Here is a 143,769-nt window from a genome sequence, read left to right on the forward strand (position 1 = left end):
AGCTCTCTCCAGGTCTGCAGGTAAGATCCTAGGCCCACCACCACCATGAAGATGGCTAAGGAAACTAGATCTTTAAGGGCTAACTGTGGGAAAACAGCTATTTCCCATGTAGGATCCCAAGGCTCTCGATGTTTATACATGCGAACTAATAAAGAACCAGGAGAACTACAAAAAGGAACACTCACCTGCTTGTTCTTCAGGAAGCTCAAAAGTGGGGTTGTCCTTCTAGCTATAAAGCAGAAGCAGATTATTAATAATGTGTACCCAGCCTGGAAAGGATTTCATTTTCAGTCATCCCCAGATACCCACTCAAGATCGGGAAATTACACCCCTTACAAAAGCCACCCTATTACTCCAAACAAGTTGTATATTATTCTATTTCAAAATGCTGGCTTAAAATGTTTACAAAAGTGAATAAAAGGCCGGGCGTTGGTGGTGCACGCCTTTAATCCCAGCACTCGGGAGGCAGAGGCAGGCGGATCTCTGTGAGTTCGAGGCCAGCCTGGTCTACAAGAGCTAGTTCCAGGACAGCCCCCAAAGCCACAGAGAAACCCTGTCTCGAAAAACCAAAAAAAAAGTGAATAAAACTGGGTGTGAAGGCACACACCTCAGGAGACAAGAGGATTAAGAGTTGAAACTATCCTTGGCTATATGGTTATATTTTTGTGGCCATCCTGGGACACATGAGACCCTCTCAAAAAAAATAAAGAGAAAAAATAGTGAATAAACTCTCATTGAAATACTGAAAGTTGGGGTTGGAGAGATGGCTCAGAAGTTAAAGAGGACTGGCTGCTCTTCCAGAGGTCCTGAGTTCAGTTCCCAGCACCAACATGGCAGCTCACAATCTGATGCCCTCTTCTGGTCTGCAGGTATACATGCAGGCAAAGCGCCTGTACATAAAAAAATAAATCCTAAAGAAAGAATTACTAAAAGTTTTTATGAGTAATTTCTAGTTGGTGAGACACGAGGACATTCTTATCATATAGGAGCATAAGTTTGTTTAACTGGAAAGAATCTGAGGGCAGGGGCTTGTGCTACAAACATCTGGTCGATTTCTACTTCTGAGAATTTATTCTAAGGAAGCTACCAACATGAGATCATTCTGCATGTTCATTACTAGAAATTAAGCTTTAGAAAGTTATTTAAGGGCGCTGGAGAAGACGGATTGGTGGTTCAGAGCAAGTACTGCTACTGCAGAAGACCTGAGTTCTCAGGATCCATATCAGAGTTCCAACTCTAGGCAATCTGAAATCTCCTGCCTCCTCAGGCACCTGCACCCATGTGCATATAACCTCCCCCCATATTAACATTAAATAGTAAAAATGGGCTGGACGCCGGGGGTGGTGGCACCCGCCTTTAATTCCCAGCACTCAGAAGGCTGAGGCAGGTGGATCTCTGTGAGTTCAAGGCCAGCCTGGTCTACAAGAGGGAGTTCCAGGACAGCATCCAAAGCCACAGGGAAAGCCTGTCTCAAACCCCCCAAAAAGAAATTTATTTGGGGCTGGAGAGATAACTCAATGATTAGGAGGAGCACAGGCCGCTCTTCTCTTCAAGAGGTCTTGAGTTCAATTCCCAGCACCCACATGGTGACTCACCATCTGTAATGAGATCTGGCAGTCTCTTCTGACATGTAGGCACACATGCAGGAAGAACACTGTATACACAATAAGTTATTTAATCTTATTTTTCAACATGCTGAACAATGTTATTAGCCTTGATGGAATATTTTTGAACATGTCTTTTCTTAAACTTTCTTTCTTTTTTAGAGATAGGGTCTAATATGGCTTAGGCTGGTCTGGAACTCACTCACTATGTAACTAAGGATGGTACCCCTTTTTTATTTTTTCAAGTCAGGATTTCTCTGTGTAATATCCCTGAATGTCCTGGAATTCACTCTAAAGACCAGGTTGGCCCTGAACCCGGAGATTAAATGTCTCTGCCTACTAAATGCTGGGATTAAAGGTGTGCGATACTATTGCCCAGCTCTCCAAGGATGGTCTTAACCTCTGATCCCCCTCCCTCTCCTCCCCCACCCCCCAAGTGCTGGGATTACAAGGCTATGCTACCATTACTGCTTTTTGTTTCATTTTTATTTTACTTTTTTTTGAGACAGCATCCTGCTCACTAAATTGCCCAACTGGCTCTAAACAACTGTAGCCCAGGCATGCCTTAACTTTCTATTCTCTACCTCAGTCTTCTGAGTAGCTAGGATTATGGAACAAATTTATGGGATATTCTCAGGAGTGGAAATCCTGGTTTAAATACTTTGTTAGTAGTTAGAATTGGTTGCTTAAACCAACATCTAAGTTAAAATTTCTTAGATTTTCAATTTTATAATAATGATCTTCAGTGTTTTAGATTACCAGGTCAATTTTTAGGAATATGAACTTACTCCTAAGAGACATCTAGCAAAGATTCACCATTGGCTAGGCATTCTGTACACAAGCTTTAAACTCTGCATACTTATGTCATGGCTGTGTAAAATGAAGACAGCAACTAGAACCTTGTCTCACAGGTCCAATGTCCCAATCCTGTGAGGCAGGTATTTACTGTGCATTCAAGTAGAAGCAGTCTCAGAGAAGGGAGTGACTGCAAGATCACACAGCTGCCAAATCAGGCAGGAGGAGACAGGCTTAAGTGGTCTGATGAAAAGGCCACTGGCCAAATCCTTTTCCTACTTACCTATTAATTCTCGATTTTTGGCTTCTATTTCCTCCAGCAATGTCTCTGGATTAGATGACATTTTTTCATTCTTTGTGGCATAACTCTCCAAAAATTTTCTGTATTCTGGATCTAAACAAGCATTTAAGGAACCAGAAAACAGAGACTTTAGCCAACAAAAAGTATTACCTAGGATAGATATTTATGTAAAAAAAATATTTTTCTACTATATGGAAGACTTAACAGAAAAAGAGCACTCACACAAGATAGATTACTAGGGCTATTTTAGAACTCATACTACTGATACCCACCATGGGAGTCTGGTATAACAGAGGGGTCAGTAAAATTGAGAGACCATACATCAGAACACACTGTCAAGACGTGTAACACTGCTCCAGGCCTAAGGATGCAACTCAGTTTGAAAGTACTTGCTTGGCATGGGTGAGGAACTAGGTCTGAGCTCCAGAATCTCAGGAGAAAAAAAACCTAAGGTTCCTATTAATCCAGAGCCACACTTAAAGGACAAATGGAAATTATAGAGTATTCATTAACAGTGTGTAGCAATTTGTGCATGGGCACACCCCACATTATGGAAACTCAACAGAGGAGAGTACAGTGTTCCAAAAAGATAAATTAAGAGGCCAAGTCCTAGACATGGCTTTGAAGACTATGGTCAAAAAAAGCCGTGTACCTGAGTCTTTGCTGTTTTCAAAAGTACCTGTCACAGCAAAAATGACAGAAATTCAACAAGATGATTCTAAAAGATCAATCTGATATAAAAATATTAGGGCTGGTGGTTGGATGATGGCTCAGTGATTAAAAACACCCGCTGCTCTTTCAGAGGATCCAGGTTTGATTCTCAGAACTCAACAGCGACTCACAACCTTCTCTCACTCTAATTCTAGGGGATGCAACTCTCTCTAGCCTCTGCAGTTACCACCTATGCATGTGATGCACAGATACACATGCAGGTAAAACACCCAAACATATAAAAAAATAAGTATGGGGGCTAAATCCTTATCCAATACAAGAGCTATACAACAGTCATCCAACATAATGTTACCAAAAACTCAAAATGTGGAGTTGGTTTTACCTTACATGGGAAATTATTCCAGTTTTTCATTCCTATATTTCTGTTTAGCCTAACAACTATATGTATTGTTAATTACATATTCAAAGCTTAGGACATTAGACAAGCAATTTCAGTTGCTTTATATGAAGTTATATAAAAATGTGTTTTTTTACCCTTGGGCGGGGGGTGTCCATCAAGATGGCTCAGGGGTAAAAACATTTGCTGCCAAACCGGATGACATGATTTCAATCCCAAGGACCCAAATGGTAGAAGGAAAAACCAACTCCTAAAACCTGTCCTCTAAACTCTATACTTAAAATCCCCTCCTACCCCTATTATATACATTAATATTTTTAAAGTTGGGGGGATAGAGAGATGGTTCAGTAGTTAAGAGCAATGATTGCTCTTCCAGAGGACCTGGGTTCAATTCTCAGCACCCACATGGCAGCCCACAATCACCTATAATTCTAGTTCTGTAGAACCCAATGCCCTTTTCTAGCCTATCCTTTTACCAGACATACAAGTGGTATATAAACATACATGTGATAAAATACTCATATACATAAAACAAAAAAATAAATTCCAAAATTCTTTTTACAATATTTTCAACCAAAGGTCAAAGCTTATTTTGAATAGATAAACTAAAAGTTGAATCGCAACAACAGTAGGAGGTTGCAAGGAGTGGTTAACATCATTTAAAGACTGATTTTTCTCACTATTTCCTATTCAGCAGACTCAAAATGATTTACTGCTCAGTGGTCAAGACTAGATTTCTCAGTGGTAGTGGAATGAAATGCCACTTGTCAAAGAGAATAGAAACACTGTGGAAAATCCATACCCAAGCTAACAATTCAGCAAAGCTTCCATAGGTATAAGATTTCTCATTAACTTTATGCGTATGTTTCCTAACTTAATATATTGAAGTCTAACTCACAAAATTATGATGCAAAAGAACTAAAAGAAAAGCCAACAACAGTAGCATATACTTGGAGCTATACTGTACCATCATCGATAGTCCCAACTTTTGTATCTCTTTTCTTAATCTTCTTTTTCGCAGCTTTTTGAAAAGGTGCAAATTCTACTATAGCATGATATTCCTGACCTGTTTAGGGAAAAAATGTCATCTTGCTTTAACGAAGAAGCTGTCAAAAGTGGATACAAGCAAATCAGTCTACTGTTTTTTAGACCTTCTTAGATAACAGTCATTTGAATAGTCTCGGAAGTAGCAACCCTTACGAGATTAACAGAACTCTAGAATCAATAATGATAGCATAATTAAAGACACGGCAGCAACCAGGATGTGGTGGTATGTACCTAGAATCTCAAATGTTGGTTAGATTGAGGCAGGAAGATTGCTTGAGCCCAAGAGTTTCAGGCTGAGCAACACACAAATATCCTATCCCAATCAACAACAACAAAAAAGATATGGAATAGAAGTAAATGTTGACTGAAATTCAACTTATAAAATGTGGTATTTTGATATGTGAGAAGAAAATCTACAACTTAATTTTCATTACAAAATATATTACAGCATGGCATAATGGATTGTTGTCTGTAACTCTAGCACTAGGAAGGTTAAAACAGGAGTGTCATGAGTTCAAGGCCAGCCTGGGCTGCCTAACAAGTTCCAGTTCAAAAATCCTAAATAAACCAACAAATATTAGAAATTTCTTAAATAAGCTAATGTCACAAAAATAATTTTTGGAAGCAGGACACCACACATAGCAGCCACAGCCAGCTTCAAACTTTCTATGAAGTTAATAATGTCTTAAACCCATGATCCTCCTGTCCCCACCTTCCAAACTCTGGGATGAAAGGGATGCAAAACCCACCTAGGTGAGGTAAGTCTAGAGACGAAGCAGTGGCACATGCCTGCAATCACAATACTCACAAGGAGGACTGCCAAGAGTTTGAGGCCAGCGTGGGATAGAGTGAGACCCTGTCTGGGGGTGGGAGGGGAGATATTAATTGTTTAGAGATATTTGTGGGGGTGACAACTAATGAGTATGGGGTTTCTCACTGGGATGATGATCATAGTCTAAAATCAGTTTGTGGTGATGGTTATACAACTCTGTATATATGAAAACAATGCTGAACTGTATTCTTTAAAATGGTATATTTTATGGTATGTGAATTATATTGTTATAAACCTATCATTTTGAGTTTGACAAATGTTATTAACTTCATTATGGCAATTATTTCACATACATCAAGTTACCACATTGTACAAAAGACTTGTATAAATTTGTCAATTTAACCTCACTAAAACAGAAACACCTGTTTAAAGTCATGTATGATGGCGCACACCTACAATCCCTGCACTCAAAAAGAGACAGGCTGGGCGGTAGTGGTGCACACTTTAATCCCAGCACTCAGGAAGCAGAAGCAGTTACATCCCAAACTTGAAATTAACCTTTTGTCTCTGTGAGTTTGAGACAAGCCTGGTCTACAAGAGCTAGTTCCAGGACAGCCTCCAAAGCCACAGAGTAACCCTGTTTCGAACTTCAACACCCCCACCCCACCCCCCAAAAAAATAACAAAACAGAGACAGGAAGATTGCCACAAGTTCAGGCCAGTCTGGTCTACACAAAGATACTGTTTCAAAAAGGCAAAACAAATTAAAACAAAAAGACTACATTTTATACAAATTGTATTGGTGTGAAATTCCTAGAGCAGGGAAATCCACAGAGACAAAGTAGATTAGTTGGGTACCAGGAATGAGGGGGAGAGCAGAAGACTGCTAACAGAGATAGATGAGCTTCTTTGGGGATGATGAAAACAGTTCAGAATTGGAAGTGATGGTTGCAGAACTTTGCAAACATAGTAAACCCTACTAAATTTGCACTTAAAGATGGCGAATTTTATGATGTGTGAATTATATTTCAATTGAAAAAGAAAAATGGCCAGGTGATGGTAGCACACGCCTTTAATCCCAGCACTCAGGAGGCAGAGGTAGATGGGTCACTGTGAGTTCGAGACCAGTCTGATCTACAAGAGCTAGTTCCAAGACAGCTAAGGTTGTCACACAGAGAAACACAATCTCGAAAAACAAAAAGGAAAAGAAAAATGACTGCTAAAAAAAGATAGACCAGATCATTCCCACTGACCAATATCATACAAGGTACAAAATACTGTCTTTCAAATAAATGAATAAATTTAATAAAATAAAAAATACTGTCTTCTCTTTAGTGGCATATAGACATAAGCTAGAATAAAATAAGAACTGGAGTTGGGTTGCGTAGACATACTTGTAATCCTACTACATAGGAGATGAAGGCAGGAGGATGAGGAATTCAAAGCTAGCCTAGGCTACATGGGACCCTGTCTCAAACACAAACAAATCATGAAGGAAACATGGCTATGAAAATTCTAATGTGTGCAGAATCAGATTAGGTGAATAACTACTATATATTTGAGGAGTAGGAGATAAAACCGGATCCAAGCACAGTAGAAGAGTGACTGGGGAAACAGACAAAAATAAACCCAGAACCAAGGCAATGCAATTGAGGCTACAACAACCAGGATAAGTCTGGGATTTTTATTTCATAACCATCAGTTTATATCATTGTTTCAAAAGGTTAATTTCAAGTTTGGGATGTAACACACTGACATGACCTAGTATATGAGAGACCCTGGGTCTAATCCTCCGGGGACACAGACAGACACACACACACTGAGTTTTTCTGAATTTTATGGCAATTTAGCTGATGTATACAGAAATAGAAAAATAGAAACCCCTTTGGCTGATGACACAGAATATAAAGTATAGATAAGTCTCTGTGAAGAATACAGTTTAGGGGCTGGAGAGATGGCTCAGTGATCAAGAGCACTTCTTGCTCTTAGATCTGGGTTCAATTCCCAGCACCCACAGGGCAGCTCACAACCATCTATAACTCTCTAGTTCCAAAGGATCTAATGCTGTGGTCTGGCCTTTGTGATCAGGCATATATGAACATTCATGGTCTGACAAGAATAAGGTTCACAGATATACACACAGGCAACACTTATGCATAAAATAATTTTGTAAAACACACACACACACACACACACACACACACACACACACACACACACACACAGGCTGGGTGTTGGTGGCGCATGCCTTTGATCCCAGCATTGGGAGGCAGAGGCAGGAGGATCTCTGTGAGTTCGACACCAGCCTGGTCTACAAGAGCGAGCGAGTTCCAGGACAGCCTCCAAAGCCACAGAGAAACCCTGTTTCAAAAAACCAAAAATAAATAAATAACACACACAATAAACATTACTTAAATAAATAAATAAATAAATAAAAAATAAAAACCACGATGGGCTGTGAGAGGGCTCAATAGATAAAAACATTTGCCACCAAGGCTAATGACCTGAGTTCAATTGCCAGAACTCTCATAGTAGGAGAGAACATGTGTTTAAGAAAATAATAAGTTTTGTTTTGTTTGTTTTTCAAGACTGGGTTTCTCTGTATTGTTTTGGAGGCTGTCCTGGAACTAGCTCTGCAGATCAGGCTGGCCTTGATCTCACAGAGATCTGCCTGCCTCTGCCTCCCGAGTGCTGGGATTAAAGGCGTGCGCCACTAGCCACCAACACCAGCTAGTTTGGGAAAATTGATAAAAGTTATCCATGGGTAAGAGTGTAACAGAGAAAGACTTTAGCAAATGAGGGGCCCTTATTTTATCCTTTGTGTACACAAGTTGGACAAACACAGTTCTCAATCCTTAAGTTTTTATTGGCATATACCATAACAAGGATTTGATAACTGAAAACTTAAAAGTAATTGAGATAATAAACTAGAGAAGAAACCGTAACATCTACGATTACAAAACCAAATGAAAGATGGCAAATGCCAACTTGGATACATTGTGGCTAAGTATTGAAAGTAACAGCTAGCAAATAAAAAATGAGATTAGAGTTCAGTCAGAAATTTGTTGTTGTTATACATTGTATCTCATGGATACTAAGAATTTATGTGTCTGTTTTGCTGGTGCTGTGGATCACCCCCAGGGCCTCATATATAATCAATCATTGCATTACATCTTCAGCCTGGGAAATCAAATTGGACATTTTAGCTACATACAACTTTGTAGGAAAGATAAACAGTATTCTGCGGACTACTGACATAAAGGATAGTAATTAAAATCTTTGAAACAAAAAGGCAACATTTAAAACACGTTTAAAGTGTCACATAAGGAGAAATTAGTGGCAATTTCATTCACTGGATCAAACTAAAGAAATAAGTTAATAAAAATGTCACAAGATTATAAAGATCCTTTAAATATTGCACGTTTTACCTCAAAGTAGTTTAGAAAAAGTATCTACACAGGCATGGAAAAAGTGTTGTTTTGTATACTGCTCTCCCCGCTCTGCTCTTCCCAGGGTCACTCTATGTAGCCTAGAATGGCTACAAACTTGCAGTCACCTTCCTGTCTCTATCACCAGAGCACTGATAATAGGCATGCATCACAACAGGCTGCACACCTTCTCTTAAATGTAAAACTTGCCACTCGCCAAAATCTTATACTCACCTTTATTGTCAAGGAATACATAGCCATCAAATCGGTCCCTGAACAAAAGAATGTCTTCTTGGTTTTTAAAGTTGATATATGCTCTGGCATACATATGAGGATACAGACTGTGGAGGGGGAAAGCAGTTATGTGAATATGATTGCAGGTGTCTGGCTGAATTACAAACATGTATAAATTAAAGAAACTAGCTAAAAAACCGAAAAGGAGTAGGATAAAAAGTACAAAAGACTGTTTTCCACCCCCATTTTTAATTTTTTTTTTACCTAGTATCATTAGAAAAAAATTCAAAATAATCATGCTCAGGCATAGGTTGAAGATGTTCCTGAAGCTGCTCCTTGGTCAAAGTGGGAGGCAATCTTCGAATTACCACCTTAGGAAACGAATGAGGGAAATAAAATCAGTACACATCAACTTTTTGGCATACCCGAATGATGGCTCTTGATCGGCTTTAAAATACAAAAGCACTTATAAAAACACTGAAAATATTCTTCTGCAGTCCGATGGTCGGAATTAGTCAAATATAGGTAGAACGGGGGTTATAAAAACTCTCGGAAATGCCAACTGTCTGGCGCGAGGACAACCTCGCAGTTTATAACCCATTTTTTTTAATGGAACTACTGGTAAACAGGTAGACGAATGTTGATCTTTCGTGGGTGTCACGAAATCGTTATCTCTCACAGGTCTAAGACGCGCTGAAAGGACCCCCTCCCCATTCTGCTTAACATGTACAAAAATTTCGCTGATCGCCTCCTTGTGTGTGCCCCTTTAGGTCATCAAGTCCCTTAACGTACTTCCCCAAGTCGCCTACGTTAACACTAACACCACAATTACTCCCACCCCTCACCCCCGGTATCGCAAGGACTATTTAGCAATTCAACCCAATTAAAGTTCCCCTATCTTTACTGCCGCTCCCCTCTCCCAAGACCACCCCACAGTCGCCGCTCTAACTTAAAACCTCATCTGGAAGCCCTCCCTTTCCCTCACGCCTCACTTCAGGGGCTTGACCAGAATCCGCTAATCCCAAGTCCACCGGTGCGTGACACAGAGCGAAGCGATTTTCATTCAGTTAAGAAACAGAAGAGAAACCAGGGAGAGGAAGAGAACAGCCCCATTCCCAGCCATCCTCCCCAATCGGTGTACACGTCCCGCCCTCTCTGGGGCCAGCAGCCGACAGGCACCTTGCTCAAAGCGTCTTTCTTCTCCCTGCTGCGATCTTGCCTATCTTCCCCTTTGGCGCCTTCGGCAGTAGCTCCAACGCTGCTGCCTGTGGCCCCCTGAGGCGCTAGCAGGGTCACTCGCTTCTCCTTAGGCCTGTGATCATTCTCTTCCTTCATGGCCACGGTTACGCTCCTCAGAGCCGTGGCTCAGCTGCAATGCCGTTACGCCGGGCACCTACGACTCGCGGGTAGAACCCTCAGGAGCTCCGCCCCTAACAAATGCCCCTAGTGATAAGTGGAGCCTGGCGTTCCATTGGGCTCTCCGACATCTCGCGAGAGGTTAGGGCACCCAGCTTCACTCCGGGATAAGGTTTTAACACCTGGTCTTTACTTCCCGCCTGCCTAAACCCTCGCGCTGCCCAATCCCCTAGCGGCGCAGATTCCCTCGGGGCCCGCCCCTTCGCGCGTCATTAGCAACTCCGCCATCTTGCTTAGAAAGTCTCCTGGACTACAACTCCCTGCATGCAAAGCAGCTGCCCGCCTAGTAGTAGAACGTGGGACTCTTACAGATGTCTCAGGGTCTCTATTTTAAGTACACGTGATCTTTTAATCTTAAAATTTTAGTGGGGTTTAAAAAAAAACATACACACGGCCAGGCGTTGGTAGCGCACGCTTGAATCCCAGCACTCGAGAGGCAAAGGCAGGCGGATCTCTGTGAGTTCGAGGCCAGCCTGGTCTACAAGAACTAGTTCCAGGACAGGCTCCAAAACAATACAGAGAAACCCTGTCTCAAAACAAAACAAAACACACACACACACAAGGTTTTGAACAGCGTGTAGTAGCTGGTGCCATTATCGCACCACTGGGGAGCCTCAGGGTGGAGGATCACAGCAAGTTCAAAGTCTGCTCTAAATAGCAACCTCCAGGCAAATTAGTGCTAGCTAGTGGAGCCCTGTAACAACCAAACAATCAATAGGTAAAGATAAGGAAAAGGCTTTTTTTTTTTTCTAAATCGAAGTACGCTTTCAGAGGCGTCTCTTTTGAAAAGAGGATTTACAAAATTAGCCAGCTAGGCGCTGATGGCGCACGATGCAGAGGAAAACGGGTCTCTGAGAGTTTGAGACCAGCATGTTCAACCGCCCGAGTTCCACGACAGCCAGGTTTACACCCAGAAACTTTCTCTCTAAAAACCAATAAATACATTAACTAATTAAATAAAATGAAATAAAATAAGGATTCACAGAGACTCAAGAAACACACAAGACACTAATTTTAAGAAGTTATAACCAAGGCTGGGCGTTGGTGGCGCAGGCCTTTAATCCCAGCACTTGGGAGGCAGAGGCAGGCAGATCTCTGTAAGTTCGAGGCCAGCCTGGTCTACAAAAGCTAGTTCCAGGACAGCCTCCAAAGCCACAGAGAAACCTTGTCTCGAAAAACCAAAAAAAAAAAAAAAAAGTTATAACCAAAAAGCATGCAATTTATTTACACACACCTTTTTTTTCTAATTAAAGGATTTTCTCCTTGTTTTGGTATCTATCCAACAGGAAGGGGAAAGGAAAATGCCCTTGATTTTATTTACTTTACTCTCTTCATTTTAAAAAGGACAAAATCAGCACTCGGGAGGCAGAGGCAGGTGGATCTCTGGGAGTTCAAGGCCAGCCTGGTCTACAGAGCGAGTTCCAGGACAGCCTCCAAAACAATACAGAGAAACCCTGTCTCGAAAAACCAAAATAAATAAATAAATAAATAATAAAAAGGACAAAATCGATTTGTAAATCACCTTTCCTACAATTCAAAAACCCATTAACAGGTGAATGAAGTCTGTCGTGGTAGTGAAAACTGATACATGCCATAAATATGAGCAATACAATGACCTATTAGTCAGCTACAGGGGCGAGTACCTGTAGTCTCTGCATTTGGGAAGATAAATCAGAAAGGTCATGAATTCTAGACCAGACTGAGCTCCCCAACAAGATGTTTTCTGTGGAAGGAAGGGAGGGAGGGAGGTGTTGTGCCCAAGTTGCAAAGTCCCCAGAGACCACCAGGAAGACCCACCAAACTGCAAAAGCAAGGTTTTAATTGTTCATCCACCCATGACAGGGACCCCCTCTAGCAAGCTGTCAAAGCAGCCTCCAGAGGGAGTCAAGTTCCCTGTCTACTGCTAGGTTTTATAGACAAAAGTCACAGGATTACATCAGTAGGTACGGGTTGGTTTCTGATTGGTTGACATTTGGAAACAATCAGAAGAACTTGTCAAAGTCATATTTTGGCATGAAATACTTGTGTACCAATTATTCTCATTGGTCAGTGCTGACAGGGAACATTCTGTGGTTTTTAGGACATTGTCTTGTCACTTGTAGGTGGCCTGTTGTTCATAGATACCAATAGTTTTCAGAACTATATCCTGGAGACCACAGGGGAGGTTTTGGTCCCCCCTGGAGTTTCTTTTGTGGCCAAACATTTCCCAGGAACCAAGCATCTAGGAGGCTTGGGGATGGTCTGGAGTTTCTTTGTGTTCAGTTTTGGTCCTAGACTCCTGGAGGCCAGAGGATCTGGAGTTTCCTTGTGTCAGAGGCCTATGTGTCTTTTCTATAGCCTGTCACGGTTACTAAAGCAGGGGCTGAGTGAGGGTCTGGTCCCTTTATTTCTAAATTATTAGAAGTGAAGCCCTTGAGTTTGGTTTACCTCTTTCAGGAGGGAGGGAGGGAGGGAGGGAAGGAGGGAGGGAGGGAGGGGAGATGGATGATGGTGGTGGTCCCTCCTGAGGTAGAAGGGGAGACCCCGGTGCAGTTTGCAGACAAGGCACAGACCCACCTCAGTGCAGCAGGTTCCTGGTCCTTGCAGGCAGTCCTCAGTGCATGATTGAAGATAACCATGGTATGTTACACCTGAAGCAAGAATGGGGCCTGGAGACCACACTTCCATCACCTATATTCTACACTAACCTGAAAACTGAAAGCCTGATGACTTTGCTCCTACCAAGAATGATCTTTATCTAAAGTGGGCCAGATCTTGATGACTTTAGGCTCTCTTGTACTATATTCTTGGTGGGGGAAAGACAGGCCTGAAAGCAGCGTATTTCTCTGCCAGGTAAACAGCTGGGTGTGGTGGCAGATGGCTACTGAACTAGAAGATCACTTGAGCATTAGTTCAAGACCAGTCTGGGTAGGATACTAAAATCTCACAGTTCTCCTCCCCAAGAGACAACATCTATTAACATTTATTTTTGTCTTACAAGTACCTGGTTCTATCAAACAGATCCTGCTGAGAGGTGGTGCACACCTTTAATCCCAGCACATGGGAGGCAGAGGCAGGTGGATCTCTGTGAGTTTAAGACCAGCCTGGTCTACAGAGTGAGTTCCAGGACAGGCTCCAAAACAATACAGAGAAACCCTGTCTTGAAAGCCCCCCAAAAATCCTAATAAAGTACTTTAAATTTTTTTTTGGTTTTACAAGACAGGGTTTCTCTGTATTGTTTTGGAGGCTGTCGGTCCAGCCCGGCTTCGAACTCACAGAGATCCGCCTGCCTCTGCCTCCCGAGTGCTGGGATTATAAAGGCATGCACCACCACCGCCCGGCCTAATAAAGTACTTTAAAGCAAAATGTTATTATGTTGAAAGAACCAACTTAGAAGCAGAGTATATGCTATGCAGTTCTGAAGCAGGATAAAAAAAACAAAACAGAAAGCTGGGTGTACATGAGGGGAGAATAGAGTCCTTCATCCTGAAAGCCAGCTTTTGTCATTCCAGCTAACAGAGTCAGAGACTCAAGAAATGTCAGAGACTGGCCGGGCGTTGGTGGCGCACGCCTTTTTTCCCAGCACTTGGGAGGCAGAGGCAGGTGGATCTCTGTGAGTTCGAGGCCAGCCTGGTCTACAAGAGCTAGTTCCAGGACAGCCTCCAAAGCCACAGAGAAACCCTGTCTCGAAAAAAAAAAGTCAGAGACTAACAACAGGGAAACTTGCCTACCTAAACCCCAAATAACATGTAGTCGCATGTTTTTGAAACCTCCCTCATCCATCAATTTTTGCAACTCCTTTGTAGCTTTGAATCTTTTAACCATGTTCCAAAACGTATTCTTTGAACAGTGTTAAAAAAAACTGGGAGAGATAGTTCCAAAACTATCTCTGGGACCCATGCCTACACTATCACCACCACCAAAGTCTTCTATGTGCCTGTACTGGCTGGTTCAGGGTGTCGACACATTCTTGAGTCATGAGAGGGGAAGGAGCCCTAGTTAAGGAAAGCCTTCCCTGAGATCCAGCTGTAGGCATTTTCTTAATGAGTGATTGATAGAGGAGGGCCCAGCCCACTGTGCGTGGTGCCACCGCTGGGCTGCTGGCACTGGGGTCTGGAAGAAAACAGACTGAGCAAGGGGTGGGCAGGAAGCAAGCCAGTAAAGAGCGCTTCCTTGTGACTCCTATCTCAGGGATTCTGCCCTTCTTGAGTCCTGTCCCGATTTCTTTCAGAGATGGACAGCAATGCTGAAGTGTAAGCCTAATAAACTCTTTCCTCCGCAACTCGCTTCTTGTTCGAGGTGTTTCGTTAGAGCAACAGAAATCCTAAGACAGTACCTATTGCAAAAACAAAACAAAACAAAACAAAAAAAAACAAAACTAAGCATGACTCTCCTCTGAAAATTCTGTATCCACTCTGGGTGATGTCTTATTTTTCCAAGTGCTTTTCCTCTCTTTGTAATTAAAATCTGTAATGTAATTTCTTTTTCCCCTGAAGATTTCAAGTATTAGGTTTTGTTTATTTTCATTGAAGTGTATGAGTTTTTATCTGAATATATATGTGTGCACCACATATGTGCAGCACCTGTAGAGGCCAGAAGAGGTTGGAGAGCTACCCTGGGACTGGAATTAGATCAGCCATGTGAGTGCTGGGAATTGGACCCAGGTTTTCTGGAAGAGCAGTCAGTGCTCTTAACTACCGAGACAGCTCTACAGTCATTTTTGAAGATTTACTTTTTTACTCTCTCTCTCTGTGTGTGTGTGTGTGTGTGTGTGTGTGTGTTTGTGTGCGTGTGTGTGTCCCCTGATACCCAGGAGTAAGGTTAGAGGACAGGATGCTACAGACAGGCTCCTTCCACACTGTAGGCCCAGGGAATCAAACTCAGATAATCAAACTTAGCAGCAGGTGCCTTTGCTATCCTGATCCAGCTCAGCAGCCCTCATCCCTTTAAAAATCATTTTTAGAAGACATTTATTTGGGTTTCGTTTCTAGATCTTCAAGAGAAGGTTAGAAGACACCCTGCCAGAGTTGTGGCTCCCCTTTCATCACATGCTTCCTTGGGACAGAACTTAGATTGTCAGCCATCGCAGAGAACAAAATTCTAATTTTTAGGTATACTTAATTTCATGTGTATGAATGTTTTGCCTGTGCATGGTGTGCATGTCTGGTGCCTGTGGAGGTCAGATGTGGGCATGTGAAGCCCTGGAAATAGATGTAGGTAGGAAGTGAGTCATGATGCAGGTGCTGGGAATAGAACCTGGGTCCTCTGCAACAGTAAGGACTATAAAGCCTTCCTGAGGTTATAAGATACTCTACGCCAGAGTTGGCACTTTTCTCCCACCAACATGTTTGAGAAGATGGAACACAGATCATCGGGTCAAGCCACCAGTGTCCGCTCCTTCAACCTTGTGGGTCCCTGGATTTGAACTCCGATTGCCAGACCTTTTGGCAGGCACCTTTACTCTCTAATCTGTCTTTCCAGTTCACCCCCTTCCCCATCATTTTAAATTCTTTTTTTTTCTTTTGTAAAACATCATCTTCTTGTTTGTCTGAATTATTTGCCCTCTCAAGATTAGATAGAAGATACCCCCACTAGAGCGGGAGGTCTCCTTCTACCAAGTGGTTCCTGGGAATCTGACTCACTTGCAGCAGCTTTATTTACTGATGAATCTCACCAGCCTTTGAAACCTTTTTAAAACGTATATACTTTGAGCATGCCTGTGACACTTCCAGTGGACACCTGGCAGGAGCTTGTCCTTGCTTTTTGCTACCTGAGACCCGTGATGAAATAGATTCTAAGATTCGCCAGCTTGCCTGAGAGATCTCTCCAATCCTTAAAAAATATCCTTTCTGTAAAAACAGTTTTTACTCATTTCGTGTGTGTGTGTGTGTGTGTGTGTGTGAGTGTGTGTGTGTGAGTGTGTGTGAGTGTGTGTGTGAGTGTGTGTGTTTAAATGATACCACCCCCACCCCAGTCCGTTCTTATCCTACCATCAGTTGGGTTCAGGCTCCTTTACCTGTGGAACGACCTTATTGGTTGCTTTTTAAAAATCTATTTCCTGAAACTTTTAAAAGAGTGTGCATGTTGACATGTACGCGCGCGCCCGCGCCCCATCAAGGAGGCTATATGAAAACACCCTCCCCCAAGTAGGGTCTCTCCTTTCACCATGTGGGGCTGGCACTTGAAGGCAAATGGATGGCAGGAACCTTGATCAGCCAATTCGTGTCTCCCCCGCCCCACATAAACACACAGTCCCTTAGAAATAAACTTTTTTTTTTGTTTTTATGAGACAGGGTTTCTCTGTATTGTTTTGGAGGCTGTCGGTCCAGCCCGGCCTCGAACTCAGAGATCTGCCTGCCTCTGCCTCCCAAGTGCTGGCATTAAAGGTGTGTGCCACCACTGCCCGGCTAGAAATAAACTATTGGGGGGGGTTTGAGACAGGGTTTCCCTGTATTGCTTTGGAACTCACTCTGTAGACCAGGCTGGTTTCAAACTCTCAGAGATCCGCCTGACTCTGCCTCCCGAGTTCTGGGATTAAAGGCGTGCACCAACAACACCGGGCCTAAATAACTTTCTTCCTTCCTTCCTTCTTTCCTTTTTTCTATTTTTCCTTTTCTCTCTCTCTCTCTCTCTTTCCTTTGTTGCTCCTTTTCTTGCTTTTTTTTTCTGAGACAGGGTTTCTCTGCGGCTTTGGAGCCTGTCCTGGAACTAGCTCTTGTAGAGCAGGTTGGTCTCGAATTCACAGAGATCTGCCTGCCTCTGCCTCTTGAGTGCTGGGATTAAAGGCATGCACCAACAATGCCCCGCTCAAACTGATTTTTTTTTTGGTCTTTCGAGACAGGGTTTCTCTGTATTGTTTTGGAGGCTGTCCTGGAACTCTCTCTGTAGACCAGCCCGGCCTCGAACTCACAGAGATCTGCCTGCCTCTGCCTCCTAAGAGCTGGGATTCAAACTGATTGTTTTAAGCACCAGCAAGATATAGATAAAGGTATCTGCTGCAAGGTCTGAGTTTGATCCCCGAGAATCTTGGGGTTGGAAGGAGAGATTCAACTCTGGATTTCATCTAACCCTATGGCCTGCAGTCACCTGCACACAAGCCCCCACACCCACAAACTGAAAGGGGTAAACTAAACTCAAGGGCTTCACTTCTAATAATCTAGAAATAAAGGGACCAGACCCTCACTCAGCTCCCTGCTTTAGTAACCGTGACAGGTTACAGAAGAGACACATAGGCCTCTGACAAAAGGAAACTCCAGATCCTCTGGTCTCCAGGAGCCTAGGACCAAAACTGAACACAAAAAACTCCAGACCACCCCCCCAAGCCTCCTAGATGCTTGATTCCTGGGAAATGTTTGGCCACAAAAGAAACTCCAGGGGAGACCAAAACCTCCCCTGTAGTCGTCAGGATATAGTTCTGAAAACTACTGGTATCTATGAACAATAGGCCACCTGCAAGTGACAAGACAATGTCATAGAAACCACACAATGTTCCCTGTCAGCACTGACCAATGGGAATAATTAGTACACAGGTATTTCATGCCAAAATATGGCTTTGACAAGTTCTCCTGATTGTTTCCAAATGTCAACCAATCAGAAACCCACCTGTACCTACTGATGTAATCCTGTGACTTTTGTCTTAAAAACCTAGGATTAGACAGGGAACTTCACTCCCTCTGGAGGCTGCTGAGTCAGCTTGCTAGAAAGAGTCCCTGGTGGATAAACAATCACTAAACCTTGCTTTTGCAGTTTAGTGGGTCTGTCTTCCTGGTGGTCTCTGGGGACTTTGCAACTTGGGTAAAACATTTGGGGGCTTGTCCGTGATCCCCAGGACCCCAGACCCCTAAAGGCTTAAGTTTCCGACCTGACAGGTAAATGTTCTGTGTTTGTTTCTGTGTTATTTGATGTGATGGCTGGCAAGTTCTGTGTACTGAATTCTGTGGCAGATTTGTGATTTTACGTTTTCGTGACGTTTATGTTTCTGTTTCACTGGCGGGCAATCTGAAACTGTAAGAAACAGATCAAGAAGACCTTGGCAGAACCCCCCTCAGGAGACCCCCAAGGCGCCACGCCGCGGACGCTCTTCAAGTCTTCGATTTCAAAAAAAAATGGCCTCCAATAAAACTACATTGCAAAAAATGGGAAAGAAACAGAATGGAAAGAGTAAAAAAGTTGACAGTGAATCTGATGATAGCAAATCGAAGAAGAAGAGAGATGCTGCTGACAAACCAAGGGGTTTTGCCAGAGGTCTTGATCCTGAACGAATAATTGGTGCCACAGACAGCAGCGGAGAATTAATGTTTCTCATGAAATGGAAGGACTCAGATGAGGCAGACTTGGTTCTGGCAAAGGAGGCAAATATGAAGTGTCCTCAGATTGTCATTGCCTTTTATGAGGAGAGGATGACTTGGCATTCTTGTCCCGAAGACGAGGCCCAATAATTGTTTGCATTTTTATATATATTTATATATATATAAAATCTGGATCTTGGGTTTTGAATTACTAGTGTAGAAAAAAATAGCGTTCTAATGAAAATCGAGTTTGATATGCTGGTTTTGAAAGTATTGATAGTAGCTGGGATATTTTTGGTTTTTGTTCTGCCTCAAAAGGCACTGATTCCTTTGGGCAAATAAAAGCTTTCTGTAGTTGCTTCCTTTCACAATAGAATATTTGATACCATGTTGTATTTCCTTGGCTTTGAAGAACGGCTTTTCTTAAACGCTGAGGAGATCTTACAGTCGTTAGTGAACCAGAACTTATTTTTAACTAAGACACAGAAGACCATTCTGGGACATTCTGGGTTTTTTGTTTGTATTCGTATGTTGCATAAGACACGTAACTTTCATTTTGTCTTGTTTTTTAATACTCAAAACCCATAGATGAAAACGTATTGACAAGGTTCCATCACTGTGAACATCTTCCTGAAACCATAACCTTTCAGATTATAAGTAGGTGATTCTGTAATTTATTGGATAGTTTTACAGCAAGCATATCAGAATTTATGTATTATCACATACAGTAGTTTATTTACAAAATTTTGTCGTTACTAACTCCCCCTTTAGAAAATGGAATTAGACAAAGTTGTAGTATGATTTAATAACAAGACTTAAGCTGGGTGTGGTTGTGCATGCCTTTAATCCCAACACTCTGAAGGCATACGGATCTCTGATTTAGACTAGGTCAGCCTTGACTACACAGAGAATCCCTGTGTCAAAAAACCAAACAAAAATACCTAAGTGGGCATGTAAAGGTTCCTCTAGTGAACCATTCCTTTGTAGAAAAGTTGAAAATCTACTAACAGGTTATGATTCATGGAATATCTGTTTGCTGGGATATGGAATACAGTTAGAGATGACGTTGGCAATCTCAGACCGGCCAACATAAATGAACAAAATCTGGTAATATAAATTAGTGAATTGCATGCTTTTTCTTTATCTGACTCATTCCTGACTGGTAGGATCAATCTTTTCAGTATTTGGGTTCTGGTTCAATGAGCCAGAAAAGTAACTTTGTAGTATCAGAATGTCATCCAACTGTATATTTACTTTATTGTAAATAATGGTGAACAGTGGTCAATAAATAGTTTTATATTCCTTTAAAAAAAAAGACCTTGGCAGAGGAGCTATTAAAGGCAGAGACATCTCTGCTTCTAGGTTTCTTATCTGGGCTCGAATCCCGTCTTCTGAATCTGAATTTGGGTAAAAATCCGGCTAATTGATGCACCATCTGAATCTGAGTAGCTACTGGGGAGTTTGCCTCCCGACTATGAATCTGAAACTTGCAAGTCTTTGAGATAGGCCCCTTTCTTTGTCTAAGTGCTGTGTTTATTTGTTTGTCTTGTCTTGACGGTACTGACAGTAGGGACCTGACTGGGACGCAACCTAACATGGGACAGACACCCTCCTCCTCTCTACATCTCTACCTTACCCATTGAAAGGACATGAAACAGAGAATCTGGGATCATGACTAAAAAGGTTGGGAATTTTTTTTTCTTTCAGGAACACTGGCAGCCAAAGACACTCTGTGCTCCCCAGCGCTGCTCCTCCTCCCTTCTAGTCTGTATACTGTATACTTTGACTTCCATAGGAAAAATATAAAATAATAGTCATTTATGGTGACTACACACAGTAGCTCCCATAAAATGGATCACCCCAGCTGCTGGCTGTAGACCAGTGCTCCCCTGGTACCTGGACACAGTCTTTCTGTGCTGTGCCTCACCTTGGGAGGCTAACAGCCAATTCAAGCAAAATGGCCAAGGTACAGGTTTTAATGGGTTAATATGATGTTGCCATCTGTATATCCTTGGTAATAAAATGTCTGTTCATGTCTTTTGCCCATTTTTCTACTTGGATCATTTGTTTATGTCACTGTTGAGTTTTATATAGGTTTTCTATCAGACGTGAGGTTGCTTAAACTTTTTCACATAACTTGTACCAGAAAAAAAAAAGTAAGTCCATTTTCCCAGCCCTTCATGCATGGCCAATCGCTGACAAAGAGATGTGGGGCTGGGAGAGTGCACCTCAGTCTGTGGAACAAGAGACTCCTGTTTCTGACTTGTGCCTTCCCCCTTTTAAGAAGCAATAAAATCTACTCAGAGTTTTATGTTCTAAAAATTTTTATATAAACTTTATAATTTAACAGTCACCCAGGTGATAATGGTTTTAAGGACATAAAGGTATTTTATTTTATTTATTTATTTATTTATTTTTGGTTTTTCGAGACAGGGTTTCTCTGTGGCTTTGGAGGTTGTCCTGGAACTCGCTCTGTAGACCAGGCTGGCCTTGAACTCACAGAGATCCGCCTGCCTCCGCCTCCCGAGTGCTGGGATTAAAGGCGTGCGCCACCAACGCCCGGCTGGTATTTTATTTTTAATCTAGGTTACCCCCTTCCCTCAGCCTAGACAGAGGGACAATCTAGTCAGCTTCTGCCAAAAAACTCTGCTGCCAGACATAAGTCATTTACCTTTTTTGCCTTTTATTTTGGTCACTGACAGTTTTCTTCTTTCACTGGCTCTGTTATACATGACTTATTTGCAGAAGGTCATGCCTTTCCAGGGCCCGGTAGGGCACACATTACATACAAAAATCCTGCCTGTTTCATCTACATTCGGGTCTACATTCTTGTCACCGACAGTTTGAAGTTACTCTGTCTCTTTAAATGTCCTGTCTGTTTGCTAAGGTAAAACAGCTTACAGTCAGGCTGGAGGGCTCTGAGTAAAACATCCCTCCACAGCCTCTCAGTTTGAATCCAGTTCTCCAGACAGATCCTGCATTAATGCCATTGTAGTCAGATTAAGTACAAAAAAAATTTATAACAGGGATAAACCTTACTCAGTCCCCTGTATATGTTTTCAAAGGTTAAGCTTAAAACAAATAACTAAAAACAAAGTTGTCTATCCAGATTTACCTAGACAACACTCTTACTGCTTCCAGAGATCTACAGAATTAGCATTTAAAATGTTAATTATAATATCAGAGAATTCCAGATCCTGACAGTGACCCAAAGTCTACAAAGAAGATTACAGGTCACCTCGATGTCTACACAACGTTGACCAGGGGCAGGATGCCCCAATGCACACCTGCTGCCAGGACCTGGCCCAGACTGTGCACAAGCAACAGGACATTGGAGAATTAATTGCACCCCTTTTGACTAGACAAAATAAGGTCAGTCTTTTCCATGTCTCTCTTCCGCAGAGAGAAAAACTCTCACCTTGTAGGCCTGGCCAAGTTGATGCTATTCTTTGATATTTCTACCTGCTAATGGAGACTTGGGTATGACTAACTGTATATGGACTGGGCCCTGTCATTTTTTAAAAGATTTATTTATTTATTACATATACAATGTTCTGTCTACATGCCAGAAGAGGGCACCAGATTGAATTGTAGATGGTTGTGAGCCACCATGTGGTTGCTGGGAATTGAACTCAGGACTTCTGGAAGAGTAGTCAGTGCTCTTAACTTCTGAGCCATCTCTCCAGCCCGACCCTGTCATTTTTAATAGATTCAAAAACTGTATAAAATTTATCATTCTCAGATCTCTGCTAGTATTAAGGGTTAGACTGTAGCTAGCTTAATAGCTCATTTATTTATTTTAATTGTCATCTAAATATAAACTTAAAGGGCTTTTCATCAGGCCAAAGGCACCTCTGTCCAATCTATACCTGACTCACTGGACAGAAGAAAAATGTACACACTTCTAACTCAAACCTGTAGTTCTTACTAGGACAAAAGGTATGAGTCTGATCCTGCTGTTTTACAGATACCTGATATCTGTTTTTTCTACAATGTAGATTTTGGTACAGATTGGTAATACTCATATGTTTATATAATAAAGTTCATATAGGCTTCAGAGGATCAAAGGTCATAAAGCTTGGATCCACTTCTCACAGGTCAAAAGGACTCCAGATAAGTACAGCTTTTTGATATCACACCTGTCTGTTTCTGAGGAAGGGATTTTTCTCCCCTTGTCTTGAGTCTCCTGCCCTTCCAGATCACTAAAGCTATGGACCTAAAAGTTCTGATTAAGTATATAAGTTTAAACTTCTGTTCCCAATTTAAACATTTCTCAAACAGATTCCCGCTTCTGGTTTCCACTTCTGGCAGACACATCTGAGCATCAGTTGTTGACTACAGCCTGCTCCTAAAGACTGCAAACTCTAGATTTGCTATGGATGTAAACCAGTCCAGCCAATGTGAACACTCCCTGTTTCTTCAACAGAGTCTGCCAACAAGATGCTTCTGATAAATACTCCATTGCCTAAATTCCCTCTTTGCTTTTGACTAGCATTTCAGCCTACTTGGAGCCCTGACTACAACACCCCAATGTCAGCAGGAAGTAGCACAGAAAAGAATACGTCACCCCTTTTCCCTGGTTAAGATACTAAGTCAAAGAAAACTCCCTTACATAGGGGACAAGATAACAATGAAAATTGTCCACTAGTAACCCAGGATTGGGTTAGCTATAAGAAGAGAAGGGATGAAAGGGGTAAATTAAACTCAAAGGCTTCACTTCTAATAATTTAGAAATAAAGGGACCAGACCCTCATTCAGCCCCCTGCTTTAGTAACCATGACAGGCTACAGAAGAGACACGTAGGCCTCTGACACAAGGAAACTCAAGATCCTCTGGCTAGGGCCAAAACTGAACACAAAGAAACTCCAGTTCTGTCATCCCCCCTCCCCAAGCCTCCTAGATGCTTGGTTCCTGGGAAATGTTTGGCCACAAAAGAAACTCCAGGGGAGACCAAAACCTCCCCTATAGTCGCCAGGATATAGTTCTGAAAACTATTGGTATCTATGAACAACAGGCCACCTGCAAGTGACAAGACAATGTCATAGAAACCACACAATGTTCCCTGTCAGCACTGACCAATGAGAATAATTGGTACACAGGTATTTCATGCCAAAATATGACTTTGACAAGTTCTCCTGATTGTTTCCAAATGTCAACCAATCAGAAACCAACCTGTACCTACTGATGTAATCCTGTGACTTTTGTCTATAAAACCTAGGATTAGACAGGGAACTTCATTCCCTCTGGAGGCTGCTGCGTTAGCTTGCTAGAGGGGGTCCCTGTCATGGTTGGATGAACAATCATTAAATCTTGCTTTTGCAGTTTGGTGGGTCTTCCTGGTGGTCTCTGGGGACTTTGCAACTTGGGAACAACACACACGACTCCCTGGCACACACAAAATAAATTATTTTAAAAGCATATTTACATATTTAGAAATATATGTGACAACAATTAAAGAAAAAGAGGACACCCCTTGCACATGGGAAAGTTTACAGGGAGAAAGGGGAAGGAGGAAATGATGTAATTTCAAGAGATTTAAATATCAAATCAAAATTAGTATTTGGATGCTTTTACTTAAAAATAGTACTTAATAAATACAATTACGGATCATTTACCATATATTGCTGGGCTTGTGTATAATGGACTAGTTTAGGGGGTGAACAAATTAGTTTTGTGTGACACTGGTAGAGATGAATGCTGGGAGCTAAGTACTAGGATTTTCCTCTGGGATGCTAATTTAATCGGAGTTTAACAGACTGAAGTTTTATCAGAATATATGCCTTCTAAGCAAACTGGACAACAAGGCTCTTAGGTCAAAGCTTAACCTTAATCGTGATAAACCCTCTTAGTTTGCCTACGATTTCGAAGAAAAAAAAAGGAGCGGTGCGTGTGTGCGTGATACATACACAGATTTCATAAATTTACACCCTACAGGCAAATATAATCGCCCACGAGGCACATTTAGAATTGGCGGTGTTGTTCACACAGCCACTCAGTGAAGTATGTAGTGCATTCATCGTAACTTTCCTTCAGGTATTAGAGTTTCAGATTGGAAAAAGAATTAGTGTTCGGTGCAGTTTAAATTTCAGAATCCTTGCCGGGCGTTGGTGGTGCACGCCTTTAATCCCAGCACTCGGGAGGCAGAGGCAGGCGGATCTCTGTGAGTTCGAAGCCAGCCTGGTCTACAGAGCAAATTCCAGGACAGCCTCCAAAGCCACACAGAGAAACCTTGTCTCGAAAAACCGAAGGGGGAAAAAAATCAGAAACCTCACTAGGAACTGTATGGGCCCGTTGCTCGAGTTTCCTGACCGGCTTCTATACACTAACACACACGCGCGCGCGCGCGCGCGCGCACACACACACACACACATCCCTTCCTGTTGGCTACACGGAGGAGCCTGGGTCCAGGGGAAGGGGTTTACCGACGTACCCGGAACTGTCTGCACGCATTTTTTCTGGTGTGGTGAACGCTGCGGGCTCTTGGACCCGAGGCGTCCGAGACCCTCCGAGGAGCCGCGGGCGCGCTCTTGCCCCGCCCCTTGGCGGGATCGGCTTCCACCGCCATGGCTCCTGTGTCAGGCTCGCGGAGCCCTGAACGGGAGGCCTCCGGGGGAAAACGACGCAGTCCGTCGAGGAGCCCTAAGCCCAGCAAGTCTTCCCGCTCCCCGCGGGGTCGCCGCTCTCGCTCGCGCTCTTGTTCTCGGTTCTGTGACCGGAATGGCCTCAGCCATTCGCTGAGTAGCTTCAGTCAAAGCTCTCGCAAGCAATCTTACCGTTCCCGCTCCCGGTCGCGTTCCCGAGAGCGGCCCTCTACGCAGCGCAGTGCCCCTTTTGCTTTTGCATCCTCCGCCTATTATGGCGGCTACTCGCGCCCCTACGGGGGCGACAAGCCATGGCCAAGCCTGCTGGACAAGGAGAGGGAGGAGAGTCTGCGGCAGAAGTGAGTGAGATCGCCGCACCCTCTCTTGGACGAGTCCGCCTGTTTTGAATCCAGCTCGTCGTTCATTGTTTCTGTTTGTATTCCGCTTCCCACCCGCCTCGCACCTTTTTCATCCTTTTCTTCAGTCCACCCCAGACCTTTTTATTTATCCTTCTAACTTACATTCTCATTCATCCTTAGACTCCTGCATAAACTGCCCTGTTTTCCCTCTTCCTACTTCCTCCCCTGTCTTTGCAGGCGGATATTGCTAGCAGCCTCACCTCTATTGTATTTCCTTGGTTGTGCCATTATCTGTGGGCTTGTCTTTATTCTTCACTAAAGTGGACGTGTGGAAGGTAGAGATCCTATTTTTCTAGATCACAGAATTAGTATTGCCTGCCTCTTGGTAGGCAAGCAACCGTTGCTTGTTGCATGAAGGAACAGACAAATTCGAGATAACAGGATGTGTCAGTGGGAGTTTTGTGGGTATTTGGGAAGGATTAACTAAGGACCTGTATTGTATAGGAGGAAAATCTTCCTCTATGCAGGATTACAGGAATGTACAGAAAAGTGCTCTGCCAAGCTGTAGATGAGGCCACATTAGGAAGAGTTTTACAAAGTGGTCTCAGCTGACTTGGAAAAACAATGAAAGAATGAGATCTGCTCTCTAATGGAGTTCTTAGTTTAAAAAGACCCACAGTGCTGGGCGTTGGTGGCGCACGCCTTTAATCCCAGCACTCCGGAGGCAGAGGCAGGCAGATCTCTGTGAGTTCGAGGCCAGCCTGGTCTACAGAGCAGCCTCCAAAACAATACAGAGAAACCCTGTCTCTCCTCATCTACATAGCAAGTTTAAGGCCAGCCTGGTATGCATGAGACCACGTCACAAAAATACTTGCATTTAAAAAGCTGGGCATGATGGCTCACTCCCGTAATTCTAGCATTCAGAATGCCGGGGCAGGATTGCCATAATTAGTTGGAGGCCAGCCTGACTACAGAATAAATTCAAGATTGACCTGACGGAGAGTGAGGCCTTGAGAGAGAGGCTTGTATTCCTGCATTAGTCATAGTATCTGATATTTATGAAGTTTATTAGCTTTGTTAAACCTTTGGTCCTAGGCATTGTATTAGGCCTTGTACTGTGTGTTTAAAAAGGATAAACGTTAAAGTAATACAGGCATTGAGGCGCAAGTTAGCTTTCCAACTGTGGAGAGATTTTTCATGATTTTTCTTCTTCCAGTGGGGAGGAAATATAGTTAAAAAAAAAAGGCAGGCTTCCCAGTCACACTGCCTGAGTTTGAAGGCTTTGTTTGCCATGGAGCAGAGATCTTCCTGATTCTGCCTCCTGAGTGCTGGGATTAAAGGCATGTGCCACCACTGCCTGGCTACAGTTCTGAATGTTACCTCTCCAATTTAAACTGTTCAGCATGGTATAGTACCCACAGAGTATGTCAGTCAAAAAGCAAAGAAGAGCCAGGAGTTTTGTGAGCGCATGTCTCTAATCCCAACACTTGAGAAATGGTCAGAACCATCAGAAGTTGAAGGCTAGCTAGACCCTACTACATGAGATCCAGTCTAAAAAAGAGGTGGAGAAGATTTACTGGAATGTTGTAATTGCTGGGATGAAGTTAGCATTTTACTTTTAGATGATATGAAGTTTATTGTGTGTATTAAACATTATGTCTTAGGCACGGTACTAGGTTTCGTACCAGTGTTTAAAAATGAGCATCAGGTATGAGACTTTTTGTGTCCTTTGTGGTTGGACAGGCAGTCTTCTCCAGCAATTACAATGATCTGTTTTGACCAAATTAAAAAAAATCGTGGCCGGGCGTTGGTGGCGCACACCTTTAATCCCAGCACTCGGGAGGCAGAGGCAGGTGGATCTCTGTGAGTTCGAGGCCAGCCTGGTCTACAGATCGAGTTCCAGGACAGCTTCCAAGACAATACAGAGAAACCCTGTCTCGAAAAACCAAACAAAAAACAAAAAAAAAAAACAACAAAAAATACCTTTTTCCATGATTAAAGAAGTTAAAAGAAATTCAAGCCAATTATATTTCTGTTGTAGTGTCTTTTTAAAAACTGAGTTGCAAGCCGCTACACTTTAAGGAATGCTGTTTTTTTTTTCTCCTTCAAATAATTATTTTTATTTTCAAGTAATTATTTTTATTTTACTTGTTTTTTGGGGGGAGAGGTTGAGACAAGGCCTTGCTAGATAGCCATCATGGAACTTATTGTGTAGATCAGGCTGGCCTCAAACAGAGAGATCTGCCTGCCCTTGCCCCCCAAAGTCTTGGGACTGAAGGTATCAAACATCACATCTGGTGTTATTTTATTATAATTTAGCTATGTGTATGTATGTGTGTCTGTATATTGATATGTACATGTGAGTGTAGATGCCTTGGGAGGCCAGAAGCATCAGATCTCCTGGGGCTGGAATTATAGGCAACTGAGAGTAAACCATCTTGGATGCTGGGAACCAAACTCCAGTCCTCTGTAAGAACAGCATGTGCTTTTAACCACTGAGCCAGCTCTCCAGCCCAGAGTTTGTATTTTAAGTTTATGAGTAGTAGTAAATATTAAAGCAGAATTAGTCACATACGTAAAATGAAGACTGTCCTCCCAAAAGTAGAGAATATATTCCTTCTCCAAAAAGTATCTAAAAGGAAAACTGGTAATAAACCTTATGTGGCATGAGGAGTTTTTGTCAAAGAAAAATTTCCTTCCTTTATTTTCATTTCATCTTTATCTGCTTCACTAATTCCTGGGTTCCTGAAAGGTTTGACCAAATCAAAAGATTTTCCTATCTTTATAAATATACATAAATGAATGATTTTTCTGTGTAGCTTTGGAGGCTGTCCTGGAACTAGCTCTTGTAGACCAGGCTGGTCTCGAACTCACAGAGATCTGCCTGCCTCTGTCTCCTGAGTGCTCGGACTAAAGGTGTGTGCCACCAACCCCATGAATGATTATATTTTTAAATATAAAACTTTCTTAGCTAGGGGTGGTCACAGTGGTGCACACCTTTGATCCCAGCACTTGGGAGGCAGAGGCAGGCGGATCTCTGTGAGTTCAAGGCAGCCTGGTCTACAGAAAGAGTTCCAGGACAGCATCCAAAGCTACACAGAGAAACCTTGCCTCGAAAAACCAAAAAACTAAAACCAATTCCCCCCAAGACCTTTCTGTTATGCTTTGCAGTTAAATAGGCAGATAGAAGCTATGCCACACATTCAGCAAAAGGGATGCCCTGTCTGTTGTCTGTCTGTCTGTCTGACTGCCATTTCTGCCACTGCCACTGAGGGACTCTGTAGTTTATACCAGTTGATGATACTATCAGAACATCAAATCCTACTTAATGAGTTTAGATTTAAACCAAGTTTTATTTACTTTTCAAACATATAGATATATCCAGGTGTTTCTATAGCCTCAGCTACTTGGAAAACTGGATTCCTTGAGCTCAGGAGTTCAAGGTCAGCCTAGGCAACATGGTAAGATCCTGTCTCAAAAGACATATGGGGAAAATAATGCTAGAAGACTTAATTCCTGTTGAGTTTTATTATATGTTTAGGAAACAGTCCATCCATTGAGTTATAATTTAAATATTTATCTCTTTTAGGAGATTAAGTGAAAGAGAGAGAATTGGAGAATTGGGAGCTCCTGAAGTTTGGGGACTTTCTCCGAAGAATCCTGAACCAGAGTAAGAGGGTTAAAAAATATATCATTTTAAAGTGTTAATAGCATTTGTTTAAATCCTGGTCTGCAGTCAAAGTGTTTTTAATTATATTTTCTTACATTTTATTTATCTATACATGTGTGTATGTGCACAGGTGAAGGTCAGAGGACAACTTGCAGGAGTCGGTTCTCTCCTTCTACCATGTGGGTCCCAGGGATTGAACTCAGGTCGTCAGGCTTAGCAGTAAGCGCCTTTACCTACTGATCCAGCTCCACCAGCCCTACTGCCAAAAAATTTTTTAAGTGAAGAGCTTCAAGTACTTATCAGATTTTTTTTTGCTTTCTTATGATTTATGCTATTTTACCTCCATATTAAAAAAAAAACCATGGGGCTGGGCGTTGTTGGCGCATGCCTTTAATCCCAGCACTAGGGAGGCAGAGGCAGGCGGATCTCTGTGAGTTCAAGACCAGCCTGGTCTACAGAGCAAGTTCCAGGACAGCCTCCAAAATAATACATAGAAACCCTGTCTCGGGGAAAAAAAAAACAACATGGAACATGGGTAATGATTACAGATACTGCTAGTAGATTTTAGCACATTCATTATTGTTTTGTTTTGTTTTTGAGACATGGTCTCATTCTGTACTCCAAGCTATTTGGAACCCACTGTGTTGAAACAACCAAGGCAGAACTCAAACTCACAGTAGTCCTCCTGCCTTAACCCCCTGAATGCTGGAATTACTGGCATAGATCACCATGGTTAGCTTAATTGCTGTCTTTAAATTCTAACTCATGAAGCACTAATTTCCTTGCTCATTAATTAAAATAATATGTTTATATTATTTTTCATTGCTTTTTTTCAACTAACCCACTATCAGACTGCTAGGTATTAGCATCAGTGATAAAAATAGAGGTAATTTACTAAGAAAGAAGGCCCTCCTGTTGGTGGAAATGGGCTAGTGAGTTGGGAAACATAAACACTCAAAAGCCTAAAAAAATTAGTGTGTGCGAGTGATTGTGTGCAGGGGCAGGCAGAATTTGATGTCAGATGTTTTCTGTGATCTCTACCTTAGTTTTTAAAATAGTATCGCTTTATTCTTTTTTTTTTCCAGACAGGGTTTCTCTGTGTAGCTTTGGAGGCTATCCTGGCACTCACTCTGCAGTCCAGGCTGGTCTTGAACTCACGGAGATCCATTTGTCTCTGCCTCCTGAGTGCTGGGACTAAAGGCGCAAGCCTCCACTGCCCAGCCATATCGTTTTATTCTTGTTTTAACATTTATAGCAGCTTTATTGAGGTTATAATTTATAGTCCATAAAATCCACTTATTTTAAGTGAGCATTTGCAGTAATATTTATTTATTTAATTGAGGTATTCGTTTTCCCCACTCCCCTTCCCTCTTCCTCTTGCCCCTTCCACACTTCCTCCTGTCCTCCACACTCCCAATTCACTCAGGAGATCTTGTCTTTTCCCCCTTTCTAGGCAGATCCACGTATTTGTCTCTTAGGGTCCTCTATCTTTTTAAATTTACATTTATTTATTTTCTCTCTCACTGTGTGTGTGTGTGTGTGTGTGTGTGTGTGTGTGTGTGTGTGTGTGTGTGTGTGTGTTCGCGAGCGTGCACATGCTCCCATATCACATCTGGAGGTCAGATGACAACTTGCAGGGGTTGGTTATCTTCTTCCATCATGTGAATTCCAAGAGATATAATTCAAGTTGTTAGGGCTGGGATCAAGTGCCCCTATCTGCTAAGGCACCTTGCTAGTCCAGCACCCAAGTTTTTAGACAGTTTTTCAGTAAACCTGGTGCTGCTCCAGTGAGCTTGATTGGTTTACCAGCAAACCCTAGGGATCCTCCTGTCTCTGTCTCTCCAAGTGCTGGAATTACAGGTGAGTGCCACCCCACCCATAATTTTTCTGTGGGTGCTGGGGATCTGAACTCAGGTCCTCATGCTTGTGTGATAAACATTTGATCAACTGAGCTACTTCTCTGGCCCCTAAATTGAAAAAATTCATACATATATAACATTGTTCATTGTCAATAATCCCCGCCCCATGTGTCCCTTTGTTCCCCTAAACAGTTTTGTTTTTATACATGCATGATTTTATGTGTCTATATGAAATCTGGGATTAAAATAGGAAATTTGTATTTGTGAGACTGGCCTAATTTGCTCAATAGGATTACTTCCTATTGCACCCGCTTCCCTGTACGTGATGTAACTCCATTCTTTTTGGTTGAAAATGTTTCCACTGTGCACATGCACTACATCTTTAAGTCTATCCCTCTGTCGTTGGATCCCTAGTTTGTGCCATTACTGAGCTGCCGTGAGCCTGCAGCTTACATTGCTGTGTGAGTGTCTCTGTGATGTGATGACTTGTAGTCTTTCAGGCAGATACTCAGGAGTGCTATAGCTAGATTCTATGGCAGATCTATTTTTTGTTGTTTTTTTTTGTGAAATCTCCATACTGTTTTCCACAGAAGCTGAATTACTTTACATTCCAACTGGCTGTATATAAGGGCCCCCTGTTCTCCACATCCTCAACAGACCCTGTACCTAGTTGCTTTCTTAATGTTTGTCATACTAGTCTGGGGTAAGATGGACTCTCATTATAGTTTTCATTTGCATTTCACTGATGGATAGTGAGATTGAACATTTTTGTATGATTATTGTTTATTGTCTTTTGAAAACTGTCTATTTCATTAGCCTATTTATTTATTTGAGACAGGGTTTCTCTGTATTGTTTCGGAGGCTGTCCTGGAACTCACTCTGTAGACCAGGCTGGCCTCAAACTCACAGAGATCCACCTGTTTCTGCCTCCTGAGCGCTGGAATGAAAGGCGTGCGCCACTGCCTTTTTATTTATTGTATTGATGTCTTGATTAGTTTTTTTTTTGGTTCCTTGTATAATCTTGGTACCCTCCCAGGCCAGGTGTATAGGTAGTAAGATTTTTTCCCATTCTGTAAGCTGACTCTTCCTTCACTCAGTTTTCTTTTCTGTACAAGGGGTTTTCATCTCACAAGGACCCATATGTTTATCTAGGGATTTATTTAGTGAACAACTGGCATCCTATTTAGAAAGCTCTTGCTTATGCCTATCTTTTTTAGAAAAAATATTTTGTTTTCTAAGTGTTTTGCCTACATTGTATTTAAATGTACTGCATGCACACCCTGGGCCTGCAGAGGTCAGAAGAGAGCATTATTAGAGCCCCTGAAACTGGAGTTACAGATGGCTGGCAACTGTCATGTGGCTGCTGGGAATCAAGTAAGCCTGGGTCCTCTACAAAGAGCAACCGGTGTACTAACCACTGAGCAACTTTTTCATCCTGTGTGTTTCTATCTTGAAAGTTTTTCCCTCCTGTGGTTTCAGGGTTGCAAGTCTACATTAAAAATGTTTCCTATATCTAATGCTCTGAAGGCCTAGTTCTTTTTAGTCCATACTTATTTTCTTTTTAAATGTTAGTTATGGATTCAAAGGATCGAAGTCAGATCATCAGACTTGACAGCAAGGACCTTTAATGTGCTGGCCCTACATTTATTTATTTATGTATTTATGTATGTATGTATTTGTTTATTTATTTATATTTTGTTTTTTATGAAAGGTTTCTCTGTGTAGCCCTGGCCTGGCTATCTCAGAACTTACTAGCAGCTCACTGTAGACCAGGGTATCCTTAAACTCAGATCTGACTGGGGATTAAGGGCATGAACTACCCTGCCCAGCTCCACTCCACTCTTGGACTATTTTTGAGACAGTGTGCTTAACAAGAAACCTATAATTTGTGTCAGGGTGATAAAACAATATTATCTGACACTTGTTCTTATAGATACTTGAACTCATTGAATGAAAATTAAAGGAAACCCTAAAAATATTTTTGATAAATAATAGCTAAGTTATTTCATGTGTGATCCTCAAAACTTTAAAGGAAAGGATGATACAATATGAGAATTTTCCTTTGGTACCATCAAAGCATCTTTATTTTTTAGAGCCTGTCCCAAAGAATTAAGAAAAAAATAGATTTATTTACTATTTTTTCAAAGTCTCATTATGTGGCCCTGGCAGGTCTGGAACTCATTCTGTAGACCAGGCTGCATTCAAACTCACAGAGATCTGCCTGCCTCTGTTTCCCGAGTGCTGGGATTAAAGGTGTGTATCACCTTTTAATTATGTCTGTTGTGTGGGTTTCCATGGGTATGCACAGCTAGTGCCCCAGAGGCCAGCAATATCAGATTTCCTTGGAGCTAGAGTTATAGGTGATTGTGAGCCATCCAGTGTGGCTGCTGGGAATCAAGCTCAGGTCCTATGCAAGAGCAGTGCATACTCTAAGTTGCTGAGCAGATAGCAGCTGTTAGAGTGCTTGTCCAGAATGCATAAGACCCTGGGTTTGATCTCTAGCACCAAATAAACCAGTCATGGTGGCATGTGATTTATAATCTCAGGATTGAAGAGGTAGAGGCAGGAGGGTCAAAAGTGAAAGAATATCCTTAGCGTCATAGAGAGTTCATTCCCAGCATGGTCTAGAGACCCTGTCTCAAAGGAAAATCACCCAGGTAATTTTCAACAGGTAAAGGTGCTTGCTGCCAACTCTGACAACTTCATTTTGATCCATGGGACTCACATGGGGTAGAAGGATAACCAAATCCTGAAAATTGTTCTCTGACCTCTACAGTAGTGTACACACAGAGAAAATAATAATAAAATCATGAACTCTTCCATCAGTCTTCATGTTTGGCTTTTCTTGGTCTTTCCGCATGTTTTCTATTTCTAAACTTTCATCTTGTGATTTTTTCTGAAAATATTAATCTTACACATTGCTTTTTTAACAGTACTGTGTAAACTTGAAAGCTTTATATAAATATAAGTCATTTTACTATTATGAAGATGGTAGACTTCTGAATATCCTCTCACAAAAAATGATTGCCTTTGAGGGCTAGAGAGAGAGTTCAGTGGTTAAGAGCACTGCCTATTCTAGGTAACCTGAGTTTGATTACAGCACCCATATAACAGCTATTTCATAACTCATCCGTAACTCCAATTCCAGAGGATTCGATGCCTCCTCTAGCCTTTGTGAGCACCAGGCACACATGCCCCTACATGTAAGATAAAATAATAATAATAAAAATAATAACAACAATAATTTTAAATGCTTGTCTTTAAAGGTGCCTAGGCGCCGGGCGTTGGTGGCGCACGCCTTTAATCCCAGCACTTGGGAGGTAGAGGCAGGCGGATCTCTGTGAGTTCGAGGCCAGCCTGGTCTACAAAGTGAGTTCCAGGACAGCCTCCAAAGCCACCGAGAAACCCTGTCTCGAAAAACCAAAAAATAAAAAAAATAAATAAAGGTTCCTAGGCAATGACTGCTGTTACTGAAAAATTTTAAGTGCATATTTTAATGCCCCATGGTAAATATTTCTTCCAACTGTTTTCTATAATTCAGCTCTGATGAACATACACCAGTAGAGGATGAAGAGCCAAAGAAAAGCACTACTTCAGCATCTAGTTCAGAAGGTAATTTTGTAAAATAAGGAGCTTATTAATTCACAAATTTTAAAAGTATCTTTGTAAATAATTGAACATTAGACTACCAAATAGCTATTTCAAATATAGTAAGATGTCCAGAAATACTACTGAAGAAGTTTGTTTTCATTTGTATTTACAACAGATGAAAAGAAGAAGAAGAGGAAGTCTAGTCATTCAAAAGAAAGATCCAAGAAAAAGAGAAAGAAAAAGTCATCTAAAAGAAAACACAAGAAGTATTCTGAAGACAGTGACAGTGACTCTGAATCTGAAACAGACTCCAGTGGTGAGAAAACTGTAGCATTCTGCAAATCCTAGAATGCATTTTAATTGCTAAAAATGTTATGTGAATGGTGTTTTGTCTTCCCTCTGCCTGTTGAGACTAGAAGAGGGTGTCAGATCCCCTGGAACTTGAGTTACAGATCACCATGTGAGTTCTGGTAGTCCTCTGGAAGAGCAGCCAGTGGTCTTAGCTGCTAAACCAGCTCTCTAGCCCTCAGCTTTTTAAAAATTTGTTGAATTATAACCATAATTATGGCCATGTTAGTTTTCTGATTACATTTCAATTTTTCCTATTTATTTAATTTTGTACAGTTAAGTATGTGTCACTTGGTACAGCAGGCCCTCTGCCTTTAAAACTCCCTGCATCCACGTTGGCTTACACAGTGCAGCAATGGACATGCAGTACTTTTGTAATAAGCCGATTTGAAAAACTCCTAGTCACTGCTTCCAGGTCAACCATTCCTTAATTATCTTCCCAAATCAGTCATGTTTTTGATTACATGTTAATCATTTAGTTTGTGCATATGTGTGTATGAATATGGCTGTGCACACCTCAGTATATGCTTGGAAGTCAGAGAGTAACTTTGAGGAGTGGAAGTTTCTCTCCTTCCACCACATGGGTTCTGGGGATTGAACTCGGGTTCTCAAGCTCAGCTAAGCACGCTTACCAACTGAGTCATCTTGCCAGTGCATGTTTGGCTGATTTGAAGACTCCTCTGTATCCACATGCCCCCATGCTTTTCTCTGTCCGCCCATATTATGCTCATTTCATTACCATCTCATCTCCATCCCTCTGAGTTATGAAAAGCATTGTCTTCCTCTAGCACACAGAGTGGGTTCCTTTTGTTTTTCTTTTTCTCACTATGAAACTTTAACAATTCTTAGGGAAGTAAAGAGAATAATGTGTTCATCATCATCGTCATCATTATTAGCTTTTGTTAGCATTTTGACATATTTGTGTAAAATATGGGAGTTGGGGAAGTTGATGATCTATTCAGAGTAAGTTCATTGACTATCATTCCATGAATATTTCTATATGCACCTCTTTGAAATAGGACATTTTCCTACTTAACCAATGCCATTAACTCAATGAATAATAAATTAATGATATATAATAAATAGATTCTCTATATCATTAATACTTAGTGTGACTTTAACTTATTTACACTTATTTATTTATTGTATGTGCTTATGTGTCTTTAACTTATTTACACTTATTTATTTATTGTATGTGCTTATGTGTATGCACTCATACACGCCACAGCCAGTGTGCAGAGATCAGAGGATAACTTATAGGAATCACTTCTCTTTCCACCATGTAGTTCTGGGGCTCAAATTCAAGTCATCAGGTTTGACAGTAAGCATTTTACCCACTGAGCCATCTTGCTGGTGTATGATTTTAATTACTTTGACTCCTGCCCCTAGTATAATTCCTGGAAAATTTCAGTAAATCTTAGAATGAATAAATTTCTCTGTAACAACAAATGAATATTTGTGACAACGGAATATTTACCTGTTAAAATATTGGAATTTTGAATGTCAAGTTTTTCAATAATATGCGCTTTCATTTTCAGATGAAGATACAAAAAGAAGAGCAAAGAAAGCTAAGAAAAAAGAAAAGAAGAGGAAACGGAAAACGTCAGTTTGTCTTTACTTTTTGGAATGAAAAAGTTTAAAATATATATAAAATTACGTAAAATAGCATAATGGTCCCCCATATATATATATATATACCCAGTCTGACCAATTACTCTCTCATGGGTAGTTTCCACCACCCTCCAATTATTTTGATACTAATGAGAGATATCATTCATTCCATAAATAATTCGATAATTTAGTACTTTTCTCTAAAAGGTTTTTTTTTTTTAAATAAAGATGGTAGCTTTCATTGTGTTTACAAATTTAACAGTCGCTAGGTGGTAGTGGCGCATACCTTTAATCCCAGCACTCAGGAGGAAGAGGCAGGCTGATCACTGTGAGTTCTGGGCCAGCCTGGTCTACAAAGTGAGTTCCAGGACAGCCAGGGCTACATAGAAAAACACTGTCTTGAGAAAAAAAAAAGAAAAAGAAAAAAAGAAAAGAAAAGAACAGGCAATTCTTTGTAGTTTTTTTTCCTACTGTTTGTTTGAATCAGAATTCAAATAGTGTCCGTAAATTATAGGGGTTATTGGGAGTGAATTAGCATGCTTTCCTGTCTTCTCTCTCAAGGTTGGCAAGGTTCAAGTTGGAACTTTGGCCAGGACTACTTTCTGCTATGTACACCATCAGTCTTGTCTTTTTTTGTCACATTAACAAATACTACTGGTCTTTGTCAAGAGTCTGAATGTCACTGATATTGAAAAGATGGTGGTAGTTTACTTTGAATGCTGCTATTTAAACATATTAGCTGTATTTTAACACATATGGAAAATTTTTATTAATGTTTACAGTGGTGAGAAATTGTTTATTTGTGGGTTGTTTTTATGAATTTTTGTATATTTGGGATTGTTTTATGTCTTTATAAACACACACACACACATACACACACACATATATATATATATACACATACACTGTTCTGCCTATCCCTGTAAGCCAGAAGAGGGCACCAGGTCTTATTCAGATGGTTGTGAGCCACCATGTGGTTGCTAGGGATTGAACCTGGGTCCTCTGGAAGAGCAGTCAGTGCTCTTAATCTCTGAGCCATCTCTCTAGCCCCTGTTTTGTGTTTTATAAAAAAGATTTATTTTCATTTAAGTGTATATATGAATCTGTGTATGCGCCATGTATATATAGGTACCTGGAGAGGCCAGAAAAGGCTATCAGATCCCTTGGAGCTGGACTTGCAGGTGATTATGAGCTACTTGATGTGGGTGCTAGATTATGAACTCTATTTCTCTGGAAGAGCAGCAAGCACTTGCAACTGCTGAACAACCTCTTTAACCTTTGTATGTTTGTTTTTTGAGTTAGGGTCTAATATACCCCAGGCTGGCCTTAGGCTCATTGGATAGCATAGGATTGCTTTGAACTCCTGATTCTCCTGCCTCTAACTCCAAAGTGCTAGGATTACATGTAGCTAGTCTTTATCCCACTAACCAGCTCCTAAATCACGACTCAGAGATTTTTTTATTACTTATAAAAGCTTGACTGACAGCTTATGGTTGTTTCTAACTAGCTCTTATAACTTAAATTAACCCATTTCCATTCATCTACGTGATGCCACATGCCTGATGGCTTTTACCTCTCTTCCTGCATGTTTCACTTCCTCTGCATCTGGATGGCGATTCTGCCTTCTTCCCAGCATTCTCTGTGCCTCCAAAATCCTGATATGTTATTGACCATTTTGTTTTTTATTAAACCAACCCAAGTGACACTTCTTTATAGTGTACAAAAAGATTATTCTACAACAATTACAGACATAAGCTATCACCTCCTGCCTGAGTTAGGCTTTAAGCTATTTCCATTATCTTTCTACATGATAACCGTATTTACTTGGTTGCTTATTCATTTCTTGTCAATGGTAAAATAGTACTTGGTTAACTGAGAAGATTGAATTGAAAAGTCTGAATAAGCTGGGAATTTAGATAATTTTAATCAACATTTTCATTCCCTTGAAAATTGAGAATGCCTGCGGCTGGAGACATGGCTCAGCAGTAGCAGTGACTGTCCTTACAGAGCACCGCATGGCAGCTCACAACTATCTGTAACTCCAGTTCCAGGATCTGACACCCTCACAGACACATATATGCAGGCAAAACACCAATACACATAAATCTTTAAAAATTTCTTTTTTCTTTTTTGGTTTTTCGAGACAGGGTTTCTCTGTATTGTTTTCGAGTCTGTCCTGGAACTCACTCTGTAGACCAGGCTGGCCTCAAACTCACAGAGATCCGCCTGCCTCTGCCTCCTGAGTGCTGGGATTAAATATGTGCGCCACCAATGCCCGGCTTTTAAAAAATTTCTTAAAAAAGAAAACTGAGAATGCCTTTTAACACGAGAATACTTAATTTGTATTACATTATAATCCATTCAGGAAGAAGTACAAGAAAAAGAAATCTAAGAAGAACAGAAAAGAATCCAGTGATTCAAGCTCTAAAGAGTCCCAAGAAGAATTTCTAGAGAATCCTTGGAAGGATCGATCAAGTAGGTTCTTGTAGTTGACTAACTCAAACATGAAACATTAACCGATTAGTCAAGATGTGAATGTGTTTCTAAATATCTTTCATGCAGAGACAGAAGAACCATCTGATCTCATTGGCCCAGAGGCTCCCAAAACACTTGCTTCTCAAGATGATAAGCCTTTGAAGTAAGTAGCAGTGTACAGATGTAGGGTTTGGGTGGTTTTCTTTGTTGTAGGTTGTTTGTTTCCTGCAGTGCTGACTATGCTCATGCTAGGTTAGCAGGCTGCCACTGAGCTGTGCCTCCAACCAGTAGCAGTACATTTGCAGTATCTAAAGTAGTTTCTTAGCTTGGTATGGTGTGTATACCTGTGATCATAGCATTTGTGAGGACATCGCAGGGAGATCGGGAATTTAAGGACATTCTAGGCTACATTGTAATCTCAAGGCCAGTCTGGGCTATAGGAGACCCTGTTTCTACAAAATAAAAACAAGATCTTTAACTGTCCTTTAAAGGAGCATCTGGTAAGTTCCAGTGCTTCTCTACAAGGAGCTGTGATTTCTCTCTCTCTCTCTCTCTCTCTCTCTAATCCTCATAGCACTTTCTGTTTCTTCTATGCAGTGTAATTTTTAAGTTTTTATTAGTTTATCTAATTTGTATGGGAGAAAAATAGAGGAAGGGATAAGTTTTTTATTAGTTTATCTATTTTGTATGGGAGAAAAATAGAGGAAGGGAAGGCATGAAGGTTAGAGGACAACGTTTAGGAGTTGGTTCTCTGCTTCCATTATATTTAATATACCAGGGATTAAACTCAGGTCAGCAAACTTGACAGTAAATGTGTTTTCCCTCTGAGCCTCCGTTGCAGCCCATGAAATATATTATTTATGTTTACCATATAATGTAGTGTAGTTATCTTTGTAACTATATAAATTTTGTAAGTGCAGAGATTACTTTTGTTTTACAAGCTTCAACTTTAATAGGAATACAAGAAACCATCACTTAACTGCTTTTAAAATCTCTTTTAATCGAAGGCAAAAGATGATTTTTACTGTGTGGCATTATTGTTTGTTGCAAGTTTACTTTGAGATCTATTATTTATTTGGGTATTTTAGAGAGAATGAACTGAGGACAGAAACAATAATGATAATACCTAATTAATTAGCCCACAATTATTAAGTGTGAGCCTATACTTGTGAACATTAGTTCCTTCATTCTTACATATTACTTATATATTTCTAGGTTAGTAATACAAGTCATAGTACAGTGTTCTCTAATAAAAATTAGGTAATGCACATCAGGCACAATACTGCTCAGCACTGTTATTCTTTCTACTGTTTGAGGGAACATGATTTGTACTTTCCTTCTCTATGCAGATACTTTAATGAGCCTTTTTTGAATTCTGAATTATTTTGTAGCTATGGCCATGCTCTGTTACCTGGTGAAGGTGCAGCTATGGCTGAGTATGTAAAAGCTGGAAAGCGAATCCCACGAAGAGGTGAAATTGGCTTGACAAGTGAAGAGATTGCATCATTTGAATGTTCCGGCTATGTAATGAGCGGTAGCAGGTATTTTCTTGGCATTGAGTCAATTTCCATGATAGGCTCTTTTCCTTCTTTCTTACTACTAGAATTATATTTTGGTGATCCGTTTTTATTAAGCGCTTATTTCCTAAAGGAAAATAGAGTGTACACACACACACACACACACACACACACACACGCACGCACGGACGCACGCACGCACGCACGCACGGTACTGGTTTCATTAGAAGAAACATTAGAAGAAACTCTACAATATCTCCAAATTTAAGGAATCAATAGTTTCCAGTTTTATTTCTTATTCATATTTTGGTATAATTTTTCCCTCTGGAAAATAAAAAAATAGTTAAGGTCCGCCATCTATCATAAAGGAATATGAGATTCCAGTAGTTAGGCAAGCATTGTCACAAGATAATTTTTGTTGGTTTTTTAGTTTGCCTCCAGTTCTCATAGGACCAGAATTTCTAGAAACGAATATCAGCTAAGGCTCATGAAAGATGCCAGATTCAGCATGAGGAAATAAAACCATGGAAAATCAGAAAATACTTTACTAACCAGGTAGAGTTAGGGCAGCAGTACTCAACTCACACTGAACTGGGGGTTTTTTAAGATTACAAACTACCTATTAAAATAGTTAATCATTGTGAATTGATACCAGAGACAACTGTTTGCTGAACCTCCGAAGTAACCCCGGAACCTTAGATTTCTGAAAACCAACATCACTTTGGAGGATGACAGTATGACCAAGACAAATCATTAGAGATGTAAGGATCAGTAAGGAGGTTCGACATAGCTATTTTTGTGATTGAGCCTATCGTTTACCTAAAAGGTTCCCAAGGCTCTTCAGGGGGCTAACAAATTGTTGCATATAAACTTATTGCCGAACCAGTTGTGTTCTGTATCTCAGCAGCAGGCAACTAGACATTATAATTGAACATATCATTAATATGTTAGTGTATAATTGTATATATTATATAAAGAAATAATTAAACATTTATTGTTTAGCATATCATATAGTATCGGAATATGAGTGATTTAAAATAAATCTTAGCAAAAGAATCCCAAGACCCCCACAGGAAAATTATAAAACATTAAGAGGATGTGCTCAGTGGTTAATAGCACTGGATGTTATTTGGAGGACCACATTCAGTTCCCAGCATCTACATGGCAACTCACAGCCAGCTGTAATTCCAGTCCCAGGGAATCCAAAATCCTCTTCTGGACTCTGCAGGCACTGCACATATGTTACGTGCAGGTATACATTCAGGCAAAACATTCATACACATAAAATAAAAACTAAAAAAATTTAGTTGGGTGTGGTGGTGGCGCACACCTTTAATCTCAGCACTTGGAAGGCAGAGATGGGCAGATTTCTGTGAGTTTGAGGCTAGCCTGTTCTACTCAACAAGTTCCATAACAGCCGAAGCTGTTATACAAAGAAACCCTGTCTAGAAAAACCAAAAAATGGACTTATATCAATGGAGACAGACTATATTCAAAGATAGGATACCGCCGGGCGTTGGTGGCGCACGCCTTTAATCCCAGCACTTGGGAGGCAGAGGCAGGTGGATCTCTGTGAGTTCGAGGCCAGCCTGGTCTACAAAGTGAGTTCCAGGACAGCCTCCAAAGCTACAGAGAAACCCTGTCTCGAAAAACAAAAAAACAAACAGACAAACAAACAAAAAAAAGATAGGATACCAATATTGTAAAGTCAGTTCTCTCAAATTTATCTATAGATTTGATAAAATTTCAATCAAAATCATAGCAGTTTATGAAACTTAGTAAAGCTGTTCTACAGTATATTTGTTACACTAAAAGGCCAAGAGTACCCTGAAAAGAGTAGGAAATAAGATGTGACCTATGAAAGATGAGAATTAAGGAGCTTGCAGGCTTTAGGAAGCATAGGGAATAACCTAATTTAGTGGAATAAAATGCAGAGCCCAAGGACAGTTATACATGTGTGGAATTTTTGTGTGTGAAAGCGATAGCATCTAAGATGTGTGCAGAAAGAAGTATTCAGGAAATGAAATAGGAAAAAATGTTACCCATAAGTTAAGAACATAGAACACTGAATCACCATATAAAAAAGCAGTGCCACTAGATTACATACTTTGAGAGAGGATGTCTTTTAGATAAGACAGTATTTGCTAAACAAAACAATGTTCTATCCAGAAGTTTGCCTAGGCTAACATGTGTTATCAAAAACATAAAAATGCAAAAATTTCAGGCTCAGATAAGATTCTTGGAATACACACAATTGATATAGTGTTGGTAATCAGAATATTGGAATGAACACCTATAAAAGAAATAATTTCTGGGGAAATGCCAGAAAAGGCCATTTATCAAAAGAACATATAGGTCCTATACATAAGCTAAATGATATTTAGTGTTATTGAAAATGGAAATCAAGACCTTAGTGAAATACTGTTTTGTACCCACTTAATAGGAAAAAGATCAAAGGTCTGACAATGCCAAACATTTGAAAGGATGTGGTGATACAGGACCTCTTAAACACTGCCGGTAGTGGCTGGGCAGTGGTGGCACATGTCTTTAATCTCAGCACTTGGGAAGTGGTGTGCCATCACTGCCCCACCTAAAACATTTAATAAGTTTCCCATTTCAGTTATTAGAAATAAGAAAAAATAATTATGTCTTTAGTATTTGAAATTAATGACAATATGTTGACAAACATTGGAGATCATGAATACTAGAAATAAGTTAAAGGAAAAGGAAGCATCAATAGAAAAAATGTATAGTCATTTGATGACCCATCTCCAGGTTCTGTTGTCACCTTTTAAATAGAAGATTCTATATTAAGAAAGGATTAATGATGATATACTATAAGAATTATTAGTAAGAAATTAAGTAAAAAATAACCTGGTCTTCAGGCATCGCCGAATGGAGGCTGTGCGTCTGCGGAAAGAGAACCAGATCTACAGTGCGGATGAGAAGAGAGCCCTTGCATCCTTTAACCAAGAAGAAAGACGGAAGAGGGAGAACAAGATTCTGGCCAGCTTTCGAGAGATGGTGTACAGAAAGACCAAAGGGAAGGATGACAAGTGAGGACTTCCTGACATCACAAGTGGATATTTTTAACATCAAGAAGGAAGTTGTGGGTTCTAGACATAAAAAAGATTATTGTTTTGTTTGTGTTTGGGGTTATTTTTTGATGTGTGGTTTCAAGTGGTTCAGGTTGGCCTCAGGCTTTGTAGCCAAGGATGTCTCTGAACTCTTGGTCTCCTGCCTCCACCGTCCAAGTGTTGAGATTCCAGACGTGTGCCACCAGCCCAGCCAAAAAGGCTATTGTTCTCTGAAATGGCTTTTCGGTGCTTGTGTGCCTTTTGAATCCTTCAGTCCTTCAATAAAAGATGCTTGTTGGTATAACTAGTAAGTCTTTTTAAGATTGACCCTAACTTTCTGGTTTGAAAGTCCAGATTCGGAGTGAAACTCTGCAGTGTTAGGAAGGTGGTATAGAGAGTGGCAGCAGAATAAGGAATTGAAATCTCACGTTGTGATTGGGTGTGAATCCATACAGTGTCTGCCCCTTCCCCAGTAGGACTCGGGAATTTCCTATCTCTGTCGTGAATGTACTGCAAATGGGCTAGACAGGAACTATGTAGGAGGCTATTTCTGTTAACAAAATGATGGTGTTGCTGTAAAATGTTGTGGAATTTGAAAACTGACTTGTTTCTATAGTCTGCCCTAGAATTGTATTTTGGGCTAACTCTACCTCTGCTCTAAAAACAGCAAACCAAAAGGATAAGTCACAGATGTGTGGAATAAAAATGTGAGCATTACATATTTTAAGTTCTTAATAAGTTACTTAAAATAGTTCTTTCAGTCGCTGGGGTATAGTTCAGAGTTAGAACATGTGCTTATCATGCATGTGTCCTAAGTTACATCCCCAGCACTGCAAAAAGTTCAAATACAGTCTTGGGAAGTCTATTGTGCCAGTGTAAGAATATTATTTCTATCTAAGCTGATATTTAATGATAGGATAAAATCTAAAAGAATGAGTATCAAGAGTGCTAATGAGGGGAAATGCAGTCAGTATTTTAATTAGCTGTTTCATGATAAGGAAAGTAAAATAGTAAATGTTTTCAATTGTGTCCTTTATGTACTGAGATACCTTTTTTGAGACAGAGTGTCACTATGTAGCTTCATAGAGTTTCACCTGCCTCTGCCCTCCACGTGCTGGGATTAGAGGTGTGTGCCATTGCATCTGGCTGTCAGGTTTGATTTTAAATGTTGTTAAACTCTTCAACTTTTCTATATCTATCAGTGTCTTTAATCCTTAACTTTGTAGAAACCCTCCTCACTTTATCACTCTTTGAAAAATTTAATATATGATCTGGGAAATGTGTTTTTAACCCACAACTGCTGAACTGAGCAGCAGTTAGCATGTAGTAACATCTGTGATCTTTGAACTTGAAATTACTTCACTATATCTATATTTCTCAGTCTAGTAAGTCTATAATTTCCTAAAGTTCAATGGAAACTAGGTTCCAAAGTTGGAAGTCTTATTAATTAATACACTTCCTCATGTAATACAATGTAATGTTTATAATCCCTACTTTAAAATTTATTATGCAGGGTCATTTTTTTTGTTAACTGGCTCCTAGCAACTGGATGGATATGTTTTTATTTTTCATAGACAATGTAGTTTAAAAGCAACAATTTTGTGGTATATAAATATTATGAATTTTATTTTAATCTTTCTCCACAGAGTAGACATAGTCAATGAAAAAAAGACAGGAATTTATTTCTATACCTACCATTCATTGCAGCAGAGTTCATTTGGATAAGATCTGCAAAGAATAGCTTCAGTAGCAGACTCTTTAAAAAGTGGAAGGCTAAAAGTATTTTATTTTCAGCTTATTTGAGTTATTGCTTCATACTGTATTTTGTCACCTGAGCTCTAAGTCAGCCATTGTTTCCAAAAGCAAATCTTCCTGGTTTACAGAGGAAGCAAGGCGTGTGCTCCCCTCTACAGACACACACACACATACACACACACGCACGCACGCATGCACGCACGCATGCACACACACACCCCCAAGCACTTGAACAGTTATAATTGAACAAAACATTGAGCTAGGAATTCCCTCCTGTTACATTCCCAGTGAACAAGATAGTGGCTTGAATTCTATTTGTATTCTTCATTGTTCTTTAGGCCCATGTAAAATCTATGTCAAACTATTGTAATTTAAATACTTTGTTTTGTTCTCTAAAGGGACTTACCTAGCTTCTCATCTCTTCATCTGTTGTTCATAGGATTTTCTCTCCCTTTTTATTTGTTGTACAAAGATAATGGTAAAAAATAGAAAAAAATTGTTCAGTCCTGCCACATGAATTGTTTGTTACAAGTATTCTGTGTTCCTTGTATGTCTTTGTCCCTCAAAGTGTAGTGTAATTTTGTCTTGGTAATTTAAAATTGTGTGACCAGGCTTAGGAGTCTCATTGGGCAGGAAGAAATACATGATGATCCAGTATGAAGATAGAAACAAGACCAGAAATAAATAAGGGTGGTAACCTATCTCTGGTTCATGTAATAATGAGCATGATGGTGTGTCTAGAAGCTAAAGCATTTGGTTTCAGAGCTTGGCAGTGAGGCTCACCTTACAGTAGAAGCAGTCTATTAGTAGGAGAACCCTTCAGACTGGTTGGTATGAGCTACAGAACTGTTGCCATTTTGTTACCTGGCATACCCATAAAATGTGGATCAAGCCTGGAGATAGGCACAGAGAAGGACCAAACAGCTAAGGGCCAGTGGGTGAACTTTAGCAATGTTCAAAATTCAACTCTGTGCTTGCCAGACTCCAAAAAATAGTGTTAAGAAAAATCTTTTCAAAAACAGAAAATGGATAATGAATAAAAGCAAAAATGCAGTTGGGTTGTGTACCACAAGTTTATTATTCAATAAATATTATGTGATTTGATGTGCTGTTTCATATTTTTAACATGTTGATTGTTAAGAGTCCTCAAACATAACACAAGAATCAGACAACTTTAAAGGGGATAGACTCCAACAAAATTTGTGTGGTCTCAGTAATATCCCTCAGCCATTGTTCTCGAAATCGAATCTTTCCTGGTCTATAGAGGAAAGAAAAAAAAAACACATTTGCACACACAAAGCTTTTATAATCAAACAAAATGTTGAGGCATGAATCCCTTCTTACATTCCCGGTGAGCAAGATCCTGGCTAGGTTCTAGCTATATTCCTTACTGTTCCTTAAGCCTATGTAAAAAATCTTTTGGAGAGCTGCTATGCAGTAACATTGGTTGCTGCATGTAAGCTAATTCAATGTGAGTTTCATGTGACTCTTTATTGTGGAGTCCTGAAACATGGCCTTACTCTATAGTCTAGGCAAGCATGAAATTTATAGAAATCCTGCCTCAGCCTCTCAAGTGCTGGGATTATAGACAGGCATTACAGTGCCTAAAGGGGGTGATTATCCATAGTAAATCCAGTATAATTTTGAAGTTTCCCTGAAGAGGACTAGAGCTGTAGCTCAGTGGTACAGTACACCTGCCCTAGTGTGTGCAAGGCCCTAGGCTTGATGTCCAGCAAAACACACACACTCTTTTTCTCTCTGTCTGTCTCTCAAGCTTTGAAGTTTCTGTAGAAATATCATATATGACTCACTTTGCCCTACCCTGTTCTATCAACTAATTCTTATGTTTCTTCTTTTGTGGGGGGTGTTTTAAGGCAAGGTTTCTCTGTATTGTTTGGAGGCTGTCCTAGAACTAGCTCTTGTAGACCAGGCTGGTCTCGAACTCACAGAGTTTCTAATTACTGAGAAAACATTAAAAATAATTTTCTAGACTACTGCCAGAATCCTATTTTCAGCCCATATTGTAAGGTAAGTGGTCAAAATGAGGTGAGCCCTGCATGAATTATCTGTGGCTATGGGCCTGCTGGATTCCTAGAATGTGACAACCTTTACCTCACCCATTTAGAACAAGTCTCCAAATTTTAATTACCTTTGAAGTAGTCTTGAATTCTCAAAGATGAAAGAGACATCAACAGGCATATCCTAAGAGAGAGGGATAACTGTAAGCCTGGACCAAGTATGCCAACGCTTAATTCTCCCACACTGACCTTATCCATAAAAATAAATTTGCATTTTCAGGACCCATCTTCTTTATTAGTGGGGAATCCATTAATTGGTAGTTTTGTCATTTCAAACCTATTCTGCAAAAGATGTTTTTGGTCACAGATATCTTAAGCTACACCACAAGATTAGAGACAGTTACCAGAGGCTTGTGTTCTCAATAAGCACGATTCAGTCTTTTGCTATTTTTATTGATTTTTTTGGGGGGGGCAGGGGGAGAAATTGTGGTGGTTGTTTTTTTTTAATATCAAGGTTTAGTTTTGTTGTCTTTTTTACATGCTCCAGTTTAGTCGGCTGTGGCTCTCTGCCTTTTAGGAATGGAACCAGAGTGAAATAGCATGAACGAGGTTGGAAATTTTTATTTTGGAAGCAGGTTTTTTTCTTTTTTTGTACACTTTTTTATTATATATTTAAATTAGAAACAAGCTTGCTTCCCATGTCAGTCCCAGCTCCCTCTCCTTCCCCTCCACGCCCACTCCCACCACCAGACCCCCAGACCCCCACCCAATCCCCACTTCATTCCCCCCCGGGAGACTAAGGCCCTCCATGGGGGATCTCTAGAGTCAGTCTTTTTGTTTCAGGTAGAGCCCAGGCCCTCCCCCAAGTGTCCAGATTGAGAAAGCATCCCTCATTGTGGGATGGGTCCCCAAGTCCATTTGTTTGCCATTTCCAGGGAGGGGCATTTAAAGTAGTGTCTCCACTCTCTGGAGATCTCACTAGTGCCAGATCTTCCCTCAAACCTAGAATGGCTCCTTCTATTATGGTGTCTCTCATCCTGCTCTCCTCTATTCTTCCCCCAACTCAACCTTCCTGCTCCCCCATGTCCTCCTCTCCCTTCCTCCTGTCTCCCTCTTTTTCCTGCCTCCCTTCCCCTCCCCCACCCCAGCTCCCAATCTGCTCAGGAGATCTTGCCTTATTCCCCTTCTCTGGGGTACCATGTATACCTCTCTTAGGGTCCTTCCTGTTTCCCAGACTCTCTGGCAGTGGGATTGTAGGCTGACACTCCCATTATTCATGTCTAAAATCCATATATGAGTGAGTACATACCATGTTTGTCTTTTTGTGACTGGGTTACCTCACTCAGGATGGTTTCTTCTAGTGCCATCCATTTGAAGCAGGGGTTTTGTTACATTACCTGTACTGGTGGTACATACCCACTGAGAAAGGAGGGCCAATAGTTACAATAGCAAGACTCTGACTTAAAAAGAAAATAACCCAGGCATGATTGCTCCTGTCTGTAATCCCAGTGCTCAGGAGGTAGAGGCAGAAGGACTGTCCCAAGTTTGAGGCCAGCCTGGTCTACCAAGTGAGTTCAGTGTCAGCCAGGAGTACAGAGCAAGACCCTGTCTTGAAAAGTGGGGAGGGTTTGGGGATGTAGCTCAGTTAGTGGAGTACTTCTCTAGCATATATGAAGCCACATAAACTCTAGGTATGCACTGTCAGAATTACCTAGTAGTTTAACATAAATCCCAGCACTCAGGAGGCAGGCAGGGGCTTGTGGGTCTCTGGAGACCAGCCTGGGCTAAAAAGTGATTAGGACAGCCAGAGCCACACATAGTAACAAGAAAAAGTATCATCTCTAGCCCTTCCCAGACATGCTCAACGAGAATCTTCATTTAACAAGATCCCCAGGTAATTTCCATGTACTTTAAAGTTCTAGAACCACTCCAGAGACATTTTTAAACAAAAAGAGAGAGAGAAAGAGAAAAAAGCATTTTAAACAAAGGACTGGAGGCTGGAGAGATGGCACTCTGATCCTCCGCCAAGGGGACCTGAGTTCCTGGCACTCATGGTAGGCAGCTGACAACTGCCCCAAACTCTAGATCCAGGGAATCTTCTGGACTCTGTATATTAGATGCACTCATATGCTCACACACACAGATATGCATACACAAATAATAAAAATAGATCTTTGAACAGGAGTGACAGAAATTCACTTTAAAGGCTCAGTCTGGCTGGCTACTACATGTGGGCAAGAACAGAAGGAGAGAGACGTGTTAAGCTATTGAAATAATCCTAGGGAGAGGGAGAGGGAGGGGGAGAGGGACAGGGAGAGAAGGGGAGGGGGAGAGAGAGACAGAGACAGAGAGACAGAGACAGAGGGAGAGAAAATGTAGGATCTTATACATATTTTCCCATTGTTTTAAGGGAAGGATGCAAGAGAAAGAAACGAGTCAAGGAAGATGCCAAGGAACCAACCATCAACTCAGATGCAAAGACTTGAAGTGGGTTAGATGTGGGAGGGAAAATGAAACATTCAATTGTAGAGCCGGGGAGACAGCTCAGTGGTAAAGCACTTGCTTAGCATTTGAAGATCATATGTTCAACCTCCAGAACCACTGAAACAAATTAGTTTTTTTTCCAAGACAGGGCTTCTCTGTATTGTTTTGGAGACTGTCCTGGAATTCAATCTATAGACCAGGTTGGCCTCAAACTCAGAGAAGATCTGCCTGCCTCTGCCCTCCTAGTGCTGGGATTAAAGGCATGAGCCACCAACGCCTGGCTACAAAATCAGTTTTAAAAATGCTAAGTGAAGCCGGGTGGTGGTGGCGCACGCCTTTAATCCCAGCACTTGAGAGGCAGAGGCAGGTGGATCTCTGTGAGTTCGAGGCCGGGCTGGACCGACAGCTTCCAAAACAATACAGAGAAACCCTGTCTCATAAAACCAAAAAAAAAAAAAAAAGCTAAGTGAAGCCGGGCGGTGGTGGCACACGCCTTTAATCCCAGCACTTGGGAGGCAGAGGCAGGCGGATCTTCTTTGAGTTGGAGGACAACCTGGTCTACAAAGCTACACAGAGAAATCCTGTCTCAGAAAATTAAAAAAAAAATAAGTGAAATGTTCATTAAATCTCAAAATATGCTAGAGATTTGGAAATCATAAGGTCTAACTGACACTAATTTTTCTTATTGATTCACTTTTTTCTTTTTGGTTTTTCTTTTTTTGGTTTTTTCGAGACAGGGTTTCTCTGTATTGTTTTGGAGGCTGTCCTGGAACTCACTCGGTAGACCAGGCTGGCCTCGAACTCACAGAGATCCGCCTGCCTCTGCCTCCCGAGTGCTGGGATTAAAGGCATTCACCACCACCGCCCAGCCACTTATTTATTTATTTATTTATTCATTGAGCTGAAGGAATCACACTGTATTACCAAAGCTGGGTGTAAAGACTTTTTCAAAAAGGCTTTTTTTCCCCCTAGGTATAAACACTTTTAAAGATTTTTTTCTTTTTATTTTATTATTTTATGTGTATGACTGTTTTGCTTACATGCATGTTTGTGTACCACACATGTGTCCGGAACCAAAGAGGGTATGAGAGTCCCTTGGACTGGAGTTACTGATTGTTGTGAACTACCATGTGATGCTAAGTAAGAATTTAACCCAGATCCTATGCAAGAGCAGCCAGTGCTTTGAACCACGGAGCCAGCCTGCATTTTATTTTAAATTATGTGTGTGTGGGGGGGTATGTACTTATGAATGAACCATGTGCCATGGCAGCCAGAAGCTAGAGGCCTCGGATTCTGTGAAGCTGGAGTTGTTACAAGCCCTGTGACTTGGGTCCTGGGATCCCAACTCAGCAAGAGCAGCAAGGGCTCTTAATTGCTGTGATGAACTGTTAGCCTCAAGCGATTCTCAACATCCCGAATGCTGAGAGTTAAGTGTGCCCCACTGTGCTCAGCCTGAGGTTTTGTCTGTTTTGAAATGTACATCTTGCGGTTGCTCAGGCTGGTATGTGAATTCAAACGATCCTCCCATTTCAGCCTCCTGAGTAGGTGGGCTATCAGCGTGTGTCTACGTACCCAGCTCTGGGTGCTAGTTAAAGCCGTATGACTGCATAAAGTAATGAAGTTAAGTATAGAGAATGGGGCTGGGTATTGGGTCATCCCAACATGAAGTTGTTAGTGTGAAGCAGACACAATAGTACATGCTGCGAGGGAATGGTGTGAGGCACCAGGCGCATCGGGAGAGCATGTTCTAGAAACCAGATGCAACGTGTTGTGGAGGACAGACAGAGCAATGCACATGGTAAGTGCTGCAGATGGGCCAAGGAAGATGAGGGCAGAAACATGATTATTAGGTTTCCTGTGCTGCAGAGCTACCTCAACGGCAGAGTAACTGCCTAGTATGTGCAAGGCCCTGGGTGGGATCCTCAGCACCATAGAAACAAATGAGTGGCTTGAATTTGTTAGACTCAGCATGGTGGTGTACACCTATAACCTCAGCACGGGGAGGACAGGATTTCAGGGACATCCTTGCCTATCTAAGTAGTTAAAGATCAGAACTGTCACCACAGAAACCCAGTGTTTTGCAATGGCAGGGGGTTGGGGGGAAGTCGATGCCCATGACTAAAGATGTCATCATTGCTGAATCCTCACTAAAGGGACCAGGATGCAAAAAGAAGAGCTTACCCGAGGTTTGCTCTTGTTGAACTTGATGGTGAAGTAGGCGTAAGCACTGACTCTTGCCATGGGTCTTACGGCAGTGGGGGCGCTCCAGCACACACGGTAGATATAGTGGAAGGAGTGAACTAAGTCTCTCTTCTCTATAAAATCTGCATGGTACACCCAGCGCTTTTCAATCTCCCATGTCTGTTTCACAGAAAAAAGAGAAAACTCACAGAGAAAGGAAAGCAGGACCAGCCCAACAAAGGCCGTATATAACAGTCAGGGTTACAGACCCTGCATTCTTGACTTTTTTATTTTGATTCAAACTATGACCAACGCTCAGTTATTCCCACAGTAGAGGAGACGGGCTAATTTGGGAATGCAAAGCATTTGAGAGGAGCTTTGACCTGTGGTGGCAGCAGGGTGGGGTGAGGGTCAGTGTGTACGTACGCACCACACTTGGCACCCTCACTTGGGAGAATAATTGGTGATTGGATAGGTGTTCTGCTTACCCTACCCCAGGAGACCTAGAGGGATGACTATAAAATGGTGAACCCAATTTCAGCTATCTGTAAAATTGGACTTACTTCATTTGCTGTGATATGTGCCTTAGAAAAGAAGCTGCTCCCCCAAAAAAGAAAGGAAGGGCCAAGTTCTGGGGGAGATTTCTCTGTAAAGGCACTTGCTATGCATGCCTGAGGACTTGAGTTCAATCCCCAGGAGCCATGTAAAGGTAAGAGACCCAAACAAACTGCACAAAGTTGTCCTCTGACTACTCACAATAATAAAGAATAAAAGCAAAGTAAAGCCAGAAAAGGAATGAGTCAGGCAGTTGGGTTATTCACATGCCCTCAAAAGGGAGGCTGGGGTGGGGAGCGCAGCTCAGTAGCAGGGTGTTCGCCTTGTGTGTATAAGGCCTTGGGTTTGATTTCCAGCTCGAGTCGTTTTGACTCTATGAGACAGGGTCTCACTATATGGTCCAGGCTGACCTCAAACTCAAAAGTTCTACCCCTCCTTCCGAGTGCTGGGACTGCTGGTGTGTGTAATCATACCTGCTCAAAGAGCCAGTGTGCAGATATTAAACTGAAGATCTTGGGGTATCTCCTCTGTCTGAACCTATTTGCAGTCAAGATGGGAATAGGCAACTGAGGTTAACTGTGTTATTGACAGCAGCAGCATCCATTCAGAACCAGGACTGTACCTCCAACCCCTTGGTGAGAGGAATGGGAGTTCAAAGTCATCCTCAACTGCCATTCCAGCCCAGCCTGAGCTATGTGAGTCTCTGTCTCAAAAAAAGGGAGGAAGCTGGGGAGATATTTCAGTCAGAAATGTGCTTTCTGCATAAGCATGAAGACCTGACTTCAATTCCCAGCACCCACTTAAAAAACCATGCATGGCGATCACTGTGAGTTCAAGGCCAGTCTGGTCTATAGAGAGAGTTCCTGGCAGCCAGGTCTACACAGAGAAACCCTGTTTCGAAAAGCCAAAACAAACAAACAACAAAAAAAAAATTCAAAAGCTATGCATGGTGCTGTGTACTTGTATCCCAGTGATAGGGAGGCAGAGACGGGCAAATCCTTGCCCAGAAAGTCTGGCATAATTGGTGAGCTCCAGACTGATCAGTGAGAGGTCTGTCTGAAAAAAATCATGTTACAAGTTGGACAAATCCTAAGAAATAACAAAAAGGCTAGCCAAGACTTCAACATAGGCATGTGAATATAAACTAGCACATCCGTTCAGCCATTTGGTCCTTTCTAATTCACAAATATTTCATTCATCTACACTCATGTGTGCTCTTTCCTCCTGTGGCTCACATCTCTCCACTCTTCTCTGACCCTGACACACTACTCCACTTTAGCTTTTGTTGTTGCTCACCAGGCCCTGGGAAAATGTCTCACTGCGTCATTTAAAAGATTTCCCACAGTCTAAGCTGGGCAGTGGTGGTGCATGCCATTAAACCCTATACGCAGAGACAGAGGCAGAGGGGCAGAGGGGCAGAGAGGCAGAGAGGGGCAGAGAGGGGCAGAGAGGGGCAGAGAGGGGCAGAGAGGGGCCGAGGGGCGCCGAGAGGGGCCGAGAGGGGCCGAGAGGGACTGAGAGGGGCCGAGGGACGCCGAGAGGGGCCGAGAGGGGCCGAGGGACGCCGAGAAGGGCCGAGGGGCGCCGAGAGGGGCCGAGAGGGGCCGAGGAGCGCCGAGAGGGGCCGAGGGGCGCCGAGAGGGGCCGAGAAGGGCCGAGAGGGGCCGAGAGGGGCCGAGGGGCGCCGAGGGGCGCCGAGAGGGGCCGAGAGGGGCCGAGGGGCGTCGAGAAGGGCCGAGGGGCGCCGAGAGGGGCCGAGGGACGCCGAGAAGGGCCGAGGGGCGCCGAGAGGGGCCAAGAGGGGCCGAGGGACGCCGAGAGGGGCCGAGGGGCGCCGAGAGGGGCCGAGAGGGGCCGAGGGACGCCGAGAAGGGCCGAGGGGCGCCGAGAGGGGCCGAGGAGCGCCGAGAGGGGCCGAGAGGGGCCGAGGGGCGCCGAGAGGGGCCGAGGGGCGCCGAGAGGGGCCGAGAAGGGCCGAGGGGCGCCGAGAGGGGCCGAGAGGGGCCGAGAGGGGCCGAGGGACGCCGAGAAGGGCCGAGGGGCGCCGAGAGGGGCCGAGAGGGGCCGAGAGGGGCCTAGGGACGCCGAGAGGGGCCGAGGGGCGCCGAGAGGGGCCGAGAGGGGCCGAGGGACGCCGAGAGGGGCCGAGGGGCGCCGAGAAGGGCCGAGGGGCGCCGAGAGGGGCCGAGAGGGGCCGAGGAGCGCCGAGAGGGGCCGAGGGGCGCCGAGAGGGGCCGAGAAGCGCCGAGAGGGGCCGAGGGGCGCCGAGAGGGGCCGAGAGGCGCCGAGAGGGGCCGAGAGGGGCCGAGGAGCGCCGAGAAGGGCCGAGAAGGGCCGAGAGGGGCCGAGAAGCGCCGAGAGGGGCCGAGGGGCGCCGAGAGGGGCCGAGAGGGGCCGAGGGGCGCCGAGAGGGGCCGAGAGGGGCCGAGAGGGGCCGAGGGGCGCCGAGAGGGGCCGAGAGGGGCCGAGAGGGGCCGAGGCAGAGGTTCCTACAGTCTGGATTAAAAAACACATATGACTTTTTTTTCTTTGTGTGTGTGTGTGTGTGTGTGTGTGTGTGTGTGTGTGTGTGTGTGTGTGTGTGTGTGTGTGTGTGTGCTTGCGTGCGTGCGTGCGTGCGTGTGTGTGTGTGTGTGTGAGAGACAGGGTTTATACTCTGTGTTCCCTGGACAGGAAGCTAGTTCTGGGAGAGCCAGCCCTTAAGCATTGCCAGAGAGGGCTCAGTGTGCAGCTGTTATGGTGGTCAGCTCACGGTTGACGTGGATGGACAGGTTGGCATGTATGGGAACCCTTTCATGTCAGGGAAGGGCTCCATCCTTCAGCTCCAGCTCAGGTGGGCACAAGGCCTAGTGTGGTCCTCTGTGTGTGTGTGTGTTGCATTTGTATATGCATTTTTATGGGAACATATGTATGGTTGCGTGTGTTTGAGGCCTGAAGCAAATATCAAGAATCTTCCTCAACCACTCCTCGGCCTTAGTTTTGAGGGAGGCTCTCTCAATGAATCAGTCCCACAGCTTTCCCTAGCCAGCTTGCCATCTTTGCCTTCTAAAGCTAGGATTACAGGTAGGCTGCCGTTGCCCAGGCAGCATTCGTACGGGAGGGTTCTGGAAGCCAAACTTCAGGTCACTTGCACGTGTATGTGCTTTAACCACCGAGCCATCTCCCCATCCCATCCCGTTCCTTTTTTGGGGATGGGAAGGCACAGAATTTCCTGTAGCCCTAACTGGTCTTGAACTCATTGTATGTCTGAGAGTGAGTTCGCACTTCAGAACTTCCTGCCTCTACCTCCCAAGAACTGGTATGGCAGGTGTGCTCCTCCACATGTGGCCTATGCAGTGCTGGGGAACACACCCAGGGCTTTGTGCATGCAAGTCAAGCCCTCTAGCTACATCCCCAGCCCCAAGTCAGGTAAGGTCTTCCACCTCGTGTCACACTTTTCTCAGCAAACTAGAACTACTCATTATCCCCCAATGCCTACTTGTCCAAGGTAGAGCGATCTTGTTTGTTTTAGAGATTGGCCTACCCTTGAACTCCTGTCTCAGCCTCGTGTGTATCTGCAACTAGAAGCACTTTACAGTATGTGTCTTGCACCACAGAAGAGCCTGGCATTTCTTCGGATGGTCTAATAATACAGATATGAGAAGTGGTGCAGAGGAGAAATTGGTTTCAAGTTTCTCATGGGTTTTTGTTTGTGTGTGTGCTTTCTTTTTGTCTTTTACCTCATCTTATTTCAAGCTCATACCAATTGGCCATTTTAGTCGAAGAGAGAAGCAATGCCCAGTTTGTTGAGATCAGGGACCTCGTCTCCTCCCATCATCCATATGACATCATTCCCTGTTTTCTTTTAAGATGGGGCCTTATATACAGCCTAGACTGAACTCCCACTTGCTATGCAGTCAAGGATGAACTTGGATTTCTAATTCTCCTGCGTCTATCTCTCAAGTGCTGGAATTAAAGGCATATTCCACCACACCTTGTTTATGAAGTGTGGGGTAAACCCAGGATTTAATGCATGCTTGGCAAGCTCTCTATCAGCTGAGCTATATCGCCAGATGCATTTTGCTTTTGAGCTAGGGTGTCATATAGCCCAGGGTAGCATAATTCCTAATTCTCTTGCCTCTATCACCCAAGTGATGAGATTAGAGGCATATGCCACTCTGCCCAGTTCATTAGTTTTTTTAAGAAGCCTGTCAACTCCTGGTACCCAGTTTCCTCACCCTTTCTCAGTTACTCAGATTTGTTTTTAGTGGGAATGTTTGTTGCACAGTCAAAGATTATGTAGCACCGGGGATTGTCTTATAAAGTCACTCGCTCTGCAGGTGAAGATAGTGGGGCCTCCTGCCTGGATTGATACCCAAGGGTTTCTGGGCAGCAAGCTCAGTGTTGTCTGCTTCCCACCAGATGCCCTGGTTCTAAGTTTCTTCCTCTCTGCTTGCTTACACTGTACTTGCATCTTTTATGTGAACTAAGGCAACCTTAGGACATTCGATTCTGCTATTTCTATAAGTCAACCTCTTCCCCTCTTATGAATGTATGGGCAACAGATTTTCATGTCAATCCAGAGAGTGTATATTATCCTTGTGTGTTGTAATTTTTACATAGCACACCTTCACATACCCAGTGGCATGCTACTAGTCTGCCATGGATGGCTTAGCCCATTCTATATTATTGGATACTTAAAATTGGCAGACTCCTGAAAGTCCATGCACAAAGCTGTTCGCCATGGCAGATGACCTAGGGAAGAACCGAACTCTATTGGGACTATCTGAAGTGGTGGTACAGCCTGTAATCCCAGCAATGGGAGGCTGAGTCAGGAAATAGGAATTCAAGTCACCCTCAACTACATAGCAAGTTCAAGGCCAGGCTGTCTCAAAAAAGAAAGAAACCACAAAAGAAAATAGGTGGGAGAAGGGGAGAAAGGGAGAGAAGGAGAGGTGGGGAAAGAGAGGAGAAGAGAGAAGAAATCCATTCATGTGCTCAACAGAGACTTATTGAGGATCTACTGTGCACCTGACATTGCTAGAAGCCTGGGGTGAGACTGAACAAAACACTCTGCTCTCATGGATCAGATGGTCTGATGATGGAAGAATGGAGTGGGATAAAGAAGTAGTCTCTAGACTTTTAGGTAGCACTCCTTAGTGAGACTTCTAAGAGAGGAATGAATGAGAGAAGGTTGCAAGTCTAGATGAAGTGGTGAGGGAAAGCCTCAATGAGCAGGCAGCGTGTCATAAGGATCTGAAGACAGGTAAAGCACTGAGGTGTTCACATAGATCTCGGGGAAGAGGGATGGGCAAACACCGAGGTCCTGATGGGGCATGTCTGGCAGCTGAGGGACAGCAAAAAGGCAGCCATGGCTGGGTGAGAATGGTGTGAGGTTAGGCATTTTATGATGAGTCGTAAAGTTGGGAGGAGAGCAGGGGACTCATCACCTTGGGTCTTACAGGCGTTTTTTGTTGGGGCTTAATTTGCTTAGAACAGCTAGCTGTTCCTATAGCAAGAGTTAATGTGTTAGTTGCCTGGCTTGGGCCCTGAATGCAGTGAGCAGGGGTCTTTGCTCAGCATGAAATGGAGACTCGCACCACGGCAGGATGCTCAATAGTCACTTACATAGAGTTCTCTAAATGCCCTTCCTACTGGAAACTGCATGGTGCCTAGTGCTGTAGAGCTGGCAGCTGAGAAGTTAGCCTTTCTTAGGTTTTCCCAGGGCTATGGTGGCCAGTGCCTAGGAAACTACCCTTGGGACTGTAGGCTTGGAGTGGGCTAGGTGAGTTCACCTCCAATGTCAACGAATCTCCCTTCAGAAAAAGTACAGTGGGAAGGGATTTCAAGCCATCTTCTTTATCTACCTCACCTACAATGCAAAGCAACTGTGGTTCTACTGCCCACAAGCCACCCACAAGGGTCAGAGCCAGACATAGGATGAAGTTGATGGACATACACATCACTAGCATTACCATCTGGGAAATGTATTTCAAAGTTACAGCAAGAAGATTACTGATTCTGATGGTGGAGATAGTAGCTCAGTAATAGCACTCACAGTGCAGGCAATGCTGTTAGTTCAATCTCCAACACTATATATGGCCATAAAAACATTTGACCCATCCGCATCCCTTCTGTTAACATGAACATACTAATGTTGTTGGAGGAAGCCATTTTAGAGATGCTTCTTTCTCCTTAGGCCAGCTCGTCCTCATTGAATATGTCAGCATGGAAATAGTGTATCCTTGGGAAATGTACAGTTAGGATGATACAAATGCATAGCGATATAGCTGCACTTTTCTCTTTCAAGGATTATCCCGCCTTGGGGCTGGAGAGATAGTTCAGTGGTTAAGAATGTTCACTGGTGCCGGGAGGTGGTGGCGCGCGCCTTTAATCCCAGCACTCGGGAGGCAGAGACAGGCGGATGTCTGTGAGTTCGAGGCTAGGCTGGACCAACAGCCTCCGAAACAATACAGAGAAACCCTGTCTCGTAAAACCAAAATAAATAAATAAATAAATAAATAAATAAAGAAAGAAAGAAAGAAAGAAAGAATGTTCACTGGTTGGGGAAGTGGTGCCCCCTTTTAATCCCAGCACTCTAGAGGCAGGGGCAAATGTATCTCTGTGTGTTTGAGGCCAGCCTAATCTACATAGCAAATTCCAAGCAACCCTAAGGTACATATTGAGAGCCTGTCTCAAAAAATTAAAATAGGGCTTGAGAGATGACTTACTAAGAACACTGGCTACCTTTTCAGTTCTCAGCACCTACATGACAATTCCCAGTCACTTCTAACTCCTGTTCCAGGGCATGTGACAATCTCTTAACAGCCTCCTCAGGCACCAAGCACACACATGGTGCACATACATATATGCAGGAAAAAAACACTCATACACATGCTCTTCCAGAGGTCTTGAGTTCAATTCCCAGCAACCGTCTACAATTCAATCTGGTATATATGTAATAAATAAATAAATCTTTTAAAAAAAGAAAAGAATAGTCGGGCATAGAAGGAGGTTCTAACCTCAGAATGTAGACATGAAAAGTGAGATTACAGTCAATGATGTCAGGCAGTTCTGAGTTTGAGCTGTGGGCTATTTGCATGACATCCTCTGTGCCTCGCTTCATTCAATTGTAATATGAGATGCTTCTATTAAAAACATAAGTCAGCAAAACTTTCCGATCTTGGTTTTGGAACTCACAAGAAAATTATGGTTAGCTAATGTAGGTGTCTTTGATGCCACCCTTTGGTTTCCATGGCCTCAAACTTTTGATGAACTTTTTTGTTGTTGTTGCTCACACCCTGGGGTACCAAACTGGAGTGAGCAAAGTCACTTACTGACACGAACTTCTCAATATCTTTCCGACCCCTCTCTATGGTGAATTCCCCATGAGTTATCCACTTGATGTTCTTCACGGGGTTCCTGGATTCTGAAAACAAGGCATGGGTTTGTTAGTTGCCCAGCAGTGTGCAGTTACAGTAATGAGACCACCCTTTAGGCAAATAACCCAGAAGCCTACCTTCCACAAATTCAACAGCAGCAGCCACAGCGCTCTCAACTATAGTCTCAGCTAGTTCACTTGCCTCGTCTTTTTTTTCTATTACCACAGGCTTTTTCTCTCTGGCATCTTGCACAGATTTCTTCTCTTTTGTTTCCGTCCCTGGCACCTTCTCTTTTATCTCGGGCACAGCCTTCTTTTCTTTTATCTCTGATATGATTCGAAAACCCTTGATTTCCTTTATCTCAGGCACAGGTGGCACTTCCTTCTTCTCTTTCACCTCTGGCACCAAGATCTTCTGTTTTACTTCTGGCACAACGGGCACAACGGGCACAGCTGGGATAACTGGCACAACCACCTTCTCCTTCGGCTCTACCGGTGGCACAATTTTCTTTTCTTTTACCTCTGACACAATTGGCATGACCACCTTTCCTTTTGTGTCTATTGACAAAATCTTGTTTTCTTTTGTGTCTGTCACAATCCTCTTGTCTTTTATGTCTGTCACAAATGTCACCATCCTCTTGTCTTTCGTCTCTGGCTTCTTGTCTTTGGAATCGGAGACCATCACAGTCTTCCTTTCTTTGGGCTCACTCACACTCTTTCTCTCCGTTGGGTCTGTAGCGATGGTCACAGTCTTTTTCTCTTTCTGCTCTATTCCAGTCTTCTTCAGGTCTGCCACGACCCTATTGTCTTTTGGCTCTGGAACATTCTTGGGATCTGGAGCATCTGGTTTCTTTGTCTTGGCTGTGCTAGGGTTCTCAGGAGTGTTCACCTTCTGGGTCGGGAGCCCTTTTTTCTTATCCATTCTATTTTGCCTGGATTTAAAAAAGTCAATAATTTACTCTATGTGTGCAGGGTTACAGGATACAAACACAAGCACATAAGTACACACTCTCTTTTTAGAAAAATGCTTTTAGGATTATTTATCTTATGTGGGTGAGTGTTTTGCTTGTGTGCATGTCTGTGCACCAAGTGTATGCCTGATGCCCACAGAGGTTAGAGGAGAGCATTGGACCCCTTGTAACTGGAGTTAGTGACAGTTGTGTGCCACAGAGTGGATGCTGGGAATCCAACCCGTGTCTTCTATAAGAGCAACAAGTGTCATACAATACCTATTCATTTATCCGACCAGCAAACCCTGTCTGCTGGAGGATCAAAACACTCAGGCAAGACTCACTAACTCTTGAGAAGCTAGGGGTGAAGGGTGGGAGTCAGACCATACTGCCAACCTTTTTTATCGGCTTGCTGAGATGGACCTTTCCTGAAAACCAAGGATATTCCATTCTTCAAACTGAGAAGATTTCAATCAAAATGTAGTAGAGCAATTGCTAGCTTCCTTGAACAATAACTCCAAACTCTGAAAGACTAAGTCCATGCTTTGAGAAACTAAGGGTACGTGATTATTTTTAAGATACTATTTTTATTTTTAAATATATATGTGTGTGGGGGGTGTTTTTGTGCATGTGGATACGGGTGCCTGGAGATGCCAAAGGAAAGGTCAGATTTCCCTGGAACTGCAGTCATGAGTGGTTGTAAGTCACTTGTGGGTGCTGAGAACCAAACTTGGGACCTCTGGAAGAGCCATACATACTCTTAACCACTGGGCAATCTCTCCAGGCTCAGCATGACTTTTTAAAAAAGTTGCCAATTGACGGAATAAACATGTATTCCAGTAGTAGTAGAACACTTATCTATCCTTGGGAAGCCTTGGATTCCATCTCTAGCAACACACACACACACACACACACACACACACACACACACACACACACGGGGGGGGGGGACGTAATGAATCAAGAGGCATGGAAGCAGATCAGTGTTTCCATAGAGGTTTCCAGGTATATAATTCTATTATCTCAAAGAAACTATTATTTTTACTATCTCTTTTCCTGAACATATGTGTTACTTGAGTTCCTTAGCTTTTGTTAACCCCTTGAAAAATGTTAAATGGAAGTCAAGATGATGAATATCCCCCTTTGCATCTGGATTCAGTGGGTACTGCTTTCTGCTCTTGCACCACTGAGGATGACACTGGCTTATGGTCTAAGATTTGAAGCTGGGAATAGTGGTAAACATCTGTAATCTTAACATCTGGGAGACATGAGGATTGCTGCAAGTTCAACGCTAGTCTGGGTTACATAGTGTATGTTTGGTTAGCTAATAGCTGCATAGCAAGACTGTGTCTCCCTAAACAAACAAACAAACAAACAAACAAACAAACATAACAACAACAACAATATGGATAATCAAGGAATCCAGATGTGGAACTGCATGCACATCTGTAATCCTACCTGGGAATGAGAGGCAAGGGGATCAGAAGCTACATAGCAGATTTAAGGCCATCCTGAGCTACATATAACTCTGTCTCGGGGGGGGGGGTTGTCCCAGTATCTGAAATGCTGAGGCAGGCAGGAGAATAGTGACACCCTGCCTTAAAAAAAGTGAATGGAGCTGGAGAGATGGCTAAGTGGTTAAGAGTACTTGCTGCTCTTCCAAAGGACTAAGGTTTGATTCCCAGCTCCTAGCTGCCACAGTAGCTCTGGATTTGTACTCTCTGCTGGTCTCTGCAGGCACACATGTGGTGCACATACATGCAAGACCATACACGTAAAATAGAGCAAGGGAAATTTTTGTTCCTGTTTGCACACTTAGGTTTTTTAAAATCACAAATGCAGCTCGAATTTTCCAAATACTGTCAGCATTTAATGATTACTTCAGCACTAATGAACCTTGACTTTCTCGGCATTGTGGACAGGTATCTATTACATAATGGGGGCGTGTTCCTTTTACATCTTTCCCCTTGAGTCTTGGGCTCCCTTTCCTTACTACTACTAGAGACTCTTCGCTTCTGAGAAATCACCTCTAGCTTGTAAATAATTTCTTGCAGGCATCTTTTTTTTTTTTTAAGACAGGGTCTTACTACATAGCCTTGGCTGGTCTGGAGTTCCCTGTGTAGACCAGAATGGCTTTGTACCCACAAAGATCCATCCACCTGCCTGACTAAAGCCTGCCCAGCCTCCTTGACAGCAAACATTTAAATGGGAGGAGAGGGTGGCAGTAGATGGCTTTCCAAACGGAGATGTTTATTTTTCTACAAATAAAACTCCCAATCCTGGAATATTTAATGCGCCATGTTTCATTTAACAACCATGTTCCTGTGAATGAGATGGACAATGGTTAGGACACATCCACTCTCCTCTATCTCTTGCCTCACCCAAAGGCTGGCCCAAGTAGACCACAGGAAATGGTCCTCGGGTGCCCTCTAGTGTCCCATGGAGGTCACACACTAGGAAGAGCATGCTGACAGAAGTGTGAGAGACAAACTATATTCCCTGATGGCCCGCCTCTATGGGGCACCTGTGAATGACTGCCTGGAGAGGCTTCTAGCTGCTCAGGGCTGCTGTCTTACACAACGTCTCAGTCTGGTTCCCTCCAACTTGTACAAGGCTCAGCAAGCTCAACTCTGTCTCTTTCTACTGTGGCCACATCTTTGTGTTTCCTTGACCAACTGTCTTAATTTTCGTATGCTAACTTTGTATTTTGAGACAGGGTTTCTTTGGTAGCCTTTGCTGTCCTATAACTAGCTCTGTAGACCAGGCTGACCTCAAACTCACAGAGATCCACCTGCTTCTGCCTCCCAGCTTAATAGTATGCTAACTTTAAAAAATGTTTATTTATTTCATTTTATGTGTGTGTGTGTGCCTTGACTGGGTGTATGTAAGTGTATGTGTGTGTGTGCAGAAGCCTGTGGAACTAGAAGAGGATTGGATCCCCTGGAACTAGAGTAACAGGCAGATGTGACCCAGTTGATGTAGGGGGTAGGAAAAAAATACAAAAAATGTAAATAAAAAAGATGTTTCCTGGGACCTGTTCTCACCTTCATCTAGTCTAGAATGTGTTCTTTCTGCAAGTCTCTTTTTTAAGGTATAGTTTTGATTTATTTCCTTAGTTGGGGAGGGGTATAGGCGCCCGAGCACGAAGGTGAGGGTCAGAGGATGATTTGCAGAACTTGGTTCTTTCCTTCCACCATGAGTCCTGGGGACATCTTCATGCACTGAGCCATCTCACTCTCACTGCAAGCCTCTTTGATATAAAGAGAACTTCCTTTCCTCTTTCAACATCATTGGTCCCAAGGGTATGGTAGACACTGCACAAGGCAATCAAGTCCCCGTGAGCGAGCATCAGTAATAAAAGTCTGCATGTCCTTTAAGCATTCCTGTAGTAATTAGAGAGTAATGCTCATTTAGACCTTGCTAGTTTCATTTTCTGCTCTGTTCACCTTCACCTCAGTTTTCCTCTTGCTGCAGCTGGCAGAAAACACGGCCTTCTGCTGGAAGCAACAGAGTCTTTCCCAAGCCATTGTTGGCTACATAGCAAGTTTGAAAGCAGCCTATATTATATAGACCCCTCTCTCCAAAACAACAGCAACAAACCAGAAAGGGAGGGCTAGAGGAAGGAAGCCTTTTAACTTCACCCATCTGTGGACACACATGACTCTTAGGTGTCCCTCGCACTGGCTTCTTTGAGGTCTGGGTGATTAATAGAACCACTACAGGTCCTATTTGAGCCCCCCACCCCATCGCAAAGAAAACCCAGTACCTAAATGAGCAGATTCCTGTTTGAAGCAGTAGCAGAGGTAGCTAAGGAAGCCTTAGCAGTCTCGCAGCGCTTTGCCCCAAGGTTCCTAGACAGAATGTTTACAAATGTTGCCACAGCAACGATGGCACTTTCAACAATGGGAAGCTAAGCCCATGTGCTCCCTGTCAATACAAGAGGAGAAGGCAAGAGCAGGAGAACACCCACTCCGTCTGCCATTTGGCCTCAGTAACAGAACTAAGTTGTGTGAGGCACGCCTCGCTTCATCCTGGGGAATGAGATTGCAGGGCTGTGCCTGGAGGACTGTTTAGGTAACACTGGGCATTTGCATGCTGTGCAAGTCACTTCATCAAGCTGCCTACTTCTTGCAATGGTGCCAGAAGGCAGGTATCAGCGTTTCATATTACAATTGAATGAAGCGAGGCACAGAGGATGTCATGCAAATAGCCCACAGCTCAAACTCAGAACTGCCTGACATCATTGACTGTAATCTCACTTTTCATGTCTACATTCTGAGGTTAGAACCTCCTTCTATGCCCGACTATTCTGAACGCTGTCTTGTGCATTGAGGACTAGGGAGCAGAACAATGATTATCTGCACAGACTCAGAGACACTTTGCGTTGGGCTTTTCTTTCTCCATTTCTTCCATTCTGTTTTTTCTTTTTGTGTTTTTCAAGACAGGCATTCTCTCTGTGTAACAGTTCTGGCTGTCCTGGAAATTGCTCTGTAGACCAGGCTGGCCTTGAACTCAGATATCCATTTGCATCTGCCTCCCAAGAGTTGCTTTATTTGTAAAATAATAGTTCAGCCAAATTATTCACATGGAGATTAAGAGCAGTGCCAGATACATCATAAACTTTCTTTATAATTGTTGATAGCATTCCTAGTATAATTATTAATGACAGTGGCCTCTTTCTTTCTTTCTTTCTTTCTTTCTTTTTTTTACATTAAGAGGCTGCATTTATTCCTTTTTTAAAAACGTTGAAAATAAAATCTAATTCTGCAAGCTTCTTGGGGGTGGACAAAGTGGGCCCCTCACAGCTGCTCGATATTCTTCCTACCAGGTCTCAGCCACCCCCACCTCAGTCCCCACCCCACTGCACCTGACTTATAGCTAAGAGGAGGGAAAGGTGATTGAGGCCAGCTAACACCCCAACTGTCCTCTTCCCCAACCCCCGTGCTACAGTCAATACCCCCACATAAGGGTGGGCCCAGACACCAAGCCATAGGCAGGCAGGCATGCAGGAAGGGAGGCAGGCTTGCAAGGAGGCAGGCATCCAGTGGCACAGTGACATGTTTCTAAGATTTATTTAGTTTAGTACTCTATTGTGTAAGCGTTTTGTCTGAATGTATGTATGTGTACTACACGTTTGCTTTCTGCCCATGGATTCCAGGAGAATATGTGTGGATCTGGAGTTACAGACTGTTGTGAGTTGCTGTGTGGGTGCTAGGAACTGAACCAGGGTCTTCTGCAAAATCAATAAACACTCTTAACTGCTGAGTCATCTCCCCAGCTCTACAGTAGTGATATATTAAAATATTTTCATTCACATTATTTCTTTATTGAATCTTTGGAAACTTCACATCATGCTCCCCAATTCTACTCACCTCCCAGTCCCTCCATATCCTCCCCTCCCCCTGCAGGAGGTCCCCTAAACAAAAATTTTAAAAAATCAAAACAAAACAAGCAAGCAAACAAACAAAAACAAAACAATAAACAAAAGAACAACAAAAAAGTCAAACCAAACTAACAACAAAAACCAAAAAAACAGGGGGCTGGAGAGATGGCTCAGAGGTTAAGAGTACTGACTGTTCTTCCAGAGGTCTTGGGTTCAATTCCCAGCAACTACATGGTGGCTCACAACCATCTACAATTCAATCTGCTGTATATGTAATAAATAAATAAATCTGTAAAAGAAAAGCATCTTCATCCATCTTCCTGCCTCTTCATTCGTCCTGGTGGCATTGGCAGCCGAAGTGTCCGATCAGCTTTACTTGCAAATGTTCATTACAATGAGTCACTGGTCTGGTTCAAGGCCTCTGGCTTCTGGTACACCATCCTCACTGGATCCTCATGGGAACTCCTGAGATATCCATCCTGCAGCTGCCCCAAGTAATGGAGATCCTGCGGATGTCTTTTTTCAGGACTAGCAGGTCCTAGATGGTGTAGATGTTAGGTGAGCCAACCCTGTGGGCTTGAGTGGTAGCTGAGTTGGTCATTCCAGGCCACCAGGGCTGACTTCCTCAGGCAAGGGACAGAGCCAGCTCCCCTAGGCGCACGCCATCAGGGTCAGCTCTCCCCGACTTGCTGTGAGGGGCAGGGCCATCTCTCAATTTCAGAGGCCCCAGCTCTCTTGCCGCAGCATCCACCGAGTGGTAGGGCCGGTTATCCCACGGCCAGTGAAGGGCAGAGCCTGCTCAGCACAGCCCTCTGATTCCATCACACATGATTCCCACGGCCTCCTATGTTGACATGGGCCACAGACATCAACACAGACCCCAGGCGCAGTAGGACCACAGACCCAGACATGGCCCTTGGCAGCAGTTTGGGCACAGATGACATTTTGCCTCTAGGTTGAAGCACAGGCCACTCAGATCAGGATGGTTCTAGAGGTACCCCTTCACACCCACACCAACAAGGCCATAGATTATAGCTTCTACCCTAGGCTTCCATGTAACCTCTGGTGGCAACACAGACACTTGGACTCGGGCTCTAGTGGGACCACAGTTTCAGACATGGTCCTCGGCAGCAGCCAGATCTCTGGGTCTGGATGTCACCATGGCCCCAGGTGACAGTGCCGGCCACTCAGATCAGGACAGACCCGGCAGCATCATGGCCCTTAGACACTAACATGGCTCCAGATCTTGGGCATTCACATGGCCTTCAGTGGTAATAGGAACCTTAGATATCAACATAGACCCTGGCTGCAGCAGGGCCACAGACTCAGACACGGCCCCCAGCTGCGGGCCTGATTGTCACCATGGCACTGGGTAGCAGCACAGGCCACACAGATCAGTATGGCCCTGACTTGAGCATGGCCCTCAGACACCAACATGGACTCAGATGGTTGACCTGACCCAGGGCAGCCACACAGCACTTGGGGACAACAGGAGCCATGTACTCCAACACAGACCCTGGCTGCAGTAGAACCATGGACCCAGACACGGCCCTTGGCAGCAGCCTGGATCTGGATGTCATCACTGCCCCAGGTAATGGTGTGGGCCACCTAGACTGGCATGGCTCCTGTGGCGGCTTGGCTCTCAGACACCAACACACCCCCAGGTGGTGACCCAGACCCCAGGAATCTGCATGACCCTCGATGGCAACAAGGGCCACAGATAGCATCATAGACCCTGGCTGCAGTAGGGCCACGGACTCAGACATGGTGCTTAGCTGCAGCCCTGGCCCAGAGGTCACCGAGGCCCTGGGTAGTAGCACAGGGCACTCAGATCTGTATGGGTCTGGCTGCAGCATGGCCCCCAGACTCCAACAAGGTCACAGGCTGTGTCCCAGATCCTGGGCCTCTTCATGGCCCCTGATGGCCACATGGGAACAGACTTCAACACAGATCCTCGCTGCCATAGGACCACGGACCCAGACACGGTCCTCAGCAGCGGTGCAGGTCTGGATGTCACTATGGCCCCAGGTGGTAGTGTAGGCCACCCAGATTAGCATGGTCCCAGGGGTATCTCCACGCCTGGACACCACTATGGGCCCAGATGGTGGCCCTCATGGCAACAGGAGCCATGAACATCAACACAGTCCCTGACTGCAGTAGAGCCATGGACCCAGACATTCTCCTCAGCAGCAGTTCAGGCCTAGATGACACCATGGCCCTGGGTGGCAGCATAGGACACCACAATCAGTGTGGGGCCAGAAGCAGCACAGCTCTTGAACACCTACGTGAACACCAGTGGCAGCCCCAGACATTGGACATCCTTTTTTCCTTTGGTGGCAACATGGTCCATGGATGGCCACACAGACCACAGACTTACACATGGCTCTTGGCAGCAGTCCGGGCTTGGACATCACCATGTGAAGTGTTTATCTAAGTAGTCTTTATCAATAAAAAGTCAGGTATCAGGGTAAGAGCCTGAATGATCAGAGAAGCAGTGGAGAATTGGGCAGCTCCTCTTTAGTTTCATAAGCAATGGTGTGGTAGGTTCTACTCCAAACTCTTCTCTCTCTCTCTGTGAATATTTTTCTTAGCTACATTAGTAGGTATTTCTTGTTTCTTTTTGGTTTTTCAGGACAGGGTTTCTATGTGTAGCAGTTCTGGCTGTCTTGGAACTCACTTTGTAGACCAGGCTGGCTTCAAACTCACAGAGATCCACCTGCCTCTGCCTCCTGAGTGCTGGAATTAAAGGTATGAGCCACCATACCATGCCATTAGTAGGCCTTTCTAAGAATTGTATCTTATCAGTCAATTTTTCATATTTGGCACTGATATCAAACAACTTTTTAAAGGATAAAACATGAATTACCAAACCGATAATGATTATAATCAACATTATGTCAATCCAAGCTAAGGTGATTATCCCTTCATTTAATGTTTCCATTTTCAAACTATCCATTGTGGAACCATACAGAGACCTAACTCCCCATGTAGCTGGGGGTTCAGAATGTGTGGTGGTGGCAGCAACAGTAAAAGCCTGAGTGGGTGTTGAGGCAGCTGACCTGGTGCTGTAGCAGACCAAGAAGGGGTCCCAGGGGAGCCTGCAACCCACAGGGAGAGGGAGCCAGCCACCTGAAATTGGACAATGGGGATGTATGGTGGGAAGCGAGAACACAGGGCCACCTGAAGGATAGAATCTTTAGGGAACCCTGAGAAAACTGAGACAATGATCAAGTCCCGGGAAAGCTAGCTGTTGTCCAGGCTCAGTGTGATGGGAACATGCAGGGCTTATCTGAGGTCCTGACTGGAATAGTCTATGAGGCTGGACCTTCTAAGCTAGCTGCCTTGAAATTGTCCTGAGCAGTTTGTAGTCCAAAGCTGATCTTTGGGTGGTGTTTGTCAGTTTAGTGACATTACCACAATCCAGGTGGAATTGTCATTGTGGGGTCCCATCATCCTTTTGGAGACTTTAAAGGTCACTGTTAGGAATGGTCATGGCTTACTACAGAAAACGCAAACATTTTAAATGTCATATGCAGCAGATCTCAGAGAGGTTAAAGTATCACAATTTGTTAAGTACATCCAGAGTACACAAACTTAGTTCCTAGTTACCTGATTCAGACTGAAGCCCGAAATCATATACAGAAAGCTAGATGAGGTCTTTTTCTAGAATTAGTTAGTACTCTATATGACCATTAATAGCATGACAGAAAGTATATATAGGATCCCAGTTAAATTCTGAATAGCCTTGGGGGTGCATGTCATTTGGTATCATTCTTGAATGGCAACTGGATAAATTAAGGTTGGTTTTCTAATAACCATGTGCTGGCAGTCTCGGGACTTTCAGAATGTCATCAAAATATCCCACAACCATGGCCCTAGGTGGCAAGAAGGCCTCCAAACTCAGCCTACTCCTCATTGCCTACACTTCTTTCATTCCGCATTTTTCCACAGCACATGAACCGTTCTACTTCTCTTTCCCATTTCTCCACCACATACTTGCTCAACACAATGGGATCCACCTGTGCATGGGCCCGTCCTCAGATGTCTTCCCACTAGCCCCAGTCTCCAGGACTCAGGCTGGCCTTTGCGTGGTTTCAGATGGACTCCTAGTGATTTATGTATATATATATATATATATATATTTTTTTTTTTTTGAGTTTTCAAGACAGGGTTTCTCCTGGATGTCACTTCATAGAACAGGCTGGCCTCGAACTTACAGAGATCTGCCTGCCTCCTGAGTGCTGAGATTATTAATTCAGATTTTTTTTAGTGAAGCCCATTATGCATCATATGTTCACCTGAAACTGACTGCATTTCTATCTTCCAATTTCTGTTCTTCTGGGATGGACTAGAAATTGCAGCTTTTACTTTTCTGTTAGTGAGTAAACTCACTTAATAATTCAGTGTTTTTATTTAATCACACTTTAGCCAATAGAAAGTGCTGAGAGTTTAAGAACTTTGGTGTTTGGGGATTTTTGTTTGGAGGGTACCGGTTCCCTTAGTCCTTCTTTTTTTTTTTGGTTTTTCAAGACAGGGTTTCTCTGTAGCTTTGGAGGCTGTCCTGGAACTCGCTCTGTAGACCAGGCTGGCCTCGAACTCACAGAGATCCACCTGCCTCTGCCTCCCGAGTGCTGGGATTAAAGGCGTGCGCCACCAATGCCCGGCTAAATTAATTTTTTAAAAAGCTTAGTCCTTCTTTTGTTGCTGAGTAGATATGAATTCTTCATTTCATGGAGCTGATTGAGTGTATTGGTTATTGATATTTCATTTTCCTATTATTTAATTAAAGGTACTCAACAGACATTTATTATTTATGAATTCATAGCATAATTATCTTCTAAATTTATTACATTTAGAACCGAAAGAAAGGGATTTTCTGATAATTTTAAAGAATGAAAACCTAGAATAATCACTTGACACTTCACATAATGAATACTGAATATATTAGATGACATTGGTTTTTCTCTAGGATTTTTGTTTGAAGAGCTGCTACATTCTAAATGTACTCTCATACTTAGGATATGGAGTCACCTGAATATTTTTATTTGTTTCTGGAAATCAGCAGAATGGCATGGACTTGAGTTTCATCATGATCGTGAGAGAAGCTTAGAAGGGAGAAATTTAAGTTATTCAGAAGTGTCTTCCTTAAGTTAGCTTTTCATTAGATCTTGCCATGAAACATGATAATAGTCTCCTCCACCAGTGTCTGGCTGCAGTGATATTTTTTATTGGTATGCATTTGAATGGTCTTATCTGATGAAGTGAAAATGTGACCCTAGTCTTTTTTTTTTTTTTTTTTTTGGTTTTTCGAGACAGGGTAAGTAGAGCTGAGTGGGGGTGTTAATGCACATCTGAAATCCTAAGCCTCTGGAAGCAGAAGCAGATGGATCACCACAAATTAGAGGACATCGAGGCCCTGGGACAGTGGGTGAGAGACACGTAGAGAGGACCTGGTGTGAGAAATTGGAAGTAGGAGTTTTTATTCTCGGGCATTTGAATACTTGGCCCCCAGTTTGGTGTCACTGTTTGGGTATGATTAGGAGGCGTGTCCTTGCTGAAGGAAGTATGTCACTGGGGGTGGGTTTGACAGTTCAGAGTCCCACCATTCCCAGCATGTTCTTCTCTTTCCTACTTGTGGTTTGATATGTGAGCTTGCAGCTGCTCCCGCTGCCATACTTGGTGTTTGCCGCCATGCCTCCTCCCTGCCATGATGGTGATGGACTTTCATCCTTCCAGAACCATAAGCTCCAAGTAACCTTTGCTTCTGTAAGCTGTCTTGGTCATGCTGTTTTATCAAAGCAATAGAAAAGTAATTAATATGGTTTATTATTTTTATATGTGTGTCTGTATGTATTCCATGTGTGTGCAGGTGCCCTTGAAGGCCAGGAGAAGGTGTCAGATCACTTGGAGCTAGAGTTATAGGCAGCTATGAGATACCGTGAAGATGTTGGGAGCCTTCTTGGCAAGAGCAGTAAGTTCTCTTAATTGCTTAGCCATCTCTCCAGCCCTCGGGAAGTAGGTTCATGATTATCCGAGAAAGACATGAAGGCAATTGACAGTTAATTCCTTGTAGGGAAAATATGTCTTCATGGGCAGAACTACAAGAGATTTCCCGGCAGCATAAACAGGCTTTTTCATTGTAGCAGGAGGTAAAACTTCATTTATGCCAAGGGAAGATGCAGACCAATTCTGGACACCTCCCCTGTGGTGCTCAGCAGATTAGAGACATCTCATGCAGCACTGAGGACACGTTCCTCCCAGCTGGGCCAGCTCTAATGCCAATTCAGCTGCGTGGGAAGGAATGGGAGAGCAGAATAGGGGAGAGCGGTCAGAGCAGCAAGAAGGCAGAGGAGAAGCTGTCCCCTGGAAGCTCAGCCATCTCCCCTTGCCTGGGAGGCCTCATTCCTCCACCAAGCCACTCTCTCTGCTCCCCCCACCCCACCCTCAATGTGCCTAGGGTGTCTGGCACTCTAGAACTCCATTTCTGGACTCGACCCTACATAGAGCAGGACCCCCACTGGCTCATGGTTCAGCGATGGAGCAATGCACTGGCATTTACCTGTGAGAAGGTGGAATCTGTCTGTACACAAGGCATGATGCTGCCAAATTCCATGGGATACTTCCTCCCTATTCTAAGGGAAGCTGACTTTGCATGTGGCAGGGCAGGTCAAGGTAAGTCCCTGTCCCATTTGATCCCAAGGACAGTTGTACATGCCCTGCACGGTCTCTGCTGTACTGCCCGTACTGTCCAGTGCTGGAGAGAACTCCAGTGAAGAGAGGAAGTCAGTGCCTTGCTTGGTCCAAGTGTGGGAAGTAGAGGGACACTCTGTCAAGGATACTGTGTTCACCAGAGAACACTGCAGGTCTCCACTGTGTTAAATTCTTGAATTGACAAAAACTCAGGTCCTGCATTAGTTGCTTTCCGTCTATCATTATGATAAAACACTGACAATAACTTCGGGAGGAAAGGGTTTGTTTGGCTTACAAGTCCCAATTACAGTCCATCACTGAGGGAAGTCAGAGTAGGAGCAGAGGTAAGAACCGTGGAAGAAAGCTGCTTACTGGCTTTCCATGCTCTCCATGGCTTACTCAGCCTGCTTTCTTACACAATCCAGGACCACATGCCCAGGGGTGGCCCCACCCACTATGGATAGGGTACCCCCACGTCAATCACCAGTCAAGAGAATGACAACACATTTGCCTACAGGCAATCTGATGGGGGAACCTCTCCCTCTTTCTAGGTGATTCTAGCTGTGTCAAGTTGACAAACGTAAGTAAGCAGCACAAGCTCCTAAGCAGGAGTGGACTACATCAGCGGGCATGGAGAGAACACTGTGAGGCTCCTCTTCAGGACTTTACACTTTAGGCCTTAAATTTTCCTTTCCACTGGGTCCCTGCATTCATGTGAATTCTTTCACGACTTTGCACTCACCCTTCCTTTACACCAGTGGTTCTTATCCTGTGGTTCACGACCCCCCACCCCCACAGGAGGTATTTACATTGCGATTCATGACGGTAGCAAAATTACAGTTATGAAGCAACAGTGAAAATAATTTTATGGTTGGGGTCACCACAACATGAGGAAGTGTATTAAAGGGTCTCAGCATTAGGAAGGGTGAGAACCACTGTCTAGACCATCATCATGAGGAACTGTATTAAGGGATAACAGCATTAGGAAGTGTGAGAACCACTGTGTAGACCATCAACATGAGGAATGTATTAAAGGGTCATAGCATTAGGAAGGGTGAGAACCACTGTGTAGACCATCAGCATGAAGAACTGTATTAAAGGTCACAGCATTAGGAAGGGTGAGAACCACTGTGTAGACCATCAATATGAAGAACTGTATTAAAGGGTCACAGCATTAGGAAGGTGAGAACCACTGTCTAGACCATCAACATGAGGAACTGCATTAAAGGGTCACAGCATTAGGAAGGGTGAGAACCACTGTGTACACTATCACCATGAGGAACTGTATTAAAGGGTCATAGCATTTGGAAGGGTGAGAACCACTGTCTAGACCATCAACATGAGGAACTGTATTAAGGGGTCACAGCATTAGGAAGGGTGAGAACCACTGTGTAGACCATCAACATGTGGAACTGTATTAAAGGGTCACAGCATTAGGAAGGGTGAGAACCACTGTGTAGACCATCAACATGAGGAATGTATTAAAGGGTCACAGCATTAGGAAGGGTGAGAACCACTGTGTAGACCATCAACATGAGGAACTGTATTAAAGGGTCACAGCATTAGGAAGGGTTAGAACCACTGACTTTTTTTTACTGTAACACTTGCCACATCACACTCTCCCTTCTCTATCTTCTTACCCTCCTCCTCTCCTGCTTATGCCTTGTAAAGCTGGTGGTACTCAGCAGTGAGGTTCGGGCCAGATGATGATATTCTCTTGTCAAGTGATTCCATCCTTCCAGTCCATACACAGTGGGTACCTGCAGCATGTGTACACAGCAGGAACTGTGAAGGTAAGTCAGATCCTCTTCCTAGAATGACTCAGTCTAGTGGGGAAGGTAGAATATTGACATTAAAAGGAAACTAGCAGTTGACTATGGTGGTACATGCTTGTAATCCCATCACATGGGAGGCAGGTGTCCTCCTACCTAGGAATAAATCAATAGATGATACAAAAGTTGGAATTAAAGCCAGGGCCTGGCAAATGCTAGGCAAGCACTCTACCACTGAATTATATCCCCAGGATGTTAACTAGAATTTTGAACTCTATGAGATCCACTCAGAAAAAGAATAGGGGAAAATATGTTTCCATATTCTTCTATTCATTTTTGAAGAACTATAAATATCTTAATATCCATTACAAAGGTCATTGTAATAGCATTCATGAAGTATTAGATGCTCATGCAGAGATTCTGTTCAGTACACATTATGCCAGTATGTTGGGGAATATTATGTTAAGGTGTGTTACTTTTGTTTATGTTGCATTTGTTTAACTCTGTGAAGCTGTGTTACTATGCTTGTCTAAAACACCTGATTGGTCTAATAAAGAGATGAACAGCCAATAGCTAGGCAGGAGAGAGGAATAGGTGGGGATAGCAGGCAGAGAGAATATATATGAGGAGAAATCCAGGAGAAAGGATCTGAGAATTGGGGAAAGAGAGAGGAAGGAGGAGGACTTCAGGGGCCAGCCACCCAGCCACCCAGCCACCCAGCCACCCAGACATCCAGCTATATATAGCCAGATACTGAGTAAGAAGGCAAGAAAAGATATGCAGGAATAGAAAAAGAAAAAAGCCCCAGGGCCAAAGATAGATGGGATAATTTAAGCAAAGCTGGCGAGAAACAAGCCAACCTAAGGCCGGGCATTCATAACTAAGAATATGCCTCCGTGTGTGATTTATTTGGGAGCAGGTTGGTGGGCCTCCCCAAAAAGCCTGGAGTAAAGAATAAAACATCACACACCAGTAATTTTACATGCCTTAATTGTATTCTTTTTACAATGTTTTATACTTTATGTGAATGGGTGTTTTTTCTGCATGTATGTCTGTGCATCAGATACATGCAGTACTTAGAGAAGCCAGAAAAGGGCATCATTCCCTCTAGAACTGGAGTTACAAATGTACACGAGTGCTGGGCACCAAGATCCAGTGTAAGAGCATCCAGTACCAGTGCTCTTACCTGCTGAGGCACCTCTCCAGCCCTATCGTTTTCAAGCAATAACTCCAGACTGCTTGGCCTTGAATACTTTTTTATGTGTATTTGTGTATGGGTGCCTGTCTTAGGGCTTTATTGCTGTGAAGAGACACCATGACCACAGCAACTCTTAGAAAAGAAAACATGTAATTGGGGGTGGCTTACAGTTTCAGAGATTTAGTCCAGTATCATCATGGCTGAAAGCATGACAGCACACAGGCAGACATGTGTGGGAGAAGGAGCTGAGAGTTCTACCTCCTGATCTGCAGGCAACAGGAAGTGAATTGTGTGCCACACCAAGTATACTTGAGCATATATGAGACCTCAGAGCCAAACCCTCCAACAAGACTGCACTTCCTAATAGTGCCACTCCGTATGGGGGCCATTTTCTTTCTAACCACTACAGTGCCAATAGAGCCCAGAAGAAGGAATTGGCTTCTTTGGAGCTGGAGTTACAAACAGGTGGTTTGAAGCAACTGGTATGTGCTTGGAACTGAACTTGAGTCCTCTATAAGAATAGTAAGCACTCTTTATGGCTTAGCAATCTCTCTAGCCCCAACTGCTTGATCTTACCCAGTTTTTTTAATTTCAAATATTTTTTATTACAGAGGTTTTCAAAATGCCTTTATCATCCAGGTGGTGGTGGCACACACCCTTAATCCCAGCACTTGGGAGGCAGCCTGGTTTACAAAGCAAGTTCTATAACAGCCAGAGCTCTTTTTAAAAAAGCCTTTATCAAATTGCGCTTGTTTGTTTTATGTGTATGGGCACTTTGTCTGCATGAATGTCTGTAGACCACTTGCATACCTTATGCTCCTGCAGGCCAGAAGAGGATGTCAGATCCCCTAGAACTGGAGCAAGAGGCTGTGAGCTGCCATGTGGGTGCTGTGAACTGAACCTGGATCATCTACAATAGCCAATGTTATTAACTCTTGGACCACCCCTAAAGCCCCTATCTTAGATTTTAGTATTATACCAACATCATGGTTATCAGACATCAGTAATAAAAGACCCTGGTATATTTTATATTAACCTTAATCAGAACAATTATTTATATCTGATGTCTTTAGTGGTGATCTCTCTTCCTTCAAATAATGACATTTCAACTTCTCTTTTTTTTGTTTTTTTGAGACAGGGTTTCTTTGTGGCTTTGGAGGCTTCCTGGAATTAGCTCTTGTAGACCAGGCTGGTCTAGAACTCACAGAGATCCACCTGCCTCTGCCTCCTGAGTGCTGGGATTAAAGGTGTGAACCACCATCGTCCAGCGACACTTTAACTCCTAAGGTCATACCTGCTCATGTACTCCTTAGACCAGGCAAATTGAGACTTTAAAAAAACTTATTGTTGTGTGCATGTGTGGATGAGTGCATAATGTCACTGTTTGAGTTTAGCTGTGCATGCGAAAGACAATTTATAGTGTTTCTCCTTCCTCCTTGTTTTGAGACTGGGTTTCCTCTTGTTTCTGCCAAGCTTCATACTTCAGGCTAGCTGGTCTCAGGATTCAAGGTGATTTACTGTCTGTACTTCTTATCTTGAAATCAGAGTGCTGGAATTACAGATGCATGCCACCATATCCAATTTTTTAAAATTGTGTGTGTAAGTATGTGCATAAGTGAATACTGGTACCACTGGAATACACAAGATGTTGGATCCTCTGGACCTGGAGGTATAGATGGCTGTAATCATCCAACATGAATGCTGGGGACTGAACTGAAGTCCTCTACAAAAGCAGTGAGAGTACTTAACTGTTGAACCATCTCTCCAGTCAGCCCTAATTTCTTTTTTTAAAACGTGGGCTGTGTATTCCCTATGGTGTGGTACCTTGCTCAGCCTTGATATAGGGGTGAGGGGCTTGGTCCTGCCTCAATTTGGTAGGCCAGACTTTGATGACTCCCCAAGGAAGGCCTTATGCCCTCCGAGGAATGGATGGGGATAAGAAGGGGGGAGGCAGAGGGTGGGAGTGGGGGAGGAGGAAGGGAGAACTGGGGTTGGTATATAAAATGAAAAATAAATTTTTAAAATAAAAATAATAAATAATGGGGGCTCTGTGTATTGAACTCAGATAATCAGGCTTGCAAGACTAGCATTTTTACCAGCTGAGTCCTCTTGGCAATCTGATTGGGACTTGTTTTGGTGTTTTGCCTGTGTAAGGGTGTCAGGTCAGACAGTTGTGAGCCACCATGTGCTGGGAATTGAACTCAGGTCCTCTGAAGAACATTCAGTGCTCTTAACCATTGAGTCATCTCTCCAGCTCTGGTTCAGACTTTTGATCCCTTGATAGGTAAGGTCTATGTTCTTGCTCAATACAGAAGTCTCAGAAGGGGTTTTATTTTTATTTTTATTTTTGCAACTCTTAAGAGATCAAAGTCTCAGAGGAGGAAATTGAGACGGGATAGAAATGGACAATTATGGGGACATAGGAATAGAGCCCTGGAGTCTGACTGAAACCTCTTTTCAGGAGAGAAGAATCTCAGCAAAAGAATAAAATTTGCTGTAAAGCTTGTCGACATTAAGAATAGTTCCTTTATTGAGTGGACTTTGGGAGCCCACTCCACATAGAGGAATACTGTCTCAGCCTAGACACACTGGGGGGGGGGTTGGACTTTGATGATCCCCCACTGAAGGCCTCACCCTCCCTAGGGAGTAGAAAGGGTATGGAGTAGGGAGTTAGTGGGTGGCAGGGGAGGAAGGGAGGGAAACGGAGCTGGAATTGACATGTAAACAAGCTTGTTTCTAATTTAAATTAAAAAGGAATAAAAGGAATAATGTTCCTTTATATATAGATGTTAAAATAGTGAACCAAGCTTAAGTCATGGATGTATGTGCATGACCTTGGGTAGGAACCGAACATTTTCTAGGCATGTCAAACAAGGCTACTAACATTCAGAGTGAAGATAACTGTGGTAGTCTGAATGAAAATGACCCCCATAGACCCACAGGGAGTGGCATTATTGGAGGAAGTGTGTCATTGAGAGTGGGCTTTGATGTTTCCGAAGCTCAAATCAGGCCTAGTGTTTCAGTCTCTTCCTGTTGTCTGTGAATCCAGATGTAAAATTTTGAAGTTCCTCTCCAGCACCACGTCTGCTTGCACGCCAACATGCTTCCCACCACGATAATAATGATTGAACCTCTGAACTGTAAGCCAGTCCCAATTAAATGTTTTCTTTTACATAAGTTGCCATGGTCATGACATCTATTCGCAGCAAGAAAAACCTTAAACTTTTACTTTGCCACTATAATCTGGATTATAATTCCCCAGAACCAATCTATGAAATCATTTAGGTTTCTTAGCAACCCTTTAAAGACAGTAACTTCAAAACCTACTATATTGGCTAGTTTTATGCCAAATTGACACAAGCTAGATCCATCAGAGAGCCTCAATTTAGAAAATGTTTCCATAAAATTGGAGTGTAGGCAAGTCTGTGGGGGCATTTTCTTAATTAGTGATCAATACGGTGGGGGCAACCCATTGTGCCACCATGGGCTGATAGTCTTGGGTTCTATAAGACAATAACTACACAAGCCATGGAGAGCAAGCCAGCAATCAGCACTCCTCCATGGCCTCTGTATTAAGTCCTGTCTCCAGGTTCCTGTCCTGTGAGTTCATGGCCTCACTACTTTTGATGATGAACTGTTATATGGAACTATGAATAAATAAACACTTTCCTCCCCAGTTATCTTTGGTCATGATGTTTCATCGTTGCAACAGCAACCCTAAGACACCTACCAAAATACTATATATGATTGCTGTAACAGAAAGAGACTCTCCAAGATGTCCGCACCCATACTCTACACTATGTGTTTAGATGTGTCTTAATTTCTTCAGAGTGCTTCTATTTCTCTCTCAACCTTCATGCTTATGTCTATAGCAAAGTATATTTAGTAAACCCCAACTTTACTTCATAAAAAAGGAAAAATTACTTATACTCTTTAAATTTTATTAAGCATTATATAACATGCGCATAGTATATAATATGCTGCATTTGCCTTCTAGCAGGAATAGATGAATAGCTGAGTAATTTTTTTCATCAGCCAGGAAAATGCTTCTCTAGTCAATGTTCTCCAAGCCCTGAAAAACAGTTTGAAAAGGAGAATGTGAGGATTTTGTTCCCATCAACAAATGTCCCATGCTGTTTATTTCCAGCGTCACAGATTGGCACTTTGTTATTAAAGCAAGTGATTTCACATGCCACATTTCTCTAACTGCAACAATATAAACCGAATTGGATTTCAAAATCATTAAATGACCTTTAAGGACCCCCCCCATTTTGAGACAGGGTCTCGCTTCACAGTCCTAGGTGACCTCAAACTCACAGAGATTAACTTGCCTTTTTCCTCAGAGTGCTGGGATTAAAGGTGTGCCACTGTTCCAAGGTCTCATGTAATCCAAGTGCTTCTTAAACTCCCTATGTAACTCCCTATATAAACTACTGATTCTTCTGCCTCCACCTCACAAATACTAGGTAGGGTGAACACTATACCTGGTTCACTTCATTTTCTGACAGAAGCAAACACATATATATGAAAAGACCTTTTCTTCACCCTAACTGGTCAATCAGTTATTCACCTTCTGGATCCAATACACATGCTTTTCCATGAATTAAAGAACACAGACAGTTAAATTGTCTCACAAAACAGCACCAAACACTGGATAAATACCGTTATCCTCATTAAAATTCTTCATAGATGATGAAGTAGAAAATTAAAGAAGTTAGAAATCACCTGATTCTGCATCAAGAAAACAAAAATTACTTCCCTAAATCAATTAGCAGCAGAGCCAAAATTCAATTACCTCCAACTCCAAAAGCTTGCATAATAAACATCCAAAGACCTTCTAAAGTGGACATAGTATTGCATCTGTAATCATCATCCCAGCACTTGGGGAGGCAAGGGCAGGAAGTTTGCTCTGAGTTTAAGGTTACCCTAGGTTACACAGCAAGCTCCAGACCAGCCAGGGCTATGTTTCAAGTACCTGCCTAACGAAAGCAATAGCAAAACCAAAAAAATCTTTCACAATGCTTAAGACTCTACTAGAGGTAAGTAATGATATTCCTTCCAGGTATGAAAATGACACAGTTGGGATAAATGAAACCATGGAACACCAAACCATGGACTTAAAAAAGGCAGCTACTTAGTATCTACCTTTATGTCCATGAGATTTGATTCTCAGATAGCACTGAACTGAGGCCCTGCAATACTTTTTACTCATTCTAACCATGTTTTCTCATTTATAAAACGAACACAAAATGTACCTAGGTTCATTGTGGGGCATCTGTGGAGTAGCAGCAAACACTAGGTGACTTAAGGAACTGAAAGAATTATGAGGGTGAGAGGCAGAGAGATGGCTCAGTGGCAGGAGGCACCTGCATGCAGACTTGTCAACCTGAGTTGGATTCATGTGTCCCACAGGGTTACGGGAGAGAACTGATTGCCTTCAGATTGTCCCCTGCCTTCCCATGTACCCAGCATTCCCATGCAAACACACACACACACACACACACACACACACACACAGTAAATAAATAAATAAATAAATTTAAAAGTTATTAAGGCCATTGGTGGTGCACACCTTTAATCCCAGCTCTCCGGAGGCAGAGGCAGTCGAATCTCTGTGAGGCCAGCCTGGTCTACAAGAGCTAGTTCCAGGACAGGCTCCAAAGCCACAGAGAAACCCTGTCTCTAATAACAAACAAACAAGTAATTAAGGGCAAAATCATTTTACAAGTTAAAAATATAGCATCAAGCTGAATAATATTAAAACGCTACTTGGCTATTTTTATTTTGACCTATAAAAATAGCAGTTTCATAGAATCCAATCATATATAAATTATATTAATTCTTTTTATGTTTTGTTTTATGAGATAGGATCTTACTATGTAGTCCAAGTTAGTATCAAATTCATAGATTTCCCTGCCATAGCCTTCCAGGGGCTAGGATTACAAGCACGTGCTGCCATGACAGCTATATAAACTCTTTAAATAAGCCTTGAAAGGGCTGGCAAGATGGTTCCATGAGGAAAGGTGCCTGCCACGAAGACTAAGGACCTGAATTTGATCCTGGGACTTACATGGTGAAAGGTGAGAGCTGACTCCCACAAGCTGTCCTCTAATCTCCACATATGCACCAGGGCACACACAAAAATGAACATTTTAAAATAAATAAATAAATAGCCAGGCCCGGTACTACACACATTTTATTCCAGAATTCAGGAGTCATATGTAGGCCGATCAGTGAGTTTAACAACAGCTTGGTCTACATTGCAGGTTACAGGCAAGCTAAGGCTAAATACTGAGACCCTGCTTAGACAATAAACAAACAGCAAACAAGCAAGTTAATAAATGGGAGAGTGTCCTCCATATACACATTCATGAGCAGGTGTACCCACACATGCATGAATGCACATCACACACATACAATACATCAACAAAGTTCATTATATGTGTAAAAGACTGCGTACTTCACTAGTAAAAAACATATAGATTAAATAAGTACTGTATGAACTTAGGCAAAGCATTTCCAGAACTCACCACCATCTTTCAGTCACCTTACCCTGGACACATAGTAGCGATTGACTCCAGAGACGCGTCTATCTCTTTCCATCAAATACCATTGGTAACGAAGGCGACCAACTCTTTTTTCCTTCAAATAAAGGACAATGCAGTTTATAAATCTGAGTGGCCAGTAAAAAGGCACATTCATAATTTTTCTAAGATGACAAACTGGGAGCTATTCCTGGGTATGCAACTGATTTCCCAGCACTACCATGTTTTGTTTGTGTGTGTGTGTGTGTGTGGGGTAGGAGACTTATAACTGCCTTTAATTCCATTCCAGGGAGGGGGAATCTGGTATCTTATAATCTCCATGGTGTACACAGACAGAAGCAGACACACATACATGTAAGTAATAATAAAAATAAATTTTTACAAAAAGAAATGATTCACTAGAAAAAAGTCATTGTTGAAACAAAAGCTAATCAGACAACACAAAGTCAAATCTCCTAAACAAAACAGGACCATTGATATTTGGGATTAAGTTGGTAACTGACTTCTTACTTTTTTTTTGGCAACACCATGAATTTTTTTCTTTCTTCCTTGTCTTTTCTCTTTAACTTTTTTTTTGAGCCTGGCCTCACTGTAGTTCACCAGGCTTTCCTGGAACTTACTACATAGCCCCAGGTTGACCTCCAGTCCTGAGTACTACGATCACAGGCAAGAGCCACCAAGCCCAGCTCTGTTTTGTTTTCCTGGTGAGCTAGTGAGGTGGCTCAGCAGGTAAAGGTGCTTGCTGCCAAGGCTGAAGACTTGAATTAGATCCCTGGTACCACAAGGTAGGAGATAACTGATCCCTGCAAGGTGTCTTCAGATTTCTGAAAGCTTGCACACGCACTAAATAAAAATTTAATTTTTATAAGCTAAAAGAATGGCAGCTGGGTGTAGTGGCTCATGCCTGCAATGCCAACACTCTGGACACAATAGCAGGGGAACCCACAAGTTCAAGGCCAAGCCATGCCATGGAGATTGAGAAAAATTAAGGAAAGAAAAAAAGAAATCTAGTTGTTGCTTTGTGACCCCAAGAAACAATAAAGGTAGATTACATCTGAAAGACAATTATAAAACCAAAACAAAAATTATAATTTGACAGTATTCTGAAGCTGTTGGAGACCTGGGATGAGGGAAAACGAAAGTCATGATGTGAGTTCCTTAAGGCTTGCAAATGTAAATGGGAAGTTTAAAAGGAGGCAGGAACTAGGCATTGGTGGCGCACACCTTTAGTCCCAGCACTCGGGAGGCAGAGGCAGGCAGATCTCTGTGAGTTCGAGGCCAGCCTGGTCTACAAGAGCGAGTTCCAGTAGAGGCTCCAAAACAATACAGAGAAATCCTGCCTCGAAAAACAAGAAACAAAACAAAACAAAAGTTTAAAAGGAGGCAGGATTAATTAAGGATGCAGAAAACAGCTACAAATTGTGGATGGGAGAAATTAAATCAACAGAGTGAAGGCGTCAGATGGCTTATCGGTTAAAGGCCCTTGTCCTAAGCCTGAGGAGCTGAGTTGTATCCTCTGGACCCACAGTGGTGAAAGGAGAAAAGAAATTCTGGCCCGTCAAGTTGTGATTTCCACAGCTGCGCGTTGACACGCTTGCACCCACATACATACGAACACGTCAAAGTAAAAATGACCAGGGGTGGAGAGATTGCTTGCTTATTGGTTAAGAGTGCCCGTTGTTCTTGCAGCGGACTTGAGTCCAACTCCTGGCACCCACTTCTGGTGGTTCCTAACCTCCTCAAACTCCAGATCCAAGAGACCCGGTGCCCTCTTCTGATCTCCGCAGGCACCTACACGCATCACGTGCAAACACAGCCATCAATTAAACAATTTCCACAAGGAGATGAGTGATGGAAAGGAGCGGGGTCACGACTAACATCCCCTCTCTTCAGCCTAGGAATTAGAGCCCGGCTCTTATCTCCCTTGCTAGCTGTCGAATGGCTAGTTGCCTTTGGGGGCCACTCTTCCTTAACCAAAATCTACGTATGCTTTGCTCAAGTAAAATGTGGAATGTGCCCATCTCCGCTTTCACGCAACACTAACAAGGAGGACCCACTTAGAAGCCCTCACCCTCACAGAGCGGCTGCGGATCCAAACGGCCACCGTACTCCACCGTCCCTCGAACACTAAGGCCGCCTTACCTTGCCCCCGTTGGTGAACTTGTGGATGTACGCAGTGGACACCCCGGGGATCACCAAGCACACGCCCATGACGGCGAGGCCAGGGAGAATCTCGAACCACATCTCCGCACCGTTACTCGCTCCAAACAGCAACCGGCTCCTCAAAGGTGACCGAGTTTCACCTCGCTTCCGGCAGCACACAGGAAGGGCGGTACTCTGTATGACTCAGGAGGAAGCGACGGCGGCCGCAGAGGCTCAAAATTGCCTGGCGTTCTTGGTCTCCAGGTAATACTTATCGGCGGCTTCTTTTTCTCCGGTCCGACTCACCGCTGCAGAGAGCACGAAGTGGGAGGACGCGAAGCGATCGGGTACGCTGCGTTTGTCTCAGAGCTTGGTGATCTCAAATGGCGGAGCAACTTTCTCCAGGCAATTCGGCCGGCCAGGTGTGCACCTTCCTTTTCAAAAAGCCTGTGCGGAAAGGGGCGGCGGGCCGCCGAAAGCGGCGGCTCTGTGATGAGGGGTTCGGGGACAGCGGCAGCAGCAGCGACGAAGGCAGCGTTGTGGTCCGACCGGAGAAGAAGCAGGCGACCCACAATCCGATGATCCAGAAGACGCGTGGCAGCGGTAAACAGAAGGCGACCTACAGCGGCTTGAGTAGCGAGGACGAGAATGAACAGGAGGGTCTCGGCGTGGTCTATAAGTCGACCCGTTCTGCAAAACCCGTGGGGCCGGAGGACATGGGGGCGACCGCTGTCTACGAACTGGACACTGAGAAGGAGCGCGATGCACAGTCTATCTTTGAACGGAGCCAGAAGATCCAGGAAGAGCTGAGAGGCAAGGAAGATGACAAGATCTACCGGGGAATCAATAATTACCAGAAATACGTGAAGCCCAAGGATACATCCATGGGCAATGCCTCCTCCGGGATGGTGAGGAAAGGCCCCATCCGAGCTCCGGAGCATCTACGTGCCACCGTGCGCTGGGATTACCAGCCCGACATCTGCAAGGACTACAAGGAGACTGGCTTCTGCGGCTTCGGGGACAGCTGCAAATTCCTCCATGACCGTTCAGATTACAAGCACGGGTGGCAGATCGAACGAGAGCTTGAGGAGGGTCGCTATGGTGTCTATGAGGACGAAAACTACGAAGTGGGAAGCGATGATGAGGAAATACCATTCAAGTGTTTCATCTGTCGCCAGACCTTCCAAAACCCTGTTGTCACCAAGTGTAGGCATTATTTCTGCGAGAGCTGTGCGCTGCAGCATTTCCGCACCACCTCTCGCTGCTATGTCTGTGACCAGCAGACCAATGGCGTCTTCAATCCAGCGAAAGAATTGATGGTTAAACTGGGAAAGCATCGAACGGAAGCAGAGGGAGGTGCTTCTGATTTCCTAGGAGACCCCGAGGAGAGTCCGGTTACCATTATTTAGATTTTTCCATAATTCCCAGTCTCAAAAGTAAACATTTTGTTGTTTCTTAAAATCTTTGGAATCTTTTCTTTTTTTCTTTTAAAAGGGAAGTGGAGTGGCAGAGAAGGCAGGTGATGGAGTAGGGGCCTGGATGAAAAGCTTTAAGATAGGTATTATCTGTATTTTTAAGCCCTGAAATAAATACTTCCCTGGTGATATTTTCAGAGCCCTGTGTCACAAGTTGTGTAGATGGGAGAAGTTCACGAAAAAAGCTAAGTCAAGAACTGGACCTATTATGTCACATTTCTATATTACTTAATAGATTAGAATTTACTTTGATTCATTATGTTTTTGGAGCAAGTGCTGTTTTAGGATGCACATTTGGAGGGTTTGAGTTGGTCCTTGGTCTCTGAGAGTGTTTCTTGCAGTCTTTGGAAGATGGCCCATGCTTTCTTTGAAGCACCTGTAGGTACCCCGCATTTCCACAAATGGTGGAATATGGTAGATACTGTCCAATATGATAGATACTAGCCTTGTGTGACTGTCAAGTGCTTGAAATGTGCAGATGACCACTGAACTGGATGCTGGACTTAACTGAATTTATGAACTTGGAGCTGGTCAAAAGCCTAATGTTTTATAATCCATTGTCTGAAACTCTCAGTGTTCTCATAGACTCCAATAGAACTAATCACACCCTGTTAAAATTAGAGTATTTGTATTCCAAATTGCTTGGGAACTAGCTTAGTGCTTGGTATATAGTAAGAGAATTAATGAGAGAGTTTTAAGAAAGGGAATTTAGATTAAAGCTTTGAGTCTACACCAAGGAATTTTAAGTTGTATTCTGTAGGTAATGGGGAGATGGGAATGACAAATACATTTGCTTAACATTACTGAGATGCATCGAGGCCAGGCCAAATGATTAGTCAATATTTTAGTGATATAACTAGAATTGGGTTGATATAAGGAAACAGATGAAAGTATAAATTGAGTTAAAGTGGGCATTGTTCATATTTATTGATCAATTTAAAGATATTCTTTGATCAGACTTTCTTTTTCTTTTGTCTCTCTTTGTCTTTGGTTTTTTGAGACAGGGTTTCTCTGTAGCTTTGGAGGCTGTCCTGGAACTCGCTCAGTAGACCAGGCTGGCCTCGAACTCACAGAGATCCGCCTTCCTGTGCCTCCTGAGTGCTGGGCCTAAAGGCGTGTGCCACTACTGCCCAGCTGAACAGACTTTCTTAAGCACCTTGTTTAGGATAGGGGCTAATAGCAATGAATAAAATAGCCATAGGCCTCGACTTTATGCTGAACAGTAGTAACAAATGCAATGAATATGGGCAAAAGAGTATATTGGGTTGATCTCAGAATTAAAATAATCTTTTGGGCTGGTGACATGTCTCAGTGGGTGGACGCACCTGCTGCCAAACCTGACCACCTGAGTGGTGGAGGGACAGAGTTGACTCCCATCTTCAAGTACACGCAGAGAATAAAATAAATAAAATGTAACTGGGTGTTGGTGGCACACGCCTTTAGTCCCAGCACTCGGAAGGCAGAGGCAGGCGGATCTCTGTGAGTTTGAGGCCAGCCTGGTCTACAGAGAGAGTTCCAGGACAGCCTCCAAAACAATACAGAGAAACCCTGTCTCGAAAAAAAAAAAACAAAAAAACCAACAAAATGTAAAAGGGAAAATAAGAATTAACCCAATCCTGGACTGGGGGAAATATGGTTCAATGGAAGAGCAACTACCTGGAATGCCCAAGGGGAAAAAAAAGAATTGAAACATAGCCTGGGAGTTCACAGACATGAAATCACTTTTAAAGTATTTGTTTGGGATGTGTGTGTGTGTGTGTGTGTGTGTGTGTGTGTGTTGCTCGCAGACAGCTGAGTATATATAGGCATCACGTGTGTAGTGCCTTTGAAAGACAGAAGAGGGCACTGGGTCCACTGAAACTAGAATTAGGGGTTCTCTGCATGAATAGCAAGGACACTTAACTGTTGAACAATCTGAAGAGCCCCATGAACTCACTTGCTAGAATAAGACAGATTCTGTAGCAAAGACTACATATGACATAAGTGAGGTATATTGCTGTGCCCAAGTCGTGAAGATCCCCCAAAGATCATCAGAGAGACAGACCCACAGATGGAAACGCACAAGGTTTTTTGTTCTAACCTACTGTAGGCGAGACTCCTTGTAGCAAGCTGACTCAGCAGCCTCCAGAGGGAGCTGAGTTCCTTGTCTACTGCTAGTTTTTTTTAAAAGAAAAAAACTGCAGGGTTACATCAGTGGGAGGGGAGAAATACGGGTTGGTTCCTGATTGGTTGACATTTGGGGAACAATTAGGGGAATTTTTCAAAGTCATATTTTGGCATGAAATACCTGTGTGGCAATTATTCTCATTGGTTGGTGCTGAGAGGGAACCTTATGTGGTTTCTATGGCTTTGTCTTGTTACTTGCAGGTGGCCTGTTGTACATAAATACCAGTATTTTTCAGAACTGAATATCCTGTATCTTGGAGACTACAGGGGAGGTTTTGGTCTCTCCTGGAGTTTCTCTGTGGCCAAACACAGTTTCCAGGAACTATGTGTCCAGGAGCCTAGGGACTCTGGAGTTTCTTTGTGTTCAGTTTTGGCTTTAGGGTCCAGGAAGCTAGGGGGAAGGGTTTGGTCTGTAGTTTTGGCCCTTCGTATATGAGTAGTTTACTAGAAAGGGGGCTTGAGGACACAGAAAATTGTAGTGATACTTTGTTTGTAATCTAACAAATAAAGCTTGCCTGAAGATCAGTGTGCAGAGGTAAGCCACTAGTTAGCTACACACCTAGTTAAGAGCTAAGGCACTAGTTAGCCACACACACCTAAGCAACTAGTTAACCATAAAAGCTGGGCAGTGGTGGCACACACCTTTAATACCAGCACTCAGGAGACAAAGGCAGATGGGTCTCTGTGAGTTCAAGGCAACTCCGGGATGCATGACATTGAGTCAGTCTAAAAGTGAAACAGAGCTCACACCTTTGATCCCAGCACTTGGGATGACATGCCTTTAATCCCAGCTCTAGAGAAGAATACAAGGCAGGAGCTTAGTGCAGTCTCAGGGAGTCAGTTTTGGTGGAGAGCACTGCAGTTGCGGTTTGGTGGATCACCCCTTCTGTCTGAGCATTGCTTGGTGAGAATTCTCCCGTAGCTGCCTGCTTGCTTCTCTGCTCTTCAGCTTTAACTCCAATATCCGTCTCTGGGTTTTTATTATTTGTGCTATTGAAAATAAGATTTAAGAGACGAGCAGACAACTGTGTTCATAGCAGCATTACTTGTAATAGTCAGAAGCTGGAAATAACCTAGATGACCCTCACCCGAAGAATGGATAAGGAAAATGTGGTACATTTACACAATGGAGTACTACTCAGCAGTAAAAAAAAAAAAAAAAACAATGAAATTTTCTGGCTAATGGATGGAACTAGAAAAAAATCCTGGCTGAGGTAACCTAAACCCAGAAAGACAAATGTAGTATGCACTCACTCATAAGAGGATAATAGGCATAAAACAAATGATAACCAGACTATAGTCCACAACCCCAGGGAAGCTATGTAACAAAGAGGACCCTAAGAGAGACATACTTGGATCCACCTAGGTAATTGGGTCCTGAGTAAATTGGGATCTTGAGAAGGAGGGTAGAGGGTGGAAGGGGAGGAAGGAATGGGAGTGGGGAGGTGAACATGAGGGAATGGGATGGTCGAGTTGGGTGAAGGACAGAGAGGGAGAACAAGGAAAGAATTATCTTAATAGAGGAAGCCATTATGGGATTATCAAGAAACCTGGCACTAGGGAAATGTCCAGAGAGCTACAAGGATAGCTCCAACTAGGAACCTAAGCAATAGTGGAGAGGCTACGTTAAATGCCCTTCCCCAATAATGAGATTGATGACTACCTTAAATGCCATCCTAGAGCCTTAATCTAGTAGCTGATGGAAGAAGAACCAGACACCCATAGCTAAACACTGAGCCGAACTCCTGGAATCCAGTTGCTGAGAGAGAGGAGCGATGAGCAAAGGGGTCAAGACCAGGCTGGAGAAACCCACAGAAACAGCTGACCTGAGCAAGGAGGAGCTCATGGACCCCAGACTGACAGCTGGGAAACCAGCATAGGACTGATCCAGACCCCCTGAATGTGGGTGTCAGTTAGGAGGCCTGAGCAGTCTATGGGACCCCTGGTAGTGGATCAGTATTTATCCCTAGTCTACAAATTGACTTTGAGAGCCCATTCGACATAGAGGGTTACTCTCTCAGCCTAGACACATGGGGGAGGGTCTAGGCCCTGTTCCAAAAGTATGACAGACTTTGAAGATTCCCCATCGAAGGCCTCACCCTCCCTGGGGAGTGGATGGGGGTTGGAGGTGGGGGTTGGTGGAGGACATGGGAGGACCGGAGGGAGAAGGAACTGGGATTAGTATGTAAAAAAAAATCACATGAAGCAGAACAAAAAAATAAAGTGATAAAAATAAATAAGAAGATGAACAGAAGAAACAGTTAAACAAGAAAAAAGAGGACATTGTAGAGAAGAGCAGGAGTGTAAACTCATGCAAGGCAAAGAGGGAAGAAATAAATTCAACAGGGGTTGAAGAGATGATTAAATGGGGAAGAGTGCTTGCTGTGAAAACTTGAGGACCTGAGTTCAAATACCAAGCACCCAGGTATACAAGCTGGGCATGATTGCACATGCCTGTAACCTCAGTTTTGTGGGAACAGAACCAAGAAGCCTGGGAGTTCACTGGCCAGCGAGCCTAGCCAAAATGGTGAGCTTCCAGTACAGTGAGAGAGCCTGTCTGAAAAAAAAAGTTGAAGAATAAAATACTGGGAGATGGCTCGGTGGATAAGAGTGTGTGCAATTTAAGCCTGATGACCTGAGTTTGGGTCACGGAATCCATGTAAGAACTTTACAATGATGTGTGTATCCCAAAAGTTCTATAGTGAGATAGGAGGTAGAGGCAGGAGAATGCCCTAGAAGCTCAGGGATCAGCTCAACTGGGGTACACAGAGCAACAAACAAGAGTTCCTCTGCTTCAAAAACAAGAAGGGAGGTCTGAAGATACTGGTCAGAAGTTAAGTGTGCTTACTACTCTTCCAGAAGACTCACATTGGGCAGTTCACAACTGCCTGGAACTCCAGCTCCAAGGGATTGGTGCCCTCTTGTTGCGTGCCTGTGGCAGACCTCCACAGATCTCCATACAAGCACTGTCCCACCTATGTGCCATCACACAGAAACATGCACACACATACACAAAAATAAACGTTTTTTTATTTTTTTAATTATTATTTTCATTTTAAATAGCTTGTTTTACATGTCAATCCCAGTTCCCTCCCCCTCCCCTCCTCCCGTACCCCCCACCATCTCCCCCAGCCTCCCACCCTATCGCCATTTCCTTCCACATAAGGGATATCTAGAGTATGTCATTTCACTCAGGGCAGGGTCCAGGCACTCCCCTAAGAGTCCAGGCTGAGAGAGCATCCCTCTTTGTGTTATGGGCACACAATGTCTGTTTGTATGCCAGGGATAAACACTGATCCAGGCCTTCTCGCTGACACTCACATTTGGGGGGTCCAGATCAGTCCCATGCTGGCCTCCCAGCTGTCGGTCTGGGGTCCAAGAGCTCCCCCTTGTTCAGATCAGCTGTCTCTACTGGTTTTGCCAGCCCATTCTTTGCCAATTTGCTCATCGCTCCTCTCTGTCACTGGGTTCCTTGGGTTCAGTTCAGTGTTTAACTGTGGGTGTTTGCCTCTGCTTCCATCAGTCACTGGATGAAGGCTCCAGGATGGTTATAGACATCAAGTTCATTATCAGGACTGGGCATTTGAGGTGGTCTCTCCACTATTGCTTAGCTTGCCAATTGGTGTCATCCCTTTAGATCACTAGAGGTCACACTGGTGCCTGATCTGTCTTCTAACCTATGATTCCCTCTTCCTCCTATCCTACCCCCCCCAGTCAACCTTCCTGTTCTCCCATGACCTACTCTCTATTCTTCTCCCCCTTTCTATTTCCCAGCTTCCACTCCCCCCCCCGCCCCTCGCCGTGTTCCCCATCTGTTCAGAGGATCTTGCCTCATTTATCTTCTCTTGGGTACCATGCATATCTCTTAGGTTCTTTCCTGTTTCCCAGAGTCTCTGTCAGTGGAAGTGCAGACTGACACTATCCTGATCCATGTCTAAAATCCATATATGAGTGAGTACATATGATGTTTGTCTTTTTGTGACTGGGTTACCTCTCTCAGGATGGTTTCTTCCAGTGCCATCCATTTACCTGCAAATATCAAGATTCCATTGTTTTTTTTTCTGCTGAGTAATACTCCATTGTGTAAATGTACCACATTTTCTCTATCCACTCTTCAGTTGAGGGACATCTAGGTTGCTTCCAGGTTCTGGCTATTACAAATAATGCTGCTATGAACATAGTGGAGAAGATGCCCTTGTTGTATGAATTTGCCTCTTTTGGATATATGCCTAAGAGTGGAATTGCTGGGTCTTGTGGTAGATTGATTCCCATTTTCCTGAGGAATCTCCATACTGATTTCCAAAGTGGTTGTACGAGTTGGCACTCCCACCAGCAGTGGAGGAGTGTACCCCTCTCTCCACATCCTCTCCAGCATAAATTGTCTTCGGTGTTTTGGATTTTAGCCGTTCTGACAGGAGTAAGATGGTATCTCAAAGTTGTTTTGATTTGCATTTCCCTGATGGCTAAGGATGTTGAGCACTTTCTTAAGTGTCTCTTGGCCATTTTAGCCTCCTCTACTGAGAATTCTCTATTTAGTTCTGTACCCCACCATTTAATTGGATCCTTTGGTGTTTTGGAGACTTGCTTCTTGAGTTATTTGTAAATTTTGGAGATTAGCCCTCTGTCAGTTGTGGGGTTAGTGAATCTCTTTTCCAAATCTGTGGACTGCCTTTTTGTCTTGTTGACTGTGTCCTTTGCGTTACAGAAGCTTTTTAGTTTCAGGAGGTCCCATTTGTTAATTGTCGATCTCAGTGTCTGTGCCGCTGGTGTTATGTTCAGGAAGTGGTCTCCTGTACCAACTCATTGAAGAGTATCTCCCACTTTCTTTTCTAAGAGTTTCAGTGTGGTTGGATTTATGTTGAGATCTTTGATCCATTTGGACTTAAGTTTTGTACAAGGCGATAAACATGGATCTATCTGCAGTCTTCTGCATACCAATACCCAGTTATGCCAGCACCATTTGTTGAAGATGCTTTCTTTTTTCCATTGTATAGTTTTAGCTTCTTTGTCAAAAATCAAGTGTTCATAGGTGTGTGGGTTAAAATCAGGGTTTTCAATTCGGTTCTATTTGTCTACCTGCCTATTTTTGTGCCGATACCAAGCTGTTTTCAGGACTATAGCTCTATAATAGAGCTTGAAGTCAGGTATGGTGATGCCTCTTGAAGTTCCTTTATTGTATAGGGTTGTTTTGGCTATCCTGGGTCTTTTGTTTTTCCATATAAAGTTGATTATTGTTCTTTCAAGGTCTGTGAAGAATTGTGCCGGAATTTTGATAGTGATTGCATTGAATCTGTAGACAGCTTTTGGCAAGATTGCCATTTTTATTATGTTGATCCTACCGATCCAAGAGCATGGGAGATCTTCCATTTTCTGGTATCCTCTTTGATTTCTTTCTTTAAAGACTCAAAGTTCTTGATATACAGGTCTTTCACTTCCTTGGTTAACATTATCCCCAGATATTTGATGCTGTTTATGGCTATTGTAAAGGGTGAGGTTTCTCTGATTTCTTTCTCAGCCACTTCATCATCTGTATATAATAGGGCCACTGATTTTTTGAGTTAACCTTGTATCCTGTCACTTTGCTGAAGGTTTTTATCAGCTCTAGGAGTTCCCTTGTGGAGTTTTTCGCGTCACTTATGTAAACTATCATATCATCTGCAAATAGTGAAAGCTTGACTTCTTCTTTTCCTATTTGTATCCCCTTGATCTCCTTTTGTTGTCTTATTGCTGTAGCTAGAACTTCAAGTACAATATTGAAGAGATATGGAGAGAGTGGATAGCCTTGTCTTGTTCCTGATTTTAGAGGAAATACGTTGAGTTTCTCTCCATTTAGTTTGATGTTAGCGGTTGGTTTACTGTATATTGCTTTTACTATGTTCAGGTATGTTCCTGTTATCCATGTTATCCATGATCTCTCTAGGACCTTTATCATGAAGGGGTGCTGGATTTTGTTAAATGCTTTTCAGCATCTAGTGAGAGGATCATGTGGTTTTTCTTTCGCAGTTTGTTTATATGTTTATATCTATACATTGATAGATTTTCTAATGTTGAACCATCCCTGTAATCCTGGGATGAAGCCTGCTTGATCATGGTGGATGATTTTTCTGATGTGTTCTTGAATCCGGTTTGCTAGCATTTTATTGAGTATTTTTGCATCGATGTTCATGAGGGAAATTGGTCTATAGTTCTCTTTCTTAGTTGTGTCCTTGTGTGGCTTGGGTATCAAGGTAATTGTAGCCTCGTAAAAAGAGTTTGGCAGTGAGCTTCCTGCTTCTATTGTGTGGAATACTTTGAGGAGTATTGGAATTAGGTCTTCTTTGAATTTCTGGTAGAATTCTGCACTGAAGCCATCTGGGCCTGGGCTTTTTTTGATTGGGAGACTTGATGACTGCTTCTATTTCATTAAGGGTTATAGTTCTGTTTAGATAGTTTATCTGTTCTTGATTTAGTTTTGGCAAGTGGTATCTATCCAGGAAATTGTCCATTTCCTTTAAATTTTCGAATTTTGTGGAGTACAGGTTTTCAAAGTATGCCCTGATGATTCTCTGGATTTCCTCAGAGTCTGTTGTTATGTCCCCCTTTTCATTTCTGATTTTGTTAATTAGCATGCTCTCTCTCTCTGTCTTTTGGTTAGTTTGGACAGAGGTTTGTCTATTTTGCTGATTTTCTCAAAGAACCAACTCTTTGTGTCATTGATTCTTTTCAATGTTTTCCTGGTTTCTGCTTGATTGATTTCAGCCCACAATTTGATTATTTCCTGGCATCTGCTCCTCCTGGGTGAGTTTGCTTCTTTTTGTTCTAGAACATTCAGCTGTGCTATTAATTCTCTAGTGTGACTGTTCTCCAGTTTCTTCATGTGGGCACTTAGTGTTATGAACTTTCCTCCTAGCACTGCTTTCAGAGTGGCCCATAGGTTTGGGTATGTTGTGTCTTCATTCTCATTGAATTCCAGGAAGTCTTCAATTTCTTTTTTTATTTCTTCCTTTACCCAGGGATGGTGCAATTGTGCATTGTTAAATTTCCATGAGTTTGTAGGGTTTCTGTGATTTGTGTTATTGTTGAATTCTAATTTTAATGCATGGTGGTCTGATAAGATACAGGGGATTATTCCAATTTTTTGTATCTGTGGAGATTTGCTGTGTTTTCTATTATGTGGTCAATTTTAGAGAAGGTTCCATGTGGCGCCGAGAAGAAGGTATATCCCTTTGTGTTTGTGTTTGGGTGGAATGTTCGATAGATGTCTGTTAAAGCCAGTTGGGTCATAACTTCTAATAGTTCTTTTGTTTCTTTGTTAAGTTTCTGTCTGGAGGTCCTGTCTAGCAGTGAGAGCGGAGTGTTGAAGTCTCCTACTATTAGTGTGTGAGATTTTATGTGCGATTTGAACTTTAGTAATGTTTCTTTCACTAATGTAGGTGCCTTTGTATTTGGGGCATAGATGTTTAAAATTGAGACTTCCTCTTGATGGACTTTTCCTTTGATGAATATGAAATGTCCTTCTTCATCTCTTTTGATTGATTTTAATTTGAAGTCTAGTTTGTTAGATATTAGGATTGCTACACCCTCTTGTTTCTTGGGTCCTTTTGATTGGAAAATCTTTTCCCAACCCTTTACTCTGAGGTAACATCTGTCTTTGATGTTGAGATGTGTTTCTTGTAAGCAGCAGAAGGTTCTGTCTTTGTATTCATTCTGCTAGTCTGTGTCTTTGTATAGGTAAGTTGAGGCCATTGACATTGAGGGATATTAATGACCATTGATTGATGATTCTTGTTTGTGCTTGATTTATTGGTAGTGGAGTTATTTTGTGTATTTCTCCTTCCTTTTTCTTTTGTGTTTGGTAAAGTGGGATTACCTATTGTCTATGTCTTCGTGAGTGTAATTATCTTCCTTGGGTCTAGGTTTTCCTTCTAGCACTTTCTGTAGAGCAGGATTCATGGATACGTATTGTTTAAATCTGGCTTTTTCATGGAATATTTTGTTTTCTCCATGTGTGGTAATTGAAAGCTTTGCTGGATATAGTAGTCTGGGCTGGCATCCTTGTTCCCTTAGCATTTGTAGGACATCTGTCCAGGATCTACTGGCTTTCATAGTTTCCAATGGGATGTCAGGTATAATTCGGATAGGTCTGCCTTTATATGTTACTTGGCCTTTTTCTTTAGCTGCTCTTAATATTTTCTCTTTATTCTATAGGTTTGATGTTTTGATTATTATGTGGCAAGGTGGCTTCTTTTTCTGGTCCAGCCTATTTTGTGTTCTGTAAGATTCTTGTATTTTCATAGGCATATCCTTCTTTAGGTTAGGGAAGTTTTCTACTATGATTTTGTTGAGTATGTTTTCTGTACCTTTGAGCTGTATTTCTTTGCCTTCTTCTGTACCTATTATTCTCAGGTTTGGCTTCTTCACGGTGTCCCATATTTCCTGGATACTTTGTGTTAGGGATTTGTTGGTTTTCAGATTTTCTTTGGTTGATGACTGTATATCCTCTAATGAGTCTTCAACACCTGAGATTCTCTCTTCTATCTATTGTATTCTATTGGTGATACTTGCATCTGTAGTTCCTGATCGTTTACCCAGCTTTTCTATTTTCAGCATCCCTCGTTCTGTATTTTCTTTATTGTTTCTATTTCAGCTTTCAATCCTTCAACTGTTTGAGTTGTTTCCTTCATTTTTTTGGTTGTTTTTTCTTGGTACTCTTTAGATTCTTTGAGAGATTTGTTTATTTCTTGAATTTTTTCTGCCATTTCATGGATTTTTTGTTTGTTTTTTCTTTTATTTCTTTAAGGGATTTCCTCGTTTCCTCTTTGAGGGTCTCTATCATCTTCATAAAATAATTTTTAAGGTCTGTCTCCTCTGCTTCGTCTATGTAGCGCTTTTCAGGTCTTGCTGGCATTGGTTTTCTAGATTCTGGTGGAGTCATGTTGGTCTTTCTATTGCTGAGTGAGCTCTTATTCTGTCTTCTTCCCATCTCTTCTTCCAGTGGGGGCAGGTGGGGTCTTTCCGTCTCCACTGGTCTCCTTCTTTCCTGTAGCTGAAGCTGGGGATGCTGACACTGAAGCTGAAGCTGGGGTCACCGGAGTTTGGGGCCTGGAAGGGCTGATGTTTTTCCTGTGTGTGCAGGTCTTCTGGATGCCAGGAGCGGCCCTGGAAGATCGAGGGGATAGGTGTTGGGTGGGGGATGGGGAGAGTGCCCCCGGAGACCCAAGCTCACCTGAAGCTGGGATCGCCGGAGTTTGGGGCCTCAAATATAAACGTTTTTAATAGAGACTAACACTTCAGTATGCTCCTTCATACATACACAATACATAAGTAAATGTAGTTTTTGAAAGAGTGAAAAGGGCCAGAAAGATGACTCTGAAGGTAAAGAGGCTTGCAATCAATCAAGCCTATCGACCTGAGTTGAATGCCCCAATCCTCATGGTGAAGGGACAGAACTAGCTCCCACAGGTTGTCCCCTGACCTTTACATGAGCAGCATGGCAAGCAACTGCGACCCTCAGCACACAAATAATAAATAAATGTTGTTTAATTTTTTAATGGTGAAAAGTAATAGAGGAAACCACCTGTGTTGTTCCCCAGCCCCAGGAGGTCTCTGTGAGTTGCTGGTCAGTCTACAAGTGCAACCTGTTTTCCAGTCCAAGTGCTTCCTTTTTCTAGTCCTGGCTTACTGCCCCGGCCTTGACCTACCGACATCAACATTCAGCAGGAGGAAAACATGCTCTCTTTTTTCCATTGCTGTAAGCCTGTATGTAAGGCTGCTCCCTCCCTACAAGGGGAAGACCTCTTAGCACTTACAATGAAGACACACACACACACACACACACACACACACACATTTTCCTGGCAGTAAAGGCAGCACATACATTCTCTTAATACAAACAGCTGGACGTCTTGTCTTTCTTTTCCTGATACCTTGAACTTGCTTGAGGCATGGGCACCACACACCTGAAATTAAACTCTGATGAAACCTCTACACACACACACACACACACAGACACACACACACACACATACACACACACACAGACACACACACACACAGACACACACACACAGATATGATATGTAAATAAATAATGCTTTAAAATTTTATCTACTTATACATGTAAAAGTATTTTGTCTGTATGTATATATGTATGTGCACCTCTTAAGTTTTACCTGAATGTTTTACAAGTCACATCTCCTTTGAGACATGAGGAGCCCACTTTTTTCAGATCTTATATGCTTTTCTGGTCCTGAGATAAACATTTCTGGTATCCTTGCTATTGCCAGAGAATTTTTCATTGTGTCTGTATGGGTATATAAACTGGAAGCTTTGTGAGATTGGAGAACAACTGTTTTTGAAGAATAGAAGTCCGTAAGAAAAATACCTGTGCGTGCTGATTCAATCCCTTTATCCTCAGATTCTTTTAGTCAATCCTATTTAGTCAGAAACTATTTCATTTAGCACATCTGAAGCCTGAGTCCTGCTTCTTGCTGTCCAGAAAACTGAGGGGTTCCCATCTCTGTTTTCCCCTCTTGACAAGGTCCACCATTTAGTTAATCATTCCCAGGCAGAAATCTGCCAAAATTGCTGCTTATGCTTAATTCCTACTCCCATACTACATAAGGATAGGAACTGACCAGACTGTTAGAACTATGACTGAGGGGCACCCTAAATTGACATTAGATGACTTACAAGGGACTGAAACTTGTCTACTATGCAAAACCTTTAACCTAGACACTTTCCCATATTCTGATGCCTGCTATTCTCCCTTCTGGGTTAACTCATTTGGACAACAGTGATATTACTAGGCATCTGAGACTACTTGGTGGTCATGTGTATTGGGCTGCTGATGTGTTCGCAGCTACAGCTACAGTGCTACCCTACTTCACAACGATCCGAGGCTAAGGGCTAAGGATGAAAATAAAGACAAAGACAGCAGCTCATTCTTGCAAGGAGAATGTCATTTATTATTACTAGGGTAGAGCCTTATATACCAAGGTCAGGTATGATGGAAAAACACCAAGGTCAGAAGCCTGCCTTCCCAGGGCCCTCCAGCAAAGGGTGGGCCAAAAACAGGAATTAGCATTTAGAAAAGAAACAGGCCTTACTGGAAGGAGGGGATGAGAAGTGTTTTGCTAAAAGCCTCTCGTAACAAGCAGTCAACAGAACCCCATGGGGGAAGGGTGCAACAAATCTCCCTTTTATATATAATTAAAAAATGAGCATCTGCCTTAGGTTGCCCGGGAAATTAACATCTATCTTACCCATTAATGAGAAGTCTGTCCAGGCCTCATAAGCCCTCTGTTTTAGGTTGGTAGATGACCCCAGGACATACCTGTCATTGATAACTCATTTGTCTTGCTGGCTCAATCAGGCCTGCACTGAAGGATTATCTGTTCACAAGGAAATTATGATCTGCTTTGTAAGAAAATGGCACTGGGCTTGTGGCCTTTCCATATGGCAAACTAGGGCTAAAGACTGTGCTGCCCAGGGTCATAATCCCGAGGGCTAGCAACCCATTCCGTTTCTCAAGTAGTAGACCTGTCTGTTGCAGTCCGGTTAAGAGGGGGGTCTCCCAAAAGGGAGGCACCCTGATCTCAGTTAGAATAGCCAATTAAGTCCATTTGTTAATTAAGATTTAAAGTGCCCAATTGTAATTAGTATAAATTTGGGAACTTAAGGTAGAGGCATCCCCTCTGGGGGTTTATCCAGCATGCCTGCTGTGGCAACTGGCTAAGAGATAGGGAAGCCAAAAACTGCAGCCACTGTGATGTCAAAGTCACTCCCGTGTCATGTGAGGATGAGTTGGTTCTCTCCTGACTGTTCCACTGGAATAGGCATGACACCTGGAACATGGACCACCAAGGCTGATCATCAGCTTCTCAAGCGGCATTCCTGGAGGAGATAATTAAACATTTCTCCCGAGAGAGTATTATTGAATATAGCAAATGTCCAAGCAGGCAAATCCATCCTGAGGGCTGCCTTTCCTAGGCTATGGTTGAGGCTGATTATCTGACACTGAAGACCTGCCAGCATCAGGACAGGCAGGTTCCTCATTAAAGCCTAATGAGTCTATTGGTGGCTGATGAGTATCAGCAGGAACAGAGTTCACACAACGCTCTGGAACCCAAATTGGGTACTCACCATCTTGTGGGAAAACACATACAGACCCCCGGGCCCAAACCAAAACCAGATCTTGTCCTCTCCAAAGACCCGAAGTCAGGTCTTTCCATTTAACTAGAGGTTTTTTCTGTACAGCAGGCCACCAATGACGATCTGCTGCGGAGTTGCCAGAAGCATTCACAATTAAAAAATTTAAGATATAGAGAATAAGTGATAGAGTAGAGTGAGGGGAGCGAAGGTGGTCCCCAAGGTCCCCCTTCTTTACTTTAGCTAAATAGGCTTTTGAAGTACGATGAGCAGGTTCCACAATAGCCTGTCCTTGGGGGTTGTAAGGAATTCCTCCAGTTTTGGGGGAGATGTCAAAATCTAGACAAAAGTGGTTGAAACCTCTTCTGACATAGATGGGCCATTATCCGTCTTAATTTGCTTTGGGACCCCCATGTAAGCAAAAGCCTGTAAACAGTGGCTCTTTTTTTTCAGTAAGAATTTTATTTTAAAAATATTTTTCTTGTTAGACAAATCAGAAGTACTTTAAGAATAGCTGCAAAAAGCAATTCACTTTAAGACTATTCCAGGATGGATAAGAAAATACAAGTTCTTTTCTGAACAAGCTTGATCACCTGAGTTCAATGCCCAGGTACCACGGTGGAGGGAAAGGACCAACTCCTGAACATTGTCCTCAAACAGTGGCTCTTAACATCTTTCACTTTTTCACCTGAGTGGGCAGAGGCGAATATCAGGTGGGAAAAAGTATCTACAGAAACATAGACAAATTGTAATTTGCCGAAGGATGGCACATGTATTACATCTATTTGCCAAATGTGGTTAGGCAAAAGTCCTCGAGGATTGACCCCCAGGTGAGGTACAGGAAGGAATTCTACACAAAGAGGGCAATCCTTAACTATTTGAACAGCCTGTTCTTTGGTAATCCCAGTATGAAAGCGCAAAGACCCTGCACTAAGATGAAAGCGCTTGTGCAGGAATTGTGCTTCAGTGAGTTCTTGTAAAACCACACCAATATGAGCATACCTGTCAGCCATGCTATTTCCTTTGCTGAGGGGCCCTGGCAAAGGGGTGTGGGCCCTAAGATGTCCCACAAATATAGGTTTGCTCCGTTGCCATAGCAGACCTTGTACCTGTAATAAACTTGTATCTTAGAGATGGGAACGACATAGGCAGCAGTCTCTAAGGGTTGGATAATATGAGCAACATATTGACTATCAGTATAAATGTTTAATGCTTCTGTAGGGAAGAGCTGTAGAGCCAAGTCCAGGGCTGAGAATTCTGGCTGTCTTAATGTTCGGATAAGACACGACTACAGTTGTACCTTTAGAGGAACCATCTGTGAAAAAAACTCACCCCTTAGAAATAGGCTGAGGGACCACAATTTTTGGGAAGATTAAAGAATGCATTTTAAAAAGGAAACTAAATTGTTGGACTGGTAATGATTATCAAAACAACTCTGAGTAACAGAGAGAAAAATGGCCCAGTCACAATTATTATTTTGTAGCCATTCTATTTGTTGACAGGACAAAAGTGTAATAACCTGATCTGGCTCTTTACCAAAGGTTTGTAAGGCAATTTTTGTGCCTTAAACAGCAGTGCAACTATAGCTTGGGGGATAGGACACCACAGATTTAGAAGGGAAAGCTCGAGAGTGAACCCAAAGAATGGGATTCTCTTGCCAAAAAACTCCCGTAGGAGCATGAGCAGAACAAAACACTAACAATTTTAGAGGCTGGGCATGGTCTATATAATCCAAATGAGCCCTTCTAAGGCTTTTTCAATCAAATGAATACACTCCCGTCCTGCTGTAGTGAGGACCCTGGGAGAGTTGGGATCCAAATCCCCTTGTAATATATCAAAAAGAGGTTTAAGTTGCTCGGTGGTAATTTTTAAGCTAGGTCTGATCCAATCGGTATTTCTCAGAAGCTTTTGAAAGTCATTTAACATCTTAAGGGTGCCCAGGCAAAGACTGACCTTTTGAGGGCGCACCCTGTTATGAAGCAAGCGGTGTCCTAGATAATGATATGGAAACTCCTTCTGTACCTTCTCTGGTGCTAATTGTAAGCCAGCTAACCCTAAGGTGGTCTGAAGATCCTCAAAGGCAGACAGTAATAGCTTTTTTTGGCGCAGCCAACAGAAAATCATCCATATAATTATTTATATATAATTGAGGATTTTTTTGTCTGACTGGTTCTATAGCCTGAGAAACATAAATTTGACACATAGTAGGGCTGTTAGCCATGCCTTGGGGCAAAATTACCCACTGATATCTCTTATAAGGCTCTCTTAAGTTCAAAGATAAAACACTGAAAGCAAAACGCTGACAATCAGCAGGGTGTAAAGGAATATTAAAAAAAAACCAATCCTTTAAATCTATCACAAGCAGGTGCCAGTCTTTAGGGATGGCCACAGGGCTTGGCAGCCCTGGCTGGGTGGCACCCATGAGCATCATGGTCTTATTAACCCGTCTCAGCTCTTGTAACAGACTCCACTTACCTGATTTTTTCTTAATAACAAATATGGGGGTATTCCAGGGAGAGGTCGAGGGGACAATATGACCAGCATCGAGTTGTTCCTGAACCAAAGCAAGAGCAGCCTCCAACTTTACTTTGGATAGGGGCCATTGTTCCACCCATAGGGTTCATCATTTCTCCAAGTGATAGAAATTGGAGGTATTTGAGGCTGTGGAACAATGGCACCTGCTAAAAATGTCCCAATCCTCTCTGGTCTCCAGGAGATCTCTGCACTGGGGGTTTCAGACACAGGCCGGGGGTCACCCTGTAGACTCTTTTCAATATCTTTGCCTGGGCAATAGCCTTGCTCCCTAAGCATGCGTTGTACAAGGGATGTGGTCAGTATGGCCCCCATGGCCTTTAAGATATCTCTGCCCCAGAGATTGGTCAGAATGTGAGGCAAGATAAAGGGTTGAAATATACCAGAATGTCCCTCACCATCTTTCCAAGTTAATAGACTGGAACTTTTACTAGGTGACTTTGCTATGCCTATGCCCTATAAGCTGCTATCTGATTCTTGTAGGGGCCAAGCTTGGGGCCAGTGGTTAAGAGAAATGATGGATGTGTCTGAACAAGAATCCGCAAGTCCCTGAAGGGTCTGTCCCTCCATAGTTAGGGTCATCATTGGTCTGGACTCCATAGTGGACATCCAACAAGCCACAGGTCCTGTAGATCCAAAACCCCCTTCTCTTACAGGCTTAAGGAAGGGATTATTAGTTGTAAACTTAGGGGACAAAATTAATTGAGCAATTCTAGCTCCTTGAGTTATAACAGTGACTCCCTTGCCAGCTTCTACCATAATTTTGATCTCTCCTTCTGTATCTTCATCAATAACTCCCGGAATGACTCTGACTCCCTTAAGTAGAGCACTATTCCTTCCTAAAATCAACCCAATTGAGCCCGGTGGTAAAGGGCTGTTGACTCCCGTGCCCAAAGCTTGGGGTCCCATCTGAGGAGTCAAAACTGCTCTGGTAGAGGAACAGAGGACCAGTCCTGTGCTACCTCTGACAAGGTCCTGGATACAAAGGGGTTCCTCTGAGGTAGGACCTGAATAGGGTGGGGAACAGATGTATCTAGGGCTCTGTACACCTGGGAGTAAGGAGTCCAGAGCGGACCCCGATTCCCATTTCCTGAAGGTGGCAGAGGGTAGCCCTGTGCAGTAGTCTTAGATCGACAATTTCTGGCCCAATGATATCCTCTTTTACAGAGAGGGCAGAGACCTGGCTCTGAATGAGGGGGTGCAAACAGAGTCCTTAACAGGACAAATTTTCTGAAAGGGGCCTGTTTGCTTGCATCTGAAGCACATCTTAGGCCTGACCCCCTCACTGATATTTCTACTTCCCTGCAGAGCAGCAGCAATAACTTGTCCCATAATGTGATATCCATCTATATCTCTACAATTGGGAATATAATCATTGAGGCTCCTGGTTTTGTGAGGCCATAAAGCATCCTTACAGTATTTGTTAGCGTTTTCAAAAGCTAATTGTCTTACTAAAGGCGTAGCATTTTCTTTTCTTTTTTGGTTTTTCGAGACAGAGTTTCTCTATATTGTCTTGGAGGCTGTCCTGGAACTCGCTTTGTAGACCAGGCTGGCCTCGAACTCACAGAGATCCACCTGCTTCTGCCTCCTGAGTGCTGGGATTAAAGGCATGCGCCACCAACGCCCGGCTCATAGCATTTTCAGTATCCCCAAATATACGACCTGCAAGTTGTAGGAACTGGTCCACAAACTCAGAAAAGGGTTCAGACAGTCCCTGTAGGATCTTAGAAAGTTGGTCTCCTGCAGCCTTATGAGGCAAGGCTTTCCATGCACGGTCAGCGGCTGCTGAGATCTGTGCATAAACAGCTGGGTCATAAATAATTTGCGGACCTAGAGTTGTATAGGCTCCTGTGCTGCTAAGCAATTCTAAATTCCTATCAGGAAAACCAGCAGCTGCGTTACTCTGCACCATCTGGTTACACAGTTTTTGGTATTCACCCCTACAGATCAAATAATCTCCCCCAAACAGCATAGCGCGACACAATTGTTGCCAATCACTGGGGGTACAATTTAAGGCTGAAAAGGATTCAAAAACAGCCAGAGTGAAAGGAGCATGAAGCCCATATGCCATAATCACCTCCTTTAACTGTTTTATATCCTTAAGGTTAAGAGGGGAGTGTTCTCTTTGATTTTGGCCTTGAGGATTAACTGTCCCTACAACTGGAAACATTACTCCGCCTTTCTGCATTTCAGGAGGGGCTAAAGGAAGACAGAGAGAACTGGAATGTTCAGCATTACAGGCAGGGAGCGTGGCTCAAGGGAGCATTTTTAAAACTTGTATTTTAATTTGCCGACACCTTTCTCAAGTCGAGGCTTTTTGCCTTCCTCCATCTTATTCCCTGAAGTAGAGGGAGAAGACTCAGAGGAAGAAACATTAGAAGTTTGAATTGATCTAAGTTCTTCAGTTTCATCCCCTGAAGAAGAGGGAGAGGACTCAGAAGGGGAAGCACTGGACGTTTGAATTGTTCTGACAGACTCTAGGTCTTGAGCCTCTGTGAAGTCTTCCTGACCTGTTCCTTTATTACAGTATTATCACTAATAAGCGCGCCCTTAACAAGAGGCCACAGAGAAAAGACAACAATTGGTATGTAAAGTTCTTTGTAGGTCCACTCTAACCTGGTTCCAATCAAGGGAATTAAGATCATCAGAGACCAAAAACTAAGGGCTAACTTTATGTATATTTTTTAAGAAGTCCTTAGCTGTCTTATGTCTCATAATTGTGCCCTGGCATTGTAAAAACTGTATCAAATGGTCCTTCAAAACAGGGTAGGAACTAGCAGCACCCATACCTAATATACTCACTCCTAACCTTAAGAAGAATGCTGGCTGGCTTTCTATGGGGGTGGGCTCTCAGGAATTCCCTGACAATTTTGACACCAATGGGTCAAGTCAGGGCTGGAGCCTAACTCTAAACCACCTCTCTACGGGGGCTGACCCATTAACTGGGGACTAACATTTTAAATCACCCCTCTATGGGGGCTGACCCACCTTCTAGGGCCTAACTTTTTAAATCACCCCTCTATGGGGGCTGACCCACATCCTGGGGCCTGACTCAGTACCCTAAACTTGGTACCTTTATCCAAATACACCCTCCTACCTTACTTGCTGGCCAGCATTCAGTTTTTCTTCTTTTCCAGTCTGGGTGGGACCTCCATCTGTATCGAGCAGCCGGTGTGTTCACAGCCACAGTGCTACCATACTTCACAATGATCTGAGGCTAAGGGCTAAGGATGAAAATAAAGACAAAGACATCAGCTCATTCTTACAAGGAGAATGGCACTTATTATTACAAGGGTAGAGCCTTATATACCAAATTCAGGTATGGTGGAAAAACACCATATGTTCCCAGGGCCCTCCCGCAAAGGGTGGGCCAAAAACAGGAATTAGCATTTAGACAATAAACAGGAACTTGCATGTAGGCCTTACTGGGGGGAGGGGATAAGAAGTGTTTTGCTAAAAGCCCCTAGTAACAAGCAGTCAACAGACCCCCATGGGGGAAGGGTGCAATAATCATGTACTAATAGTTTAACTAAATGTGCTTTTTCTGATGCCTTATAATCTGAGAAACACCTTTTATGCATTATAGTACACACTCTGTCCTAGGTATACATATATAATGAGGAAGAAGGGAGACTACATTTTAATATGGACCCTGAACTAAAAAGAAAGACAAAAGAGCTATGCCTGTTATCATCCCATTCCTGTATTGTAAAGAACCTGTAACTAAATAGACATCATGAAATGACAAGCCACACCCACAGCCTAAACATCTCAGTGAACTACTTCCATAAGTTAGAACAGCCAGTCTGAAACTGGAGTTACACAGTGGGTTCTACACACACACACACACACACACACACACACACACACACACACACACACACACACAATATATTTGTGTTAGCTAGTTTTATGTCAAATTGACACAAGCTGGAGTCATTGGAGGAGAGAACCTGGTTGGAGTGGCATAGCCAGCTCAATAGCCATAGGCACGCCAGCCTTTATCATGGGAAATAAATATTTTAAGGAACTAAGTAGACAATTTGATCAGGACCTAGAGATATCAAAACTTTCCAATTCTGAATTAGAACAACAGAGTTCCTTGTAGAAGTGGTCCTAAAAACCAGAGAGGATTACACTTGCTTCTCATGAGAAAGGAGGTCCATGTATGGTTTTGGAAGAAACCTGTTGTTTCTATGCTGATAGATTGGGACTAATTATAAAATCTTGCTATAATTTGGGAAAACCTCAAAAAGACAGAGAGACCAAGACATGAATCACATAATTGGTACCATTTCTCGTGGTTCCCCTAGCTAACTACTCTGCAATCAGCACAGACTGGGCCTTTAATTCTCATTCTGATTGGATTAACGTTTGGTCCCTTCATCTCAAATTCCATGGCAAATTATATAAAACAAGGAATAATCTGGTCAAATTAATGGTACATAGGAACAGCTTCACCTCTTTCAAGCAGGATAAGTTCACAATTTAACTCATTGACTAAGAGCAGTGGGGAATATAATAGAGACCCCAGACCTTAGTACAACTGACTCCATGATGGAGGTCCCAGTTAGATTATAAAAATCAGCATGTAGACAGTACCACCTGTCAAAATGAAAACAAGACCTAACCCATCAATGTCCATAGTTCTTGGAAAGTCTCTAAATGTACTAAGCTTGCCTTTTAGCTTCTGTAGTCCTGCTTCAGGCTAACTGTTCTTGTTAACACAAGTATGTCAACCCAGGACATAGCTTTTTAGTGCTTAAGCTCACCCTGAGAAAGGCTTGGGGCTATGCTGGGATTCCAAACACAGTGTAGTTTCTGGATGGCTAATAAAGAATTTCTATTGACTTAAACCCATGTCTGAATAATCCTTTCTGGTGAATACCCCAAAATACCACTAAAATAAGCAAATAAATGTAATAAAAGAAAAATTGAGTAGGTTGAGGCATAAGGTCATCTGTAGTCTAGGCATTCAAGGCAAGCTTGGGAAATACAAAAAGACTGTTACAAGAAAAAAAGTAGAGCAGCTGTTCCGGAGGCAGCATCAGGTAAACAGGCTGGCTTTGGGCCTGTGTTCCAGTGCCTGGGGTTTGCCTGGGAACTGCACAGAGCTTCCAATCCCGGCGGGAGCCAAGCACCCCAGACTCCAGGACTTCTCTCCCACCAACGAGACCAGGAAACCAGAGGAGCCAGGGAGACCAGGGGAGCAGCTGTTCTGGTCACAGGATCAGGTACAACAGGATCCAGCATAGGTTCCAGGGGACCAGGTAGGAGGCTAAGCACCCCAGATTCCTGTTCTTCTTCTCCACCCACGGGACCAGAACGAGGACAAGGAATAGAAGAACCACCAGATTATTGGACTTGCTAGCACCCACCAAAAGGGAACTCTGGTCCCCAGACCAGTAAGGGGCTCTTACTGCACCCACTAGAAAAAGAGATGGGAAAGAGACAATACAAAAACATACTCAGCAACAGAAAAACAAATATGACACCACCAGATTCTAGAGACTCCACACCAGCAAGACTCCAACATTCCAATGCGAACGAAGCAGAAGAGAACGACCTTAAAACCACTTTCATGAAAATGATAGAGGCCCTAAAAGAGGATATAGGAAAATCCAAGAATGCAAGAATTGGAAGAAAAAACAAACCAAAAAAGGCAGGAAATGGAAGAAGAAATGAAGCAAAAAATGCAAGAAATGGAAGAAAAAAACAAAGCAAAAAATGCAAGAATTGGAAGAAGAAACATACCAAAAAAGGCAGGAAATGGAAGAAGAAACAAAGCAAAAAATGCAAGAAATGGTAGAAAAAACAAAGCAAAAAATGAAATGAATGGAAGAAGAAACTAACCAAAAAAGGCAGGAAATGGAAGAAGAAACAAAGCAAAAAATGCAAGAAATGGAACAAAAAGCAAACCAAAAAATGCAAGAAATGGAAGAAAGAACAAACCAAAAAATTCATAAAAGGCAACAAATGGACGAAAAGATAAACCGAAAATTGCAAGAAGCAATGCAAACACTGCAAGGGTTGAAAACTGAAATAGAGACAATAAAAAAACACAATCTGAAGAAAGGTAGGAAATAGAAAAGCTGGGCAAACAGTCAGATATTACCGATACAAGCATTACCAACAGAATAGAAGAGATGGAAGAGAGAATCTCAAGTGTTGATGATACACTAGGAGAAATTGATTCATCAACCAAAGAAAACCTTAAGTCCAACAAATCCTTAATACAAAACATCCAGGAAATATGGAACACCATGAAAAGACCAAATCTAAGAATAATAGGTATAGAAGAAGGAGAGGAAAACCACCTCAAAGGGGCAGAAGATGTATTCAACAAAATCATAGAAGAAAACTTTCCCAACCTTAAGAAAGACATGCTAATGAAGGTACAAGAAGCTTATAGAACACCAAATAGAGTGGGCCACAAAAAAATCCCCTTGCCACATAATAATCAAGACCCCAAATATACAGAATAAAGAAAGAATATTAAGAGCAGCTAAGGAAAAAGGTCAAGTAACATATAAAGGCAGACCTATCAGAATTACACCTGACTTCTCCATGGAAACACTGAAAGCCAGAAGGTCCTGGATAGATATTCTACCAACACTAAGAGACCATGGATGCCAGCCCAGACTACTATACCCGGCAAAGTTCTCAATCACTATAGATGGAGAAAACAAGATATTCCATGACAAAACTAGATTCAAGCAATACGTATCCACTAACCCAGCCCTACAGAAAATTTTGGAAGGAAAACTCCAACCCAAGGAAGCTAACTACAACCAGAAAAACATAGGCATTAGAGAATCCGTATCTACCAACAGCCAAAAGAACAAAGGGGTGAAATTCTACACATAACTCCACCAACAACAACCATTCCAAATCAAAGAAGTATGAGCAATCAATGGTCATTAATATCCCTCAACATTAATGGCCTTAACTCACCCATAAAAAGACACAGGCTAGCAGAATGGATTAGAAGACAGAACCCTTCCTTCTGCTGCATACAAGAAACACACCTCAGCCTCAAAGACAGACATTACCTGAGAGTTAACGGTTAGGAAAAATTTTCCAATCAAATGGACCCAAGAAACAAGCAGGGGTAGCAATCCTAATATCTAACAAATTAGACTTTGAAATAAAATCAATCAAAAGAGATGAAGGAGGCCATTACATACTCATCACAAACGAAATCCACCAAGATGAAGTGTCTATCCTGAACATCTATGCCCCAAATACAAAGGCATCCACAATCATAAAAGAAACATTATAAGAACTTAAATTACATCTGAAGCCCCACACAGTTATAGTGGGAGATTTCAACACACCACTCTCACCACTAGACAGGAATACCAGACAGAAACTCAACAAAGAAGCAAAGTGTCTAATAGAAGTAATGACCCAACAGGGATTAACAGACATCTATAGAACATTTCATCCACAGAAAAAAGAATATACCTTCTTCTCACCACCACATGGAACCTTCTTAAAAATCGACCACATACTTGGCAACATATCAAACCTCAGCAGCTACAAAAAATTGGAATAACTCCATGCATCTTATCAGACCACCATGCTTTAAAATTAGAATTCAACAACAACACAAATTGCAGAAAATCTACAAACTCATGGAAATTGAATAATGCTAAACTGCACCATCCCTGGGTCAAAGAAGAAATAAAAAAAGAAATTAGAGACTTCCTCGAATTCAATGAGAATGAAGACACAACATACCCAAACCTATGGGACACTTTGAAAGCAGTGCTACGGGGGAAGTTCATAGCACTAAGTGCCCACATGAAGAAACTGGAGAACAGTTATACTAGAGAATTAACAGCGCAGCTGAAAGTTCTAGAACACAAAGAAGCAAACTCCCCCAGGAGGAGTAGACGCCAGGAAATAATTAAATTGAGGGCTGAAATCAATAAAGTAGAAACTAGGAAAGCAATACAAAGAATCAATGCAACGAAGAGTTGGTTCTTTGGGAAAATCAACAAGATAGACAAACCTTTGTCCAAACTTACCAAACAGCAGAGAGTGAACACGCAAATTAACAAAATCAGAAATGAAAAGGGGGACATAACAACGGACTCTGAGGAAATCCAGAGAATCATCAGGTCATACTTTGAAAACCTGTACTCCACAAAATTCGAAAATTTAAAGGAAATGGATGACTTCCTGGATAGGTATTACTTGCCAAAACTAAATCAAAAACAGATAAGCAATTTAAATAGACCTATAACCCCTATGGAAATAGAAGCAGTCATAAAAAGTTTCCCAACCAAAAAAAGTCCAGGTCCAGATGGCCTCAGTGCAGAATTCTACCAGAAATTCAAAGAACAGCTTATACCAATTCTTCTCAAAGTATTCCACACAATAGAAGCAGAAGGGTCTTTGCCAAACTCTTTCTATGAGGCTTCAATAACTTTGATCCCCAAACCACACAAAGATACAACTAAGAAAGAGAACTTCAGACCAATATCCCTCATGAACATTGATGCAAAAATACTCAATAAAATACTGGCAAATCGGATCCAAGAACACATCAAACCAATCATTCACTACGATCAAGTTGGTTTCATCCCAGGGATGCAGGGATGGTTCAACATACGAAAATCCATCAACGTAATCCACCATATAAACAAGCTGAAAAACAAAAATCACATGATCATCTCACTAGATGCTGAAAAAGCCTTTGACAAAATCCAACACCCTTTCATGATAAAGATCTTGGAGAGATCTGGGATAACAGGGACATACTTAAACATAATAAAAGCTATATACAGTAAACCAATAGCCAACATCAAACTACATGGACAGAAACTCAACGCAATTCCTCTAAAATCAGGAACAAAACAAGGCTGTCCACTCTCTCCATACCTTTTCAACATGGTACTTGAAGTTCTAGCTATTGCCATACGACAACAAAGGGGGATCAAGGGGATACAAATTGGGAATGAAGAGGTCAAACTTTCACTGTTTGCAGACAATATGATAGTTTACATCAATGACCCAAAGAACTCTACCAGGGAACTCTTACAGCTGATTAACACCTTCAGCAAAGTGGCAGGCTACAAGGTCAACTTAAGAAAATCAGTAGCCCTACTATATACAGATGATAAAAGGGCTGAAAAAGAAATCAGAGAAACATCACCCTTTACAATTGCCACAAACAACATAAAATACCTTGGGGTAACGCTAACCAAACAAGTGAAAGACCTGTATCGTAAGAACTTTGAATCTTTAAAGAAAGAAATTAAAGAAGCCCTCAGAAAATGGAAAGATCTCCCATGCTCTTGGATAGGTAGGATCAATGTAGTAAAAATGGCAATCCTGCCAAAAGCTGTCTACAGATTCAATGCAATCCCCATTAAAATCCCTGCACAATTCTTCACAGACCTTGCAAGAACAATAATCAATTTTGTATGGAAAAACAAAAGACCCAGGATAGCCAAAACAACCCTGTTCAACAAGGCAACGTCCGGAGGCATCACCATCCCTGACCTCAAGCTCTATTATAGAGCTATAGTCCTGAAAACAGCTTGGTATTGGCACAAAAATAGACAGGTAGACCAATGGAATCGAATTGAAAACCCGGGTATTAACCCACACTCGTACGAACATCTGATCTTTGACAAAGAAGCTAAAAATATACAATGGAATAAAGAAAGCATCTTCAACAAATGGTGCTGGCATAACTGGAGGCTGGCATGTAGAAGAATGCGGATCGATCCATTTTTATCGCCATGCACAAAACTTAAGTCCAAATGGATCAAAGACCTCAACATAAATCCAGCCACACTGAACCTCTTAGAAGAGAAAGTGGGTGGTACCCTTGAACGAATTGGTACAGGAGACAGCTTCCTGAACATAACACCAGTAGCACAGACAGTGAGATCAACAATTAATAAATGGGACCTCCTGAAACTGAGAAGCTTCTGTAAGGCAAAGGACACAGTCAGCAATACAAAAAGGCAGCCCACAGAATGGGAAAAATACTCACTAATCCCACATCTGACAGAGGGTTGATCTTCAAAATTTACTAAGAACTCAAGAAGCAAGTCTCCAAAACATCAAAGTACCCAATTAAAAAGTGGGCTGCAGAACTAAATAGAGAGTTTTCAATAGAGGAGTCTAAAATGGCTGAGAGGCACTTGAGAAAGTGCTCAACATCCTTAGCCATCTGGGAAATGCAAATCAAAACAACTCTGAGATACCATCTCACTCCTGTCAGAATGGCTAAAATAAAAAACACCAACGACAATTTATGCTGGAGAGGATGTGGTGAAAGGGGTCACTCCTCCATTGCTGGTGGGAGTGCTAACTGGTTCAGCCACTTTGAAAATCAGTATGGAGATTCCTCAGAAAAATGGGAATAAACCTACCACAAGACCCAGCAACTCCACTCTTAGGCATATATCCAAAAAATGCCCATTCATACAACAAAGATGTCTGTTCCACTATGTTCATAGCAGCATTATTTGTAATAGCCAGAACTTGGAAGCAACCTAGATGTCCCTCAACCGAAGAATGGATAGAGAAAATGTGGTACATTTACACAATGGAGTACTATTCAGCAGAAAAAAAAATGGAATCCTGAGATTTGCAGGCAAATGGATGACACTAGAAGAAACCATCCTGAGTGAGGTAACCCAGTCACAAAAAGAGAAACATGGCATGTACTCTCTCATATATGGATTTTAGATATAGATCTGGGGAGTGCCAGCCTACAATCCCATGGCCAGAGAGTCTGGGAAACAGAAACTTCATTCAGTGGCAGATGGAAGCAGAGGCAGACTCCCATGGCTAAGCACTGAGCTGAACTCAAGAAAACCAGTAACAGAGAGGGAGGACTGATGACCAAAGGGATTAAGACTGGGCTGGCTTAACCCCCAGAAACAGCTGACCTGACAAAGGTTATCTCTTGAATTCCAGGCATCAGCCTGGGAATCCAGCATGGGACTGATCAAGACCCCCTGAATGTGGGTGTCAGTGAGGAGGCCTAGGTAATCTATTGAGCCTTGGGCAGCAGATCAGTACCCATCCCGAGTATACACACAGACTTTGGACTCCCATCCAACAATGTGAGGTGCACTCTCACCCTGAACTCTTGGGGAAGGGTCTAGGCCCTGCCCTATATGAAATGACAGACTATGGACACCCCCATGGAGGGCCTCACCCTCCCTGGGGAAATGAGGGGATAACGGGGGGGGGGGTTGGGGGGAGGGCACGGGAGGAGGGGAGGGAAAGGGAGAGGGACCTGGAACTGACTTGTGAAGCAACCTTGTTTCTTATCTAAATTTAAACTGAAAAATAAATAAAATAATAATAATAAAAAAGAAAAAAAAGTAACAAGGAAACTTCCTGGAGACCAGTGTGTGTGTACCAATTACATACAAAAGTCAGCTCTGACACAGTGGTTAATCTGCCTGCTTTAGTTCCAAAGTGAAAACAGACCCATTTCTGCAGCTCTGATTGGCATAATTCTCTTTCCTACCAGTTTAACCAGAGCAGCTCATTTTTCTTAAATTGTCACTGAGGAGAAAGTGACAGGCAGGTGCAGGCAGCAAGTGGGATTTGACTTACAGAAGTTTAGTCTTAAGGAAGTGCAGATCTGAGAAAAGAGTCATTTAAACTTAAGGCAGATCCAATCATGTGTGTGTTAAGGGGATATTCAGTCTCAATTAGCTGTTACTCTTTACAACATGACTATGTAACTGCCCAGAAAGGACATGGACATGGATGACACCCAAAGGACTGAAGCAGGAATTTGGATTGTGGAAATGGAAGTTAGAGCAAATTAATCTCTCTCTCTCTCTCTCTCTCTCTCTCTCTCTCTCTCTCTCTCTCTCTCTCTCTCTCTCTCTCTCTCTCTCTCTGTCTCGCTCTCCATCCCCCTCTCTCGTGTCAAGTGTGTCCAACTTGCCACCTATAAGCTTCATGCATCCCAAGTAAGCTACCAACTCATTTTTAGATGACAATATTATGTCACAATGTCAAAAGGTTGCATATACCTAATACAGTTGGCCTTGACCTGAGTCTGGTCTCAAATATGCAAGCCTCCTATCTTTGCCTCTCAAGTTCTGGGATTACAGGCTTGTGCCACTTTGTACAGCTTCAGGGCAACTCTTCATGTCTGTGTACACTTTCATCAGGAGCTGCTTTATGGTTATAGCAAGAATTACCTAAGAGCCTTCCAGATTAAGTGACTGCAGATTCAGCTCACTGGTAGAGCACTTACCTAGGAAGGACAAGGTCGTGGAAGGTCATGGATATAGTTCCCTAGCTCCGCACCACTCACTGCCAAAACTTTCTTATAAGAGACTGCAAAAGTTGTTCATTGTAGCAGCCCATGAATGTAATCCCAGCACTCTGGAGCTGGGGACAGGAAGAAAAGGAGTTTAAGGCAACCCTAGGTAATATGAGACACTATCTCAAAAAAAAAAGGTGACTTACATTCTCAAAACCTGAACTGCATGCTCTAAAAACCAATATTCTCACAAAATACTTTTTTGTTTTTTTATTTAATTATTCCCAGAATATTTCTGTGCTGGTTAAATTTGTTTGTTTGCATCATCTTGACACACATTAGAGTTATCTGGGAATAGATAACTCAACTGAAAAAAATGCCCTCAGTAAGACTGGTTTGTAGGTAAGGCTGTGAGGGCATTTTTAAGAACTTTAAGGTTTGATGTGGGAGGGCCCCGCCCACTGTGGTGGTCCTTAATGATACAAGAAAGCAGGCTGAGCAAGCCACGGGGAGCCAGCCAGAAAGCAGCTCTCCTTTACGGTTTCTGCTTTAGTCCTTGTCTCCGTGTTCTCACTTTGAGTCCTTATTATGGTTCCTCTCAATGCCCGTGACTCAGGATGTATTAAGTCAAATAAATCCTTTTCCTCCCCAGCTTGCTTTTGATGACTATTTTATTAAAGTAATAGGAATCAAGTAAGGCAACTTCTCAACCAATACTGACTCGTGATTCCTAATAATTCGACTAGGAGACTGGCTTTGCTAGGATTTCTTCTCAAATAATGAGTTGAACCTAACTGTATACATAGAAATTTGATGACATTAGGTCTCTAAATGTATGGAAAGTCTTCAGACTCTTAGGTCATGCCATTTAATCATGTTTATGCATCTGTCAGCAGTGAAAAATGTGATAGGATCAAAAGAAATGGATGGGTAGAGAGGTGGAAAGATATGGGAGAAGTTGAGGGAAGGGAAAGAATATGGATAAGATTTATTGTATGTTTTTTTAGAATAAAAATTTATTTGTTAAGAAAAGGTGAAAGGATGGTCTGGGGTGAGGGTTGAAAGCCTTGGGTGCTCTTCCATAGGATCAGGGTTAGACTCCCAGCACCTACACATGGCTCATAACCTTGTGTAACTTCAGTCCCAGGGCATCTGATGCCTTCTTCTGGCCTCCTCAGACATGAAAGTAGTGCATGGACATACATGTTGTCAGAACACTCATACACATAAACACAAATAAATCACATTTTGAAAATGTGGCTGGAGGTTGTGGTAGTGTTCTGTTGGCCAAAATAAATTCAGAACAAAATAGAGTGCTATAGTCCAACAATTAGTAAAGGGAGGGAGGGGAGAGGGGCAAAGAAGCTGGAGAAAGTGTGTTTGGAAGAAGAGACAAAGCAAAGAATTTTTTTTTATGTATCCCAGGTCTCCTCTTGCACCAGGCCTGCTGAGTTCAAAAGGGCAGACTAAGGTCTAGCACCCCATCTTGTGTTTTTAGAAAACAGATTTTATGGGCTGGAGAGATGGCTCAACAGGTAAAGACACTTGATGCCAAGCCTGAAGACCTGAGTTCAATCCCTAGGACCATATGGTGGACAGAGAGAACCAGTTCCCACAAGCTGTCTTCTGTCCTCTTGTGTTGCATGCCCACAAAATAGAAAGGTAAGTATGAGGCCCTCAGTATAACCCATATTACTACAACCACCACAACATTCTCTATGTCCAAAAGTGGGCCAAGCCACTTGATGGAAAGAGAACTTATTCCTGTTATGTGAGTGCACACACACACACACACACACACACACACACACACACACACACACACACACACACAGAGGCACAATGGATGAATGTACTTTTAAAAAATATACAAATAGCTTTCTGCACTGCCCTGGAACAGGTCCACACGGCATTGTTCTTGATTCCCATCGTAACTTAAAAGGGAAATTTACACAATGTCCGGAGCCCTTGATGTCCTGCAGATGAAAGAGGAAGATGTCCTCAAGTTCCTTGCTGCAGGAACACACTTAGGTGGCACCAACCTTGACTTTCACATGGAGCAGTACATCTACAAAAGGGAAAGTGATGGTATCTACATCATAAATCTGAAGAGGACATGGGAGAAGCTGTTGCTGGCAGCCCGGGCCATCGCTGCCATTGAGAACCCCGCTGATGTCAGCGTTATCTCCTCCAGGAACACTGGGCAGCGAGCTATGCTGAAGTTTGCTGCTGCCACTGGAGCCATTCCAATTGCTGGCCATTTCACTCCTGGCACCTTCAGCAACCAGATCCAAGCAGCCTTCCGGGAGCCACGGCTTCTGGTGGTCACTCACCCCAGGGCTGACCACCAGCCCCTCACTGAGGCGTCCTACGTCAACCCGCCCCCCGTTGCTCTGTGTAAAAGACTCTCCTCTGCACTACTTGGACATTGCCATCCCATGCAACAACAAGGGAGCTCACTCAGTGGGTCTGATGTGGTGGATGCTGGCCCCGGGAAGTACTCCGCATGCGTGGCACTATCTCCCGAGAGCACCCATGGGAGGTCATGCCTGACCTTTACTTCTACAGAGACTCAGAGGAGATTGAGAAGGAGGAGCAGGCTGCTGCCCAGAAGGCTATGACCAAGGAGGAATTTCAGGGTGAATGGACGGCGCCAGCACCTGAGTTCACTGCTGCTCAGCCAGAGGTGGCCGACTGGTCTGAGGGTGTGCAGGTGCCCTCTGTACCCATCCAGCAGGTTCCTACTGAAGACTGGAGTGCCCGGCCAGCCACTGAGGACTGGACAGCAGCTCCCACGGCGCAGGCCACTGAGTGGGTTGGAGCCACCACTGAGTGGTCCTGAGCTGCTCTGCGGACACCCGAGCAAAGGGAAAAAAGATGGAAGGAAAATAGTTTCTACAAGCTGAAAAAATATACAAATATAGGGGAAGAGTGGAGCAAAAGGGGAACAGGCTGAAGTGGTTAACCCAGAAATTAAAGGAAATTTCCCTGTAGAAAATGGAGAAATTAAAATTGATGAGAATCTAACCTCTGATGGAGAATAGGAGGCCACACTTGATTAGTCACATGTTATGTCTGTCAGTAGTCCCTATCTCTCTTATTGTCCAATACGGAGGGCTCTTTTAATTAACTATTTATAACGTGACAGGGCAAGACAGTGAAGAGGTTCCTCCATCTTGTAATCTTGCTGAGACCATTTGAGGTTTGACTAGAACTTGATCTCCGTGGTGAGAAGTACTATGGAAAATTACCCAACTCAAGATACCCCAGGTAACTGAGTTTCTTGGCTTGTGTTAAACTGTCTGCTTGTGCAGAGCCCTCTCCATGGCTTTAATTTTTACACTTATTTGCATATATTTGTGTGCATGTACATATACTACAGCAAATGTGTGGAGGCAAGAGGAAAACTTTCGACAGGCTTTGGTGGTGCATGCCTTTAATCCCACTACTCGGGAGGCAGAGGCAGGTGGATTTCTGTGAGTTCGAGGCCAGCCTGGTCTACAGAGAGAGTGCCAGGATAAGCTCCAAAGCTACACAGAGAAACCCTGTTTCAAAAACCAGAAAAACAAACAAACAAAACAAAAAAATAAAGACGACAACTTGCAGGAATAAGTTCTCTTCACCAGCTGTGATACAGGGATTAATTCAAGCAGTCAGAATTAGTGGCACAACCTTTACCCAATGAGCCATTTTGCTGATCCCAGGCTGGATAGTAAACAAACTTTTTTTGAGGACATCCAAGAGTCATTCATCCTCCAAAATTTGTTGAATAAAAAAAAACTGACAAAAATCTGGGGCATGTGGGGCCCGGAGCTTCTGTCCTCTCTAGCAATAGGACAATTACTGAGCTCCTTAACACTGTTTTTATATGCGGGGCGTTGGTGGTGCACGCCTTTAATCCCAGCACTCAGCAGGCAGAGGCAGGCTTCCAAAGCTACAGAGAAACCCTGCCTCGAAGAAACAAAACAAAACAAAACAAAAACCCACTGCTTTTATATTTCAACCTATAGAGTTTAGGAATATGTTATATGTGTGTATATTTGTGTGTTAGATTTTAAGAAATTGTGTTTGTTGGGGGGGCACATGCATGTGCTTGCTGGTGCCCAAGGAGGCCAGATGAGGGCATGGGATCTGCTGGAGCTAGAATTACAGGTGGTTGTGAGATGCCTGATGCTTGGAACTGAACTCTGATCCTCTGCAAAAGCAGCAAGTACTTGTAACCTCTGAGCCTTCACTCTGGCCTTGGTATAGGAATATCTAAGCAAACTGGGCCCAAATTCACTAAAAATTATCACCATATCTGCAGCTTCTTCTGATAACTACACACTACACACAGTATAAGGAAAGCCTAATAAACTCTCCCTAGAGTGAAATCCTTGCTGTGTGCAGTGTGAAGATTGGAGTTTGGAACTCTAGAACTTCCATAAAAAGCCAAGGAAGCATGGCAGCTGTCTGTATTTCCATCACTCAAGAGCAGGCTGGCTAGTTTGACTAGCAGGAATTGGCAAGTTCAAGGTTCAATTAGAGATCTTACCTCAATCAATAAAGTGGAGAGTTACCTGAGTCTCTGTTATGATGACGTTTTGCTGCCAGCCTGATCCCACAGCTGCATCAGTCCCAAATGAACACTGAGAGACTTATATTAATTATAATACTATTGGCCAATGACTAGGGCTTCTTACTGCCTAGCTCTGTCATAATTGCTAACCCATTTCTATTAACCTAAGTATTCCATGTGATCTTATCTTACTGGAGAAAGGTCCAGGGACCTGTCACTCCTCTGGCATCCTACATGGCAACTGCTCTCTGCCTACCTCTCAGAATCCTCCTCATCACATAGACCCTCTTATCTTGCTGCCCTATTGGCCACAGTGTTTTATTTATCAACCAATAAGATAAACATATACATCAGACCATTCCCCATCAAGTCTCCATTTCCATTTGCACACATGTACAACCATGCACACACCACACACATACACACACACATGCACACACACAGAGTACTACAATACAGATATGCTACATTTCCATGTGCATGCACACCACACACACACACACACACACACACACAGACACAGAGCACTACAGTACAGATATGATAAAACCAAGCACCTATGTACCTCAGACAGGAATACTGATTGCCGTGCATTCCTAGTCAAGTTTGGGATACATAGTGAATACCAGGGAAGTTGGGCCTATAATAACAAGCCTGTCTTAAATGAAACAAAGGGAATAAAACTAAAAAGATAACCTGAAAAAGTCTTAAACACTGGAAATTTCTGGAAAACATTCAAAGTTCAATTTGTGCCCTATCTTCAAGCTATATAGTTGTCATCTAATTCATTGTTATACTTTATTCTAAATATGTGCATGTGTGTGAGTATGTGCATAGGAGTGCAGAACCCCTTGGAGGTCAAAAGCATCAGATTTTCTGGAGAATTACCAGGGGTTATGAGCCACCTGACCTTATTACTGGGAACCAAAGAATTCTGCAAGTGCAATGCAGCTTGCTCCTCATTATGGAGTCATTTTCTCTAGTCTTAACTTTTTATGATTGTGTGTGTTCTGAGTACAGGCTGTGGAGGACACATTTTGGAGTCTTCTCTCCCCTTCCATCCTGGAATTGAACCAGGGTTTTCAAGCTTTGGAGGCAAGCATTTTAATCCTCTGAGCCACATGCCCCAGTCCCTGGATTGTTCTTTGTTCTAATTTTAGAGAAATTTCCAAGTTGTAAATGTTTTAGCCATCCTCCAGCCTGACATATTTTGGCAGTGTCTTCATTATGACACAACTATTCTAGAAGGATGAAAACCCAGTTAGGACTTTCCAACACTACAGGCTAAAATCAGGGCAATCAGACACTTTGACCTTTAAAAATATTTATTTTTATGAGTGCTCTGTCTGCACCTGTGCCTGCATTACAGAAGAGGACATCAGACCCCATTGCAGATGGGGTGAGCCACCATGTGGTTGCTGGGAATTGAAATCAGGACTTCTGGAAGAGCAGCCCCGACACTTTGACTTTTGAGCTATCTCCCTCATCAGAAGTAAGTACGTTTTTAAGTGCTTATATAGTGTGTTCTGGGTAAATTTTTCTTTTACCCCAATGCTAAAACATAAATTGGTTCAATTAAGTGAGTCTATGTATTTTAATTAAAAAAATTGTGTAGGGCACGGAGTGGGGGGGTGCTTAAGCCATGCCCCAAATGGCAGATTTTGATGATCCCTCATGGAAGGCCTCACCCTCCCTGGGAAGTGGAAGGGGGATGGGGTGGGGGAGTCTGTGAGGGGTATGGGAGGATGGGAGGGAGAGGGAACTGGGATTGATAAGTAAATTAAGATTGTTTCTAATTTAAATAAAATTTACAAAAAATATGTGTATGCATGTTTTGACTATATGTTTGTCTGTATACCATGAGTGTGCCATGTGCACAGGGTAGTCACAACAGTCTCAGATTTCCTGGCACTAGAGTCACAGACAGTTGTGATCCACTGTGTGGGTGCTGGGAATTGAACCTGGGTCCTCTGGGAGCACAACCAGTACTCTTAACTGTTGAGTGCTCTTTCCAAACTTGTTTTAAAAATGATTATGGGAATCATAATGTTAACTCTCTGTGAATTACTTTGCAAATTTCCCAGGTTAGAATGGTAGGGAATGCAACTCCACCCAGTATTCCCTAAACAGCAGCAGCAGTAGGGTTACACAGTTAAATTGTATTTAATCATACAAAGTAAACAGGAGGAACAGGTTGGTTCCTTTTCTTTTTTCCATTAGCAACTTACAATTCTTTTGGTGGGATTCCCAATTGATGTTTATTTCATTTTCTATTACTCCAAATGCCAATTTAAAAAATTCACTTTACAAATATTGAATAGGGGATGAAATATGATGAGGTTTACTTATTCCATTTCCAACTCCTTCCAAATTTTACTAATTTCACAAACATGGGGCAGGTAGTCAACTAACATAAGCATAGTGCCGAGAAAACTGTGAAAATCTTGTTGCAGATTTTAGGCCTGACTACTCAGACACTTCATCTTCAGGTTCACCGGGTTCAGCTTCCGCTTCAGCATCCACCGGTACTCCGAGTTCCTTCCTAAGAGGAATAAAATAGCAAATGTTCAAGATTTTGTAACAGGTAAAGTGAAATACATTAAAATGGTGTTGACCCTCTCGCCTCTGCTTCTTAAGTGCTTGGGCCCTACAGCTTCAGACTATGAAGGAAAGGGAAGTAAGCTCGGAGAAGCCCAAGGCATCCCTGGAAGAAACTTCCCTCCCCCTAAAGCAAGAGATATACCGACCGCACAAACACGTCAGGGAACTGAGCACGCTGGAAGATACGCTCCAGCTCGCTAAACTGCAGCCCGCTGAAGGCACGGCAGATCATATTGAGATCAGCATCATCCTGGAGTTGAGGCATTCTGGCTGTAGCCTCCAGGGCTGGCTGGTCCCGGTCCTGGTCACCATAGCCCTTGTTCTCCTCGTCATTCTTAGTGCTGTGTTCTTCCATACCCGCACCTACAAAACCAAAACCGCTGCCACCTTCTGCAGCTACTCACAAATCGAGTTTGGGTCAGATTTGATCACCACCATCGCCTCCTCTCCTGACATTGATCACAGGCAGCTTTGCTTTTGAAAAGGAGGGTAAGAGAGAGATCGCGATGCCAAGAGATCAAGAGACAGACGACAGACAGAAAAACATAAAGGTGTTCAGTCCCACACCCCGCATCTAAAGGCTGTCACCAAGGAGCAGTGTCGGTGGCGTCCCAACAAAGCTTGTGTTTTGGGGGTATAGCTGCTGAATCCCCCCCGGAGGTTTCTTTGGTGAAGGGCTCACCAATTTCCCAACTGTAGCCCAAGCACCGACCTTTGCCTTTTTCCAGGGAAGTATCAACTCCCAGGTCCTGGTAGTTGGAGTCCTTGTGCTCGAACTCACGGGGATGATCCATTTCGAAGGTGTCTGAGCGCTTTTAGGGAGTCTGCTCTGCGAGACGGCTGCTAGGGGTCTGCTCTCTGTGCCACCACCAACCGTTCTGCTCCAAGCTTTGAGAGTCGAATGAACGTACGACATGAGGGGATTGTGTCAACTGTCGACTGTGACGTTCACAGCGCTTGTGATTGGACGGCCGTGACATGCTCGATGCTGGGGATTGGACAGCTAGGACACGCATAAGGTTTGTGATTGGACAGACTGTGGTACATTAGACACTACAAGGGCTGGAATGTTAGCCGAGCGGTGGTGGCGCACGCCTTTAATCCCAGCACTCGGGAGGCAGAGGCAGGCGGATCTTTGTGCGTTCGAGGCCAGGCTGGACTGATAGCCTCCGAAACAATACAGAGAAACCCTGTCTCGTAAAAACCAAAAGAAAAAAGAAAAAAAAGGGCTGGAATGTGCATACGCAGAACAACAGGGATTGGGCAGACTGCAGATTGCATGAGATTGTGGGGACTGGGTGGCACACTTCCGGGTATGGCTGCTGGGAGGGCCAATTTGTGGCTTGTGGGGGGAGGGGCAGAGGAGGGAGAGTGAAATCTCATGTAAACTTCTGAGCCTGTGGTGAAAAGCCTCCTACACCCTCACCTGCCCACACTTGAGGTGTGCATGTGTGTTTGTGATGCCACGCTTTTGTGCCTTAAAAGCTAGAGTGACAGAGACTGATCTTAGTCTATCAAAGCTGAGCTATTTTGGAAGAAAGGCAACAGTTTTTGCCCCAGAGTTCTGGCCCATTCGTTCCCAAAGTCTGTAATTTTAAATAAGCTGAATCAGGCATTAGTTGACACACTGAGTTTGCCCAATCACATATGAAAAGCTGAGCGCACGATGTGTGGCAAGGTGTCTGGGTTGCTGGAGTTTGGGACTCCGTATGCTTACATGAAAGCTCCCTGCTTTGTTTTAAATATTTTTATTTTCTGTTACGTTTGTTTATGCGCGTTTGTACGATACCATATAGAGGTCAGAGGACAACTGTCACAAGTTCCATCTCTCCTTCCATTACGTAGGTCTTAGGGATTGTACTTAGGTTTTCAGGCTTGCCAGCAAGCCCCTTAACTGCCGAGCCATCTCCTCTGCCCAGACAGTCCTTTTTCAAAATGCTCCAGTGCTCTGTGCTGGTTGTGTTGAACACTTCCCGGTGTTGACTATCCAAGAATGCTTACACTCTAGGGGATCCTACTTTGTTTCTAGGTAGGACTATATACAGAGCATGCGTTACCTGCATATGTGTGCTCTGCTGCTGTGTCTGGCCCTGGCATTAGTCCTCCTACTGTGGCTACAGATGCTCCACTGAAACAGTGCTGGTGCTGTTGACATGGGTTAGTACACTCTCAAAACTGGATCCTCCAACTTTTACTCCTCTCCAACAACCTCCCATAACCTTCCTGAGATGGTTAGAGGAACCCAGCCCTCTTGGGGAGCATTTTTATTAGATGTTAAATGCTATTACATAATGTTAAGACCGCTACTGTTATTTTTGTGGTAGTTGTTGTAATTTAAAAAGTGCTGCACGGGAGAAAGATGCCATGTGGCAGAGTTCACATGGAGGGGTTTTATATTAAGGGAAAGGGAATGGGAAAAGGAGAGGGGAGGGGAAAGCCCGGCTTCTGGGGACAGGAGCAGCAGAAGAGAAGAGAGAGGTGGGGAGGGAGCAGAGAGTCAGTCAGAGAAGCAGAGAGAGAGAGACAGAGAGGGGACATAGTGAATGTGTACAGGCGGTGTTCTTAGTGGCTGCAGCTGAGGACATATCCTGTCAGAACCCCAAGGGCAGGCCAGTACAGATGCCTGAATACTAACATTCCTCCCTTTTTATCTACTATAAAAAAGTGAGAGGTTAGAAAGGGGTAGCAGGCAGGGATAAGGACACTGTTCTCAAGACTACTTGTTGCTGACCTGGGGGGGGCATACATCTTTGGGGGACCTGGGAAAGCTGGGGTGCTGACCACTTCCTGGGGTAGCCGGCTGATTCATTTCACTGTCCAGGTTCTGTGGAACCATTAGATGCCTCCTGGACCTGGCAAAATGCTGTTCTTGGTGGATCCAATGGACTTCCTAGGGCTAACAGCACCTGAATCACCCGGACATGTTTGATAGTCTTGTGCCTCCAGCTCTGTGGCCAACAGACAGTCCAGTAACAACAGCTGATTAGGAATGGTCAGTGGGTCCCCAGAAACATCCTAATGGGAGCTCCCATGAGTGAGGCAGAGAAGTAAAACCCAGGGGTCCACAATTCCTAGCGTCCCAGGAATTCAGAGAGGGCCAATTTTGAGATGGAACAGGTTGCTCAATAGTTTGTCAAACACAGAGCAGGGACCAAGGGCTCTGAGCCCAAGAGAGACACAGTCGCCTGGTACCAGGACTTTGAGAAAAGCCAGCAGGCGAGGAGATGACTCTGCTTGAGAAATGAAACCTCACATCCTGGGGAACGGTCAGAAGTGAGTAGTCCCACCAGAGGCCCAACTGCCAATACTGAACGGAAGGCAAAGCCACCAGCGAACGAGTAAGCAGATTTGTTGCGAGTGAAATAGCAGATCTATTGAGGGTGGATCAGGTGGATAAGGTTCCATCCTGAAGTGATTACAAAGTGCCGGGAAGTGGATCTTTGGTGGGTTTATTCCCCATGAGTGAGGCAGAATAAGATCCAACAGCTTTTTATCAAGCAAGGATCACAGGAAAGGCACAAGCTGCCTGGTGATCATCAATCAAGGGACAGGAGCCTAAGGACCCGAGGTTCGGAAATGAGTCAGGCACAGGCTGCCCAGTGAGTCGTCAGGCAAAGGACGACGGTCAAGGGCTCTGAGCCTAAAAGAGCCATGGTTGCCTGGTACCAGGGCTTAACAAGGACAAAAGGTGAAAAACCATGCTTGAGAGACCTCACTTGGGGCAATAGAGGTGGGGAAGAGGGAATGACTCGCCAATTATGCTGGTTTTGGATGGAGGGACCCAGCAATTCGGAGAAGGGTGGCTGTTGTATGTGGACCAGGTTCAAGGATCCCAGCGTGTCTCAAACTGCCTGTGGGCAGGAAAAACTGCCAGGAGAGCCTTTGCCAGTCAGGGAACCAATGGTGTAATTTAAAAAGAGGTGCATGAGAAAAAGATGCCATGTGACAGAGCTCAGATAGAGGGTTTTTTTTAAAGGGAAAGGGAATGGGAAAAGGAAGGAGAGGAGGGGGAAGACTAGCCTCTGGGGACAGGAGCAGCAGAAGAGAAAAGAGTGTGGGGGCAGAGAGGCAGGCAGAGAAGAAGAAGAAGAAGAAGAAGAAGAAGAAGAAGAAGAAGAAGAAGAAGAAGAAGAAGAAGAGAGACAGAGAGACAGAGAGAGACAGACAGAGAGAGAGATGGGTGTTAAGAGAAGCTTTTCTTTGTCAGCCGCTTTGGTATATCCCCCGCCAGCCGCCTGGGCTCTGCTGCATTGTAGTCCCCAAATAAACACACAGGAGGCTATATGAATTATGAAGCTGTTGGCCTTGCTTGTTTCTTACTGGCTAGCTCTGACTTAAGTAATTACCCCATAATTGTTAATCTAAGTATGTCTCTTACCAGAGAGGTTTCCGGGCTTCCTACCCTAATGGCGTTACATCTCGAACTCTTGTGTTTCTCCTTCCCAGAATCCTCCTGGACTCCTAGTCCCTCCTATCTAGATTCCCTATTGGCCAGACAGTGCTTTATTGGCATAAGACTTCCCCAACATCTCCTCTTTTCTGTTTAAACAAAAAGAAAGGTCTTAACTTTAACACAGTCAAATTGTGTATAACAGAACAGTTATCAAATAAGAACATAGTTACAATATTTTAGCAAGATTTAAAGAAAATATCATCCATCCCATCCTTGTGAGTCCAAAGTCCTATATGTAGCTTATCTCTTATCATAACTAAGGAAAACTATAATTATAGCTATCTGTCTTCAACTCCATCAAAGACCACAGAAGGATAATATATAAACACTAGGATTGACAGAGGTAGATATCTTACTGCCTGGACAGTCACCCGAAGTTCCTCTGTAACGTTGGGGCATCCATCTTCAGCCCATAGGCCACAATGTATCCAGAAGATTTCTCAGCCAAGCAGGAAATTTCAAACTGTCCATCTGCATCAGCAGTCTGTCAGTCATTTTTCTTTGTCCTGCAGAAAGTCTCTCAGACTCTTCCATGAAGCAGGAACCCTGTAAGACTGAGTTCATCAATCACTTTCCTGTGGGTCCTGCATGTCCAGATTATACAACAACAGTCAAGCAGTCCAGGCAAGAGCAGTTTCTTGCCCAAATGGCTAATCTTGCCATGTTGAAAGCAAACTCCATAACAAGTTTCTTCGATGCCACCTTCCTCTCAGACGTAATTGGTGCTGCCAGGAGCAGACATTTCTCATTGTCAAGAAAAACCCTAAACCATTTTTAAATGCCATTTTCTGAAGGTCTTTGAAAGGTTTGAAGACTGCCTATCTATCTCAAATATATTTCTGTATATCTAGAAAACCTAACTTACCTAATTATAAATTCTATTATAAGTAACTATAGTCTGTATTCAATTATGCATTACGTTTTAAAAGATCAGTATAAGCACAATACTTAATCAAGAGGAGAAATATACACATCACAAAATTGACCTTGAATTTGTATCAATAAATGAAAAACCATACTCATACCATAATTCCCCTTTTTACCATTAAAAGAGATTGGCTGTGATCATTAGCCAATTATAAACAACCCCATTTAAATGAAAACAAATATTTATAAACAAGATGGGAATTGGGACGTCGCTCATTCCAAACTGCTTCCTGCTGGAAGGGAGCGCCGTTCATACCATGGGGATCATGACAAAACTCAGAAACCTGTATAAGTCCATATTTTCGGGGTCTGTAAGACTGCATCATCTTAGCTGTTTCAATTGTTGGAACATCTGATCCACTGCTTCCGGGAGTCTTGGTTCGTCAAACCACAAAAGCCTGGAAGGAATCCTCAGCTTTTCATTTTCTGTAGAAACATAAGCAAAAATTCCTTTTCCGAGTAACATATCCTTATACTTAAATTTTGAAGTCAAGGCATTTTTAAAAGATAGAAGTTGGATTAATTCAGCAGCATTTATAATCAAGTGTACTTTAGCAGCTGTTCCTTCCTTAGCAATCAAAAAATTGAAAAACACAATAGCGTACAGTATCCAGACTCTCTGTGTATTTTCCATCTTTACGTGGTTTATTTATTTATCTATTATTACTTTATTTCTTTTACTTTTATTTCTTTTTCTTTGAGACAGGGTTTCTCTTTGGAAATCTGCTTGCCTCTGCCTCTGGAGTAAATCCTACCGGCATGCACCACCACAATGCCGGCTTTTGTATTTATATACCACTTTGCTGTTTCATTGTCTCTCTCAATCTCACGTATATTTTTAAACACACTGCAACCCTTTAGAGGCTTTCCTTTATCCAAGTCTGAGTTTACAGTAAATCTTTATGTTTTTCTGGCCACGTGTCTTATCTGTAAAACCTCGGCTGTTTTAAACTGCCGGTTTTTTTTTCAAGATGGTGGGCGTAAGCGTGATTCCAGCTTACCGCCTCATTCCATGCTGACATCCAGCAAAAGCTGCCACTTCCAGCCGTACGTACAACTTTTCAATTGTTAGCAGAGTCTCTTAAAACAACCTTGCTGTTTTTTTTTCTTTTTATGCCGAGTCAGGAAGACTCCGGTAAGCGAGCCACGTGAATCTCGGCTTGTCGCTAGCAAAACAGAGCCCACCTGAGAAAAATACTGCTACCAAAATCTGTGCTTCTCTCTGTTCTTATGTTTCTAAAATTCCTTTAAAGCTTTTGTTGTTTTGCGTGGAAATTCAATCCCACTTCTGACACCAAACTGTAAGCTCCAATGGACACTGTAACAATAAGCGACACACAATTACTGAAAGTAAAACTAAGTATTTATTGTAGAAATTACTCACAAGATAGCAAACAAGTAACCCAGATGAGCCAAGCAGTTTTCAGCTGCCGAACCGGAAGCCAAACTCCAGGAAAAGAGACCGAAACTTCATGTGTGCTGTCTTTTATACCTTCCCCCGTAACGCCCCCCTAGCCATGCCCAAAAGTGGGCCTGGCTAGTGATGTAGTTCCACCTAGGTACATATACGTCTTTACGTCCAGCCGTATATGTCTTTAGTCCTGCCTAAAGTGGGTGTGGTTAGCAGTGTGGTAAACCGCCCTTTTATTACCTCATCTGTATGCGCCTCTAATAAGTCACATGTTTAATGGCGGCATACAGACTTCCTCCTACAGATGGGGTTGGGCAGAGTCCTTTTAAAGGGGAACATAGTGAATGTGTACAGGTGGTGCTCTTAGTTGCTGCAGCTGAGGACGTACCCTGTCAGACCCTGAAGGGCAGGCCAGTATGGATGCCTGAATATTAACAGTAGTACATACTTATTATCCCAGCATTTGAACAGCTAGGGCAGGAGGATTAATACTGTTAAAGGGTACATGAAGAGAAAATCTCCTGAGATGCCTGAATAAACCAAATGGAGTCTTTATTACCACCTGCAGGGCTGTCCAAAGCAGAGTATCAGGAAGTAGTCTCAATCTCCAGTTTGAGTTTTTAAAGGCGAGGACCGTAATTGTGATCTATACAGAAAGGCAGTTCCGTATATCTGCAGCAAGAGTTGCTTACGGAAGCAGAAAAGTAGCAGTTAAGTGGCCAGGGTCACATGGTATAGGAGTGTATGACTGGTCCAGAGACCATTTTACTCTAAGAGTTTATGACTGATCCAGAGAGCCATTTACCATAGGGACCTATGACTGGTCTAAGTGACCAGACACCAGAAATTAACATATGCCAGTTGTCGTGTCAGAGGAGCAGCAGGTGGCAATTGAAGTTCAATGTGTCAGTCCACCAGGAGGATACTCTCTGATGGTCAGTCTTGGTTAGACAAGGCCCTGAGACCACAGACGCTAGAATGTCTTCTGCTTCTGCTGTGTCTCTATATGTTTGCTGCTGTGATCTTTCTCTGGTATCTGTCATGATGTAAAGTAGTGTGTTTATGTCATGGAAACATCCAAATCTCCTGGGCATTTTTATTTGTGGATTTTCATGAAGATAATTCCTTCCTAAGATGTACTGTCTAATTGATAATAGTAATGTTAGCTTATATGGAGTTTTGATGAGTAAAAATAAATACAATGAAATGCTACACAGGTAGGGCCTATGAGTTTCATTTAAGAAGCTACATAGACCATAGCTCAAGTTAAAGATTAAGGAAAACAATTGAGTCTCCAGGAGACAGGCTGGTTCTAATTGTCTTAATGCTGAAAGACACAGTCACAGTCTCAGTGTGCATCATTAGCTCAACCTCAGCTCAATCACGGGTACTCCTGGCACCTGTTACCCCGACCTCTCCTTTGATTTATGCCGGGTGTCTGAGGGATCATAGGCAGTAACCCAACAACCCCCCGGCGAAAGTTTCTTCTGGGGGTATCCAGAGTGTAAAATTAGAAAATGGTATATCTGCCTGGGAGAAATGCGTACCCAAAAATGTGGGGGACCAGAGGATTACTATTGTAAACGATGGGGATGTGAAACCTATACCAATGCATACTGGACAGGTGCCGGAGGAGGACCCCTGCGCTTCACAAGCCCGGGAAAATCTAGTAATATTAACATAACGTTTACATCGGAGGGGAAGGCCCTGCTGGTCACTGATTGGATAAAAGGAAAAAGCTGGGGACTTAGGCTATTCAGACCTGGAGGATATCATGAGGGACTTATTTTTAGAATAAGACTTCTCACGGAAGCCCCTGTCCACTCTATTGGTCCCAATTCAGTTCTAGGAGAACAGGGACCACCCAAGGCCCCAAGACCTCAGGCCCCACCAGTCCTGCCTGTCAGCCCTACCACGATATCATGGAGTTCCAGTGACACACCAGCCTACCCTAGTTCCCTCCCCGAGGTTTCCCCAACGGGTCAGAGACTCTTTAACCTGGTCCAAGGAGCCTTTTCGGCCCTCAACAGAACCCAGCCAAACCTGACCACTACTTGTTGGTTATGTTTGGCGTCTGCGCCTCCCTACTATGAGGGGATTGCTACATTAGGAAATTATACCAACAATACTAACGGTTCTGACTGCAGCTGGAGGCCAAACCATGGGTTAACACTCACTCAAGTTTCTGGCCAGGGTCTATGCCTAGGAACACCTCCGCCCTCCAAGTCGGGCCTCTGTAACCGAATCGTCCAGCAGCCAGGAAGTCAAAATTACATGGTCCCAGAATTGGGGCTCTGGTGGGCAAGTAATACTGGGCTGACACCCTGTGTGCACACCCAGGTCCTAAGTGCCTCCAAAGATTTCTGTGTCCTAGTCCGCTTGCTTCCCCATGTATATTATCACCCTCCTGAAGTTCTGGAGCAAGTTTATGAGGGAATCCCATTAAGGTACAAGAGAGAGCCTATATCTCTTACTCTAGCCCTCCTATTGGGGGCAGGGATGGCGGCTGGAATAGGCACAGGAGCGGCTGCGCTGATTCCGAGGGTCCCAAGGTTACTCAGAATTAAAACTAGCCATTGAAGAAGACATCAAAGCGGTTGAGGGGTTTATTACTAAATTAGAATTGTCTGTTGCTTCTCTGGCTGAGGTTGCCTTGCAAAACCAAAGAGGCCTCGACCTCCTTTTTCTTAGGGAGGGTGGACTCTGTGCTGCCCTAAGAGAAGAATGCTGTTTCTATGTTAACCATTCGGGGTCATACGAGATTCCATGGCAAAACTTAGGGAAAGACTCAACCAACGTCGGAGAGAATGGGAATCTCAACAGGGATGGTTTGAGAGCTGGTTCAATGGGTCCCCCTGGCTGACCACCCTGATTTCTACCATACTAGGTCCTCTGGTTATTTTGTTACTGATACTTACTTTTGGTCCCGGTATTTTAAATCACCTTACGATGTTCATTAAGGAACGCCTATCTATCACCCAGGCCCTGGTTCTCACACAACAGTACCAAGCTCTTAAACAACAAGAGGGACCATAAGTTTTAGGATTAAAACTTCACAAAAAGAAATGGGGGAATGAAAAACCTCAATACACCTCACTAGAGACTCAGAAGGTTGCCTCAGTGGAAAATTCCCCAAGGTCCCCAAGACAGGGAACAAGGTCAGATTGAAAAGAACATCTGGTCCAGAGTGCTGATGCAGAACACCAGCAGGCTGTTAAGATAAGCTTAATTTTGACCTTGTGGTTTCTCCAGGAAGGATGAGTTATGCCCACACTTCTTACAATATCCCTATTGCTTGCCCAGATCTGCACCTGCAGTGGCTCCACTTTTTACAATACCCCTATTGCTTTGCTTGTCAAAATTATGTACATAAAAAGAAAACTGTCCTAAAGCCCAGCACGCTCAGCTAGCTAAGGCTGCTGGAGTGCCTGCAGACACCTGTGAGAACAATAAACCTCTTGCAGTTTGCATCCAACTGTCTGGTTATTGAGTTCGGGATGTCACGACGTATTCAGCCTGATTGCTTCAGGTCTTTCAGGCAAAACACAAGTTTCAGGAGGAGGTAGAGGGTAGGATGTGGAAGGGTCTGGGTCTGATGAAATCATAATTGTAATGGTTTCATAGTCCAGGAGACAGTCCATTTAGCGATAGTGTCATGGCTGCCACTTTCTTGACTCCTGTATATTGGATCCATGTAAGGTCCTATTCATGTTGGTTCCAGCACTCTTTTAGCTAACTACTTGGTCCAGACAGTATCTCTGTTGCTTCAATAGGGAGAAATGGTGGTGAACTGGTGGACTTGGATGTCAGCTGAGTCTCTTGTATAGCCTTTATGGAGGAATGAAGGGTCTTTGGTAACTTGAGATTGGAATGGTTAGAGTTCTACGAACTGCTGGTCTATGAAGGAAGAAAGCAGTGGGTGCTCTTTCAAATGAAATCTCACAGGGTATAAATAACTCCCTATATGAGGTGTAGCAGGCCCAAAGTAAAAATAAAAAAGAAAAGACAGGAATGTCTATCCACCTGTCACTTGACTCTAATGAGAGTTTGGTCATGTTTTCTTTTAATGTCCTGTTTATTCTTACCTGCCCAGAGCTCTGAGGTCTATATGCACAATGAAGTCTTCAATTTATGTATAAAGCTGAAGCTATTGAGAGAGTTTGGCTATGAAAGCTGGGTCCTTGTCATACCCCATTGCTAGGGGGAGGCCACATCAGGGGACCAGTTTCTGGAGGAACTTTTTAGCTACTATTTGACCAATTTCACCCTGGGTAGGGAATGCATCTACCCACCTGGAAAATATATCTATAAAAGCTAGCAAGTATGTTTATCCTCCCCCAGAAGGCTGGATCTTGGTGAAGTCAGTTTTCATTGAGTTTGTTGGAGTGTTGATCTCTCATTTGGACCCCTTCCTGGGTAAGGGCTCCCTCTTTCAGATTCACTTGATCACAAACCTGGCATCTGGCTGAGACATCGTATGCCAGCCTGTCCAATCTAGGTATAACATACCTTGGGGCTTATGGTTGTACAATCACTCACTGAGAAGGGAATATATCATAAATGGGAGGGACTTCTCACTAGGATCCTTTGGCTCAAAAGGAGTGGGTCTAGGGCAGTGGGTTCTCAACCCTTTTAATGCCATGACCTTTTAATACAGTTCCTTATGTTGTGGTGACCGCAATCATAAAATTGTTTTGTATATGAGTGATATGCAGGATATCTGATATGTGAAAGGGTTGTTGGGCCCCCAAAGGGGTTGTGATCCACAGGTCGAAAAATACTAGTCTAGGGGTTTGCCATAAAGGAAGAATGGCAGGAACTGTGTTGCTAGCAGCTGTGTGGGCTGGTTGTGGGAATCCATCCATCCACCCACATTGGGCGCTGGTTGAAGGTAGGGAAATAATTAGTTCAATAGACCCAAGATAATAATAAATGGGTGTTTTATTGGGGAACAACTTACACAGATAATAATAAAGAACTACTACAGCCTTTCTCTGCCCTTCTGATCAGATCCTCGACTCAAGAGAGCGAGAGAGAGAGAGAGAGAGCGAGAGAGAGAGAGAGAGAGAGAGAGAGAGAGAGAGAGAGAGACGTCTCACTTCTACTTCTTCACCTTCTAGTCACATCCTCATCTGAAGCCACGCTCAAAGGGTGCGTGGCCACTACCACCAATTCTCTGGCAAGGCCAGATGCCACTACAGAACTGCCCAGATCTGGGTTGAGTTGGGGGAGTACAGGGAATAGGAGGGAAAATTGGAATCACTGCTGGTATGCTGGGGAGACACTGTAGGGGAAGAAGAGGGAAGGGTGCCTGGGTCTGAGGCTCAGGATAGGGACACCTTTAATTCAGGTCACAACGCAGAAGTAGTTCCTCCTCTGGGTTAGTGGATAGAATTTTTGATGCTTTTTCCCCCTCTTGGAGCTTAGTTACCAGAACCTTGATATCAGTTTTAAGGGAACAGGTGCCTTACATGCGGGGTGGCGGCCTGTGTTAGCAGAATTAGAAGTGAAGAGGGTAGGGCACTGTTGGTTTAAGGGGAGGCTGAAATGATATCATTTGGAGGTTATGAGCTATGGCAGTAGGGACACCCAGCATCTGTTCACTGTCCCTCTGCACCATGTATGACTGGAAGATTGCAGACAGGCTCATGGATGATCCTACAAAAAACAAGGGTGAACACAATGCATGTCTGTTTTTTTCTCAGGAACCGTTTAAAACTCTGCAAGAGTGGGAGAAAAGATTCAAGTATTAGTCTGTTTCTGAGATACAAGAAGTGTCCACTTTGGAAAGGCCTCAAGGAGTGTTAGAGTCTGCTCTGGGGAGGAAGGACAATATGGCTTCTGGGCAGGAGGTGCAGCACGAGAGAGAAAAGCCTGCTTGTGGACTGGACGGGATGGGTTTAGTGTCTCTTTGAAGCAGCAGGACCCCTGCCAGAGGAGCTGCCAGTGCTCTGTGTGCTTCATAAAAGGAGGGCAGGGAAGAGAAGCAGGAACAGCCTAGATATACTTGCCCTGATTGCCTCTTCTGATCTTGTGAATAACATCATAGACATTTCTCTTAGAGTCTAGGGTTGAAATGAAATTCTAAGCTTAGGCAGAACCAGTTGTGTCTGGAAAACCGTTGTTTTCCCTAGGTTCCCCTGCCTCTCTTGTACACAGTCAGGGCTGGGGCGAGGACAGCATGGTAGGGGGATGAAAAGAATGTGTGACTCCCCTCTCACACTAAGGAAGGTCCTGTGATATACTTATGGTGACTCAGCATTGTCACCTCATGGAAGGAGACCTTGCCATCCTGTTTAAAGGACATGTCCTGATAACTTACACCAGTATCTTGCTATTCTAGAAGACACATGAACAAATTTATTGAGACTTCACCTCTTTATTGAAAACACAAGTGCCGAGGGGAATATGGGTATAATAATGGGTTGTTGGTGACAGAAAATAAAAGCATTTGCATCTGAGTCCTGAGCAAGAATGAAACTCTAGGGCTCCTCCACTGTCTTCAGGTAAAGGTGGTCTGCTTAGCAGGAAGTGCATCTCTGGGCCTTTATTTACAGCTTTTGGTATTTCCTGCATTGTGCTCTCTTCTTCTTAAACCAATTCTATAATGGGAGAAAAAGAAAACTGGTTTACCATATAAATAATTAGGATAATAACCTAAAAACACACCATGTACTTTATTTGCCAGAAGACCTTTCTTCCACACTGCTCTAATTTTTTGAGGGGCAGAGTGTGTGGAACATGGTACAGTATCCCCAGCACTGCAGAACCGTCCCTGGACAAATGTCCACACATTGCAGGCCCTTTCCCCTCTCTACTGTAGTGCAGACTGGAGGAAGTTAGCAGCGTTGTCAGGCAGATGCAGCAGCTTGCTTCAGACAACTAGAGTGCTGGCTGCCCTCATCTGTGTGTCCTCACCAGGTGCTTCAAACAGCAGGGGGACCGCCCCTTTGGACTCTGTGCTCCCCCATTCCCATCAGTCTCTGTTTAACCAAGTTACGGAAGCTTTATGAGCGAGGGGTTCTGTCAGTGAACTAACCACACACTCAAATTGCCCCGGTGAGGATAGAATTTATATGTAGTTTACAGTATTTCTCATAGTCTAGGATCATGGAAACCCAGCTACACCAATTTGTGTCCTTTATATTTCATAACCCCAGAGAGAAACCCTACCTAAAGGATACTAATGTTAAAAGGAATTGTACAAGATATACACATGCTTACATATCTTATTTATCTATATATAACACAACTGTGTGTGCCTATAACATGTATGCCTTTTTATGACTCAAACACATATATTTACAATTTATCCATAGGATAAGTGTGTGTAATATGTATGCATTTAGTAAGAACACTTGCTGCTCTTGCAAAGGTCCTGTGCTTGGTTTAGAGCACCCACATTGGAAGGCTGACAACTGCCTGTAACTCCAGCTCCAGATGATCTAATGTCCTCTTCTGGCATCCAGCACCCACTGATATGTTGTATAAACAGACACATACATAATACATGTAAATAAAATAAAAATAAAATCAATCTTTAAAAAGGTAGTTTTGGGCTGGGCAGTTTTGGCTCATGCCTTTAATCCCAGCACTCGGGAGGCAGAGGCAGGTGGATCTCTGTGAGTTCAAGGCCAGCCTGGTCTACAGAGCGCATTCCAGGACAGCCAGGGCTACATAGAGAAACGCTGTCTTGAAAAAAAACCAAAGTAAATAAATAATTAAGTTAATAAAGTATAAAGGTGGTTTTGATGGTTAAAGAGATGGTTTAGCAGTTAAAAGTGCTGGTTGATTTTCTAGAGGACCTGGATTTGATTCCTGGCATACATATGGTAGTGCACAACCATCTTTAACTCGAATTCCAGGGGATCTAACACACTCCTCTGACTTCTTCAGACACCATGCATGTGAACCTTGGTTCACAGACATAAATGCAGGCAAAACAACCATGAACATAAAATATAACATGAACCACAACATTTTTAAAAAGGTAACTTTTTGTAACATTGTGAAGTCAACAACAAGACAGCAACTTCATGGACAGAACAGAGCTGTCCTTGGCCAGAAGCAAATTTAATAATAAGTAATGAAAAGGATTTATTTCTCTGGATAGAAATATAATTTACATTTTTTTAGAGTCAGAAATCTGCTTCTGGGATCTGTTTGTCTGGCAGTCATTTAGAACTTCAGTAAATTTACATGGAAACACATATGTGCAGAGCCCTATGTTGTTAAAATGTCTAGGTTTACCCAGTAACCAGACACAAACTGTGACTCAACGATCCCACGTGGAATTTTATGGTGGACAGGAAAGGTGGCTGAGAGGTAACCAACCCCTGTAGAGTTGAAAGAGGGGGGCGGTTGAGTGGCGGCTTCTAAAGGGGACGATGTACATACGCATTGAGTCCCACGATGCGTGACGTAGTGATGACCGAGAGTCACTGTGAGTGCCCTCCCTTTATTCACCTGCACTTTGCCTTCTCTCACACCCATGCATGCTGCCAGTCGTTTTCCAAGGGAAAAGCATGGCAGATGTTTAGTATTTGACATTATGGATAGAATAAATGATCTGCAGGACATTTTACATTTGTTTTTAAATGTTTGTCTCATCCTCCCACTTTTTGTCCTATTCACCTTGGAGATTTGGGGTTTAGAAAATTTTCCCACTAATTTTTAAAAACCAACTCACCATTAACAGGCATGAAAAGCCAAGCATGTCCCTAATAAGCAACTTGAAAAACTTACAAAAAAGGAGGGGGGACTCCTAACACTAGGTGAGGAGTTACAGGTGGTTGTAACCTGCCATGTGGTGCCGAGAAACAAACCTGGGTCCTCTGGAAGAGCAGCCAGTGCTCTTAAACAGTGAGTCATCTTGCCAGCCCCAGATGTGGAAAGATTTTAAACAAAGGCAGAATGTTACCCTGATTTAAGGCTGTTTTAACAAGACCTTATATCAACAGACTCTGGCCAATTTTATACAATTATATATATGAAAATACCTTCATTCTCAGTTTTTTTGAGACAGGGTTTCTCTGTGTGGCTTTGAAGGCTGTCCTGGAACTCACTCTGTAGACCAGGCTGGCCTTGAACTCACAGAGATCCTCCTGCCTCTGCCTCCCGAGTGCTGGGATTAAAGGCGGGCACCACCAATGCCCCGCCATTCTCAGTTTTATTAGCTCTCATCCCTCACCCCCAAACCCTAGTGCCAGAGGATGGAGTCTGGCAGCCTGGATGTTGTAGGTGACTTTTATTTCAAGAGGGCAAGAGAGAGGCCGAGGAGATAGCTCAGCACCAAAAGGTACATGCTGGCTAACCTGGTGGCCCGAGTTCAACCCTGGGAGGCACATTGTGAAGAGAGAACTGATTGCCTTAGTTGTCCTCTCACGTCAGTACGTATGATGTGGCAAACACACTATAAAATAAATGAAAACAAATAAAAGGTAATACATAGTTTTAAACAGAGGGTAAGAGGAGCACCAGCAGAAATCAGCAACAACCCTGGAACACATGCTCCCTGCAAACAGGACGCCAAGTCAGGCGATCTGCTCATCTTACTTCCGCAGTGATGTGGTGACTATGCTGGGAAACACTCTCCAGCTTCTGCAGTTGCCAGTGGGCGAGCCTGCTGTTTGAGTTGCCTTGGTGCTGGCACAGGCTGCGGCACACCCTCATTGTCTCCCATGTCCTCGCAAACTGACTCCTCAGGCTGCCGCTCATTCTCCTGGCCACTGCCTTCAGCACCACGCTCCTCTTGGTTCCCTTCATCCACGAGGCCTTCAGCACCGGCAGCAGAGGGACCTTCTCCACTTAATTCTCCTGCTGCTTCCCCTTCTGCGGCTGCGGCTCCCTGCTCAGGCTGGCCCTGTGCAGTCTCCTCCTCATTTCTTCCCTCTCCTCCCGGCAAGACCATCGGTGCCTCAGCACCTGAAAGTGGGGAAACAGAAAGATTGGGTGATAGCGCCCAAGGTGGTGCCAAGTTGCTAGGACGCCAAAAGCAGAGAAGTCTTTCGACACTCCATGACGCGGGCGAAACCCCTCGAGGCACGCCTCCCCCTGAATGTCTTCAGGTTCTGAGCGGGAGTCCCCTGTAGTTCCGGCGGGAGAGCGTCTCACCGAGCAAGGACCGTCTTCCGGTCCGGCACCCGAGGACTCCTGGTTAACATGTATCCAGTCATGGGCGAGACATCCTTGCTTCCAGTTAGCTCCTGTTGCTATGGGCTGGGCGCCGAGGTGCGAAACTGGGGGCAGATTGGAGCTGCAAGCAGCAGGCTGTGTTGTCGGGGGGACAGTGGCACCCGGGCAAGCAGGGTGTAGACGGACCCTTCCCAGTTGCCTCTCTGCTGAGTCTCCAGGCCCTGGCGAGTTATCTTCCTAGGGGATGGTGGTGGTCAGCCATGGGAGCCGATTTCCTGGGAGTGAGGAAAGATCCCCAGGAGCTCTGGAGGCTTTTTGGAAACGAGAGGACAATGTCTCTTGGCCCCACACTGGGTTCCTGGTAGTTGGCAGGGAATGGACATTAAGTGAATGCGTTTATCTGGGAGATCTCCTTGGACTTGCACAGAAAGTGAAGTTAGAGCCTGTGGCGCGCCCATGCTCTCTGCCTTGCAGGATCTCGGGCAGGTTGCAGGGTCCGGGGTTGCTCTGCAGGCAGAAGAGAGGGCTCAACTTCACCAGGGCAACTGAGGAGGGGTTTCATAGTACTGTTCAGACTTCATGAGTGCTGGAAACTCTGTGAGAATTGTCATACCTGTGCTGAGGTTCCTGAAAGTTCTTTCCAACACACGCACGTGCACACACACACACACACACATACACACTCTCTCTCGTGCATGCACACACACACATGCACGCACTCATGCACGCATGCACACATGAAAATATGCAAACGCTTGTACGCACATACCAACATACACACACACACACACACACACACACACGCACACACGAAAGCACCCAAATGCACGTATGCAGGCCAGCACGCGCTTGCACACACCTAATGTCTTCTCTGAATGGTTTAAGCATGAAGAGCAGGCCTTTACACACACAAACACACACACACACGCAGGTACGCGCGCGCGTACACACACACACACACACACACACACACACACACACACTTCTAATGTCTTCTCTGAATGGTCTAAGCATGAAGAGCAGGCCTTTACTCCCTGGTCTCCATCCCAGGTCTGTAAGTCAAGCAGCCCCTTCGCTGGCATGTGGTCAGACTGGTTCCCGGGAAGCCAGCGCTTTCCAACACGCTCTGGTCACTTTGAGACTACAAAGGGCCCTAAAACACTAACGTATCTTGTCCGTTACACATATCACCTGGCAATATTCAGGAGCCCTGGTTCTGAAGTAAGAATCCTCCTGTCAGGCAGTGGTGGCACAGGCTTTTAATCCCAGCACTCGGGAGGCAGAGGCAGCAGAATCTCTGTGAGTTCGAGGCCAGCCTGGTCTACAGAGCAAGTTCCAGGACAGACAGGGCTGTTACACAAAGAACTTGTCTCGAAAAAAAAAAAAACAAAAGAAAAACAATAACAAACAACCCTCACCCTCCCAAAAGCGTTTTTCTCCCAGAAAATGACTGGCCTCACAGTTTTGCTTATTTCTGAAGCTGCACATATGTATTTCCTGGCCTTTGCTCATCTTTACTCTAAATCCTGAAACTGTTGTTGGAAAGGTGCTGAGAACATGAGAACTTTTCTATCTACTTTGGCCACAGTCATAGAGAAACCAGTTTTTAGGTAGGGAATGTAGCTTAGTCAACAGTGTCCTTGTGTCATGAATATAGTGGGTTAAAGCCCCTGAAGTCCATGCATCTGGTATGGTGTTTTTCAGTCCTGTGATGCCTATCATATGGGAAGTTGGGGAGCAGAAGTATTAATATCAGAGCTTTAGAGTAAACCTGACTACAGAATGCATTTGAGATCAATTTGGGGCATTTGATACTCTTTTGGGAAAAAAGACATCTATTTCCTTTCTCAAATTCTGATATCTCTAGTTTTTTTTCTGTAAGGCAGTGAATGATGGACCTAATTTAATTTTAATCCTTTTCGTTTTCTGTTTTAAATTAATAGCTGGTTAAAATATATAACATGTACATAATATATTTCTATGGAAATGTAAATAAGCTATATATGCATCAGTGGTATGGCATGCCTCTTTTTGTTGTTGTTTTGAGTTTTTTTTGATACAAGGTCTATGTAGTTCTGGCTGTCCTGGAACTCACTTTATAGACCAGACTGGCCTCAAACTCACAGAGATTCACCTTCCTCTATCTCCCAAGTGCTGGGATTAAAGATGTTTGCCATCACCCCCTGGCTCTTTTGCTTGTTTTTGAGATATTAATTTAATTTCATTTCTCCCCCTCTCTTTCCCCTGTCCAAGTGGTCCCATATACTCCCCCTTGCGCTCTTTCAAGTTTATTGTCTATTTTTCATCAAGTGTTATTGTATTCATATATGCATTTGTATATACATATATATTCCCAACTATAATCTGTTGAGTTCCTGTAAGTTACCTGTATGTATGTCCTGTCACTTCCCATCATGGCTGGATTCTGATGCCAACGGCTCACAGTGGCCTGGCCTGGGGCAGCATTTGCTTGGGATGCTCTGAGAGTTTTATATTTTTCATTTTTTCCCACGAATGAGGTTTTCAGGTTTTGTTCCTTAGCACTGCTCATACAGACTGGTACATTCGTTCCTCAGACCCACGAGGGGTCTCTCAAAATTTTACCCAAGCATTGTCCATAGACTGGTGCGTTCGTTTCTCAGACCTATGGTGGTCTTTTTGGATGTTGTGCCTTTGGACTCTGGTGTCCTGTTGGTTGTCGCGTCTGCTTCTCGGCCTGTGTCCGAGAACGTGCTGAGGGTGTCGGGATTGACAACACAGAGACTTGTTCAACGATATAAAGAAAACTTTAAACAGGCTCCAAAAAGGTTCAAGAAAACTTCCTAAGAAAGGCTCCCACCAGAGAAGCTTCTGCTCTCTCCTCTCCCCTGGCTGGTTCTGCTCTGACACCAGAGGTGGATGTGTGTGGGTTTTGAAGGTGCGGTTAGTCTTTGGACAAGGTCGAGGTCAGGGCAGTTTCCATGGGAAGGCCTTTTCCAGGAGCTTATTGCCCTGGGCATTGTATCGTTTTTAGTAAACATGTTTTTACTAAACATTGTCTTACAGCTGCCTACTTCCAGGCAGAAGGGGAAGTGGGTCTCTGCTCAAGGTCTGGTGTTCCCACAATTCACCCCTTTTTATTTTCAAATGAGGCACTCCTGGCTTAGGTCAAGTAGGGTCACCCTCCCTTTCCCATCTTTGGGGGACCTTGAACCCCTGTCTTAGGTGGGAGGGGTCTTCCCCACAGGTTGCCCGTCGTCGGAGACACCCCAACCTTAAATCATCTGTAACCAACCTTCATGGCTATCGGGATTGCCATGGGCTAAGCTAAGCAATACTTGGTTATGGATCTCTTGCCTCTGGAACAAGGCACGTTTGAGCTCGGCATAAAGCCAGAATGCCTACTGCCACTGCCACCATTTCCAGGACCCCCATTGACATAGCGCCTCTCCATCACCATACCCATCGCCAGATCTGGGCCATGACATTCTACCAGCCTTCATCTGTTACAAGGGTAACATGCACGTGATTTACATTCTGTTACAAGGGTAACCCGCATGTGATTTACATTTACAATTTGATAAAGTTTACAATCGTTTCAAGATCTGCTCAGGAAAGCATTTAGAAAGTGCACTTGCACAGATACATTGGGCACAATCATTGATGTTACACATGTAGCATTATGAAAAATATGAACAATAGTTGTCGCATTAGGACAAGTTGCATTTCTCCAGAAAAATACACTGGCCTAGGCGCGATTCCAGAAACAGGAACCACCAAGTCTGATATTTTAAGTGACCATGTCCTGTTCAAATACTGAAAAGAGGCTTTTGCCACTCATAGTCTATACCAATGTCCAAATGCTTTAAATGGGTCCTTTTTTCTCTGTTGGCTTCACGATGAAAACTCATGGGTCCGGAAGGTTGATGCAGCAGGTCTGTTGAGAAACTGTAAATCTCGAACTGACTGTTTTCTTTCTTTCTTGGGCTCTAGATTCGATGACATCAAGGGTCAGGAACACTGATTTAGGAGATCTCACTCAAACTGGCTTAGGTAGGCTCCCATGGTCTCAGGTCCAGTTTATCTCTGCTC

At 43.3% G+C, this 143,769-nt stretch overlaps 5 protein-coding genes, 1 long non-coding RNA gene and 1 pseudogene across 9 annotated transcripts in view; 3 read left to right on the forward strand and 4 right to left on the reverse strand.

Annotated features, from left to right (window-relative positions):
- Positions 1-10,740, reverse strand: part of Upf3b (UPF3B regulator of nonsense mediated mRNA decay) — a 19,697-nt gene extending 8,957 nt beyond the window's left edge. Inside the window, exons 1-6 of one of the 3 annotated variants that reach the window (XM_040744556.1) lie at positions 10,429-10,740; positions 9,514-9,620; positions 9,250-9,356; positions 4,737-4,835; positions 2,683-2,793; positions 186-229 (exon numbers count right to left, since the gene is read on the reverse strand). In XM_040744556.1, the coding sequence (XP_040600490.1) occupies positions 186-229; positions 2,683-2,793; positions 4,737-4,835; positions 9,250-9,356; positions 9,514-9,620; positions 10,429-10,584 (624 nt within the window). In that variant the 5' untranslated portion in view covers positions 10,585-10,740. The remainder of the gene's footprint in view (positions 1-185; positions 230-2,682; positions 2,794-4,736; positions 4,836-9,249; positions 9,357-9,513; positions 9,621-10,428) is intronic. The other 2 variants (XM_005083118.4, XM_005083119.4) reach the window with 2 other exon arrangements.
- Positions 10,741-25,304: 14,564 nt separating this feature from the next.
- Positions 25,305-46,879, forward strand: LOC101833197 (NFKB activating protein). Its single transcript, XM_040744557.1, has 9 exons — positions 25,305-25,872; positions 29,462-29,542; positions 34,943-35,013; positions 35,168-35,308; positions 36,879-36,942; positions 39,317-39,426; positions 39,514-39,589; positions 40,818-40,967; positions 43,829-46,879. The coding sequence occupies exons 1-9, from the start codon at positions 25,496-25,498 to the stop codon at positions 44,001-44,003; spliced, it is 1,245 nt and encodes a 414-aa protein (XP_040600491.1). The 5' UTR covers positions 25,305-25,495; the 3' UTR covers positions 44,004-46,879.
- On the reverse strand, positions 46,830-65,213 carry Akap14 (A-kinase anchoring protein 14). Of its 2 annotated transcripts, XM_005083117.3 has the most exons (6): positions 65,090-65,213; positions 60,512-61,305; positions 60,330-60,421; positions 52,459-52,638; positions 47,925-47,977; positions 46,830-47,033 (listed from the first exon to the last, which is right to left on the reverse strand). In XM_005083117.3, the coding sequence occupies exons 2-6, from the start codon at positions 61,293-61,295 to the stop codon at positions 46,940-46,942; spliced, it is 1,203 nt and encodes a 400-aa protein (XP_005083174.1). In that variant the 5' UTR covers positions 61,296-61,305; positions 65,090-65,213; the 3' UTR covers positions 46,830-46,939. The 2 variants fall into 2 exon arrangements, with proteins under 2 accessions (XP_005083174.1, XP_040600492.1); XM_040744558.1 differs by lacking the exon at positions 52,459-52,638.
- A 6,956-nt stretch (positions 65,214-72,169) lies between these two features.
- LOC121140027 lies at positions 72,170-76,972 on the reverse strand. Its single transcript, XR_005876855.1, has 2 exons — positions 75,037-76,972; positions 72,170-72,993 (listed from the first exon to the last, which is right to left on the reverse strand). It is a non-coding gene; the product is annotated as an uncharacterized LOC121140027 (long non-coding RNA).
- A 3,318-nt stretch (positions 76,973-80,290) lies between these two features.
- Ndufa1 (NADH:ubiquinone oxidoreductase subunit A1) lies at positions 80,291-85,186 on the reverse strand. Its single transcript, XM_005083116.4, has 3 exons — positions 85,054-85,186; positions 82,919-83,008; positions 80,291-80,438 (listed from the first exon to the last, which is right to left on the reverse strand). Exons 1-3 carry the CDS (start codon positions 85,153-85,155, stop codon positions 80,418-80,420), a joined length of 213 nt encoding a protein of 70 aa, XP_005083173.1. The 5' UTR covers positions 85,156-85,186; the 3' UTR covers positions 80,291-80,417.
- A 163-nt stretch (positions 85,187-85,349) lies between these two features.
- Positions 85,350-87,264, forward strand: Rnf113a (ring finger protein 113A). Its single transcript, XM_005083115.4, has one exon. The coding sequence runs from the start codon at positions 85,437-85,439 to the stop codon at positions 86,460-86,462; it is 1,026 nt and encodes a 341-aa protein (XP_005083172.1). The 5' UTR covers positions 85,350-85,436; the 3' UTR covers positions 86,463-87,264.
- Positions 87,265-117,569: 30,305 nt separating this feature from the next.
- Positions 117,570-118,503, forward strand: LOC101833043 (annotated as a pseudogene).
- The last annotated feature ends 25,266 nt before the right edge of the window (positions 118,504-143,769 follow it).

This window comes from Mesocricetus auratus, unplaced genomic scaffold (assembly GCF_017639785.1).
Source record: "Mesocricetus auratus isolate SY011 unplaced genomic scaffold, BCM_Maur_2.0 Super-Scaffold_100003, whole genome shotgun sequence".
NCBI lineage: Eukaryota > Metazoa > Chordata > Mammalia > Rodentia > Cricetidae > Mesocricetus > Mesocricetus auratus.

Coding starts and splice junctions, on each gene's coding strand:
- LOC101833197 (XM_040744557.1), top strand. CDS start 25,496: ATGGCTCCTGTGTCAGGCTCGCGGAGCCCTGAACGGGAGGCCTCCGGG. Junction 25,873..29,461: donor GAGGAGAGTCTGCGGCAGAA/GTGAGTGAGATC, acceptor TATCTCTTTTAG/GAGATTAAGTGAAAGAGAGA. Junction 35,309..36,878: donor ATCTGAAACAGACTCCAGTG/GTGAGAAAACTG, acceptor TTTCATTTTCAG/ATGAAGATACAAAAAGAAGA.
- Ndufa1 (XM_005083116.4), bottom strand. CDS start 85,155: ATGTGGTTCGAGATTCTCCCTGGCCTCGCCGTCATGGGCGTGTGCTTG. Junction 83,009..85,053: donor AGTTCACCAACGGGGGCAAG/GTAAGGCGGCCT, acceptor CTTTATTTGAAG/GAAAAAAGAGTTGGTCGCCT. Junction 80,439..82,918: donor ATCGCTACTATGTGTCCAGG/GTAAGGTGACTG, acceptor ACTGTTTTTCAG/GGCTTGGAGAACATTGACTA.
- Rnf113a (XM_005083115.4), top strand. CDS start 85,437: ATGGCGGAGCAACTTTCTCCAGGCAATTCGGCCGGCCAGGTGTGCACC.
- Akap14 (XM_005083117.3), bottom strand. CDS start 61,295: ATGGATAAGAAAAAAGGGCTCCCGACCCAGAAGGTGAACACTCCTGAG. Junction 47,978..52,458: donor TCAACAAGAGCAAACCTCGG/GTAAGCTCTTCT, acceptor CCTCTCTCTTAG/GATATGCCTGTTGATGTCTC. Junction 47,034..47,924: donor AATTCAAGACTACTTCAAAG/GTAATTAAAATT, acceptor TTTCCTCTATAG/ACCAGGAAAGATTCGATTTC.